General features: G+C 45.5%; 6 protein-coding genes across 6 annotated transcripts in view; 3 read left to right on the top strand and 3 right to left on the bottom strand.

The window, feature by feature from the left end:
• Positions 1–5,452: 5,452 nt before the first annotated feature.
• Positions 5,453–30,216, bottom strand: LOC306735386 (CAP-Gly domain-containing linker protein 4; the record flags this gene model as incomplete). The annotated part of the gene is made up of 15 exons (XM_079216846.1): positions 5,453–5,813; positions 6,127–6,208; positions 6,327–6,391; positions 11,664–11,787; positions 13,645–13,779; positions 13,886–14,080; positions 17,154–17,285; positions 17,521–17,656; positions 20,875–21,105; positions 25,232–25,350; positions 26,710–26,871; positions 27,070–27,163; positions 27,659–27,798; positions 28,822–28,947; positions 30,171–30,216. The coding sequence occupies 15 exons, from the start codon at positions 30,214–30,216 to the stop codon at positions 5,453–5,455; spliced, it is 2,148 nt and encodes a 715-aa protein (XP_079072972.1).
• Positions 30,217–33,131: 2,915 nt separating this feature from the next.
• On the top strand, positions 33,132–34,350 carry cimip5 (ciliary microtubule inner protein 5; the record flags this gene model as incomplete). Its single annotated transcript, XM_079216845.1, has 3 exons — positions 33,132–33,367; positions 33,987–34,026; positions 34,153–34,350. 3 exons carry the CDS (start codon positions 33,132–33,134, stop codon positions 34,348–34,350), a joined length of 474 nt encoding a protein of 157 aa, XP_079072971.1.
• Positions 34,351–37,630: 3,280 nt separating this feature from the next.
• slc66a3 (solute carrier family 66 member 3) lies at positions 37,631–47,590 on the top strand. Its single transcript, XM_079216498.1, has 8 exons — positions 37,631–37,732; positions 39,732–39,880; positions 43,034–43,116; positions 44,856–44,925; positions 45,008–45,065; positions 45,315–45,435; positions 46,419–46,460; positions 47,013–47,590. Exons 2-8 carry the CDS (start codon positions 39,735–39,737, stop codon positions 47,105–47,107), a joined length of 615 nt encoding a protein of 204 aa, XP_079072624.1. The 5' UTR covers positions 37,631–37,732; positions 39,732–39,734; the 3' UTR covers positions 47,108–47,590.
• A 2,797-nt stretch (positions 47,591–50,387) lies between these two features.
• On the bottom strand, positions 50,388–77,578 carry rock2a (rho-associated, coiled-coil containing protein kinase 2a; the record flags this gene model as incomplete). Its single annotated transcript, XM_079217569.1, has 32 exons — positions 77,459–77,578; positions 65,342–65,423; positions 65,107–65,207; positions 64,698–64,835; positions 64,350–64,610; positions 64,096–64,240; positions 63,826–63,964; positions 63,056–63,147; positions 62,779–62,938; positions 62,600–62,654; positions 61,093–61,181; positions 60,935–60,983; positions 60,494–60,629; positions 59,725–59,816; positions 59,178–59,424; positions 58,216–58,322; positions 56,811–56,970; positions 56,508–56,668; positions 56,200–56,384; positions 56,045–56,114; positions 55,770–55,873; positions 55,435–55,621; positions 54,737–54,830; positions 54,553–54,647; positions 53,312–53,503; positions 53,058–53,226; positions 52,320–52,390; positions 52,149–52,237; positions 51,963–52,041; positions 51,557–51,824; positions 51,222–51,435; positions 50,388–50,454 (listed from the first exon to the last, which is right to left on the bottom strand). The coding sequence occupies exons 1-32, from the start codon at positions 77,555–77,557 to the stop codon at positions 50,388–50,390; spliced, it is 4,197 nt and encodes a 1,398-aa protein (XP_079073695.1). The 5' UTR covers positions 77,558–77,578.
• Positions 77,579–86,726: 9,148 nt separating this feature from the next.
• Positions 86,727–118,306, bottom strand: sobpa (sine oculis binding protein homolog a; the record flags this gene model as incomplete). Its single annotated transcript, XM_079217024.1, is given in 11 exon segments — positions 86,727–88,733; positions 94,417–94,512; positions 102,377–102,400; positions 104,000–104,151; positions 105,947–106,004; positions 106,007–106,042; positions 106,044–106,121; positions 106,125–106,141; positions 106,729–106,938; positions 107,951–108,071; positions 118,211–118,306. Coding segments are annotated over 11 exon segments (2,895 nt in total).
• Positions 118,307–122,213: 3,907 nt separating this feature from the next.
• pdss2 (prenyl (decaprenyl) diphosphate synthase, subunit 2) overlaps positions 122,214–127,002 on the top strand; it is a 20,743-nt gene continuing 15,954 nt past the window's right edge. The window contains exon 1 of the mRNA XM_079217187.1: positions 122,214–122,582. Within this exon, the coding sequence (XP_079073313.1) occupies positions 122,335–122,582 (248 nt within the window). The 5' untranslated portion in view covers positions 122,214–122,334. The remainder of the gene's footprint in view (positions 122,583–127,002) is intronic.

Genomic DNA, 127,002 nt, shown 5'->3' with positions numbered 1-127,002 from the left:
CCCAAAGGTTAGAACAACACACGATGAAGCCTTTAGAACAACCGCCCAGGTCATCTACATGTTGGTCATCTTTTCACTTTGATCTAAACTGGTTAACTTTAAATGTTGCATCTCTTGTGAACATAGAGTACAACACAAAGGAAGTTGCCTTACCTTAAAATAAAGGCATGAAATGCCGCCTCGAGTTTAGAGACATGAGAAATGGGGGAACTACTTTCTGTGTTTACTTTTAATCAAACTCAAAGACAAGTCTTTGAATTGATTTTGAAGGGAGGGCAACCTGGTGGTGTGTCTTTCTAAGCCTGAGAAAAGAGGCTGACTGGTCGGACAGACTTGACAGATGCACAAACAAAACCGTCACAAACAGTCAACAGCAGGAAAGCTGGAGTGAAGCCTTGCTGTCATGTGACGCCGTCACCATCCCCTCTTTTAGAGACGCGGACAATTCATTTAGTTTTTTGTGCACTTTAATGCAACCGCTTCCCTTCTCATCATCAAGCAGAAAGCTCCTGCTCTCCAGGAACGACGGCTCAGCCGCCCCAAACAAACAGATTAGCATCCTGGGGACGAGAGAGAGGAGCGCACCATGGAGTTCATTTGCCCCCCTGGTAGTGCAGAGGTCGAGACCCCTGGATTAGTGAGCTTCTTAACATGCAGTGTGTTGGTTTAGATTTGAGCGATTCTGCACAGCCACTACACTCGTGTTTGGGATCTTGCTAATAAGTGGGGAGAAGCTCTGAACGCTGCGTTTTAGCAACACAAAAAATCACTTTAAATCAATATTGTGTGTTGGCTCACTCTGGTGAAGTCGTCGTGCGATAAGGAGGATTACGTACAGTGAGCGGGTCATTATGGAACATAAGCCCCGGCGGGGTGAATGAGACCCTACAGGATTATCCTCCTATTGTAAACATGGCGACATGCTGGTGCAGCTGCCAGGACAGATTTGCCCGCGATAACAAACTGTGTTCCTTGGGTGCCGGCGCTGCTCTCATGGAGCCTTCCTGTCAGATCATCCGTCTCCCATCAGGGAGGTGCTGATGGTGCAACCCAGCAGCTTCCACACCGCGGTGCAGAATGCCTTCAGCTCAACGGACGCCACTGATAACAAACCATTTTAATAAAAGATATGGGGGGGGGGGGGGGCAGACAGCAATATGCTGCGTCAGAGAGAAGCCTATCCGTCATTCCAAAAGCATGACATTTGTCCTGCTTCGACTTTCAGTAAAACAAAGAGTTTGGCATGTAGAAGAGAGTGTGTGTGTGTGTGTGTGTGTGTGTGTGTGTGTGTGTGTGTGTGTGTGTGCGCTCATCCTCTGAGCTCCCTGCAAGCTTCTTCCAGTGTCTCCATTAACATATACAAGTCATTTAGATAAGCACTCACACCATTAGCAACAATAATTAAATAGCACTGCCCGAGAATTGATAACGCCACAACTCTACCACCTTAATCTCACTGATAAACTCATGAACATAAGCTCAAGCTAGTAGAGCTTCTTCTTTCTCTCAACAACTGGCTCCCTAGACGCATGAGGCAATCCATCACTTTCCCCTGCGACGACGACGGACTTTGAGGCGCTGACCCTCAACACCAAGCACCAGGTTAACGGAGGTCCCCAAACATGACCATCTCATCCCACGTACACCAGAGACCAGGGAGCAGCCACAGGACACTAGAGAACATAACAGAGAGCATCTTGGTGGGATCACTCCGGCTGCTTCCTGCTCCCGCCTGGTCCCGGTACCCCGGCTCGTACCGGACGAGGTCCAGTCCCAACCTAGTTCTGTAGACGTGTTGACCCTTTATGAACCCTTTCTGTAAGTCAGCATTAGATGCCGACTTTGCCCAAGGGAATTACCCACAATGCATTGCAATGTGACGTTAAACACGCAATTCCCAATGGAAGCGTGGAGACGTGGTGTTCAGCCTGATACATAACATTTACACAACACAATTAAGGCTTTAAGATGGAACACAAAAACACATGAACTCAGAGGAATGCAAGCAGAAATATATATATATATATACATATATATATATATATATATATATATATATATATATATATATATATTACACAGATTATTCATTAAACATTTCATTTTGTTACAGAAGCTGTTTTGACAAAAAATAGTAAATATGTTATTTGAAATGACGTCTCCTCTCGTGATGGAGCCTGGAAGACGTTCAAATCAGGGAATGAAAAGTATAAAATAAAATGCAATAATGTTGTCATGGTCACATGATATGTTGCAGCAAAGTGCTGTCCATTCATATTCACACCAGTTCAAGCTCTCACACTCAACCGCTTAGCAGCTGACGTCAGTGAGTCCCTGAGGGTTCAGGGCTTGAGGGTTCAGGGCTTGAGGGTTCAGGGCTTGAGGGTTCAGGGCTTGAGGGTTCAGGGCTTGAGGGTTCAGGGCTTGAGGGTTCAGGGCTTGAGGGGACACTGGGATTGGACCCATATCTTCCACCTCCGCCTTCTTTTGATTCAAATTACACACCTGGAAAGTTTCGTGACTGCATCTTGCGCCTTCGTGATGATATTTCTGAAACCAGACGAGACATAAGCACCTGGAAAGGAGCTCTTCTGGACGCGTCTCCTGGATCACATTTGGCCACGACGACTCACAAGGTGAAGGCGCTGCCGGTAGCTGGTAATAAAGAAAAACATACGCCGATGCTAACATCCCTATTTGATCTGCAACCGTTTAACATATTGATTGAAGCACTGGAGGGATGAGAGAGTTTGTAGACCTCCTCCCAGGTTACAGCAGCTGGTACTCGGAGCTCTGCACATGGGAGGGTCATGTGACCCCCACAGCACTGCCGATGATCCACAAGCACAAAGGGTCGCCTCCCTCCTCAGCAGCAGGACCATGTGGGCTGGGACCAGGTGCGAGGTCTGCAGCGCCCCCTGCTGAGATCAAACTGAACATATGCTGCGGGAGGGATTCCCATGTCGAGGCGCTTGTACAATTACAGAGTTTGGCATATGAAGAAGAAAATACTGTGTGCTGATAACACTATGCAATAAATAACATCCTGCACTTCTGTATTAGGGAAAAATGTCCCAAACGCAATAATGATTTGGAAGTTGACGTACATTGACATGATAAATTAACTTAGAAATAACTTTCAAGTTGGGGAAGAAAAAGTATGAGTGATACATTATAAAAGAGTGTAAGGAGGATTACGTGCAGCGAGCGGGCCATTATGGCATTATGACCCCAGCAGGATTATCCCTGTATTGTAAACATGTCTACAGGTTTGGTTACTTTCATCTTGCCTGATATTACTGCAAGATGGGTTTCTTTATTTGGCGTTTCTCTGACTTTCAGTGTTCCATTTAATTCAATCCCTGGATGCTTTCCCTCGGTTGGGTTACTTCTGTCTGGGCTACACAAACGAGTAACAATAAGCATAGAAAACAATTTAAAATCAGCCACTCAAACATCCATTTATTCCACAATCACGGCATAATAGAGAACGTCACCCACACTCAACCCTGGATGCGTGTGCCCGGGCTGGCGGTAAGCAAACACACGCCACGCCAGCAGCGAGGCGTTTGAGTTGTTTTTTGAGACGAGGCCCAGTGGAATCAGATGCTAAGTGAACAGACGTGTAACCGTTTCAAAGTGCTTGTGCTATTTCATTGTCATTCCCTGAAGGCAACACTTCTCTGCACTTTATGAACAGTCAAGCAAACCTCTTTTTCATTAGAGCAACCACACTCATCAAGGCACGGAGCCAAGGAAGACAGTCGAGGAGATAAGAGGTCAAATTAGAATAGAATCTTTTATTTGCCTTCTTTTTTTAAAATGTTATTTTCCATTGCATGTAAATGCATCAGACCAAATCTCTCTCTCACACACTCATACTTCAAATATACATTTCAGGGATTTCATGAAGAAACAAAATAACTAAATCCACATCGCCAAAAGAGTTCCATACCCATCAGGGGATGTGAAACCATGCCGTCATACGATCGGGTTTGCGGATCGACCAAAATAAGTGAATGTTATTTAAAAGATGAGATTTGAAATGTGGAACGCTAAGAAATCATCACGGAGACGGACTGAATGCAAATGAGAAGATATGGGTTTTATTTTAAGGAGGAAGTGTTGAATAAAATGTTTCGGATTAGGAATCGGAAAGACTGCACTTTTGAAAATCCGTTCGATCTGTGGCAGATGTCTCAGACAGCCTTGGGCTCCGACCACCGCTGCTTTCCAATCACACCGGGGCCGGGCCGGACGGATCAATGAGAGAAGGCCATTGGAGATTCTACGGCTCTTGTTGGCCGACACCTTAATTGGATGGTACACGAGTGTTTTGCTGAATAGTGGATCTGTTTTCCTTCCTCTTCTTCCTCCTCTTCCTCCTCCTCTTCCTCTTCTTCTTCCTCCTCATGCACGATTGATGGCCGCTCTCTGCCGGGTTTCCCAGACGCTCTAATCAAACGACAATCAAGACCCTTGGCTGCATAGTCCCTGTGTCAGGCGGCTTTAATTAAGAGTCAAATACAATTACCACTGCTCGGAAATGTGGTCTTCAACAAATGTATTGATACTGTACTGAAAAAGCTGGCCGGTCTGGTATTACACACATTTCGATTTTCCAAAATTCAGGTTATAAAAATACTCGTTATGACAGCTGTGACTGGTCCGACGCTCGACCCCGGCAGTCCGGTTGTCTATGACACCGTATCTATTGACATCACTGCCTCAGCTATGCTAGTGGTGTGGTGCCAACCATCTTGGAGTCACAGCCAAAGGAAAGGTAGGTCCTTGTGGCCGGGTCAGCGGTCAGCAGCTCCTGCCTAATTCACGCTCATTCATAAAGTGAAAATACAGTTTAAACTCAACTTCAATTATCAGTCAGCCGATCCTGGAAGAATCAATCCGTTGCTCTGAATTAATACACACGCACAATCACATGCACACTTTTGGTTGATAGCAGGCTCCATTACCACCTACATTATCTGATAGAAATCTCTACTGGATGTGATCAAAATTAACTTTGGGTATTAGAAACGGTTTCTCGTGTGTGCACGTCCATACTATCCAGGTTATCTCATTCTGATCCATCAAATTGATGATATGGTTTCTTAGTGCAATCAGATTAAAACGCAGTGCAGTGTCTTATATACTCAAGACTTTGTTCCCACCCGTCTGCTGCCAAGACAAGTTTTAATAAGAATTTAAAGTTTATTCTATAAAGTGCTTTCTTTGCCTCTGACATTTTTTCAAAAAATAAATCTAGTAGTTTAAATTTGAACCAATAACAGGTGAATACATTAACTCACCTCAGAGAGCAGAGGACTCACTTCATGAATGAGAAACAATACGCAGTGCAAAGAAGAATGAGAAGTTGAGAATAACACAAACAGAAAGTCAAAACGTCTCAAACGTCCCTCCCAAGCCCCGCCCACCCGGGTTCCTTCAGTCCTTAGCCGCTGTCATTCACCAAGCGGGACCCGTTGATGCCCCGGTAGGAGACGCGGCTGGGCCGGACCAGCACGCCGTGGCCCGGCCGGCAGGTGAAGTAGCGCCGGACGCCCACGGAGCCGTCGTTCTTGCCCTTGGGGCTTCGGAGCTCCAGGCCCAGCCAAAGGCCCGGGGCGAAGTCCGCCGTGCCCAGGTAGCGGATCAGCGCCATGTCGTTGGCGCTGCTGAGCAGGACCTGCATGCCCACGTGGAGACAGACCTGTCCGTCGGCGCCGGGCGAGGGGCTGGACCCCCCTGCGCCGCCGGGAGCGCCACCGCCACTGAGGGCGCTCCACCGCCGCCGGTGAGGGTTGGAGCGGCTTCTTCTTTTTGTGGCAGCATAGGAAAAGAAGAAAGATACAGCAAGAAATATGTATAAGAAAAGGTATGCAGTGTAAGAGGATATTCTTAGAAGTGGGAGATTGATGCTAGCTTGATGTTTGAGAGATTGATCTTCAAATCCCTGTTTTCTTTCATTCTTCTCACAGTCATGCATTGAGTGTTTAAAAAAGAAAGGGAACCTTTGCTGACTAATACCACTGCTTCTTATCGGTATTGACTCTGCCACTGCTTAGGATGGAGCTCAACAGGGGGAAGGGGGCATGAGAGGGCTGTGTGGAGAGAAAAGAGCCACACCGGGTAACGGGACTTCTTCTGCTGCTCGGCTCCTTCGGGGTGGCGATGGCCAACGACGTGCTGAAACTGCGCCGCATCGTCCCTGTGCGGAAATCACAAGGGTCAAGTACTCCCACAGATTCTTGCATGAGAATGCACAAGCATTCACATCCGAAAAAAAAAAATGCAATCAGGCTTAAATAAATCTCAGGTAAACTCACCGCTGAAAGGATGACTGAGGCGCGAGGAGGAGAGCTCCGAAAGGCAATCAACCGATCCATGGATCCTGTGAGCGGAAAGGAAGGAACAAACAAACATGAGCGTGACGGAGTGATGTGTGTGTGCGTGTGCGTGTGCGTGTGCGTGCGCGCGTGCGTGCGTGCGTGCGTGTGCGTGTGTGCACATGGCATGAACACGCAGCACGTCCAGAGTGTGAACGGCCACTGAGAGGGATCGAGAGCCGAGGACTCAAACCACTTGTCAAGGAGGTCTGGGACGTTTTGGACCACATATTTTTTTTAGTGCAATGCGTCCTGACAAGGAAAATAAGTCATCAAGGCCGCAGCTCCAACGTCTCCAACGTCTCTCTCTCGCTCTCTGGCTCTCAAGTTCAGTAAGCTGGCTTTGTCCACGACGGCGGAACACTTTCGAAAAGCCCTGAGACATGTATTACGAGTGCGTCAGTAGAGCCAGTTGGTATTTGCTCTGATTTCTTCTTCTTGTATTTCATGTAGACACGGAAAGAGCTTTGCCTCCTGCCAGCTAAAACCAATAACGCGTTTGGTCTCTGCAAACGGAGAGGATGGCGCCTGCGTGTGCATTAGCATGTGGAGCGGGGAGGCGTAGCTGGAGCGGCGCCAGCCTCCTGGGCCCTTGTGGGCGGCGACGTCGAAACCCCAAGCAGCGCCCGAAGGCTCACATCGTGGCTGCCAACGCTGCTCATGCTGGGACGGATTAAACACAGAGACCACGCTTCACTACTGGGCTCTGCTCTGCACGATCGTGTCAATACAAGCGGAGATAAACGAGGCCCATGAACACTGAGGCGACTCCATTGAGTTATTATCCTCCAGCCACACGAACACGCTTCTGTTCAACGTCCACGCGGGCATCCAAGCGCCATGATTACGACTATGACTATAGGATACTACATGCATATTCACGTGCACTGGTTATGGGCGTCTTATGCTGCGTTCACACCAAACGTGTGAAAAGAGCTTTCATTTCCATCGACCATGGAATAAATGACCACTAGTTCTGCTTTATACTTGTTGTGGACGTCCCAAACATGTGGGAACATCAAACCCTCGTGTCTGGGTTCATGACATCATCCGTAGCCGCACACAGCTCGGTGAATTTCACCGACTCCTCCAGGAACTGCGTCTGGCTTATCTCCGTAAAACAGTTACCGTTTCCTTCATCCACCATGGAAATAACCACTACTTCTGCTTTATACTTGTTGTGTAAACTCCACATACGTGAACATGGAACTCCATGGTGTCTGGGTTCATAATATTACCCGTAGTCCCACAACAGCGTCTGAATGAAGCCGCTACCAGCGCTCGACTTTGCATGTAATCTGGCCGCGTCCGGTGTGAACACAACATTAGTCGTCCTCCTCAAAGTCACAGAACATCTCCGCTCACTAATCGCTCCAACAACAGCTGCCTTTCGACGCATGTCGGCAGTAGTAGAATCATAAATGCTGAATTTAACTGCACAACAGCTGCTGGTATAGACAACAAGGTCAGCAACGGCTGGTAGTCAATCGATAAATCGAGGCTGTTTGTTCCTTTTCTTCCGGTGGCGTGAATAATCGGGGAAAGACACGTTGTGACTGCCGAGACGCGTTCGTCATAGTTAAAAAATAAATAAAAAAAGGTCCCGTTTTGTCCCGTCAACCTACGACGCAACGAAAGTTAAAACCAACACGTTTTCAAACCTTCCGTTTTGGAAGGCGTAAACGTAGCAAAAAAGATAAACGCAGAGTTCATCTCAGCCATAGGAAGCTTTAAAATAACCCTTGAATACCACCACATATCTGTAATAGTTTTATGTTAAAAAAAGAATGAGTTGATTAGAACCTACCGCGATGTGACCAAAATATATATATAAATATATATAATAATGTTAGAGTTCTGAAAGCCACTCAGGGGGAGACTGCCCATCGAGGGATAAACAAAAAAAGCAAAGCAATGTTTTTTGTTTTGTAAGGGAGGAATGGAGCCGTTTGTTTCCCTAATTGGTTGTGATCGCTGCTGAAAGAGAAGAGAAGGAGAAGCAAGTTGCTGGACGGAGATAATGTGAGATTCTCCATCAGACGGAGGGAAACCATGTACTTAGCCATGTGCCCCGGGGTTAATTAGGAAAAACACAGTGGGTTAAAGGAAACAGGGCAAGCAATGAAGACGAGTCTCCACCTGTCTGGTGCGTCTCATTAGACAAAGAACATGCAGCAGGAAGCTGAAGAGACTAATTATACTTATAAAAGGTGAACGTGTCAATTTAACCAGCAACCACAAAGGTTTTCCCTTTAAAGGAAACAGTCAGGATATCAGATTTCATTCAGTTCAGCACACATTATACACTCGAGGTATTGTGCCGTTTATGTGCAATCAGATAAAATACAAAAATAAAAAAGGTCAATAGGTTTTATCCACTGTGGCGCCTGACGGTGAATAACTTAGTGGCTTGTGAATATGCATGTCGGGATTAACCGATCTCCAGAAATAGCCACCTTGAAGCATCAGTCAGCACTTTGTCTGTGTAGTGTGCAGAAACACGTATGCATGAGGCAACTCTACCATGTCCAAATAATGCAAGATCAGATTTTGCCAAGAGCATAAAACTAAGAGCGATCTGATCAATTTCAATCAAATCCAGAGCCGGTCTTCCTAATGAAAGATGCAGGCGGCTGACCAATTGAAATGAATCATGAAGGAACACTGACGGGAGACTTCAGAGCGATGAGTCATCCAGTGCTCCTCAGCAGCATCATCAAAACACACCAAAAGAGAACCCCCCCCGCCCCCCCCCCAGCAGCCAGTGTGGCCCAAATCTCCACAACAGTGAGATTAATGGGAGGAGACAGTGCTCACCAACAGGGCTCCAATATTGCCAACTAGAGCTTTTTTTAAGAATAGGCTGTATACTGTATAATATAATATGCCCACTGAAGCAGGAATTGCACACAAAAAAAGAAATGAAATGCCCACTTTTAAGATTTGCCACTTATAGCATCATTAAATCCAGCTAATCTCTTCTTATGTCTTCTAATTATCTTCTCATTTCTGTGGGATATACTAGCAAAATGTAACTGATGTGAAATCTCAAGCAAACATCTGCTTGGATAAAGAAATGATCCATCTATTGTATTGTGTGTTTCAAGTAGAAAGCACAACGTTTCAGCCGTACTGATCAAGAGCAAACGGTCTTCACACCCAGAAATGTTCTAACACTCTGAACCGTCACACTTTCTCTGAAGCTCTAGACTGCTGGTTTGTATTCATTGACATGTTAATATTACAGACGGCTGCGTTCAAAATGTTCGTATCATAAGTACAAGTTCTCTGGCTTTTTTTGGTTTACGTTCATTATGCTGCAGGCGAGTGAATACTATCCTGCATGCATGACCAGACCAGCTGCCCCATCAGGAGCCTCAGTGTGTTTGAGGTGTTTTAGCTGAGGGTCTTTTCACTGAAATCTCCAAGCAGACGCCGCGGACACAAAGCACTGCTTCAGTCTCACTTTCTCACAGAGAAGGTTATTAATCAAACTTTCACAGACTGGAATGTAAATTGCACTCGTTCAGATCGGAGGAAAATATATTCCATGAAGACTCGCTCTAGTTACATGAAGGTGAAAGCATCCTGGAAAACGTTGAATGCACTTAAAAAAAACAGAAAAAAGGGTCTCTACTGTAATTGAAGTAAGTTACTAACAAACTAAAACTGCTGGGGGAAAGCCCATGGGTAGTTAAGTGATGAATGATTATATTACACTGCGTCGAGGAGAAGCTTCTAAACTACTCACTGCTAGTATGCTACATGAGTCTTATTCAGTTTGCATATGTTAGAACCGTATTTCAGAGACAAAGCACTCCAAAAGCTGGAGACAACACACTACACTCAGCACTTTAACTAGATTAAACCTTTTTGCTAACTTTGGATCAGATCTGTGGTTAGTTTTTAGTTTATTTACTGGATCCCCGTTAGCTGACGCCTTAGCGGCCGCTAATCTTCCTGGGGTTCACAGAAAGGACAAAATACAGACAAAAACGTTCAAAACATAACGTGACACAAACAGTTAAAAATAACACAAACGGAATGAAAATAAAAATAAAAACAGTACCGTCAGATACCTAGTGCAGTTCAACCATAATTTATAAAAGCAAAGGAAAACGTCAAGTGACGATGTCCTGAGGTGCACCTCTAATTGTTCTTTGAATGACAGATTATTACCTGTGTGAGTTATATGAGGAGGTAGTGAATTCCAAGCAGTAATTGCACGAAAAATAATTGTTTTTGAGGAGGTTTGTTCTAGGGGTCGAACTGCCTGACACTAACTAGAGCTTTATTTATACCTTTCCACGAGGACGGTTGCATGGATGAGCCGATGTGGAATCGGGATGAGGAAACGCTGCAGGTCTGCCTAAGCGGCGCTTTGCACAGCGTCTCCATGAGCTGCACAGAGAAGCAGCCGTCTAGTCCAGACGCAGCCGGGCACAGCACTGCTGTATGGGTCGCTGCACGTCATGCCACTATCCCTCATTCATATAAATGCTTTACCCATGTGTACGACACAATGTTAGCAGATGACACGACCTCGGCCCTTTCATGCTTTGAAGTGGCATGAGCAGATTAAACCAAAGTTAATTTATTGTAATTAATGAGTAGAAATCAAAGCAAAGAAATGGTTCCTAAATATTAGAGGATCAAACCTCACTAGTTTCTATAAAAAGGCACCGAAAGAGAGTAATGGTAACGTCTGCCAAATACTGCCTCACATAGGAACAAGCGGTCAGATGTTCTTGTAAACATAACTTCCTCACTATTCTATGTATCAAAAGGGCAAACACATGCAACATGTGCAGGTTTTCTCGTACATGCTTCCATACCCTGGTGTGAAAATACGACCTCTTTACATCTCTAAACTAAACAAATGATATTCACACGTTCGTGCTCCACAATGCATATTTCTAAAGGCAGGGATCGTGGCGTCTGGCACTAGCAAGGCGCCACATTAAAGTGAGGGAGTCACGCTGGGCAAAGAGCTTCAAGTCTGACACCTCGGCCTCCATTTACTCCAAAGCACAGAGGGCAAAATCAAATATGTCAACACGAGTACAAATGACGCCGTCAAAGGAGCTCATTAGTGTCGGATGCATTGATGAGGCCACTGAAACGCGACCTCGGGGTTCACGGGGCATATCGCCATGTTCTTTAAGATCTGCTCTGAACTGACAAATCAGTTTTTTGCCTCTGTGGGCGACCACTGGCAAAAACACTAAAAGGTACCAACAGTCATTAGTGCCTTAACTTAAAAGGGCCGTCACTCACCTTTGAACACGAGACGGAGGAGCAAAGACGCCGTGTTTAGGCGAGCAACGGAAATACCGCACTCCTCCCACGGAGCCGTCATTCTTTCCACTTGGCTTGTCCAGTTCGATCCCCAACCAGAGACCTGCACAGACACACGACCATCAGGAGGCCGTCGAAGGATTATCATGTCAAACGGTCTCAGGGGAGAGATCCAGCTTAAACATGTTTTCATGAGGAAAGAACAAAGTGCTTTAGTCATTTAAAATTAGCAACTGTAAACATCTCATGTGTTAAAGTTAACCCCCAAAATCTAAGATGCTTTTTTTTTTTTGCACTTACCTGTAAAGTTATTTATCAATCTAAATCATGTTGAGTGTTGGAGGTGTCGGTCGTAAAGATGTCTGCCGTCTATAATGGAACTACATGGCCCTTGGCTTGCTGACTCTTTCCAGAAATTATGACCCAGTAACTCAGGATACAGACCTTGACGTGAGCAGTTTGATGCAGGGACTATTTTCTTTTCTACACTCTGCCAACCCGTATCACCGCTCTGAAGGAAGCGTCTCCTCATGGACAAGAGGCTCGTGAGCGCGAGGAAAACAATGATGGCGTCCTCCTGGGCCGAGCTGTACCGCTAGCTAGCTCGGTGGTGCTAGGTGAGCTACAGATGAATGCTACCTTCTGGACGGTGATACGGTTGGCAGGGTGTGGATTGGAAGAAAGAGAATAGTTCCTACATGAAACTGTGGATCATCTTGAGTAACCGTTGTTTTTCCATGATATTGGAGAGAAGGCTGACATCTACATCTACGATTTGTAAATAGTACCACTGTTTTTTTTCACACTCTCACACACAAAGTCTTAGGCAAGATGAGCCGCTTTTAATATAATAATGCAGTCCTCAATGCACGAGGCTGAGAATACAGGGGCGTTGCTGGCACGGATTTAAGAGTATCAAAGGAAACTCGAGACTGAAACCCCCTCAAACAGGATGGTCAGCGGCATGAGATACCGTCATTCTTCTTCGTACATGAATGATGCCTTTGGAAGAACTACTGCCGACAAGCTAATGAGTACTGGAGCTGTTTAATGTCAGGGTTTCATTGTCTTTCTCAGTATCTTCTTTCCAACTGGAGGTTCTCCACAGCAATGACTTCTGACTCAGTTTGTAATGCTGCTCATAAATTCTGAAAACATCGTTATCATAGTTGTAGAATCAATGCATGTGGAGAAAAGAAAAACATATATATATTTTATTTTCTTCTCCGCATGCATATATTCTACAACAATGATAGCGCACAGAAGCTTTGATAATCATGCGAACTATTTGGACTTTTCTTGCTACAAAAATAGAAATTGAACCCTAAAACTTATTCCAGAAATGCGACTGGGACTCGACTGTCCTCACTGTTCCATGGCCATCGAGAACGAGCCGCTACTGAACTGATCTAACAACTGATCTAACAGTTTGTTAACAAAGAGGAGGATGGACTTTGTCTTTAAGTGAACTGCTGGTGTTTTTACATCTGCAGTAGCGTTGTGTTAATGGATCTATGGGTGTAATACAAAATGTAATTTAATTTACGTATCAGACCGCAGGTCTCACTCACTCTCACACACACACACACACACACACACACACACACACACACACACACACACACACACACACTAAATGTTTGATTGACCTCACGCGGGCCGTACTTCTGAACAACCCAAAGCTGAGACACCATGACGTTGATATGCATACTGTGCATTAACTGAAGGAAATTAAATATGCATGTGCACTATCACTCGCCTTTCCAATAATGCAATTTACCACAATTTGCAATTCACATTACGCAGACGGTTTTATGAAAATAAGGCTGAATGACGTCTTTGTGCTAATGACTCAGAAGAGTGAACCCAGCAAAGCATCTACCAAGTAAAGATGCAAGAGTCTTAGAATGATTTCAGCTGTCAAATCTTTGCAGGGACAACAACACATGTAAGAGCTGACCTGGAGCGAAGCTGGTCTTTCCACAGAACTGGACTGCCCCCGTCCTCTGGCCCACCACCAGCACCCTCTCCCCCAGGCGCACCTCAGGGCCGCCGCACACAGAGCTACTAGCTGAAGGGGTTCGGCTTCGAAGGCCTGGGAGGGGAGAACAACAAAATATATAAAAGGTACATTTCCCTGAAACAACGGGGATCTCCATGCCAGCCAGTGTTGACACCACACTTCATGCACAGCGACAGACCTGCAGCGGTCAGCGCCGTGGTGTCGGGAGGAAGGCGGAGGGCCGGCGAGGGCGCGGTGCTGGGACTGAGAGGAGCGCGCTCCCTCCTCTGCCGGGCGGGAGGCCGTTGCCTCGGCAGCGGACGAGGCCGGGCAGCCGCCGCATGCCGAGAGTCCAGGGAGGACGACGAAGAGGAGAGCGAGCGGGAGAGGACGCCTGTGGAGGGAAATGACACGAGAGGAACGAGTGAAAAGACGACACAAAAAGGAAGAGGAAGCTGGAAAAGAACTCTAGAACTGTTGCCTCCCGTCTTCATACTGGACCCGTCACCATCCTGAGGCCTCCGTTAGACAGCTTTGTAATTCTGTCCAAACAATGAATCAGTCTATTCTCCTGCAGCACCCAGATCCAGACAATTACCACTTCACTCTTATTTATTTTTTAAATCCAAGCAGCTGCGTCACATGATTCTATGGTAGCTCACATTTAAGTGAGCTCAATCTCTTACTGTAGCTCGTCCTGTTCTCAAGGTCCAATTAAGGGCCGACATGCTAATCCCCCTCCTAACTTGAGGGAATGAAAGGGAAGATTTCACTCTTAAGAAGCCATTTGGACGCAGGATCTCATTAAGCTTTTAACTTTCTTAGACCTTCACAGGCCACCAGTTCATTAAGTGCCCAACTCCTGGAGGCTAACCGACTAAATCTGTGCCAAAGTGCTTTAAGACAAAAGGGAAGATTCAGCGACAAACAAGTTGGACCGCAGCCAGTGATTGGCGAAGAAACGTCTTAACCTTGTTAAAAAGAAGTTTTCAATGGTGAGCCTTCGTTAATGGACAATGCACACAACAGTGGGAGCTGCTGATTCGTTTCTGTTGGAGTTTCTCAATCCCTTGTGTGGTTTCATTCATGCATGATCAATAAACTGATGGAATATTGTAAATTCTGAGTATTTACAACAATCGGATTGGAATTTCTTTCCTCATCTAGATGATGCTTTAATGATGAATGCAGCACTAATGAAGAACACTGCGATGGCTAGCAGTGTGAGGAGCGAAGGCTTGAACCAAACCAAAGAGAGACTTTATGAAATCCCTCGTTCTCCGATGCACAAAACATTAAAGAACAACTGCAGGACCCGGGAGGGAGGGAAGTGTGTCTGTCTGTGACACACACACACACACACACACACACACACACACACACACACACACACACACACACACACACACACACACACACAGTGTCAGTCACTTTGACAGGCTTTAGTTCGACAAAGGAATCCGCTGACATATGACCTTTATAAACCCGTGAGTATCATTTCAGTTGTTACGTATCCGTTAGATAGGATCAACATATGCAGAGTGTTTGCGTGTGAATACATTATGCAGGGAGGCGGTTTATAGAGTTCATCAAGTTTGGAGAAACAAAGAATTACAAAATGAGAAGACACAGTGGGGCGCCGCGAGCGGCAAAGTTAAAGGCAGAGACACACAAAAAAACTACAGTGAAAAGAAACACACAAAAGCAGGAGATTGAAGAAAGACAACCAAAAAAAAACACACGACATTGTCGAGCCATGACGAAGGAAGAATTACTGTCCTTGATGGAACTAAGACTTTACTCCAATGCACACTAAACACACAGAATATGCTGAGACAAGCAGTTCACACACAAAAGCCCCAATGACAGCAAATACAAAAGAAAACGACTTCAAAAAGGAATCTCGATACAAGCTCAGTTCTTGCAGAAGTAAACATAATTATGTTCTCAGCTAATTTAGGACCGAAAACTTAAATCTTGGAATAATATACCATGAAACTGTCAGAAGCCTTTTAGACTACGTTCTTTAACGGCACTAAAATCCACTTATCTCAAAAGATTTAAGGACAAAATTAAAGCTCTAATGAGGATTTAAATCATACATATATCTGCCACATGAACTGGCTCACATTCCTCTCAACTCATTAGCATTTCGCTTAAGTTTTCAACTTCATATTGCGGTTTGAAAAGACCTCCAATCAACCGGGTGTTTATCGATTCCCATTTTGGCTCACATTTACAGCGAGCGTCCCCTCCCCGAGGCAGAGCGGTGTCTTTCCTACGCCGAGCCTCAGAATACCAAACACTTCTTGTCACTTGACCTTTAGCTTGCATTGACCTCCCGGCTCCATCCATCCCTTCCATACCCTGACATTCGCTTCAAGCGACAGACTGCAGCACACGTACTTTATGAATGGAGAGGCGGGGCCTTTGTGAGCGGCGGCTGTGTTCCCGGCCGGCCTTGAGGCCCCGGCTAAAGTAAACGCACCGATAGAAGTTCTGCATGACCCGTCCAGTTCGACGATGCACACGAGTGAGCCGTCTCCGGGATGCTACAGAACACAGGGATTAGGGCTGAGCAGGGTTGACAAAGGCCCTGAAAAGTGTTTGGCCATGAATGTGTCTGGTTCCTGGGTTGCATGGAGGTGCTGACACCGACACACGGATCGCCCGTCCGCACACCAACCCACCCACTCACTCACTCCTTGTGATGAATGGCTGCCATGTTATTCAGCCAGTCTATGCCCTGGTTATTAAACCCCTTGCTTAATTGTACCATCAATCACAGGATTCCATAGGCCACTCTGAGCCGGACGTGACTGGAATAGCGTGCCTCAAATCGGCCTTCAAACCCTTTGAGTGTTGCAGCAGCACGATGGAGCTGTAAAGACAAGAGCACGCAGGAACAACGGCGAGAAGCGACCCAGACGAGGTTTCTTCAATGCTCTGAGGTGACCGGTCTGTATTATGGAGGGGGGGGGGCATGCAAGGACTGAGAGCAAGGTCTCGTCAGCTGTAATTCATGCATTGTCCCTCGGCACTGGTTCAGAACCCACTTTTCAAAGTCTTTAAGGTAGATGAATATGGAAGTCCTGCCGTGCAGCGACATGTGGCTCATACGGGCTGGGAAGTATAGAAAGCCTGTTTTTGACACAAGAGAAGCTGATGGCCTCGTCTGGATGCCATGAAGTGACTCAGTTCATCGCCTCATTGCAATTTTTGAGAGTCCCCTCAATCATTTCACCTTCATTGCTTTTAGGAGAGAGTGCCTCTACTCGGGATCCTCCACACTTCTTTTAAATCAGGATCGGTCCAAGGTGTTTTCTCCTGATAAATGTTTGTGTTTCTATGAGATTTATTGCATTCTTTTATATATGATGTGTGGTTTCTTTCCACCGGTCTCCTCCAGGGGACTGTACACAAGATTACCTGTGACGTGAGGAAACAGTTGGCAAATGGCTCCTTACCTGCGTTCACCTTGGAGACGCTGCGGGACGCGTCGATGCGACGAGGCGGCCGCACGGGTGTCGACGTCTTCCTGGTGCTGGTTTTAAGTCTCTCCAAAGGTTTGCTTATCTTAGAGAGGGGAGCAAAGATTCCTGTGATAAAAACAAACAAAAAGGAAAGAATACAAGAGATTGTCTGATTTAAGGTTTACAGATAAATCCAATAAATAAAACGGCAAAAGACACAATCAGCAAAAGGGACAAATCTAATTTCCCAGGGTTGGATGAGTTACCACTAGAAACCTGATTGCACCAATTAAGCCCCATGAAGTCCGGAATGGTAGAAGTAATTAACGGAGCGGGTGGCTGAGTCAGAGGCGCGACCTACCGTGTTTGAGCCGACAGGTGAAGTACTGAACCCCGGCTACCGAGCCGTCGTTCTTCCCCTCCGGTTTGTCCAGCTCCACTCCGGCCCAGAGGCCTCCAGAAAACTCGGTGCTACCACAGAAACGCAGGCTTCCCACCTGCGTGAAAACACAATCGTACGCCACAGACAGTGAAAAAAACTAATGGAAAAACACAATGTGCAAAACCAAAAGGCATGCAGCAGCAGAACCGGCCCGTGCACCGGGCAGAATGTGAAAATAAACCTTCGATACGTCAGAGGGCAGAAGCCCCATCTGAAACCACGACTACATATTTTGATGTGTCTGTTAACTAAAGCAGCAGTTGAGACAAACAATTTAAAACAAGAGAGACCGTGCCAGAAAGAGCAGGGAAGATAATAAGAAATTTGATTAGCCAATCTCTGCAACTTGGCACACTGCGATTCTGTTCACAATGTGGAACGATAATCAATCAATGGCTCTTCCTCTCAGAGAAAATGTCCGTCTGGGCTGGAATTAGTATTTTCTTATCGTCACGTCTGTTTGCATCCATGCGTGTGCGCAATTCTGGGTGGTCCCACCGCTAAAGCCACACAAATTAAATAATCAATTAGTTAAGTGGCTTGAGGGATTTTCAGGGACCCAATTAGATAGCAAGAACTGGGACTGGCAAATGGGATTTCTTTCAGTCGGCATTACTCTGCGATCAATGAAACCAACTGAGAACAGAAGACGATACTGTACGTCCACGATGAGAGCAGAGATTTGCCCGACAAGCATTCATCACATACTTTATAGTGCACTGCACTGTACAACTAAAAGATGCTAGCCAGACAGTCTGACTGCAGGGAGCAACAGTCAGGAAAGTTTGACAAAGCATTTTAAACGGCGATGTCACAGTAGATCACATTCATTAAATTGTGGACAGCCAAAATCTTGCTGGTGATCAATATTGGATTTGTTTTGTAGCCCGACCTGAGAATCCCAAAAGGCACTGCCTGATTTATTAAGACCTCTTAAAAAATGTAATTAAATTAAAAGTTTATGCCAGAGGAGTGAAGAAAATCAAAACACAAACTCGCAACTGGACGGTAACTGTGCCGACTCACTTGTTTTTCAGTGAGCGTTCAGGGAATAAGAGCAAGCTGATGAAATGGCGCTGAAATATTAGAGATGTCACTTTCTGACCAAGAGCAGCAGCTCTTTTCCAGAGCGGCAGCACTAAGGAGATATTCAAGGTGCGCTGGGTCGAGCCGAAGGGCCGACGTCGGAACATTTGAACTCAAGAAATCACGTCGCATAACGTCAACCGCAAGCCCAGTAGTATACCTACATGGACGGTTTCTGCTTACGGGGTAAAGGTGGTCTCCATTCCAGAGAGATGACGTGAAGAGAAAAGAAGCGCAACAGCATTTTGGCACAAAGGAATTTATTGAATGTCAGTGAGCGACAACCGGTGCCAGAAGCAAAAGTACGGAGCGGAGCTTGAGCAGTGGGGGAAACTGAAATGTGTCCATGTTGGAAGAGGGAAAGAGCCGATTTCAAGAGCAGAGTACTTATTGTTCCACAGAGGTGATTCAGAAAGCCTCTGTGTTCCCAACGTGTGGTCGTGCACAAGTGACAAATAACAATAACAATAACAATAATAATAATAATAATAATAGGGCCGTTGCATTTAGTACGAGTGAAGCGACGCCAAAGACCCAGAACGATTAGGCCCAATGTGCATTGGAGACAACTTTGCTGAGTGCCAAAAAATAAAAGTTACAGGCTTTTGGTCAAATGAATCTCATGTATTTTTGGTGTTATTGGCAAAGTCAACTAGGTTGGGTGATATTAAAACTCAGCATGTACTGGACCCATGCTGTCAGCCTGACGGCACACATCAGGTCCTTGAGGAAAAAGGCAGATTTTGCTCAATTCAACCGCGATTTCTGGGGTTTTCATTGCATTTTCGGAGCAGCGGCACCGTGGAGCAAATTTGCCGAAGTTGAATTGTGCCGTGAACGTTGTGAGAAAACTGCAAATTATTTGACCTGTGGGTCTAAACCTCCGCCGCTTTCAAAGCGTGCTTCTTGTCAAAAGGATTACGCATGGCTTACAGCACCGCAGTGAGCTGGTGGACGAGCAGCCACACTAAAGGATGTCTTTGCATCACATGAAGGAACTCAGCAAAAAAAACTAATTGCTTGTTGGATGAATTCCTTTGCTAAACTCTTAGGTAAGGACTGAACCGCTTTAATGAACTGAAAGAAAGTTTTCTACAATAAAAAATAAGAAAGGGACCATCAGCAGGAAGCTGAAAAACCCACTGTGTCATCAGGCGTGCAGACAAAGAGCAAACTGCATGCTTTAAAAAGGAGACATTTTTAAAACAAACACTACACTGTGACCAGTCAAGAGACTTCAATACTGTGCTGCTGTTTGACTACAACAGTGGAGTCATTTATTTACACTTTATTAGCAATGTTTTAACACTTACCCTTTTAAACTTCCAGACACTTAACAGAAACTGACTGAACATAAACACGCTCAAATAAATGTTGATGACATGCTGGAGTGAACTGTCAATGGTATGCTGGAAGAATGTCAAAAGGGTGTTGCTTAGCAACTGGAAACTATTTTTTCACTAGGTTAGGGGCTATAATAATTGTAGAGAAATGAACCAAAGCTTCCATGTTTGTTTAGCATAAACCGCAGCACAGCTGCACGGCACCGATGTGACGCGGCTGCAGGCTAGAGGCCGATTGTTTGTCAATCGCATTTACGTTATCGCTCCGCCGGCATTTTCCATTTTATGTGGCTTTGTTGGCACAGTGGGTGTTTGTGAGACACATGCATCCAATCAATAATCCCACGCAAAAAGGTCGCTGCATTCTCCTCCAATTCATCCCGAAAAAACAAGATGCTTCAGGAAATGAACTGCTCGTTAGAGAGTCTGCAGCGACTCGGAGCTTCGTCTCATATGCAGGATGGGAAGCTGGTGAGGGATCGTGTCCAGGTCACTGAACTAGAGTTCAAAGGAGGGGGTGGATTAGAGTAGTATGAACCGCTCCAGACTTTAGGCCCTCCAGGTGGAAAATGCAAGCGCCAGTGCTACAAATGTGTACGTTATCGTGGAGCTCTGTTCAGGTGAGCTGTACATGTTCGCCCTTGGCGAAGAAGTAATAATTGCCGCGATTGCTCACTGCTGCTCGGGGTGACTGGAGAAGTGTACGCTCACTTGCATTCAGCTAATCGCCAGGTCGGCGGAAGCTTTCCTCTTGTACCGTTTTGAGCTACGACAAATGTAAAAAGAAAGAAAAAAGGCGGATGTTACGATTGCGCTTGCCTTTTGATAGAGACCTACCACACACCTTCTGTCCCGCTATGACGACGCGGTCCCCCAGCCGGACGCCCATGGCGGCGAGCTGCATCCTGGCCTTCTCAGAGAGAACAGGCAGGGCTTGCAGAGGGGAGCTGGGTCTGGGTAACGCCTGCCTCAGCAAAGCCCGGAGCTCCTTGGCCACGGCGGCTGCATCCGCCATCTCCAAGGGCATGTCGAGGGGGTCGGGCACCACGTCTGCTGGGCACTGCCCCGCTACGTTCTGAGGACGAGACGGGGAAACGATGGATAAACAAACAAGAAGCACAGAAGATCTGATGATGAACAACAAGTGCTATCCATCCCAAAAGATGCTTTTCCCAGCATGCCAAGTAAATGTTATAGAAATGAATACTATTGATAGATATCAAGTGCGGTATCAACCTCACTTACGCTGCAAGGACATCAAAACAAGTTGTCTCATACATAAAGTTCAATGATCATTTCTGTAACACGGATGCTGGGCTTGACAGAATCTTTAATCTTATCTCATTTCCCAGAATAAACCCCCCCTCACCCACCCGCCATCCCCTGTGAATGGAAGTTCAGTGAAGCGGCTCAAAGAGACGAGAGTTGAGACGGAGTCGGCAAGGCCAAAGTGTACGTGAAGTTAGAATGACGTGGGGGCGAGACGGAGGAAACCTCTTCCTGCAGAGTAACTGGGAGGCACAGTGTTAGCCATCCCCTGCTAACGTTTTGTCCAATATCAATTACGTACACCAAGAGCACAGAATATTTGAAAAACTCTCAATATAGTGCAATCCAAACCCATAACCTGGTGTAATCTGAATACAATCACTCATGTAGAGACCCTGAGGGGTGGCTTGTGGCAAGGAGGGGGCCAACTTTACATTTTCACAAACCGCTACCGTCAAACCGACTTCTGCTCAATCCAAGAACAGCCACGGAATCAAGATGCAAGTTGATTTCTTCCAAAAACGCATGGCTGATAGAATTCTGCTTTCATTTTTTCATGTTGGTTTAACTTGTTAAAATTCATGCAACATCCACACAGGGCTCATGGGGGCTTTACCTGAAAGACTTCACTCTGCCAGCCAAAAGCCAGCACGTACTAAACAGCGGCTCACTTTGAATCTGAAAGAATCAAGAGCGCAATCACTAAAACAACTTGCTGCTAAATGAGAGTACAAAGGGTTGCTTTAGCTATTGAGCCATAAGATGTGTGGTAAGACGAGCGTGAAAAGCAACCGGTTCTAAATCCAAGTTTGTTGTGACGAATGTCTGCTGAGTCAGGAAATCTAAAATGAAAGAACTTCCCAGTCTGACCTTTACACGAAAGGAAAAGAGATTTGAAAAACTGAATTTCTTGGCTCTGGTCTCATGCCTTATGCTCCACATCCACATTTTAAAATGCATGCGATCCAGTCTGGTAGGTTTTGTATCAAGCCATGATGCTGTATGGTGCGGACAAACAGACTTTACTTTCTAAACTACCATTTCAAGAAGACTGGTTTTACATTTTCCAAGCAACACAACGTTTAAGCAGCTTTTCTTAATATTCTTTGTTTAAAAGATGAATAAATCACTGCATAGTAATGTTGTATACTTTGAGACTCCCACATGATCGGTCTTACTTCAACTAAGATGGGCTGGGTCACAGAAAACGCATTAGTCCTTTAAAACTCGGACGAGGAGGTCTAAGGTGGGAAAAAAGGAACGGCAATATCAGAACTTGTCAAAACCGATGCAACATTTCTCCCGGGATAATTGGAAGCAAGGAGTGGATAACCCTTAAATAATAAAAAGGCAGACAGAAAATAATCTCCCCTCAGGAGTTCAAACTTTTGCTCGGCGAGATAAGCAACAAATATAATTTTCTGATGCCGAAAATCTCAAAATAAAAAAGGTTTAAAAGATAACACACAGGTTCATATCAACCACTGTTGACATGCTCTCCAAGCTTGGCATTCACACACAAAAAAAAATATTTATAAAGCCTCTGCACTCATCTTTGAGTATGGGAACTATTAGATGACAGTGCACAGCGCTTTGGTGACCTCCAGTGGGAAAATGTGTACACACAAAAGAGGCGGCACCAATTTGTTCAGAATCGGCTATAATTCATCGGGAGAAGAAAAATAAAAAAAAAACGTTGAATATAAATTCTAATGACACATTGAAACATGAGAATTCTAGTACGGTAGAAACTCCCAACAGAAGGCACAGACCATGAAGGACGTACAGCCTTGATGCCACGTCACCATCTGCTGGGAATCTGATCCTTCAAGTCAAGGCGACGAGGTTCAACAAAACAAGGCGTTAAATTACTGCAACTGAGAGGCACGAGAGACGTTTAGGTGGTGGATCTATCAATAATATGTCTATTTACATTGCAAACTATCGCCTTTTGGGGCGTTATCTGCCAGCTGTGTCAGAAAATGGCAAACAGGAAATGTGCACGAAAAGACAGAAAATGTAATAAATGTGAGACCTCAGAGAAAAGCTAAAAGACTGCAATCTGTTGTATTGTTAACTGAACATAAGGACTTATTTTGCAAAGGTCTCCGTCAAATCAAATGTAGCCTGGAAGGCAGGAAATAAAAGAGCTAGGATTATGTCACACAAAAGAACTTTGTAAAGTTAGTGATTTTAGTTTTCTTTACGAGCGAGTCCTGGTTGAGAACAAATACTAAAAGGGCAAACGCAGCATCATGAGCACCAACACACGTTTTCAATCTTTAGGACTGTACAGGGCTCGACATTAACAAATGCCCGCTTGCCCAAGGCAAATAAACTCTGGATACCTGCTGCAGGTGTCCACCCATTCACATTGTTGACTCATTTAATGTGAAATAAATGTCATGACTATTGTGCATTTGGTTGTCAGACTGCACTCTTTTGAGCTTCGATAGCCATTCATGCAACATTTTATCTTTAGTTAATTAATGAAGATATGCAGCTCTGTGCGCTCATGATGCATTAAGTGGATTTACAGTTAGATTGAGTTGTGCAGTTTTTTTTAATGAATTGAATGTGTTTGGATGTAAACTGCCAATCTGATCTGGTAACACTGGCTAACGTTAGCTGGTAACTCCTGGTTGGCTAAATCGCACCGGGAACAGCAAAGCCAGATTTGAAACCAACTTAATCGAACATGCGGGCCGATTGCATTGTAGTCGCAGTGACTGGCTCTTCTGCGATGGCAGAGTCTCTCTCTAATGCCGTGTTCACAAGTTTCGCCTGAGTTTACTCGCTCGACTTTGTGGTTAATTCACTTTTTCGCAACCATTCGCTGTGGAAAGGGGGCGGGGTTTATCTCTGTGGCTTTACTCTGAAAACATTTACCATTTCCGCCATTCACCATTGAAATAACCACTAGTTCTGCTTTATACTGGTTGAGTGGGAACGTCAAGCGCCCCGTGTCTGGGTTCATAATATGATCCGTCGTCACACACAGCTCCTCCAGGATGAGTGTCTGAATGAATGAATGAATGAATGAATGAAGCCGCTTCCAGCCGCTCCATCAGGACCAGCAGCAGTTTGATTCAGTAACGGCGGTGATGCCGGGCGGAGCTTCTCAACTCTGATTGGCTTTCGCAACTCCGCGTCGGGCGAATTATTCACCAGAGTTGAAATAATATAGTTGAAAGCGGAAAAACGAAAAAGCAAATATTCGCAACGCCTTTTCCTCTATCGGGTCGCCGGGCGGAAAAGCTAATTTTTCGCAGCCATTCACGTCTGTGCATTGACTTAACATGTAATCTACTCGCACGAATATTTCGCAACTCTTTTGGTGTGAACACGGCATGACCTGCTCATGACGGAGCGAACAGCTCATCGTGGTGCGTTCAAGCTCTAAACTGAAAGAAAATATTGGGCGATGGTAAATTACAACATTATCACGATGTATTCTAATGAAATCTTGGAAAACTTTTTGGCGGGAAACTTGAACAAATACTCTTTGAAATAGACATTAGAGTGAATTATGACCAATTTTACTTCCCAATACCAACTTAAGCAGCTTATGATATGTACTTAAAACTACTAATGCCCCCACCCTATTTCATCATTGCAAATATGTATACAACACAATTTTTCCTAATGATATGAATAGTGTGGGTTTGTTTTGCCACAAGTCTAAATCCCTGTTGATTTTATTTTAAAACTGAAAAACATGCTCATCTGCAGTAAAGATAGCAGAACCTTTTAGTGCAGGCTCATAATGTGACGAGGCAATGTTCTCTTTGAGGTTAAAAACAGAAATTAGGGTTGTTTAGTATCTCACTGAACTTAGCAACTGTAGACAATTCATTAAATAAATAGGAGTAAAGGATTAAATGTAATTGTCCTGGTGAGAGCATCCAAAGTGAGATAACAATGTGACTCACTCTGAAAGCAGGGTTGGCTCCCAGCTTCAAGAGACATCTAACAGCCGATATGCACAGGTTGGACGCAGCGATGTGCAGCGCGGTGCCGAAGTCAAAGTCACTGCAGGTGGCATCGACCTCTGCAAAGGAATTAACAGAAGGCAATCAGGAGATTAGACACTGGCATTATCCATTTCTGGGCATCCTTTACACTCAAAGTAAATCCTGCCCCTGAAGAGCCTGTGGACTCTCTTACATCAACATCAACCCCGTCCCACTTGCTTAGACAGATTATTGAGAACGGATTTAGAGAAGGATTTATCAAGATGGTCCAGGTCCATTGTTGAGTCACCACGACAGCACCTGGCAGCTGGAATCAGGGCCAAAGGTGTTCTATAACTGAATGAACAGGTCTTTCAATCTCCTGGGGCGATGCATGCATGTTGTGACCACGCAGGGCACATGTATCATACATGACCAGGTCAGTAAATTCAGCAGAGGCTGGTTTCTTTTATGGCTTTTTGTGTCTCTACTCACCACAGAGAGCACGTGGAACCAGACAGTTGTAGGATTATCATTAATTCATAATAGCTTTCTTTAATAAAATATAGTACTCTGGGGAAAAATCCTTTGCTTTTTACTCCTTTTAGCGCTTCCCAAGACAGGCGCTGCAGAAACAAACCGATTTGGTCCCTTGGTCGCATTTATGTCCATTTAAAGCAATAGGTGTACTTTAAAACATGCATAAGACGCTTTAGTGCATTAGGGCCCTGAAGACTCACCGAGCCTGGACTTGAGATGGTGTTATTCATTTTATGTTAACTATGTAAGCGATAAACAAACTGAGCACCAATTTGGTGCATCACAGTATCCAAAATATAGTCTTTAACAAAAAATACCTGTGCAAACCACCAAAATATGATCACTAGATGGGAAGGTAGCTACAAAAAGAAATTTGCTGTGTGTTTGCTGTGCAGTGATTTGACCATGCTAATCTGTAATGACATGAAAATCATCCACGCTCTCCCATCTGTGCAATATTCGTACACTGAAGCAAGCTTTCGGTCAGGCACCTTCTTCCCGATGCTTTGTTCCGTCTTAGCGACAGCAACGTCAACACGGCTTTATCTGCCGAGTGGTGATTTCTCTAAATTGGACTCCATACTCGTGTGAAATGAGTGATAATTAAAAGAAATGTGGTCAATCTGCTGTAAACTGCTGCTGCCGCTGTCCAAGTCCATCCATGCTGCATCATCACATTTAGAAAAACCTCACCACCTAAAAACTCCGGTCCAGTACAGCCTCTCTGACTGAGGCCTACCACAGATAAACAACACGCTAAAAAGGTTTATTTTAATAAAATTATAAGTCTGCACTGCGAAGATGTTGTATGGGACTAGATTAAACGTAGCTGCAGTGGGTACATAAAGACAAATGACAGAAGCCTTAATCGCCACTGCAGCTGGTCATGAAAGTAGAAATGTTTTCCCCGTTCTCACCTCCAGGCTGCGAGGCCTGCAGCACGACCTGGATAAGCTGGGGCACGTCAAAGTACGCAGCGTAGTGCAGGGCCCTCATGTTGGTCCAGCGCGAGCGCAGGTTGGGATCTGCGCCCAGGGCAAGCAGCTGGCGGGCAAAGCCGGCAGACGTCTCTGCGTCGCCTGAGGAAGGAAAGGAGGGATACGAGTATGAGCTCTGGAGTCCGTTTCAGGAGAAGGGTTATGAATAGCGGTGCTTAATGAGTCACACAGTATGTTCAGTGGTCAGAGAAGCAGGTGAAAGTGACAAAAGACAGATGTAGACGCGTCTACACTTTAACAGTCCAGCCGAGTGTGCAACACCCCTGTCCATGTACTAACCGATGCCCAGGGCCCCGGCCTTGCAGCAGTAGTGCAGGAGGCTCATGTCGGTCAGACCGTCCCGGTCGTTCACGCCGCAGCCTCTCTTCAGGATCTGTGAACGAGACGTGCAGTGATGTCATGTAGCGCCTCGAGCGTCGCTGTGCAGAATCATTACATAATGGGCCACAAAGTGAAACTCCGGAGCCCTGATCTGATGAGTCGGGCCTCTCGTGAGTCTAACCGTCTTTACATTTGGACGAGAATTGTTGTGCAAACCCGACATGGAAATGAGGCATTGTATTTCTCAAGGGTAGCAGTTATTAAGTGAGAGAAAGAATATAAACTCCAGCTTCTACCCTTGAGACAAGTGCACAATTTACTGCATTGCAGCTATTTTGCATGGCGGTGGTGTTGGTTCGGGGGGGTGTTGGCAGAGGTTCATTTAATTCTGAAGTAGTCTGGTGTTTTCAGTTATCATATGTTCTACTTAGCATAGTTGTTCTTTTGACCCGATAACAAGTGAAGGAGTGGAGCTGTGACTTGTGAGCTTTTACAGACAGAGACGAGTTTGTACTGAAGACACTTGTAGGAAGCCGGATGGCGTCACCTCATTGCCGATGAGGTCGATGTTCTTCTGAACCTGGGGCACCCACTGCCGCAGGACAGCGAAGAGCTCCGGTATGGTGGTGCTGGGATCCAGAAGGACCTCCTTGCACTGCGGCTCGCCGGGGTCGAAGAAGGAGAACTCTGGAGGTGGGCGGGAGGACAGGAGGTTGTTTACTGGAAGGGGATTTACCTTGGAACTGGAAACCCCTAAACGCTTAACGCTCCTCGTGTGTGTGTGTGTGTGTGTGTGTGTGTGTGTGTGTGTGTGTGTGTGTGTGTCACTGTGGCGCAGACATACATTAACTTTCTGCAACGCACTGTTCAATCGATTCAATCAAATTAGTAATCTTGGGAAATGCCCTTTGCTGTGCTTGCAGATGCAGATGAAATCAGATGTGACGGCAAGCTGTTAAGCAAAAGAAGAATTAGAGCTCAGCCGCTGAGGATGAAAACAAATAGGCTTGTCCTTCTACAGTGAATACCAACGTTTATCATTTAACCAGCGTCAGCCCTTCTGCATTTGCTTTACTGACTGCTTTACATACAAGTTGGGTCAATTGAGAAGCCACTAATGTTGACGAAAGACGGCGCAACTTCCTCCATGATTAAAAACATATTGCTTTTCTGAACTCCACTCCATCATCAACTGTTTAGGAATATATATAAATCAGTTGTTAAGTTGCATGCTCAAAACACACTGGACTGCATGAACCAACAAATGAAAATACTTTTCTGTAAGAAATGTGTTGTCACTTTGTCTCAACTTAAGCCATCTAAATTGTGTTTAATTATTATAAAGAAACGATGCAATGATATCTTACAATTACAAATGAGTGGGCAAGAAGTAGGTACATGTCACCCTAAAACTGGAATCATCCCCCAGCAGTAATTGAGGACGGTTTCAGGACTATTATCTCATCCCGTCAGGAGAATCAGCAGAACTGATTGTTGTTATTATTACGGCTTGACTCTTGAACAGTCTCACCCGGGCGTGCACTGTTCAAATGACTGACGATGGTTTAATATGTCATCAGCTGATCATTATTGCAAACGCATGAATAAAAACGCAGTGGAAACATTTTTCCGATTCTAGTCATCGAGCTCTTGGTGTCCAATGAAATGTCACACGGCTCCCCTGCATGTGCTGAACGAGTGGATCCTCACCACAGTCGCTGGGCATCGGTGCAGAGGCCACCTGGTGGATGACCTGGAGGGAAGAGGCCCGGCCCGGCCCGGCGTCTCCCTCAATGGGCGCCGGAACATCCTCCTTCGTCATCTCCCCCTCGGGGCCTGCGGCGAGAACGACATCAGACAACCTATTCTGAGAACACATGTAGGTCGAGTTTCCCCTGAGCCGCTAATGTTATGAGGGTTTTGTAACTTCATCGGAGGTTTCAGCTAATCTGACGCTGTCCCAGTACAACAGTGAGCTTCTCAAGTATGTTACTCAGAAAACTGGTTCCGATTTGACCCTCAATGTTGAGGTGGAATATACTAGACTCAAATATAAAGGCAGTAATATATCGTAGTACCAACAGCTTTTGTTTTTGTTTAGTGTGATATTCCTCTTATCCTCATCTGATACCAATATCAGATAACGGGAATCAATGACATGGGAACGGTCTTTTTAACTCAATGCTGTGTGTATATTATGAAATATGTATTTGAGGATTTTCTTTCTGCATTTAACAAGGGTTTACATTTTAACTGTAATTGCTGTTATTTGTGAAGATTTTTTCCAAATCTGCTGGAAGACAATTAATTATTTCAATAATAAATAACAATTCAATTAATGTATATTAATCGTTTGTTGCATTTAGTTTTACACAGTTAAGGCAGCAATGTTTAAAGATACGCCTGATGATGCCCTGCAGGTAACAGAAAGATCTCAGTCTTCCACAGAGAGAAGCTCATCAATCAAACACTGGTACCGACACCCACATCCCAGGTATCAGGACTAGAAAAGTCAGATCGGGGCATCCCTATTACATCAACACTAAAGGGTGCAACTATTACTATTACAGTACAAGACCATTAGTTCTGACATTATCAGAATATGATGTGTGCTCTCTTGCATTTTTATACAAAAGGGTGCATGACATGAACCTATGAACTAAATTGTCAAACCAACAAAATCACCTGAAAGTTAGGCCTACGGATTAGAGAGGAAGAAAGTCTACATGAGTCAAAGAAAATGTTGATTTTTGTTTTCCTCAAGAAAAAAAACGTGTTCGTGTTGTCTTGGGGTCAAAATGACCCATCAACACACATACATATACACTCGTACACGGGTCATTTTGACCCCAAGACAACACGAGGGTTAAAGGACCATATGCTTAACTGAACTAATCTTGAAACGCTCGACCATATGAAAAGGAACACAGGAGAAAGGACAGAAAACATAAAAGGTTGAACCCCACACACACACACACACACACACACACACACACACACACACACACACACACACACGAGAAAGGCAACTCAGTCTAAAAGCCACCAGACTAAGCAACACTCACTGTCATCTTCTCCTTCATCCTCTTTCTCGTTGATCATCATGAGAGCATCACAGTCCAGCTAAGCTAGAATCAAGACACAGACTGAGTCCAGCAGAACATCTAACCAAGCTGCTTCTCAAAATATCTCCAAAGCACATAGACAGCCTCATTATACTCTGCTGGTCCCCTCACTCTCTGCTCTGGTGGCTATTTACAGCCAGCTCTCACTTCTGACTCTCCCAGGATGGAATGTCCCCCTCACTGCCGACCCCACTGACACCGCCCGGCTAGCCGGCCATAAGACCCACGCTGCAGAGCATGTGAGGGCGACGGTGCAAACAAACAGAGCAGAGGGGCAGCAGAGAGGATTAGGACGACCGGCTTCCCCCCCCACAGGCCGGTGTCCGATTCCTCTCGACAGCAAGCATCGGCACCACTAAAGCATCCATTGATAAAATAAAATATAAAAAAAATAAAAAAGGCCTGGAGAAGCAGAGCGGTGAGTGCACACATGTTGACTTGTCAAAGCAAGAAAAGCTAAGGTTTCACTGATAAAACTAACGGCCCATGTGTCCTGCACGTGACAGTACGAGCCAAGCCGAGGTCATAACCCAACTTCCAACTGAAAGCCTCGGGCAAAAAGAATTCATTCAACACCACATGCAAAAGCACATGCACCGACTAGGTGGCTTCCATTCACCCTCTTGGCATAAAAAGGACGGCAGGAGGCGGTTAGGAGGAGTGTGGAGACTCTTGAATCAAACCTATGTAATTGTTGACTATCCTGTCCCCATTTCTCTGTGGTAAACTGTAAAATACCTAGTAAGTGGTCACTGAGTGAATGTGTTTAAAGAGGATTCGTCGCTTCAAATCTCATAAATGACATCAATCTGAGAGACAAGAAGAAAAAAACCCAAACATGACAGATTTCAGTACTTCGAACACTGAACATGAAGTTACATTTAAGTCAAAGGTCCAGCACCAACCCCCACCCTGATGCCTCTCTGAGGGCACTAACTGGCTGTCTGGAGATTAGGATCAGCCGTGTGACCTGGGGGCAATAGCCTACTTCTTCAATAAGCCTCGCCATGTTTGTCTGGCCCATGATGTTCCCCCTGCTTCCATCCTCACAATGCTGTGGCATATTTCACACAGATGACACGGTTCATTTTGGCACCCGTGGCTTTGCACTCGCTATGGCCACGAAGTTTGCTGTAGGATCGTGGCCCTCGGAACCCACAGCTTATTATCTGGACAAAAACACCAGAATAAAGAGCAGAATCAAGCTTCTTAGTTGCAATACAGGCCGTGCTGTGGAGTCTTGGTTCGGGTTCAGTATCTTTGGAGCAGTTTGTGTTCATTATATATATATATATATATATATATATATATATATATATATATATATATATATATATTATTTTCTCAGCAGTCAACTTTGACTATAGCAAGGAAAAGCATAGGTGAAACAAAGTGTGGCACAGTTCCATTAAGTGTCCCACTAAATCGACTCTGCTAAACGGAATGCAGCCAGCTTTCGCGTCATCAGTCGCACCTGTGCTTTTACCTGCTCTGTTACGCGCGAAGGAGGCTCTTTCCCGCCGTAGCGCCACCCCGAGGAGACGGCCATCGGAACACCTGTGCGCTTCTAGCTCGCGCTAACTTAGCCAACTATTACAGCCGAAGAGGCGCTAACTCACTCAGCAGCGACCAACCTCGTCTCGTGGGTTGTTGACACTGAAGCCACATTAGCTCCACTGTCCTTCTTAATTAATTGATTTCCAATCAACTTCGGCTCTTAGCATCTGTTGTTCGTCCTAGCATGAGATAGCTGACAGTAACGTTAAACTGGCTCAGCTAGCTTAGTACTTCGAGAGCTAACCTAACGTGTGTGTGTGTGTGTGTGTGTGTGTGTGTGTGTGTGTGTGTGTGTGTGTGTGTGTGTGTGTGTGTGTGTACGTGTCTATATACATGTATATTCGTATGTGTGTGTGCACGCATGGTAAATAGGAGCAGCTAGCACATCCCATGAATTGAGGGAGGAAAAGTTTCCAGGTGACATGACGTCCCTTCTCTCCCATGTTTAGCTCCTCGGTAACGTTACTGTTGTCCACACACCGGGCCGAGCTCCTACCCGCACGGAATGCACTTTACGTGGGCATTAAAGCCCCGGTACACACACAGCAAAACAACAGTTGCTTTACCTTAACCTGGCAGCTCGTTTCAGGTCGCTCATGGGGGAATGAACTCGTCGGTAGTGAGAAGCGGAAGTGTTCCAAGAACATACATCCGGTTTCAGCGGTTAGATTTCAGAATAAAAGGCGTTTCATACTTTTCTGGTCTTCAAAATGAATGTGATCAAACTACATTACAAACATCTGTTCAAATGTTTTTGTAACAATACTTTCAGACCCACACCACTTAATATGAGCACACAAATGCAGTGCAACACATTTGTGGTGCCTAAGGAGCGACATCCTCACTTGCTGGTTGGTGATATGACCCGTGAGGGCAACTCAGACACTGAACTCTTTTAAGACTGGCCTAAAAACCTTTTTATTCAGGAAGGCATTTTTTACCTTGAGTTAATTTATTGGCAGCTATTACATTCTTATTTTTTTTTTTTATGGGTTGCTTTATCTATGTTTTAATCGGATTTATTTGTTTTTACTATATGTGTGGCACTCTGGGATTCTTTGAAGGAAGAGTGCGATAAAAATGAAATGCATTATTATTATTATTGATATACAAGTATGTTAATTGTGCCTATTTGCATTTGAATCTGAAAGTATTGTTATTCACCCTCAGCTGATGAGGCCTCTTTTTTATTTTTTTTATTTCATTTTATTTTTTAGCCGGAACACCGTTTCCATGGAAACGTATACACAAACCGGCTGAGCAGTGATTTCTCAACACACTCTCGGCCAACGTGCGCATCAACCCGGGATTTGAATCGATAGCCACGAACCAACCGGGATGGACTTGAACAACGTCAGTCGCGTGTCCTCCGCGGGCTACCGGCTACCGGAACGACCCTGCGGGACCGGGCCCAGAACCAGCCGGCCGCCGGCGGACAGGACGCGGCGCCCCGCAGGAGGAGGAGGAGACGACGCGGCGTCCGCGGAGCCGAATCCACACCGGAGCGATCCCGTGAAACAGGACCGAGTGTGGAAGGAGGTGGTGCGGAGCGAGAGGAGAGGCGTGCGGAAGTGGTGAGTGGGCTCTGGTCGGCCGTGTGCATGGGCCTGATGATGACTTTAGATGTACACTTTATATACACTTTAGCATTACCTTTCTTATTTAATGTTCTTAAATTGAATATGTTCTGCTCTGCTATTTTATTTTATTGTATTTATTGAGTATGTTACTTAATATGTGTATGTTTACTCTGTAACGTGCTTACTGCAGCTTCAAACTAATTCCCCCTGCAGATGAATAACGTGTATATATATATAGATATATATATATATAGATATATATATATATATCTATATATATATATATATACACGTTATTCATTCATTCATCTCTATATAGATATATATATATATGTATATATATATATATATATATATATATATATATATATATATATATATACACGTTATTCATTCATTCATCTCTATATATATATATATATATATATATATATATATATATATATATATACATATATATACACGTTATTCATCTGCAGGGGGAATTAGTTTGAAGCTGCTAGCTGCAAGTGCTGCTATCAAAAACATTTGATATATATATATATATATATATATATATATATATATATATATATATATATATATATATATATATATATGTTCTGGTCCACAGGGAGAAGAACTGGAACGTTCTCAGGAACTACGATCAGATGGTAAGAACATGAGCATCATGTGACTGAATATTGTTTTGTCCCTGCATGATGAGTTCAATGGCAGCTTTATCTGCAAGCCATCAAACACGTGACCCCCTGTGTGCGCGTCTGTGTGCGTGCGCGTAGGGGCAGCCGAAGTCGGAGGAGCCTTTGCCCAGCTACGTGTCGCTCTTCTCCGACCGCGTCCCCAACACCGGCAACCAGGCGATCGGCAGCAGACTGTCCACGCCGCTCGGGATCGACGTGGTCCGGCTGGACCGGCTGTCGCTCCGGTCCGGGAGCCACCACAAATGCGAGCGCGACCCGGAGATGCTGCCCTGCTAGATAGAGGCCGCACCGGGGGAAAGAGCCAGGACTGATGAATTTACCAGATGTGTGCCATCTTCCATCTTTCTCCAGATGTGGAGGAGGGAGAGTCTCTCTTTACTTTGTGCACTCAAATTGGGACAGAAAGAAACAACACAAACGTTCCGTGATCAGAGTTTACAGTGTGAGAACCGTATACTTGCAGATGCTATTAGAATATATTCTATTTTTGATGTTAAATACATTTTATTGCATTAATAGTTGTTTTTTCCCCTTCAATTTTCTAAAAGCTGTACGTGTAGCTACGTGTTTATCGCGAGCTCTACGTCACGGTTCCACGGTGGAGGATTTACATGTATTTAATCTGTGATGATGCTCAGGTGCACTTTAACGTACGGCAGAATAATGCCAGTCTGTGTTGCTCAGCTGTAAACTGCCCGTGTTGTCTAGATTTGGAGAACAATGTTGGTCCCCAATCAATTAAAATAAAGCTGTTGCATGTTATAGTGAGTGCGCTTGGCTCGTTTGATAATACCTTACTGTTTAAATGTACCTGTTTAATAATGTAACGGATTATCGGAGAGCCTAACCTGGTTTATGTTGTCATGCAAACTCGGTTAAAGCGAGAAGCAGAGAAAGAGGAGAGATTAACACAAATAACTAATTGTGTGTGTGTGTGTGTGTTTGAGAGAGAGAGAGAGAGAGAGAGAGAGAGAGAGAGAGGGAGAGGGAGAGAGAGAGAGAGAGTGCTCTGTATTCCACATTCTTCCAATATGTTTTATTAAATATGATACCTTCACCAGCAGCATGGCTGTATTGTTTTACATGTAATAATTGTCTTTCAAACTCAAAGCAATGCTGAATGAAATATTGATTCACTGGTTTGCAGAACACGGGAACAGAATCTGCCTTTGAAATGAATTTAAATGAGTCTGTTGATACGGGATGTGTGTGTGTCCAGCGTGTTCATCTTCTCAGAACTCATAAATATGTGGGAACGCTTTAAACCTGGATTGATTTAGAAAAAGAGCTGATCTTTGCTCTACAAGTCATCAGATGACTCGTAGTGGTGGAAGAGGTTTCAGCAGCTTCACTGTCAGCGTGTTTACGACACCGCAACAGATTCCCTGTTTTAAAACATTCACCACACCTCGACACCACTGAAGCTACAATAAACCTCACAATACAAAAGTGCCCTTCAGTGAGAGTTTTATTGAATGCAACACCAACGTTGGGTGACAGTGCGCTCAGTGGCTTCTGGGACGCTTGGGCTTTTGGCTCTTTTGTGCTTTCTTCACATCCATCCGGTCGAGCCCCGGGACGTCCTGAAGGCACAAGCTGCCCGATATCGAAAACAAGAAACTTAATTGTCATTTCCTCGCTCCTCGATTGAACCAGAAGTTGTTCTGCGCCGCAATATTACGTCCCAAAGCTCTTATTATGCTCTGCATTAAAAAGCTTTAGGTGTATACTAGGTTAAATGTCAAAAAATAATAATATGCATGATGTATTTTTTGTGGAGTTTTCAGTTATACCTTTCAAAATATAATCCCAGTCCAATAGCACATTCTCCGTCATGTGTTTGAGATCTTTGGCCCAGACCTGTTCAATACATAAGGGTCCATAATGATGACATGCTCTTCCTCCTCTCCTGTCTTCATTACCCAATGGGCCCTTTTCACAGCCGCAGCCTTGAAGTTCGGTTGGCCCTGCTGTTGCGCACACTGGCTCACTGGAATGGCTCACACGCTCAACACGGGCCATAATGAATTAGATTAATTACACCTGGGCTTGCCTTGCTATGACCAGGCTAACGAGAACATGCATATTTCACAACCCCCCTGTACTTCACAGTTTACGAAAGTGTAACCCTGCCTTTCTCTTGGTTGGTTGCGCCCTCCGGTCCTTCAGCCTCTGCTTTACTCAACTGTTGCACACGTTACTCTGAGTGTTGCACTCACACCTGTCCTCCACAAGCCAATCACACAACGTGTGATGTTGTTTATATGTTGTTCTATTCTATTCAATTTGTTTTTACTTTAACTGTTTTTGCACTTTATTACAGTACATTCACTTCATGTCGGACAGAAGAGAAACACAATTTCAAATCTTCTGTATGCTTGCACAATGGAAGAATTGACAAATACAATTGACTTTGATTTTGAAATTAGACTGTTGCGCCAAGGAGACATGGATTAGCATCTTAAATGTTACATGTGTAAAAACATTTTTTTTTAAAAAGAGGAAACCTTTTGTTGAGGAGCTGTACATGACCTTGAGCGTGTTTAAAGTTAATAGGTTATTTATGTGCATGAAAGAAGGAAAATCCTACTGGGAATGTCAAAATATATGACGTGAAAAGGGTCAACTGCAAGTTGTCTGTAACAAGATGTTTAGTGTTGAAATAAATCAACATATATTAGTGAATGTCATTCCAGGTTTTGAGTCATAGCTAAAAACATATTAGATCAAACTGGGTAAAAAAAGGACCCTTTTGGATCTCTTTTTTTGCTGTATACAGAGTTTTGAAGGTTTGAAATAGATAATTACATAAACATGCTCATGGCATATTGAACCATTTTTCTTTAAAGATTTTTAAATACATGCATTGTCGCTGCTCTCGGCTTCTATCTTCTTCAACATCCAACCAGACATATTATACAGTCACTACATCCTGTGTTGTCACAAGATGCCTCATGATGACATACAATACCGTGATTAAGCTCCTTAACCACTTTAAAATATTGCATTTTATTATAAATCAGAGAAAAAATTAGATGGGATGGATGAATTTCAGAGAAGGGAATTTGTTCAGGTACGCACCAAAAAGGGAGGAGGAAGCAGAAAAAAAGAGTGTGCCGAAGGACAGGATGAAACAGAAGTTGATTGAAAAGGCCCTGTTGTTTTTTCCAGGTGGAATAAATGCAGAGGGGAGCCTCACCAATTTTGACATTGATTCATCTGACTTTCAGCAGCATTCATTAGATAGTATCACTCGGGGAACTGTATGAAAAGACAAAGTTACGTCTTTTACGTTTCTATTCAACAACCAAGAAGAAAGACATTGTCAGGAACATACATCTTGAGGAGGAGAATATACCTTTTTTGCGTGTAAGAAACACCATGCATCAGCTGCTGTGTTGCTGACATGAGAAGAGTTTAACAAAACATCCAGCAGGTGGCGGTATGGCACACACTCAAATGGAAATAACGGAGCTTTTATTGCATAGTTTGGAGTTGTTGAAGCGTGACATCTTATTGTGAAGGACAGAACTACGGTCCCGGATGTGTTGACAGAGTTGATGGTCGCACGGCTAATGTACCGGCGTTAGCGTCCATTTACCGGCTCTAGCAAAGGCAAAGCTAACTCTAATAATTCAAACGATATTAGCTTGAAAAGGTAAGAAATTAAAGTTTAGTTTACCATCATTAAATCCGCTGAAAACGGACGCTAACTGAAGCGCTAACGCCTTGTTCTGCGTGTCTCCGAGTTAAGAACGGTGGCTTGGTCACGTGACACGAGGATGACGCGTCACGTCGCTCTGTGTTTCGACGCGCTGGTTGCGCAATATCAAGTTGTTTATTTCTGAATAGACAAAGATAAATAGAACGCCGTGTTCCTTGTGATTGGGCCGCTCGGTGGCGCAGTGCTTAGCACACGCGCCAGTCATGCATTCGGTCGCAGGTTCGACCCCGACTCCGACGGGAGTTGTGAGGGGCGCCTCCCGCACCTGTGGAGGTGTTCCCCTCCCATTACTGTGTAATGGTGATAACGGAGCCCGTCCGAATGCACGTGGAGTATCCTTGGTCTCCCCGAGTGAGTGTGGGTTTACAACAGGTGCTGACGGTACGATTACACGTCACGGTTTCCTCCCACGTCTCCAAAACCAAGGCGCAACAACGGTTGTGAACTAGGAATTGATCTAAATACCCTATATATCCCCCTTAGAAAAAAAACTTTTTTCAGTATTTTTTTGTGTGTTTTTCAATAGTATGAATAATAGGTCAATAACGGCAATATAAATTGAAATTAATACAGTCAACCCAACAAGCCAGGGGCAACTGCAGAGAGAGAAAGAGAGACAGAGAGAGAGAGAGAGAGAGAGAGAGAGAGAGAGAGAGAGAGAGAGAGAGAGAGGGAGGAAACAAAGTGTAAAATATAAATAAAACAGACACGGGCACAAACTCTGATTGTGTAATTACAAACATATATCATAGGCAACTAACGTCAGTTAGTTGTATTCTATTTTATTTTATTGTGTATATTTAAATATATATATATTACTTTATTTTAATTTGTATATATATTTCATCCCTGTTGCTTCTTTATATATTTGATCTTTTATCTTGTGTGTTTGTATCTTCAAGCTGTAAGGCGACAAAAAACGACAACAAATTTTCCCCTTGGGGATTAATAAAGTATATATTCATTCATTCATTCAACGCATGCCTTTGTCTTTTTAAAAATATATATATATTCATGTTTCAAAACTCTTCGTAAAAAAAAATAGGTCTTTGGCTTGAAAACTTACACTCGAGAATATAGAATTTAGCAAAGATGATCAATAAATCCTCAAATGTTCTGTCATGGCTAGTTTCCTGTTGACTTTGTAAGAGTATACATTTCTGCAGCAATGGTCACTTTCTGTGCACAGTCTGACATCGCAGACAATCTGGGGTTAAATTGGTGGCAGAGCACCAACAGTCCCAATATAATGAGTTAATGCAGGGAAACCCGCTGCTGTCTGTAAACCTGAAGGAGTCATGTGACCTGATGTGTGGAATCGGTTACACATCTGTGTGTAGGAGGGTTCACACTCTCGCTGTATTTTATCCCCTGAAGGCGGCTGAGGGCCGTTTGCATGCTCAGTACTGCAGGAGGAAGCAGAGCATCCTAGTTTATTCTGAAATATACCTCCGTCCTTTCTCTTTGCACACAATTTTTCGAGTTGCCCGGGTTTTTTTCTGAGTGTCTCCGAGTCAGAAGCGAGCTCGACGGAAGCCAATCAGCTCTCAGCGGATGTGTGCGGAAGTGAAGTGAGGAACGCGACCGGCTGCTGCAAAACCACCCACCGAGCGAACAGCTTTCCCCTTCAAAATAAAAGTCCACCTCGCTGTAGCAACACTTCAGTCGCGTTTGAGTTTTGCAGCACATCCCAAATCTCCATCTTTTCTTTTGCTTTATTTCTTCGACATGAAATTACTTAGGCACGATTCAAAAATAAAACAAATAAAGCTCTACTTTCTTTTACTTGGAAAGTACTAAACGGAAGTCTCCTTCTAAATGCGTCTACCTTGATGGTGGTGGCAGCAGCAGCATCTGGCCGTCACTTTTTTTTTAGCTAAATCCTCTAAGATCTGACAGTCTAAAGCTCACATCCAGTGATTTACGTCTCCAGACGATGTCGTCCGACACGCTGCTGCACGCGGCCAACGCCAGCACGCTGTTCGTGTGCATGGTGCTCAAGTTCCCGCAGATCTTCACCCTCATGCGGGCGAAATCAACCGCTGGAGTCAGCCTCAACAGCCTTCTCCTGGAGTTGATCGGGTAGGTACGCTAAACGCTGCTGTGATGAGGATGAGGAGGAGGAGGAGGAAGAGGAGGGGGGGGGGGTATGCACCGCTGGCGTGGCCGTGATGTCTTCCGGTTCCTCACCGGGTTCTACCGCTGGGGAAGAACCCTGCCGCCAAACTCCATTTAGAAGAGGTGTGATTTGATCATGGCCTTGGTTGAAGGTGGAGGCGAGCCCCTCCTATCACGTGATGCGGAACCCCTGATTGGTAACAGTAAACTCTCCATCTCCCCTTTTTTTGTCCAAATAAAAGGTGATGGAGGCTGTTATTGCTGCAGTTTTCCTTTCTCGCTCCACAACTGTTGAAGAAATGAATGAAAAGCACTGAGGAGTATTATTGTACTCGAGGACATACACATTAGAGATTGAAAATATGCTTTATAATGACGCATAATCCCACTGTGGAGGCTTAACCCTCGTGAGTTTTCTTCTTCTGGAGTTATTGAGGACAGGGACACGTGGTTTGTCCCAACATCTGTGTGAAGCAGTGAAGTTAGATCAGTGCAGTGGCTGCTTCTTGTGTCTGCAACAGAAAGCATAGTTACACAGTTACTACATAAAAAAGCATACTGTTTAAAACATGGTTGCAGATTTTAATAAAAGTTCCACTTGGATCATATCTAGTTTGGGTCTGTATGTGTATCATCTGTCTCAGCAGGCGGTGCCTGGCAGCAGCTGCACTGTTCCTCAATGTCTCCTCTGTGCTCCAGTGGTTAGCCCAGCCTGCAGCTGCACTAGTACCATGCTGGACACTAGTACCATGTTAGGACACTAGTACCATGTTAGGACACTAGTACCATGTTAGGACACTAGTACCATGTTAGGACACTAGTACCATGCTAGGACACTAGTACCATGCTAGGACACTAGTACCATGTTAGGACACTAGTACCATGCTAGGACACTAGTACCATGTTAGGACACTAGTACCATGTTAGGACACTAGTACCATGCTAGGACACTAGTACCATGTTAGGACACTAGTACCATGCTAGGACACTAGTACCATGCTGGACACTAGTACCATGTTAGGACACTAGTACCATGCTAGGACACTAGAACCATGCTAGGACACTAGTACCATGTTAGGACACTAGTACCATGCTAGGACACTAGTACCATGTTAGGACACTAGTACCATGCTAGGACACTAGTACCATGCTAGGACACTAGTACCATGTTAGGACACTAGTACCATGTTAGGACACTAGTACCATGCTAGGACACTAGTACCATGTTAGGACACTAGTACCATGCTAGGACACTAGTACCATGCTGGACACTAGTACCATGCTGGACACTAGTACCATGCTAGGACACTAGTACCATGCTAGGACACTAGTACCATGCTAGGACACTAGTACCATGCTGGACACTAGTACCATGCTAGGACACTAGTATCATGCTGGACACTAGTACCATGCTAGGACACTAGTACCATGCTGGACACTAGTACCATGCTAGGACACTAGTAACATGCTAGGACACTAGTACCATGCTAGGACACTAGTACCATGCTGGACACTAGTACCATGCTAGGACACTAGTACCATGCTGGACACTAGTACCATGCTAGGACACTAGTACCATGCTGGACACTAGTACCATGCGAGGACACTAGTGCCATGCTAGGATACTAGTAACATGCTAGGACACTAGTACCATGTTAGGACACTAGTACCATGCTGGACACTAGTACCATGCTGGACACTAGTACCATGCTAGGACACTAGTACCATGCTGGACACTAGTACCATGCTAGGACACTAGTACCATGCTGGACACTAGTACCATGTTGGACACTAGTACCATGTTAGGACACTAGTACCATGCTAGGACACTAGTACCATGCTAGGACACTAGTACCATGTTAGGACACTAGTACCATGCTAGGACACTAGTACCATGCTGGACACTAGTATCATGTTAGGACACTAGTACCATGCTAGGACACTAGTACCATGCTAGGACACTAGTATCATGCTGGACACTAGTACCATGCTAGGACACTAGTACCATGCTAGGACACTAGTACCATGCTGGACACTAGTACCATGCTAGGACACTAGTACCATGCTAGGACACTAGTACCATGCTAGGACACTAGTATCATGCTGGACACTAGTACCATGCTAGGACACTAGTACCATGCTGGACACTAGTACCATGCGAGGACACTAGTGCCATGCTAGGATACTAGTAACATGCTAGGACACTAGTACCATGTTAGGACACTAGTACCATGCTGGACACTAGTACCATGCTGGACACTAGTACCATGCTGGACACTAGTACCATGTTAGGACACTAGTACCATGCTAGGATACTAGTACCATGCTAGGATACTAGTACCATGCTAGGACACTAGTACCATGTTAGGACACTAGTACCATGTTAGGACACTAGTACCATGCTAGGATACTAGTACCATGCTAGGACACTAGTACCATGCTGGACACTAGTACCATGCTGGACACTAGTACCATGCGAGGACACTAGTACCATGTTAGGACACTAGTACCATGCTAGGATACTAGTACCATGCTAGGACACTAGTACCATGCTAGGACACTAGTACCATGCTGGACACTAGTACCATGCTGGACACTAGTACCATGCGAGGACACTAGTACCATGCTAGGATACTAGTACCATGCTAGGACACTAGTACCATGCTAGTACTCATATAATCATAAGTTATTACATTATGATGATGGATCTCTGGTGTTGCCTTTCTTTGGAAGAAAGACCCTAACCCTATGTATTGTTTGAGTTGTGTTTAGGGGTTGTACATCGGGATTATATATTATTGTAGCCCAGATTTGTATGTTTAATTTGATATCTAATATGTTTTTTTTTTGTTTTTGGGAGGGGGACCCTAGGGCTGAACAGGTTACATGTATAATGAATAATATCCCATTGCTCCAGATGCCTTCTTTATATCAGCCCTTAACCAGTCGCTGACATTACTTTCTGTTTGGTAAACAAAAGCTGCTCAGACCTGATCAGCCCTACCTGCTTGTAGCTACTATTAGTTGTGTTGTTTGCTCTTGAACACTGCTCGAGTGTTTCCTCTTCGTCAGCACTGAACATTATGTGATAACCTGACGCCAGCGTCTGCTTCACAGGTACATCGTTTTTGTCACGTACCAGATGTACTACGACTACCCACCTCCAACGTACCTGGAATATCCGATCCTCATTGCTCAAGGTGAGCGGGGTGAAGTCACATGACATCCTTCCACAATACCTCATGTGTTTACGTTTTGTGCAATTGTAATTTTGCAGACAGTTATGTTATTTTAAATTGTTTTATATTCTCTTGTCTACATCTTTTTTCTTCTCTTCTTATTCTGTTGTGCTCGAACAGTCCCTGTCTAGTGGATTTAATTAATGCAGGAGGACGTGCATCTTGTTCCAGCATAAGCAGACCATCACACGTTAATATTCCATAAAGGGGTTTGACAGAAAATCAATCGGTCCGGCCTCAAGGTTGTCATGTGAGAATGTGATCTGATGCAGAAACAAATGACTTGACATCCCAGTTGAGAGGGCCATTAGGTGACCTATGACCTTCATCGATCCCCACCTGGAACCAGTAACAGGCCACGCCTCCCACTGGACTGGAGCTCCAGTACAGTAACAGGCCACGCCTCCCACTGGACTGGAGCTCCAGTACAGTGGGAGGCGTGGCCTGTTACTGGAGCTCCAATAACAGGCCACGCCTCCCACTGGACTGGAGCTCCACAAAGGGCGTCAGGGGACGTGATGAGAGATCAGATGACAATACTATAAGCACATTAACTCCAGTACTTTACTCAAGTACGCACTTAGGGTACTTTTCTTTCTGTGCCACTGTCTGCTTTTAACTTTACTATATTTAAATGACAGCTTATTACTAGTGATGTGTCCTTTCGTGTCGAGGCTTCGATGCGCGTGTCGAGTAATCAGGTAGATTTTGGTGAAGCGCGTATCGAGGCTTGTCTCGATGATGTATGTGGTGACGTTTGAAGCCTCTGAGCAGCCCGCACCACGTGACTGATTCAGAAAATGGTTTGTGTGTTTGCCGTGCGAATTGAAATATAAGGGGCAGAGAAACTCAATGGATTTCCCCCTTCCTCTCTGTATCAGCTTCATGTGTGTCCGTGAAAGGGTATTTTATAAAGCAGGCGAAATAGTCTCAAAAAGCCCAGCACAGTGGAAAAGTTCTTATTTTTACTTAAAGAATTGGACTCATCAACATAAACTAGCGGAGCCGAGGCTCGAACCACCGATCCTCTGACTGAAAGTCGGATATTCTAACCACTGACCCACAGTCACATCACAACCCTCTCCCAATTGGTTTCGAGTTTTGATTTTGACCCCGCCAATATATCATAAAGATAGACACAATAATAATAAGTTAATAATTGATGTATTGGCGTCACAAACATAATTTATTCAATTTAAAGCTTCACACACCAAAGCCATGGTGTCGTTATGATCACTCTGCCTGTTTTACATGTATTGTCCACTTGGTGGCGCAGTAGAGCAAATGAAGCTCCATGAAGCCCCATGAAGCTCCGGTACATGAGCGAACCAATTGGATGGAAAGCTTCAATGCTTCAGGAAGCTTCATCTCGCCATCACTACTTATTACTCCACAACTTTAGATTGTTATACATGAAGCTAAGAAGAGTATTAACAAAGCCGATGTTTACTATGAATTAAACTCCCCAACAGTTCATACAAGTACAGCAGGTTAGCTAACGTCTCATTGGTGGTCTGATAAACAGTAGATTCATGAAGTTCACTGCAACATATGACAATTTTAAATGGAAAATTAATGTTCAGAGAGAACGTAGCAGTGTTTTCTCCCCTCAGGGGCCGCGTCGCATTGTCCGTTTTTCCAAACGTCCGCATTTGTTAGTTCACATGCAGCCCACTGACCATGTGCACCTTCTTCCTCAGACGCCATCCTTCTGCTCCTGATGCTCCACTACAACGGCAGCCTGCGGCAGAGCTTCATCCACGCCGCGCTGTATCCTTTCCTCACTTCTTGTTTATCGAGTCGAGTTATTTTTTGGCAGTTGCGTGTTCTTGCCTTGACGAGACGTGCTCAGGTTCGTCGGAGGCTGGAGGCTCCTCACCGTGGAGAAGTGGATCGTAGATTTGGCAATGGTAATGAATCAGTAAATCAGTCAGCAGCAATGAGGCGGAGGTCTGAAAACAGAAGGCCCCGTCCTTCTGTTGGTGCCTGATGGTCTCAGGGCCAACGGCGTGGAAAGTGTCTGAAGGTGTATTTGCATATAGACAAAAGGTTCGACTTTGTTTACAGTCTGCAGAGCGTCTGGGACGTTTCGAGCTGAATCGTAGAGTCGAACACTACGGGGACCAGGTGTAAGGGTCTGACCTCCGCTCTCTCCTCAGAGCCTGTGCACCTTCATCAGCGCCGCCAGTAAGTTTGCCCAGCTGCAGTGCCTGTGGAGGTCCAAGGACGCCGGGCAGGTCAGCGCCCTCTCCTGGTGCATGGCTACCTACACATGTGCGGGTGAGTGGAAATACTAAAACTGAACGTCCATATTCACTCCATTCCAGCAGTTTTGTTTTTCCTACCGGCTCTCGAGGGAAACGTCGGCCCCTTTAGCTCTCAAACGCTCCTCTGTTAGCTCCTCTGTTAGCTCCTCTGTTAGCGCCTCTGTAAAAAAAAAAAAAAAAAGGAAAAGGCTTTAAAATCACATCCCTTATTGTGCATCTATTTATCAATAAATCAAAAATCCAATCATCGTGAAAGAGTATTTTATAAAGCAGGCAAAATGATCTCAAAAAGACCAGCACTGTGGAAAAGTTCATATTTTTATAAAAATGAATAAAATGTTGTACCTATAGTAACAAAAGCACAGTCATAATCACAACTCTCCCCAATTTGTTTCCACTTTCCCTTCTGACCCCGCCATTATATCATAAAGACAGACACAATATGAATAAGTTAATAATTGATGTATTGGCGTCACAAACATCATTCGTTCATTTATTCAATTTAAAGCTTCACACACCAAAGCCATGGTGTCGTTATGATCACTCTGCCTGTTTTACATGTATTGTCCACTTGGTGGCGCAGTAGAGCAAATGAAGGCCCATGAGCGAACCGATTGGATGGAAAGCTTCAAAGCTTCAGGAAGCTTCATCTCTCCATCACTGCTAACAGCTACTGGCACCAGGGGGATCACATAATTATAATAAAAAACAAATGTAATTATTGGAAGGATTTGGTAACAACTAAGTCATGCGGAGCGCATTAACGGAGTAATGAAGCGGTGCCTTTGGAAAGTGCCTCATTAGAATCATTAGCCGGGTTAATGGAGTCTCATGGTGGACGGGGACACAACCACTAAGAATCTCCTCTCATCGAGGAGCCGCTCACCTGTCCGGCTCACAGTCAGGAGCTGCAACCAATTCCCTGCAACGCTCAATCCCGTCTTTGTTGAGTGAAGATCAGGGTCTCACTCCCCGTCTCCCTCTTTTTTGTTTCAGTGCGGATTTACACGACCACGGTGACGACCGGAGACACGCAGGGTGAGTCCCTCAGTGCTTATCACCGTAGTTATTCATTACATGAGGAGGACTTCTTTCTGTGGTGGTCTGGTGCTTCATGAGGGAATCAGATCCATCCTCAGGCAACGCAGGTCCACTAGTTTAGGGCCTCAAATGCTTTTCTCCTCTTTTGGTTTCCATACCTGAAGAAGACACATTTTCTGCAGAGGATGATAATGTTTTAGGATTTCATTTTTTCTTTTTAATTATTTATTAACTCGCATCGTCTTATTTGTGACTTGATGCAAGTAATGTTTTTTTTTAACAAAGCAAGAAGAAAAACAAAACAATTTAGTATATCAAAATCCAATCATGTTTACTTCCTGTAAAACTAAATAGGAATTGTGCATACAGAACCAATTATTATCATGACCTCATCCACCAATCAATCTTTAACTTCTACCCACAATTAAGGTGTGGGTGGAGCTACATTCAATACCCGCCCACTTTCTAGCAATCCAATGCAGAGGATTTGAGTCCCTCTTGTACCTGGACGCGCTCTCAGGTCACTAACATGAACCCGTCTCCTCCCAGTTCTGGTGCGCTTCGTCGCCATGACGCTGCTCAACCTGTGGGTGCTGCTCACCGTGCTCTACTACCGGAGGAGCCGGTCCAAGAAAGAGGACTAGGCTTCGAGAGGCCCGGTCCAAGAAAGAGGCCCGGTCCAAGAAAGAGGCCCGGCCCCCGACCCCGTAAACCCACAGGGACGGAAACACAGAACTGACGAGGAACAACGATTATGCAAGCAGCTTTTGTAATACTGACCCATACAAAATGTGCTTTTTAAAAAGAATAGTGTTATTACCTCAGTATTGAACCCACATATCTTTTTTTAAATTATTTTTTAATAACATTTCAGTGGCTAAAAATCCGACACGACGTGTAGTGAGAGCAGAGATCAATGCATTTTCATACTGTGTGACCAAATGTCGTCTTCCTAAAACCTGTATTTTTTTATTAAATAAAATCCTTTTCTGAACTCTTTTAATAAAACATTATAGCTTCTTACACCGTGTTCATTTCAGTCTCCGGCACCTTTTACAGAATTCTGGTTACCGAGATGTTTGTTTTCCCCCCAGAAGCAGAAAAATAATCCAAAACCAAAAAGGCACATCCACATCTTTATTGTTGAAGTAGTTATTATTATTATTATAGCCAATTGGTAGCAAACATGCATTTTGGATGTAGAGCCCTTTAAATACAAAGTGGACAAGGCTGTATAAATAATAGTGTGCACTGTATGGCATGTAAAATATATATATACTGTGTATATGTATATGCATAAAACATGCTTCTTGGTTAAAGGAGAGCACTCGGTACACATGCGCGCGCACACACACACACACACACACACACACACACACACACACACACACACACACACACACACACACACACACACACACACACACACACACACACACACACACACACACACACACACACACACACAGTTACTCTCCACCTGCTATATAAGCCACATACACAACAATGTGCCCAAACTCCGAGTTTGGTTACTTTTTAATACAAAAATATCAGGACAAACAACTTTTAGAAGAAAAGAAAATAATAACGGAATAGTGCTGCTCAGTATTTGGACTCGTGGGATGTGATTGCATACTTTCATTGTTTCTGCTTCTTATTGGTTCATTCCCCCTCTTTCATTGCCAGGGAGAACAACAACAACAGAACAACACTACACTGCTGACAGGTGGAGGCCTGTGGTGATGGCACTGAAGTGTGAGGCCTGAAAAGGCAAACACATGCAAGTTCACTCGGGTAGTTTGGTGAGGAAAGGGAGGGGTCGGTCAAGTATATTTGGATATATAGAAGTAATACAATGCCTGCGTGTCGTCTCTGGTGAAGCCCAGATGTACATTCAAACAGCAACAACAAAAAGGATCAGAGAAGCATTAACGGTGCGCACATTGAGTTCAGTAAACATTAACCCCTCGTAGCTCGACAGTGCAGGTTGGAAACATGTACGGCCTCGAGGCCCGGAGCCGGATGCTGAGCACCTGGAACCGTTACCGTGGCGACAGGCTAGTGAATCGGAGCGCGCCCGAGTCAGAGACCCGAATGGGAGGCACTCTGTGGGGTGAGGGGATTATCTGACGCCCCACTTTCTCTAGAAGTGTTTATTTTTGTTGCTTAAGTGCCTCATTCAGGTTTTCATTCAGGTTTTCCCGTGAACCCCCGTGTGGCACCTGACAGCAGAACCGTGGGAAGCAAGAAGCTACAATCAATACGTTAAAAAGAAAAGAGTTTCGAATGAGCCAAAGTACAGATACTGTATCTGGGTTTGAGTCCGTCGCTCCGTTCAGCGACACATTCTGAGTGTAGTGTTCCCCTCCACCATTAAACCCTTCATATTGCTCACAATCAGTCAAACACATTCATGGAAAAAAACAACACAATTATTTGGCCACAAGAATCTACTACCCCCCCCCCCCCAAAAAAAGGTGGTAAGGAGGATGTTTCTGTGCTGGTCCTTCAATCAGACAGTGTTGAGGTAAAGTGTGTCGCCCCTCCCCCTCGTCTCGTTAGAAGAGCCTCTTCTGCTCAGCCGTCCAGCTTGGTGAACAGACCACCAGGTGACTTCATAGTCGTTACCGATTCGAGTGCCTGGGAAAGTAGTTTAAAAAAAAAAAAAAAAACAGGAAACAAGACGTTGTGACTGAAGCACGACGGCTGGTGACGAGAAGCGATGTGGAGTTCAGTTCAGTGACCCCGTCTGCAGACGTTGTGGTCTTTGAGTTGAGGCGGGCGGGCGCACGTACACACACACACACACACACACACACACACACACACACACACACACACACACACACACACACACACACGTTCACACACACACACACACACACGCACAAGTTCACACACACACACGTTCACACACAAGTTCACACACACGTTCACACACGCACAAGTTCACACACACAAGTTCACACACACACGTTCACACACGCACAAGTTCACACGCACACACACACAAGTTAACACACACACACACACACACACACACACACACACACACACACAGACACCCTTGACGACACGCCGCTCTCTCGGGGAAGGTTAACTGGAGGAAGAGAAAGAGAGACAGACGCAAGATTAGTTTCAGTTTTCAGTTGAAAAATAAATGCGTCGGCGCTCTCTAGTGGACAAACAGCAGAATGCAGGGAGATGCATCTCCCGCGTTCGTGGCTGAAGAGCGGATGGAAACAAATGCAATAATTGACAGGATAACCTTTCCTCACGTTTCCCCCCTGATCTGTGAAACAGGTGAACAGTGTTTGTTGTTGTAATACTTATCTCGCCCACAAGAGGCTGAAGTGCACACGAGTCCTAAATAAATACATGTTTTCATGCAGGTGAGTTTACATGTCTCCATGTGCTCTAAAGCACAGATGAATGAGAGGAGGAGGGTAGATCATCCTGGAAAACAGTTTCCATCTTTTCTTGAGCCAGAGACACGGGAGAGATGTAGACCTCACATTTTATTTTTCTACTTTTGCTGTAGAACATTGTATTATAAAACATGTTTTACTGCCCGAAGCCTTTTTAAAAAACGATAAAGTAACTTAATTTTAAATACACTGGTGTGCTGTATTTCTCTTGTACATGAGGAAGAAAAAGGTGAGATATGCAGACATTTGCCTGTTTGGGTTGAAACTTCATTGCCGGAGGACATTTCATGAAAAATAAAAAACACCCAGTGGCATCAGGTGAGCAGACAACGAACCCCCGACAAGAATATGCACCAACAACCCCCAACATCCCCACCACACCACACCGGGACCACCGGGGTCCTGTGTCTGAACAGTTAGTGAAAAAGACACGGCTGGGTTGGAAGCACACGTACACACAGTACAGGGGAACGCCTCGGCAGAGGAAGAGGAGTCGTCATTTGTACCAGAGTCCACTGAGGGATTCCTCCGGCCTCATGTTGAAGCCATTTGACCTGCGGGGGCTGAGGTCAGAGGACACACGATTGAGGACATTAACAGGATGATGCGACTTAGAGAACGACACCGTTCCTTTCTTTCTTTGAATCAAGGTTTAGACGCGTGTGGTTGCTGCTCGGCTTCTTCCACCCTGAAAACTAAATGATGGGTCTCACAGCTTTTGTTCCAAAAATAGCAAAGATTAAGCCGGAGTCGATGTTTAGGTCTCTCTTTTGGGACGGCAGCTCTGTTAATCATCCAGAGCTCAGTGTCGGTCCTGAAGACCGAAGTCCTCCAATCTGAAAGGGGAGATTAGTTTTGACGGCCAGGTACAAAAAAATAAAATAAATGCACATAAAAAATAAAGGCTGTCCTGCTGGTATTTATTTATTTATCAACTATTTTGAGGCCAAAGATAATTAAAGTACAATACAGTTATTTTGGAGCTAATGCTGCGAGCTACTATGATTGGAGGCGAGATTAATGTTGCTGTTCCTCATGATTACCAACTAGCTGTAGTTTGTGCCTTCTTGCCCCCATTTTGGTGTTGATACCGTCCAGTTCTACAACCCAGTCGAGGGAAACCGCTACACGTGGGTACCGCTGTAGTTTGACCCCGCATGTCATCACAATGTGAGCCTGTATGCTGATGATGAACACGGCCCCCAACAGCTCATACAAACTGGACCACAACAACTCAAATCCATGAACTCAAAGATCTTTTAGTTTGGTTTCTAAAGCTCGTCCAAGAGGCAAAAGCTGCTCAGGCGTAACGTCTCGGCTGCTCGTCTACCTGCTCTTGCTGGTGGGCAGCTGTCGACTGGGCCTCCTCATGGACTGGCTGGGCTGCACCTTCATGGAGGCGCGTGGCGAGGAGCGAGCAAACTGCTCCGGCGGCAGAGGCTTCTTGGGAATCTTCTTGACCAGTCGGCTCACCCACTTCTGCTGCTCCTCCTGGGACACGGCCAGCAGCAGCAGGTTCTTGGCCGAGGACACGTCGTAGTTCACTGGTGGCAGAAGAGGAAACGGGTTAGACTGACTAGCTAAAAATCGGCATTGCGGTGAAATTCCCAATTTTCTTCACACCCCGAGCAGCGCCCAGAGACGCTGCTGTGCGACGCGGCCCACCTTTGCACGGAGCGATGATCTCCTCCTTCTTGTCCATGTGGTCCTTGTGGCACTTGATGTGGCAGCGCCGGCACTCCAGGGCGGGCGGCGGCTTGAACATGTTCCACAGCGGCTTGGTGCACGCCTCACAGTTGGTGGGGAAGTGGTAGAGCGTGGGGATGAACTCGTGGCCCTTGTGGCAGATGTAGCTGGACTTCTCTCCGGCCGGCAGCGGCTCCACAGGAAACTCTGGCTCCTTTTTGCACTCGCCTTCATTGGCGTAAAGAATCTGGGCGGTCGATAAGAGAACGAGGAGGATGAGCATTTCTTTGAAACCCAACAGATAGCACACATTGGCTACCTGGACATTCAAGACATCAGAGTTCACATTAAAATGACAAAGCCAACGAACAGCTGCGAGGCGGACCTGGAATATCCTGGGAATCTCTTTGGCGTCGGCGCGGTACACGTCCGTTTGAGTGACGGGCCTCACGTGGAAGAGTTTGCTGTGTGGAGAGAAATAGAAACATCCCGTTATCGCAAACAAATGCTCCTTACAGAAAATAAACCACACCGGCAGGAGACCCGGGTCGTATCCGGGTGTTCGACTCACTCGATATCGAGCACCATGTAGGGGATGGACTGCTCTTTGTCTTGCTCGTTGTTGTAGAAGAGGATCTTCTTGCTGCTCACCACAACGTACTACAGTGAGAGAGCACGTGTTAGAGGTTACGTTCAGTTGAAGAAGTACTTCTCCATGCAGCTTTTTCCTCTCTCTCTGTACCTTTTTCTCCCATCCAAACTTCTTGGTGTTGTTTCTTACAGGGAGGGAGAGCCAGCCCTCCAGTCTGATTTCTGGGAGAGAAAGACAGAAACAGACGAGGCTCCAGTGAGCAACACGCCGATAATCTGTGAGGTTTCACTCGAGTGAAGCCAACATTGATCCCACTCCTTTAGCTGTGCATCTCTATAAAGTGGAATACGATCCCCTGCTCTAGTACAAGGTCGAACCAACTGCTTTAAACAAACAAAACTATTTATTCAATGAAAGTGAATTTTCTGAAAACACAACTTTAAATGTGGTGTACAGCGTGTAGTCGTCAAAATGTAAAGATAAACTGATATTTTTCAGCCACCAATATAAAATATTTTAGAATTATAAATCCTCATGCACCGTACAATTTGGGTTCTAACGGTTCCTATATGCATGGCGGACCGCCGCGGTACAGGGGTTCAATATTCAGTGCACACAGCATGTCAACGGATGCACGTCATGCAGAACCAATTCCACTGTACGCCGCTAGCAGACGGCTGCTGATATCAGCAAAACAAGCGCGCCCGTCTGCCTCTGACACTTCCGTCTGTTCAGGATGAAGACAAATACGTCTGTCTTTCCTCCACTGTACCGAACTCACTCCGAACCGTGAACCTAAACCCGGTACGAACAGAGCTGTGGCTTCAGTGGACCGCTACGCCCTTACGTCACCTTTCTGTTTACATCACCCGGTGGTGGAGCGCTCACCTCCGTATGCGTCGTCGGTATCGAACTCCGGCCCGCTGCTGACGCTGGCAGAATCCATCGACTGAACACTGAGCGACTGCAGAAGGTTCCTCAGCTGCTCGATGTCGCTGTCCTTGCTGTCGAGGGCCATCTGCAGCTCAATGCGCATCTGGCTCTCATCAGACAGTTGCTGCAAATCAAGAGCAACAGTCAAATGCACCGAAGGCGCAGGACAGACAGGTCCAGCCTATAGAAACCGCCACTGTTCCACTGACCGCCTGCATCTCGTTGATCTCCCGCTGGTATTTGATGATGCTGCTGTTGAGCTTTTCTTTCTCCGACCTCAGCTCCAACTGCAGCTTCCTGTTCTCCTTCTCCTTCCGCCGCATGTCGGTGTCGTTACCGCGGCGACTGCTTGCGCCCCGCAGCTCCTTCCTGTTCATGATCTCCGCCAGCTTGTTGACGGCCTGAGGACGAACACGAGTGGAGACAAGTCGTGCTTCAGCGCGTTTTAAGAGTTGTCGAGTTTGGGAAAGTTTCAGGATCTGAGTGTATGCGAGCGAGTAAGAAGGAAGCGCATGATGAGCGCATGATGAGCGCATGATGAGAGCATGATGAGCGCATGATGGGAGCATGATGAGTGCATGATGGGCGTATGATGAGTGCATGATGGGAGCATGATGGGAGCATGATGGGAGCATGATGAGCGTATGATGAGCGCATGATGAGTGCATGATGGGAGCATGATGAGCGCATGATGGGAGCATGATGGGAGCATGATGGGAGCATGATGAGTGCATGATGGGAGCATGATGGGAGCATGATGAGTGCATGATGGGAGCATGATGGGAGCATGATGAGCGCATGATGGGAGCATGAAGGGAGCATGATGGGAGCATGATGGGAGCATGATGGGAGCATGAAGGGAGCATGATGAGCGCATGATGAGAGCATGATGAGCGCATGATGAGCGCATGATGAGCGCATGATGGGAGCATGATGAGTGCATGATGGGCGCATGATTGGAGCATGATGGGCGCATGATGGGAGCATGATGGGAGCATGATGGGAGCATGATGAGTGCATGATGAGTGCATGATGGGCGCATGATGAGAGCATGATGGGTGCATGATGGGAGCATGATGGGCGCATGGTGAGTGCATGATGAGTGCATGATGGGCGCATGATGGGCGCATGATGAGTGTATGATGGGAGCATGATGAGTGCATGATGGGAGCATGATGAGAGCATGATGGGAGCATGATGGGAGCATGATGAGTGCATGATGGGAGCATGATGAGTGCATGATGGGAGCATGATGAGTGCATGATGGGCGCATGATGAGTGCATGGTGAGTGCATGATGGGCGCATGATGAGTGCATGATGAGTGCATGATGGGAGCATGATGAGTGCATGATGGGAGCATGATGGGAGCATGGTGAGTGCATGATGGGAGCATGATGGGAGCATGATGAGTGCATGATGGGAGCATGGTAAGGTGAACAGCAGACTCACCTGTGTTTTCAGCGTCCTCTCCGACTGCAGCTGCTTCTCAAAGGCCTGCTTCATCTGGCTGATCTGCTGCTCCCAATCCTTTGACTTTTCTGATTCTGGAAAAAAAAAATATATATATAAATGTCAACTATGACAGTATTTTTGCTTCTTAAAAATGTTTAAGTAATATAAACATTTCAATTACCTTCTATTTCCTCCTTCAGTTTGTTGTTCAGCTCCTCCTTCTCATTGGCTAGGTTGGCGACGTCACTGGTCAGGGTCCTGTTGGCTTCCTCCAGCTGCAAGGTTCAGAAAGCATGACCCGGTTACCAAAGACAAGCTTGTGAGCGGTTTCATGTCGGAACTATTTTCTTTCTTCAGAACTACACCTCACCAACCGTATCACTGAGCAGACGCTAGCGTTCATCTATCCTCCACACTGCTAGCTCGCCTAGCACCACCGCGCTAGCTAACGTTACAGCTCACCCGAGGAGGACGGCATTAATGTTTTACAGCTCGGCTTCAGCCAATCAGCTTGTAGCTCCGTCACTGAGAGCTAAACACTCGACAAAGTCAGACTGTTTGTGTCCTGGCTCCTCATTGGTGGAATGAGCTCCCCTTTGACATCAGGACATCAGGAAGTCTCTACATTTTCCGTCGCAAACTAAAACACATCTTTTTCGACTATACCTTGAATAAGGAAGGTAGCGCCGTAGTAGCACTTAAATGTCTCTTACTGATAGCACTTTGTAGTTTAACTTTATTGAAATTGTACTTTCTTGAATTAACAGAATTAACACTTTATTGTTATACATCATGTTGTATTACTTCAGTAACGAGGCAAGCTATCCTCCTTTTCGAACATCTGTAAAAAGTAGATTGAATATATCCGCAGTGACTCACCGAGCCGATGGTGATGTCCTTCTCCGACAGCTCCTGGCGATGGCGGGCCATCATCTCCTTCAGCTCCAGCTCCTTCATGATCTTCTCCTTCTCCAGGTCCGAGTACTGCTCCTCGGCGATGGAGCGCGCCAGCTGCTCCGAGTCGGCCTTCGTCAGCGTGATCTCGAGCTGAGCGGCCAGAGAATCCCTGAAGCAAAGTGGACGAGTGTTAGTGACAAACGAGCGTCTCGTTCAGAGAAGCAGATTAACGGGCACCGCCAGAATAACACCAGTATTCCGTCTATAGTAATTTAACTATTAAAGTGGATAAAAACATCTTTAAGCAGCCAAACCACCTCTCCTCCTGCAGCTCCTGCAGAGACTGCTGCGTGTCTTTGTACAGTTTGTTCCTGTCCTCGCACTCCTCCTTCAGCTCACGGACCTGGGTCTTGTACAGCGTCTGGGAAAACACATTGTGATGCAACACTTCAATAAGCATCGCATTAGCTACTGAAACAGAAAGGGATATTCTTCTGGTGGCACATTACAGCCCACAGACTCAGCGTGCAAGATGCAGAACCGTGACGGGTTTTGTCGTTTCACATCCGCGTCTGTAATTAAAAAGACTCACAGAGAAATACTGCTCGGCTTCCAACTGGTCCTGGAGCTCCTTCATTTGCCCGTCTGTGTCCTGTCTTTCTCTGCAGTAAAAAAACACAAACAATCCATTACTCATCATCCTCTTCGTGTCAGAACATGAATTTCCGAGGCAAAAGGTACACCGACTTGCGCAGCTCCTGGTTCTGTTTCTCCAGGCTGCGTTTGATGTCCAGCAGGTGATTCGCTTCCTGCTTCAGCTGCTTCTCGGAGGTCCTCAAGGAATTGAGCTGCTGGTTCTGGGCCTTCAGGTCGTTCTGGGTCAGGTTGCGCTTCTGGGTCTCCTGCTCGATCTTCAGCGTCAGGTTCTTCACCTGAGGGATGGAGCACAAGTGTTTCACTACTACGACGCGCCATTACACAGGCTGCTTCTGCGGGTAGCATTTCATATGTAAACAACAGTCTCCCCGCAGTACGGAAGATAAACGCTCGCTGACCTCCTCGGTTAGCCGGTCCTTGTGTCTGCGCAGCTCATCTAGTTTCTGCAGGGCCTGTTTGTAGTCGCAGTCCATCATGCTGCTGTGCTTCTCCAGATCCAGGATTCGGTTCTCCAGCCTGAGCTTGGCCGCCCGTTCCTCCGCCAGCTTCTGATCCATCTCTGGATGAGAGACGTTTCCCCACATGTTAAAGTCATGTTCAATCAATAGCGGCGCGTGTGTAGAAATGATAATAAATGCTAATTTAAGTTCCAATAGAATTAGTTAAAAATAGAGCTAAGATAACATAAGAAAAGTCTTTACCCTTCATGGACTCCGACTTGGCGCCCTCGATGGTTACTTTGATCTTGCTCTTGTCTGCCAGCAGCGCCCTGGTGGCCTTGTGAGCGGCCTCCTCCTGCTCCAGCTCCTGCTGCAGCACCTTTAGCTTGTAGGTCAAATCAATCTCCTTGTTGCTCTTCTCCTGCACAAAGAAAAAACCGATGAAGGACGATGAAGGCCTACGAGCAAAACTCGGCCGGCACCCGATGCCACTCGCCGCACCAGCTCAACTTCATACAGCTCAAAAGAGGAGCGCTGAACTAAAAGGGATATTTTTTTGTACTCGGGTTGAAAGACGTCCTTCAGACGTCAGACGTCCCATTCTGACAGAACTGAAGCCGTTTTCTATGTTCTCTACAACGCCAGCAAGCCTCCTTTGATAAAAACAGACATGTTACCCTGCAGAACACAAGGGCTGCTCTGCTGCCGGCTCAAATCAGATCGTTTGTGTTATTGTGTGATTTTGGTGTTAAGAGTCAGTTAACAAGTCACTCAATAACAGACAAACTAACCGCTTAAGGCAGCGGTAGACCAACAACTCCTGTGTTCTGCGAGGTAAAAATGTATGTTTTTGTCAATAGGTGGCTTTATAGAGCATAAATGCATGAAAAAAAGCTTCAGTTTAGCGTCGTAAACTACCGTCTGAAAGGCGAAAATATTCTAAATATATAAACATGTTGTCCGCCCTCTACTCTAGAAGATACACTGACGATGGATAAGCAGCTCACACAACCCCGCAAAACATCCAAACTATTCCTTTAACATAATCTGAAATGACTAATTAAAGCACTGAGTGATTACACGGCCTCACTAACTAACATCCGTATATTCCACAAGCAATGCTCTTCACTGAAGCCCTTTAAGCTTCAGGATCAATATGCCCTTTGAATTATTTAGTCAACCAATAGACCTCACCAGCTGATCCGCATAAGTACTTGGAAGATTACAATTCTATTAAGACGCTGGCCATTAAATGTAATCAGCAGCTTGTTTGCAATTGTCGGTTGTACAATAATCTCTAAAGAATAAGGCTATTAAACCAGTTATGGACCAGCCTCTTAAATGGGTTAGCAGAGTATTTATCCGCCCTGCATTGTGACGCTCCACTGCAGCGAACCAGGAGAAGAAACACTGGAACAAAAGCTTTAATAGATAAAGTCAATGTTTAATACTGGTGACATTAACAGAGTCCTCTGAGGTGAATCATTCCGTTTGTTTCATCTTGAGAGTTCCAGACTATCAAATGAAGCACCAGGTATTCATATTACGTTACATGTGCTGCAAGAAAGCATCCCAAACACTAAACATGTTTACAAGCCACTGAAGAGCACGGCCCATAAGAGGCAAGATAGAATAACACAAAAAAATGAGGATTTTCCGGCCTTACCTTCTCCAGGTCGTTGTGTTTTTCCTGAAGCTGCCTCTTCTCGGCCTCAGTTTTGGACAGAGTGTGTCTCTGCTGACGGGCCTCCTCCTCCAGGCCGGAGATGCGTCCTGCAAGACGCAAACCGAGCGTTCTTCAGGGAAAAGGTTTCACGAAGGAAGTCAAAGATACCTCAAAACATGCATGTAACTGCTAACCAAACCCTTCCTCTGTCATTATGGGTATGCTACACTGATCTGAGGCCAGCAGGACCGGGGCACCAGCGAGTAGGTATGACCTCGGCAGATAAAAGCTTTCATATGACAGTTTAAATGGCCCTCGTTCGGCCCTAATCAGACTGAGGTTACATTATTAACGTACATTAGGCTACGTCTGCTCCCGCCGCGCTCTGACTCGGCTGCAATGGAGACACTCTTTATTCAGAGAGGAGAGCTGGCATTTCATGTTGTGGACTCTACACTGAGGTCTGCAAACATCAGATGGATTAATGGCTCTGCAGAGCAGCTCCAGACAAACCGGGCTTGATAAAAGCTCTTCTCAAGCCCCCACCCACCCACGCACAGAGGCAGTGACGCCGTCGTTTTCTGAAGGGATTCAGACCACAGTGACGCTGCAGTGCAAACTCCTCATCAATGCCCGAAAAGCTGTTGGTGCAGCCGGCTGTATTTGTGCGTCACCTTTTCTCCGGCCCACCTAGCTGCCCTTGTAGATCTGCCGCTTAAGGCAGACAGTAAGTGACTCATTTTTATCCAATTCGTGTCATAGAATTTCCATCTCAGCGAGAAAAGAAAAGGTTACAACACCTCAAACAACCACACTACAAAACATCCAAACTATCCCTTTAAAACCAGAACACCATAGTTTACAGCCTGGAAGACGTGTGTGTGTGTGTGTGTGTGTGTGTGTGTGTGTGTGTGTGTGTGTGTGTGTGTGTGTGTGTGTGTGTGTGTGTGTGTTCTACCCACCCATCAGGTCGCTGATGGTCTCCGAGCCCTGGCTGTGCTCCCTCCTCTCCGCCTCCAGTGCGGCCTGGAAGCTGATGCCCTCCTTCTCCAGGCTCAGCTTGCTGCGCTCCAGCAGGCAGCATTTGTCCTGCAGCTCGCGCAAGTTGGCCTCCAGCTGCTGCAGCTGCTTGCTGCTCTCCGTCTGGGTTTTACGGAGCCTCGTCGCCGCCTCCGACTCGGCCCGCAGCAACGTGTTGGCTTCTTCTAGCTGAATTGGGGGGAAGATTCATCAAAAACGGTTTCATTGGGGAGCGCAACATGCATGTCCTGCTCCATGTGAACTTTCTATCAAGCACTTTTAATAAACTGTTTAGAACTTCCTGTTTAGAGGCATTTCAGGAAGAAAGAAAAGGTCAATATGATGGTTTTCATTCCATAATGATATCAGTTTTGTAAAATGTATTGCAACTCTGAATAAATACATGCATGTCTTACGTTTTCAAATATAAATAATTAGTTTGACCTCAGCGCCCACAGACTAAACGTAACGGACAGTAAAGTGACGGACCTGTTTCTGCAGGTGAAGGTTCGTTTCATTGGAAATGTGTGAACTCTGGTTTCTCCTCTTCATGTCGTCCAGCTGGTCTCGAAGGCTGATGACTGCACAAGAACACAGAGACAGTCATCACGGGGGAATCCCTCCCTCTCCAGCGGTTCACCTCTCAAAGGCTAGGATGTACATGACAGACTATGACAGCAATAATCCTTCTTCACGGTGACGGTTTTGGGAGGGCAAAGCAAGAAAGAAGGCTTCGGGACTTGTGTTCCTCTGGTTTCTGTCCCGTCTAAGAAGTCCATCTGACCAGGTGATGGCAGCAATGTCCACGTTATGCAAACTTCCATCAAAACTCTTTTCTACTTCAAATGAAAAGCATGCCAATGCATTGAGTAAAGAGGCTATATATAAATTGCTCATTACATATCAACTGTGATTTTTTAAATATAATCACTCGGCTCCAAAAACAAAAGCCTTTTTCCTTCTTAAATGGGATCCCCAAGCAACTTAAAGGGGTCTCAAAATGGTCTTAAAATAATCTCATTATGCAACAAGATCATTCATTCATCGCGTCACATTAGGGATGCATGTTGGGAACAACGTGCGCCTGTGTGTGTGTGTGTGTGTGTGTGCGCCTGTGTGTGTGTGTGTGTGTGTGTGTGTGTGTGTGTGTGTGCCTGTGTGTGTGTGTGTTTGTGTGTGTGTGTGTACCTGTGTGTGTGTGTGTGTGTGTGTGTGTGTGTGTGTGTGTGTGCCTGTGTGTGTGTGTGTGTCCCGTCACCTTCGTTCTCGAGGCAGCGCTTCCGGTCGGCCTCGCTCTCGGCCTTGCGGTTGCTCTCCAGGCTCTTGTGCTGCAGCAGAGCTTTCTCCCTCTCCAGCTGCCTCAGGGTCGACTCCAGGTTCTTCCTGCCGCTCACCTGAAAGCAAACGTTCAAACGCTTTGCTGCTCGTGTCCCACAGGGGGGGGTTTCACGGCGACAGGGGCTCCGATCCCGTCAAGACATTTTAAGGATGATATTAGAATCCCAGCCACTCCTGGCGGTTCAACGAGTGAGAAATCATTACTTATGACTTGAATACATTTTTTTGGGGAGAGGCCATAAAAAACAGGTGAAAAAGAAACGATCCCGAGGGGGGAACCGGGTCGTTGCACCAGCAAATTAAAGGAGGAAAGAGCCCAAAACACACGAGTGAGGTGCCTTGACTGCAAGGGAGTACTTACCTCTTCCTCAAGCTCTTTGGAGATTTTGTCCAGACGGCTGGTGGCAGCTCTGCAAAAAAACAACAACATTTGCATAAGCTCTGACTTGATGAGTCACTGTGAGCGATGCGAAGAAGACGGCCACCATTGGCCTTGAAGCGTTTCCACGGCGGCTGTACCTGTGTTTGTGCTCCAGGTCGCCTTTGACCTGCTTCTCATTGTTCAGCTGCACCTCCAGGTGACGCAGTTTCTTCTGCAGCGCCGCCGACTGGAGGGAAAGACAAACACACGATCACGCGCGTCCTTGCAACGCGTCTAGTGCTCAAGTTCAAGAGCCGTTTACAACCTTTACCCCCGACACGCTCAGGAATGCGTGCACCTTTAAACCTGCATTGAGTCAAACTTTCGGCCACAAGCTGTCGAACACAAAAGTGACATATTGTCAGCTTTTAAGTTGAGTAGTATTCAGTTATTCATTTACAAATCTACCAAATACAGAACGAGCATTTGTTTGAACTGGATGAACGAGAATCTTTTGGTTTCGTTTTGTTGTTCGGTAGATCTCTGGCTCTCGTGTTGTAAAACCCTTCATGCTCACCAGCTCGTTGTAGTTTGGTGCTGGCCGGCTGTGCAAAGTGGTTAAAAATAAGTTCAGACTTTGAACACAAAACAATGTGCTGAAAGATGCTATAACGCCCCATACAGATGAGGAGAAGACCAGAACTGGGACATAATTCTCTGCTTGCTCGTTGCATTGACTGATGACGACAGCCAAAACACTTAATATTCAGCATATGGGCCAAACTAAAAAGATCAAATTACACGTCAAATACATTTTTCCCCAAAGATGGTTTCTGTTTTATGTCGTTCTTCTTGCGCTGATTATGCTCAAAGTGATCATTTTAATTCGTTACTTGATGGTGGAGCGATGCCATGCTGTGATTGGTCAGAGACCTGGACGCCTTTTTCATAACCGCGATTGTCTGTTTCAAACACATACTGTAAAGCCCTTTATACGCAGCTTATGGTTCATTCGGTCACTGTCTGTGTCGCTAGCTAGCTTAGCGATACGTCCACTGACTTCATACCGTGTCGTGGAAATGGGCGGGGCTTCTATGACTATGGCTCTAACCAATGTGACGGCAGGCGCCGTATCCGGGAGATCTGGAGGAAGTGGAGTATGCTGCCCGTCTCAATATTTATCCTGTGGTTTATCTCTGCGAGCGACTGATGTCCATGTTTGTAGCGTGTTTGAACGTGGAGAAGCTCTTTCAAACTTCCTAAGATGAAAGGTTTCTAGAACACTGACGTTTTGCAATTTTGCTTTGCAGAGCTCAAAAGCTTTCAAGAATTACTTGAAAGTGTCTAGTCCCGTACATCAAATCATCATTGTCTTCCTCGTAACTGGTAGTTGATTGATAAGGCTGCTGAAGTTAGCACCAAGAGATTAGCTTTAAGGGTCAGCCACTTCCACCAAAAGCTGCTTAAGTATTTATGTGTGACTAAGAGCACTGAAATGCTAATAATAAGTACAAATAAATCATGGGAAATCCCTTTTTCCATCATAATCCTGGATGTCTGACAGCATGAAGCCGGATTGATCAACAGGTCTGTGTGGTCGTGTAAACTGACGCCTGGAAGATTAATTTCCTGGCAGTTGTGGCGTGTGGAAGTGAACGAACTCACCTCTCCTTTCGAATTGTCGTGAGTCACCAAGACATTGTTGGAAGCATTTAACAACCTGAGGAGGGAAACGGTCAGAAAATCAACACAAAAGTCAAGACGGCAGCCAAGAAGACATCAGTGCTGAGAACTCCTGAAGTCACAGAGATATTGCCAGAAGAATGAAGAACAGATTGACTCACTGGTCTTCTTTGAAGTAGGTGAAGCCAACAAAGGGCAGCTGGTTTCCGACATAGGCCTTAGGAGTGGGGAACGTTTCCACATCGCCCTTGTCATCTTCGATCTCGTCGAAATTGCTGGTGTCAATGTCACTGCTCAGCTCTGGGACCACAGGGGCGACCGCTGAGGACAGAGAGAGAGGAAGAAAGAAAGAAAGAAAGGAAAGACAAGTGTGAATTGCTGTAAAAAAGGAAGCGCTGTGTAAACTAACTGTACTTGGTGAACCGCGCTGATACTGACTGTCTCTGATGGTGTCGAAGGTCCACTGGTCGTTCTTGAAGAAAGGGTGCCGCATGATTTCCTCCACGCCGTTTCTGCCCAATCGCACCTCCCTCAAAACAAAGAGAGTGAATGAGTCGCTGCAGCAGAGACTAGATGTGCCTTTTGTTTTCATCATGACCCGTTGATCCAGACTCTTCCCCCGAGTGTCATTACACACAGACATCGACTTCTGTTTGGCCGAAAGCATCACAAAACCATTGGTGGAAATATGACAGAGTCAAAGGAATTAAAGTGATCATTTTACTAGAAAAAAGCTCAATAATATACACGGGAAAAACCCCGGCCAAGGATCACATCCCCTCGCTCTGCCAGGTTGGATCTACCGCGTCACGCCACAGACGACGCCGCTTGCCTCATTGTGCCTGATCAAATTATAGAATTAAATTATAGAATTAAATTGCAATTAGATTCTGCAATAAGGGAATACTTAATATGGTGAATCCCCATATTATCAAAAACATCTGGACTCTGAAGACACGTTGCCGTGAATTGGGCTTATTCAGAAAGAAAACATTGATTTGAGTTTTATTTAGTCGTAGATTTATGATTGTATTTACCACTTTTACATTTTTTTCCTTGTAAATTTACGAATTGAGAGTTTTTCTTGGAATAGAATCCCTCCTTTTTTTTGCCCGACAATGGCCCTAAAACCCCGTCATATAAACTCAGGTGTGCCGTGTGTCCCTCCTGGCGTCCTCACAGTCATTTACAGATGAGACTGTCAATACCTGTCGGTCAGGAAGGCACAGATGATATTCTTGGCATCTTTGGAGATCTCCACATCGTCGGGGAAGTTGAGGGTGTTCTTGTGGTCCATGATCTTGCTGTAGGTTCCCACCAGAGAGTCGGCGTAGAACGGCGTGTCACCTAACCGCAAATTCAGCAAGTTAGCTGTCAGTATTCAGAGTCGTTTCTCGTACGGAGATGCTTCCTACATGCAACACTTCTCCACTACTTGTCTTTTGCAAAATCACTGACTTCGTTAAATGCTCACTGACCAACAAGCATCTCGAAGATGAAGACCCCTACGGACCACCAGTCACACTCTCTCCCATAATACCCGTCTCCTCCCTGGGACTTCAGCACCTCCGGAGAGATGTAGTCTGGGGTCCCGACAGCCGTGTCACAGTGCACCATGCCGGTCTGCAACATGACATGTTGAGACGCGTAATGAGAAAAATACAATACTTCTGTGTGACTGAGTAACCATCCAGGCCGGTATCTCAAACTACTGGAACTCGAGGCAACTCACCGCGTTCATCTTCATGCACGTCCCGAAGTCGGCCAGCTTGAGGTGTCCGAGTCGGTCCAGCAGCATGTTGTCGGGCTTCACGTCCCGGTGGATGAAGCCCATGGAGTGGATGGCGTCCAGGGCCATCACCACCTCCGCCGTGTAGAACTTGGCCCACTTCTCCGGCACGTCGTAGGTGCTGGTGAGGTTGACCAGGTCGCCTCCCGGCATGTACTCCATCACCATGTAGAGGTAGTGCTCGTCTTGGAAGGCACAGCACAACTGAGTGGACCCAAAGGCACACGCTCTCGTTACTAGCTCATCTTTAGACTTTGATCAGAAGCCGAGCAGGGAATTAAAAGGTCATACCTGCACAACCCAGGGGCTGTTGGCGAAGGCCATGATGTCCCTCTCTTCCCAGAAGAAGGCGGAGTCCGAGCGCTTGATCATCTCGAACTTGCTCAGCACCTTCATGGCGTAAACCTTCTGAGAGGCTTTGTGCCGGACCTGAATGGCGGCGAGACCCGGTTATTCAGAGGTGGGGAAAGTAACAGAACTTCAGATTCTTCGGGCTCCAACATTTTGGCCAGCAAAAGTACATGTTGAGAGTGGAATGCTCACAAATGTTCTCAAAGGCTTTGACGAGTGAAAGAGTAATTTATCAAACAATGTTGTAGCTGCATTGCTGTTGTGTGTAAGAAACCCATGGCAGAGAGCTTGAATCACCCCACAGAACCCGTCAGGGACAGCTTAAAAAAAAAGGAAAACCAGTACTCACTAGTTGTACTTCACCAAAGGCCCCTCGACCGATGACTTTAACTCTGTCAAAGTCTTCAGACTTCGTCTGGAGGTCTCGAGTCTGTCTTATGACTGCCTCATCTGAGGATAAAGAGAATAAAGAAATCCCGTTAATAATTAATAATTGTTGTGAATTTACCACGAAAAAAGGCAAAACGTCCTCCACCTCTTTCTTTCTCTCTCTCGTTCTCTCTGTCACACAAAAAAAGACTTACGCCTGTTTAAGAAGGCCTCAATGTTTTTGTTCTTGCGTAGTGAGGGGTAGTCCAAGTCCAAGACCAGGGCGTTGATGGAGTCCTGCACACGGAAAGGTAGAACAATCAATTATCAGTCATGACGATGATGTATTTAGAAATGTAAAGAAACCCCAGCTGCTCTTCCTTCGTCCTTCAAGTCCGAACACGTTCTCTGTGGGTTGATCACAAAAGCTCACGTCATCGTCCAAGTCACCGCGTTGCGATCAAAACATAACAGAGACTCGGAGAACAAGAAGTGTCGTCTCCATAGTGTGAAAATATTTACTGTTAAGATTCTAATCCGTTCGCCGAATGCTGGACATCACGGAATAACAGAGAACATCTGAACTAGAGAGGACATGTGTCATTCCTCATGTGTCATAGTTAACTGACTACCATGCTGAAAATGTTAAATAAATAGTTCCAGACTCTTATTTATAAAAACATGAAGCGACTAGTAACTGGCAGACCCCTTCTACCCAATAAAGGCAGTGGATTGCAGCACCGATGGGCTTCACACAGCAGCATTACTGGCCACTGACTGCATTTCCAAAAAGAGTTTATTTTCCGTGTGTTTTCCAACAGCTTGGCCCTCAGCGCTTTCGTTCGACTTTGACGGACCGGGTCCATAAACAGCGACTGCAGGCAAAGACAAAACGGTTTTGACTGTGTGTGTCTCGAGGATTAAAACCTGCAGAGGCAGGATGACTCATTTTTATTTTTCCATCGGCAACAGCCTACTTAATCCTGTCGGTGATATTCATCCGACACAGAGCTTTCGGTGACCAAACCGTCTCCGTAAGGGGGAGGACTTTAGAGTCGCCACTCTCTCGGTACTCAACGTTCTCATTTGCTCTTTCCACATATTTCTGCCAGAACGCAACGAGAAATCGTCTCATAGGTCATGACCAGAGTGCAGGAAACAACACGCCAGCCGATTCCAGCATTATTTACCGGAGAGCAAAAAGAATGCGGGATATGTCGGAGCTGAACATTTGTTGCTATGGTGACTGAAATTGAGGCTGTAAAAAAAAAAGAAGTGAACTTTGGGCAAAAGCTTTAGTTAGTGTACATTTAATGTGTCCACTTGGAGACGTAAGACAAGCCTTAAGAAGGGAAACACCTGTATTAACCCCATCGTCTCGGAGCCTTTTTTACAGCTTTTTCAGAAATGAGGAAGTGAGTTTTAAAAAACTGAAATGCTTCTAGATCGTCACCCTCAGGTCCGATATAATACATTTAAATGGCTAAAGTACTGTAAACTCGTGTGAGAAGAGAAACGATGGACTACATTTAAAAAAAAAGATCGTTATATTTTCAGAATTACGTAATTCCGTAGCTCCTCAACATGACTGATGACACGCGCTGACGGAGACGGTCATTTGAAGTACACAACGGTCATGGTGTGAGCAAGATTCAGGTTTTCTTGAATTTCTGAACTGAAAAACATGATTTTTGGAGTAGAAAGCTGTCATTGCTTGTGTTTATTGTGATTATTATTGCAGGATGCTGCAGGATTTGGATGCTTTAGGTCTTAATCTTTCTAAAGAGGTGCAGTATTACTCTGTGGCATGATGGGAAGGCACCGAAAATACAATTAAACTCACTGACCAATCAAGGCTTTTCCATGACAAACGTTTGCTCTTAATCAACTTAAATTTAAAAAAGGTAACTTTTGGCTGATGCCAATATTCGCATTAAGTATCACATTATGACACCTAAATACTGAGAAAGTTGAAGATATAAAATGAACTGAACAATAAATAATATTCTTAAATGATGGTGATTAAAAGCATTGAAGATGACGTTGTAGAAGCACGGTGTCAGCGAACGGCCAATTAGCGTTAGCTTGCTAACTTCGTTAATGCTAGCTTGCTAACGTCGTTAACGCTAGCTTGCTTAAACAAATTTAAAAATAAATTAGTTAGTTAGCTTTAATTTCTTTTTCGAACTGATTGGCGTTAAAAAGACACGTCTGAAGGTTTATTTCTTTTCAAACGCTATGCTAATCATTTAGCAAACAATATCACGACTGATGTGTTTCTGACTTCGTATCAAGAGTGACTTGAGGCTGAGACTAGACCGAAGCGCAGCCGCAGCATGTCGACTATTTATGTAATCCGTCATTTCATGATAGTTTGACCCGGGGCCGACGTAGGGAAGCCATCAAATGAGCGAACGACAGGCCGAAGCAAACTCCTAATCGCGCAGTGTGTTACAATAAGGAAGTCGTCTATCAACTTTTGTCAGCTACACATTCCTGAACGGTCAGTGAGGAGCCGCTCGGACCGAGCCGACCATTAGAACGGAGAACACAAGAACCCCGCGGTCTCAACTGGTTTATTTCAACCCCCTCCTCCTCTCGTTGTCCCACCATCGCAGTGCTCAGACAGGATGGCCCGATCCGTTTCATGTCCCTCACGTCCTCTCTGCGCTCATTTCTCTTGCACCGTTCTCCCGTTCTCCTTTGACCTTCTTCTTATCTGCCCGCCTCCATCGCTCTCCGCTCGGCTGCAGGCGGCGAGCTGCACACTCTTGTTTCGTCATCTCAACTTTCACTTCCCCATTAAAGGACTGACCTCACGCAAAAAAAACTACTATTTAAGGGAGAGGGAAAAAAATAAATACACTCGCCAGGGGGGTTTGCCGATTGCACGTACACGGGAGCGCACAAGGATCTCCCCGCAGCAATACAGGAAGCGATCCACCCCACCCCAGGGCTGCTGATAAGTTCACTGTCATGAAGCCAGTCTCAGTGTGCAAGTCATTTCCTCTGAGGCAGCACTCTCCGCTAACAGTGCTCTGCAGTCGGCCAAAAAAAAAAAAAAAGAATATTTCGCACAAGCATGGCAGCTGCAGGTGTGCGTGCGCATGTGTGCAATGCAGTACATCTAGATGTTGTATGCGTTTAGATACACACATTTGGTTTGCCTAAACAGCTAAAGCGATATCTAAAGACCAAACATCCAACGCTCGTGGGAAAGCCGGTGGGATGTTTCCAGATAAAGGACGATGTACTCCAGATGCAGAAAAGGTCTGTCTGTCACTGACGGGCAACTCCAAATGTGCTGTGAAAGCCTGAAGAAGGCTGTGGCACACTAATAGTTGCCCAATAACTGTGCACACACAGATATTCGATGAGGAGGATGCAATGAGTGGAGCGATCAGGCAGGGAGTAAATAAACTCCCTGCAGGAGGCTCTGTGGATGTAACGGGCCAACGGAGGAGTCCACGTGTTTTGATGGCTGAGATCAACGGAGGAGCAAAGAAGTTGTTGAGTTTGAGGAGCTGCAAGGTGGAGTAAAGCAGAACCATGGCAGCCGGAGATGTGATGATAAGTCTGAGGTATTTTGCCGGTAGCCACAGACTTGATGACCGAAGTTGGAGAAGTGATAGTTGAGAGGTTGGCTCATCGGTGGCCACTGGCTACTTGTCCAGGGAGGAGGAGGTAGCAGTGGAGAGCAGGAGAAGTGACGGTGACAGGCAGGTGATCGAAGCAGGACAGTTGAGAGGCTGTCCAGGCAGTACCATGGGCAGGGGTATCCAGGAGGGGGCCGGCTAGCTCGTCAGTAGCCGCCGGCTAGCGGGAGACTGCTAGCTAGCAAGCTAGTTGTCCGTAGCAGTGGAGAGCAGGTGCAACAGGTAGACAAACAAATTTGAGTCGAAGCATTTGCAGTAGAATTAAAAACAGAGAAGAATGGCTGTTTTATGGTGATTAAAACGTAACTACACCGTTAAAAAAAATATAACTAAAAAGTATGTAAATGGTATAAAAATCAAACAAAAACTGTGCCAGACGGCGCCACGTCCCCATGCGACCGAGTAACAACAAGTAAACCAAAAACTGTGTGAGACGCGTGTGTTTAATGAGCGTACGACTGGATGGATGAGACCTGGATTACACACGAGGAGGGTGAGAGTTTGTCCAGGGATGTTTGTATTTAGTTTAGTAACTTGCGATGCAAACCGCAGCAGCCTGAGGCCCTGGTGATCAGACAGGAGCGCGTTTTAGCAGCCTGGGAGAGACAAGCATTTTGCACACTGATTTCTTTGCAGTGGCGCCCTAAATGCCTCGAGTTATTTTTACTCGGTACAGATAAATATGCAGAACAAACAGCAGTTTCTGAATCAATTTACATCGTAATGTAACTATTAGGCAACGTGCAGTTCGTTAGCACTCATTTAGTAGTTGCAGAGCAACATAAAAAAAATAAGAGGCAGACATCCGTGAGATGCACGTATCGCTAGTCGCTCAGGCATCCTAACATTGACAAACAATAAATACTTCACAATTATCTGCAGGGCCGAGATGATGACGTGAACAACGCTCCTTCAAAGCAAATAGGGATCAAGTGTCACTGAATAGTTCAGAGGTCTCAAGTGCTCTGAGAGGAAAAAGGTCCTTCGCTCGCCACGGAGATCCATTCATAAATCAACCTGCTGTGAAGATGTAAGATCCCAAACAGAGCAACCAAGCCACAAGGAGGTTTAGGAACGCTCTACTCAGTCTCACGGATTTCCAACTTTGGACATGAAAACATAAAGATGACGAGCGCCGTCCGCGGACTGTTTGCAACGGAGGCGTGCAAAGTAAACAGTGTGTTGCAAACGCTTGGATGTGAACCAAACACTCCCAATCTGCAAACTGGACCTCGGTGACAGAGCCTTCCCTTCTCTGGCGATTCTACATCTCTCCGTTGAACGAGAGGAATCCAGTGCTGAGGAGGAGCCGGTGGCTCTGCGGTGAAGTAGTGAAACGAAGTTAGTGTGTCTTTCCCCCCAACCTGCACTTCTACCTTGAGTTTTGGAGCCGCCACAAGAGAAATGGCTGCACGCCGCTCTTCCAATTCGTATCCATTAGCGTTACTGTAAAAAAAAAAGAAAAATGCCAACTTGACTCTGGGCGACATTTCTCAGCTACTCAGCTGAAGCTGCTTTTTATAAATGTGAAATAACTGACGAGTGTCTGGGGATGCGTCTAATGCATCGGACATATCTGGACCCGTTCCAGAAAAGAAAAGAAAAAAATCACAGATCCGGGCCTCCGCGTCCACAGTGATGTCGGACAAAGACTCGAAACGATGACAAAACCCACGACGTCGGGTCGGCGCCAGACGTGCAGGACGTACAGTAACGTCCGCCAGAGCCGATAGGCAGCGTCACCCGACCAGCTGGACTTATCAGCAGGAGTTTCTACGTATCTCTTATTAGAAAGCGCTTCAGCATTTTATCTCTGCCACGCCGTAATCCAGCCAATGGGTTACGGCTGGTTGCTTAGCAACTCCTGTAAAATACAAAGAGTTGAAACCGGTTGAGGCTACAGAGAAGCAGCAGGCAGGAGCTTTATGAGAGCCCTGCTTTTTTTGGGGGGGGGGGGCGGTGGGGGGGCACATTCTATTCTTTTCCCATTTTTATTTACTCAACCTGCTGTTGACATTACGGAGCACTCGCTCTCTCCCCTCAGCCTGCTTCCACTCTTTAATCACTCTATAAAAAAAAAGGCCGAGTGGATCCACCGGTCAGGAATGTGATGATGTTAACCTGAAAGGAGCTGAACACAGAGAGGAATAACCCCCCAACCGTTCAAGGCCTCTCTCTCTCTCCCTCTCTCTCTCTCTCTCTCTCTCCCCCTCTCTCTCCCCCTCTCTCTCCCCCTCTCCCTCCCCTTTGGTACCCGTCTCGTCACTCGGGCATGTGGAACAGAAAAACCGAGCAGCGCCGCTCTGGGCTTTAAAAGGATCGGGCAGAGAGTTAGTGTTTTGATTGAATTCCGTCCGTTTTAAAAATAGTCGGTCGGGGGGTGAGCGGTGGGCCGGGCCGAGCGAGGGGACCGTGCCAGGCAGGGCCCGTAAACTCTGAGGAGGGACGCCGCGGCAGGAATCCTGCTGGGGCCTCGCAAATAGCAGCGCTAATGCCTCCGCGGGGAGCAGCGAGGGTACGTCTTACTCTCGGGTCTGACAGATTTCTGTCCCATGCTCCTGTGCCCCGAGCGCCTTTAGCACCCACGCTTTATCATAAAGTACACGGAGGAATGTGCCTGGAAAATTTAAAAAAGCAACACACAGCAAAGGGAGGAAGAGGGGGGTTCCAACTGCAAACCAAGATTATCGTTAGACACGTATACAACCTTAGATTTTTGCGATACCGGCTACAACTTAAATATAAATATTTGATTACTGTTTAATCCAGTGGGGCCCCACCTGGGAGATCAATCCGTGAGGTCAAGAGATGACGAAATAGATAAGAATAGAATCTTTGCTATTTACTTGCAAGGTACTGGATACGTTCACCCTTTCATTCTCAAAGGAACCGATCTAATAAGGTCTTTTTTTTCTTCTTCCTTTGCTCTTGAACTTGAACATAATTCATGTCAATATGAAGGACACCGCCTGTGATAAGGGGCCACAGGTAAAGACTGCCGGGGCTGGATGGATCCACCATTTATTTTATCAACAACTAGCAAAAACTGCCCATTGAGAGTTCCCAGGGCCCATGATGACGTCTTAAAACGTCTCATTAACTCCAAACCCAAAGACATTTCTGTTTATTGTCACACAAGAGCAAGAAATGAAAATATTCACTCGAGAAGCTGGAACTAGTGAATTGTTGCTTAAAAGACTTCCATCCTTCTTTGTTTATCTTAGTTTTCCCGCCATTAAATACATGAAGTGGACCAACTTGCAAATAAAAAAAGCCAGTAACATCGGGATCTTGCCAGCAGGTCGGATTTCAAATGAAGGTTGTAGTTTCAACCCTCGATTAGTATCGGCTCAAGCTACTTGAACTAACTGCAGCTTCAACACGAAAACAGAACTGGGCTGAGGCTCTCCAACACACCAACACACCCACACACCAACACACACACACACACACACACACACACACACACACACACACACACACACACACACACCAACACACAGGTATTGTTGCTGCATTGTGTGCAAACAGCGGCAACGAAGCTGGTTGCACACAATGCAGCTCGCATGTTGTTAAGATCGAGTGAATAACGTGTGTGAAAATTAGTGCAATAAAAAAACAATAAAAGTGTGTCCACGAGAACCAAAGCCCGCTCTGCATATGTGTGTGTGTTTGTATAGCGTGTAGGCGGTGTGTGTTTCACCAGCAGGTTGTGATGGACTGATAACGCTGCGGCTGCAGATGGATGGGTTATGTGTTGCGCGTGGGATACTCCTGTTCTCGTCTCTGCTCACACACCCTCGCTTAAAAGTAAAAGAAAATACAGTCAGAGTCAGGCGTCAAACTCTTTACCGCTCACACAACTGGGGTCGGGGTGTAAAGGCCCATCAAAAGAAAAATCTTCCATCAGTGCAGTGGTATCTAAAAACGCTGTTTTTTATCTTTTTGCATTCTCAAGCTGCGTTGTTTTTGAACGCATAGCTGTGTGCATTGCCCCCCCACCCTCCCAGCCACGGTCCTTATGTCTAGACGAAGGAGATCCGCCAGATTAAGACAAATCTCTGGCTGTATACGTTTCCTTTCACATGGGAACCGTATACAAACTGTAAACACCTCGAGACGCCTCATTGCAGCTCTGCTCTCTAGTCCAAACGCCAGACTACGAGAAGAGATTCTACAGCCGTTCATTTAAAGGTTCATCATACAACCAGGACGAGGTAGCACAGTCGTAGGGATGATGATGATGATGATGATGATGATGATACGTTGAGGCACTATTTTAGTGCTTAAACTTCAATTTAAGCACTAAACCATTCAATCCTAGAGGTTTTGTTCTTCCCCATTGTTTGCATTCCTTCTCACATCCCTGAGAGGTGGATCTTGGCCCGTCTTCTTCCATTTGTCCAAGGTATTATATAATGTGCTGTCAAGTATGTGTATATTTATCTATGTGTGCTTTAGACTTTGATTTTTGCTCGGCTTATAAAGAAAGTAATGTTTTACAGCAGGCTAGGGGGGATCATTTTACCTTGTAAAGCTAAATAACGAGACTCCAGATCTACCACAAACACATTACTTTTGAAGTTATTTCGAGATAACGTACCTGCCAGGAAGACAATTTTAACAGGCAATAGCCGTCTGATTTATCACAGCAGCTGGGAAATCCACAACAATCCAAACCGTTCAATACAAGTGCAGCCGGCAGCTTTGAGAGACAGAGTTAAGCACCGTTTCTATGCTATGCTAGGCTAAGCGCCGGCTGGCTTGAGCTTTATAGTCACTGAGCACACACATGCGATATCAAGCTTTTATCTTGAAACTCTGCAAGAAATCAAACAAGTGTAGCACCCAAAATGTCAAACTGTCCCTTGAAGAACCTCAACTTTAAAACAACTTTGTACACAGGCAGTCAGTACGTGGAATAGGGGTGTTTGTAGTTCAGACTAAGCCCACCGACACAAAGCGTACCATAGATACTCAGAAGAAATCTCGTGGGCCATCTATGTCTTTAGTAAACCAGGGATCAGGGGAAACCCTGACAAAGCTACACAGCTGTGACCACCAAAGAAGACCAGACGATGCCTAGCTGAAGTGAAGTGTGACATTTTAAGACGCCGAGGGCCCGCACACCCGAAAGACGACGGGGTCTTCTCCACTGGACTGGAGCAAAAAACTAAAAAAGACTGCGGAGAGGCTCTCACCAGAGGAGGTGTGGAGCAGAGAGACTGGCTTGTTTTGCAGAGAAGAGAAAAAAGAAAAGAAAAAAAAAGACAGAAAAAATTGGCCGGGCCACCGTCCCCAGTGCCTTATAAGGCAGTGTTTCTATCCAGCTAGCACATTGAAGCTGGGACTGCTGCTGCTGCTGCCTAAGAGCAGCTCCACTGCAGACACTCAGGGTTGACTATCAGGGTAAAGACCATCTGTCATGACACACAGGGGGCTATCCTTACCTCCCTACAAGAGTACACAAGAAAGGAAGAAGTTCCAGTGTGGAGAGGGGAGGGTGGAGAGGGCGATAAGAGAAGGCTGAGAAAAAGGGGAGACGGGAGATGCTGGATTAGAAGAAGGGTGGTCAGCAGTAGGTGGGAAATGAGCAGACAACGTAGGGAGTGAATAACCAACGTTATATGCCAAACCAAACGAGTGTGTTACTATTAGATGTCATGGTCACCTAACGCTGTGCAAGGATCACACTGAAATGAATGGGAAAGAGACGCCCAGGGACTGGGGCCCACCCCAAAAAAAAAAAAACGCGATCTGGAAGACATCAGGCCAGACTCTTCGCTATCCGCATCCCGTATCGCACGGCTTGAGTGCCGTGCACAAAGTTATCTGGCAGTGCCAGGTCTGCAGCTGCATCAAAAGGCTCTGGCGTTTCGGAGCTACAGTTAAAATACCTGCAGTGTGTTTAACAAGCCCGAGGGAGGGAGGGAGGGGGCTGAGCCGCAGGCTGAGAGGGAGCAGCACAGCCAGAGGAAAATAGGAGATAAGGCTGGAAAAGTGAAAGGGGAAAAGTGCAGTCATTCGAAAGGGGACTTTGAGCCCCATATAAAGCCGCCGACTTGTTTACCCAGTGAGGTCATTTCCTTCAGGACAGCAGTAGAGGCGACTCGCGTGACTCAAATCGAGCGTCCGTGGTCGTTTAGTTTTCTCTCTTTTATCTCGAGAAATGCCGTCTCTTTTGTCGCTCTCGGTCCAGCTAAGTCCGGCACTCCAGTCAGCGGTGGCGTGCTGCCAAAATATGATCACCCCGGTTTGCACAAGAGGGAAGGTTGACTTTGGGTTACGTTTGATCGAATGCTGATCGAGGCCGCGATAGTGACCGACAGTGTACATGACCAAGGCGTATGGCGCCGTTGAAGCATCATATATGTGCAAAGCTTCAATGGAAGCAGGTGAGATGTGAGGGTTCATTAAGAAGATACTGTTCATCCCAGCTTATTTAAGGGTCAGATTGCTTTACAGGAAGGTCACCGAGTTTACTCGACAGATGCTGCAGATTCCTCACCGTCAGCTTTCCGTATCCTCAGGGCAGTCCGCCCACTGCTCCCCGTCGAGCCCCAAATACATCCGACATCCAGTCCACTGACGAGCACAAACCCTGCATTAATTGGCGAGTTCCTTTTACGAAGCTGTTATTTAAGGAACTGTGTAATAGTCAGCAAAGCAGCCTCCTCTTCTGGTGTTTTTCTTGCTGTTGCTAAGCCACACTAGCAGCGGGATGTGTGATTCATTATTTACCGAATATGAGCCTGTGAGCAATTATTAAGGAACTTAAAGTATGCATGTTCTTATTCCACCTGCAAAAAAATAAACAAAATAAAAAGGACATTTCTGAGCCCTCGGTGCTTGTGTGTTTGAGTCAGCGGGCGTTTGAATCCCACCACGAGCAGCAAAACTTCTTGATCCCTGCCACGGCTGTGAGGTGGCTAAAAATGGAAACCTGCAGCCGCTCTCCCTCTCCTACGCACGCTGCCCACTCAACTTTTGTCTCGAAACACTCAACGCCTCTATCTCTCCGGGCTCGCGTGCAGGAAGTAAACACACCGCCGGTGTTCAAGCCAGTATTCTGCTAAATGTTTTCCAAGGAAGAAGTGGGGGACGGACCAGGAGGGCCTGGAGTCGCGGTGGAGGGGGAACAGGGGGGGGTTTGGTACAAGGGGGGCCGGCGGGAGCCCGAGCTAGATGGGGCCCATTGAAAGGGTGATGCTTTTTAAGATAGACCCCGACAGCGTGTTTGCCCTCTGTCAGATCCAGTTAGGGGGCCAGGAATTCAAACGCCGACAAACATAAAGACGGGTGTAACTTTACAGCTAAAGCAGTTCCTGTGACACCGTGCTGGCACCGATTTTAGAGGCGATGGTTTAAAAACGGTGTCCTTGGGCATCCCTCAAAAAGGGGTACACCACTCGTGATACTCTGGAGGGGGGTTAAGAAGCACAAGTTAAGTCTTTCCACTGCAAAGCATATTTCGCCAAATAATGTAACTTTGTTCTCCAAAAAGAAAGCTCATACTCCTGCTGTTTGGAAACAACCTCCCATTGCCTCCGTATCTGGCGGGACACGTGCCGGGACCGGATCCTCTCAGCAGAGGAAATATCAAACACCGAAATCTCATCACCTATCTGGAAGTCCTGGTCCTGGTCCATCCACAGCAAGACTGGTCCAATCAAACATCAAATGCTCAACCGTGACACATGCTGTATAACACAGAGGTGAATCAATCCTACAAGTGTAAACACAGCGGCATGAGTTGCTCACCAACTGCAAACAGCAGTGGAAACGCACCGGGTCACGTCCCCAGTGATGAGATGTGGGAAGCAGGACAGGAATACATTGAAGTGGAATCAGCATGCTTCACAACGCGCTCCATGCAAATGTGAATCAGTATTCACTTCAGCAACACACGGGCTTTAGTAGAAACATAGAGATGGAACATCGGGACCATTTACTCAGGGACAGTGTACGGGTTTTAGTTTCTATCAATTGATAATGACAAAGGTAGCGAGTCCTGTTTTTTGGGGAGGGATTTGGGATGATTTAAACAATTCAGCCTTAACAGTGTCATACTGGTTTCAAGGGGGAAATAAACACTTTTAGATGCAAGAGTTTGGCAAATTCAAAGCAAAAAGAGAAGTGGGTGGACAGCATCTCTCTAACCGCCCATCAGACCAGAATAGGGGTCTGGTGGGACAAAGCTGCAGCCCAGAAGGGGAGTTTGAACCCGGAAACATTGGGACATTCTCCATTGGTTAATCCTAATCCGCAGACACGCTTCACAGCCCCCCAACGGCACTGTCTGCACTCAAGTCTTAAGTATTAATCAGGCCAATTTACAGTGCAACCGCCATGATGCTTATATTTGTGCAGATCTTTCCCATTTTTATTTTTCATACAAATTAAATATGAAATAACAGAAAAGCGTATTATGGCAAGGTTTCTCATTTCAGGACCCTATTTTAAAAAGTGTGCAATTTCATGGCTCTACAAATAATAAAAGAGGACATGCAGCCAAGTTAACGATGCTAACACGAGCAGGTCACACGTCGGGTCAAAAATGAGGAAAGCGAGTGAAAACACATCGTGTCAACAGCCAACGACGTCACCCAGGTGTATGCACGCGCGTGCGTGCGTGCGCGCGTGTGTCTACTAGGCGTGTATCCCCACTTGACTTACCAGCAAACTTTCCAGGTTTATGGCAGACCGCGGCTCTCGGATCATGTCCTCCAGCTTCTTCAGCCGGGCTTCCATCCTCTTCTCCGCGCCGAGCGACATGGCTGCAGGGCTGCTTCTCGATTTAAAACAACAACCAAAAAAAGTTGCGTGAAACGTAAAGCGCTTTTCCAACTTTGTGCGTGTTTTACATGGGTTTTAGTGGGGCTGTGTGTGCAGGCCGTGGGCCTTCGCGTAGCAGCCTCGGGGCTCTCAGCACCACCCGAATCGCTTCCACCAGGAATACTGTGCAACAATGAAGAGAGAAATATCCCCCTAAAAAAAAAAAAAAAAAAAAAAAAAAAAAAAAAAGCAGACTCGCCGCGTTCCCAAAAAAGAAAAAGAAAAGTGTCCGCGGCGCGCGGGTCGTCCTCCTCCCGGTGAGCTAGCTGGTAGTCGGTCGGCTAACGGCGGAGCTTCAGTGAATCACCTCCCGTTGAGTGAACGATGCATTTTCTTCTTCTTCCCCCAACAAGTAAAGTTTGAATGTGGAGACTCCAGCAACAGGCAGCAGGGCGTTTCTCTGCCCCTCTCCTCCCCTTCCCTTCAGGGGCTTTTCTTCTTCTTCGTCTTCTCCTCCGGGGGGCTTCGGGCCGCGGGGCTCGCTCACGGGACTCGCTCTTTGGGAGTGAACTCCGCTTCGTTTCCCCCCATGCGACAAAGCCCGGAGCCCTCAGCGCCGCCACGAGCCCAGAATAATGTCCGCTCTCCCGCGCTGAATCTTTAATAAGCAGACGCTCTCTTCCTGGACTTCTTCTCGCATTTTCGCATGTGTGTGTCCTCCTCCCGCGTCTCGTGCCCGTTGTTGGCTACACACACACACACACACACACACACGTAGTTTAGCTCGCAGAGAAAAGTCCTCTCCAGCGGCTGAAATTCTTCTCCGTGCGCTCACATCTACACGCCAACACACACTGGCGGAGTCTGAAGTCTCTCTCCTCCCCCTGACATCGACGCAGAGAGGACTACGTTACCCAGAAGCCACCTGTCCCGCTGTCCTCGCGCACCTCTGCCTCCTTCTGTGGAGGCAGAGGCTCGTTTGTGCATTTAAAGTTGTTTTCAGAGGAACAACTGGCTGGTAAACAGACACAGCGTCTTCAATAGAACTTGATAACACACACACACACACACACACACACACACACACACACACACACACACACACACACACACACACACACACACACTTCTCCTGATTGTCTGTTACTCCTACAAGATTCCTCCAACTACATTTTTCAAAATAAAGTGTAAAGCTTTCTGAAGTTTCACATCACCTGCTGACCCCTGGTTCATTTTAGTTGGTAGTATTAAGGATCATATTCACCCTCTGACAGAATAACAAAGAGTTGCTTTTACTTTAATTAATTAGGCGATAATCTAAATTAACCCCATGACCTCGGTTACAGAGAGTGTGTGTGATCTATTCAATTAGTCTGGATGGCAGACACATTCTTTCTTGACTTATAATTGTTTTTCAATGAATGAATTATAATAAAGTGTGGTGGTATAGTCAGAACACGTCATATATATATATACATATATATATATATATATATATATATATATATATATATATATATGGCAGTCGGACCCGCAGATGCAGCTTTAATGGTCACAGCTCCGTTACAATGAAGTGTTTGTGTTTCTACAGTAATAACTGTTTCCCTGCTGTTTTCATTGAATTCCACTTTTGCAGCCATTTTCATTTTGCCGTTGAATACACAACTGGAATGTGTGCTCGCTTTTTCCTGGAGGAGAGGGGGGGCAAAATAACTCCCATATCACCAAACAGGAAGTGATGCATTTGACATTTTCTTTATTTGGAACAGTGAGTTAGTTTAGAACGAGGAGCAACTCAAACCCAGTGGAGGAGCTGGGCCAGCACACGAGCGCCACCTAGAGACTTTAAGAGGACGAAGAAGGAAGACAAATCCAAGGAATTGATTTGTTTGACAGGTGATGTTTAGGAAATGTAGTGTGAAATAACACTACCCCATATTACACTCATGTTTCCTTTGGTGAGCATTATTTAATATTGACTCAGTATTTCCCAACACATGCTACTGAGCAGCTCCAATCCAGGTTCATCTTCTTTTGTTGTAGTTTCCAGTAGAATACCAATATGAGCCTCATTATTATCCCCTCTGGCAAATACTCTTCAATTGCTAGACCATGTCTAAATGTACCAGTTTGACTCTGAACATGGTGAAATGTATGGATTTGACTGGCACCGATTTCTGTTAGCTGATAATGTTTCTCACTTTATTTATACTAAATAGAATAAAGATAATTATTACTTGTCTAGTAGACACACGCTGAGCATGTTTTATTATTACATTTTAAACTTTGAGCGTTAGCATGGACAACGTACAGGACCCCGAAACAGAAGCAGCCAAATTGATTACAGCTGTCATTCATTTTATTATTTGCACATGCTTTTCCTACTGTGACATGTCCAAAATCCCTATTGATTTATTGTTATTGTGCCTTTTAATACTGAAGGATCAATGATGATTACAACTGTTTTTATTTTCCTGAATTGCATTATTTGGCCCATGAAAACACCCAGGACAATGGACAATTTAATGTTGTCAATAACTCAATACATATACATAGTGTAAAATAATGCACACCTAATATAATACCTCGTGCAGTTTTTTGCAGCTTAATAATCTTCAAAAATAAGTTTATTTTGTCTCTTGCACACAAGGTGGTGAAATATCAAGAGTTGAAACAACTCAATAGTCTCTTTCTTTCTTTACGATTGTTGGAGGGTTAACACGTGTGTTGTGTTGTCCACGTACAAAGCTGTTGCACAGGAAGCATTCGATTGTGAATCCATTAAATTGTGTTTCTTCCCCTCTGAGGAAATCAAGCCCCGTCCCCTTACCTCCGCGCCCAGGAGTGCGCCAATGCTTACAGCAGCCACGGGATGGCGCCAGAGACCACGGCATCCCATTTCTCACCAGCAGAGCTGAGCGTCACGTCACATGACTCCAGCTGTGCGCCAAAACAGATGTTATCAAAGCGGGCTGTTGTTTCTGATGTGTCTGAAATCATGTCCAGCTTGTCACCGTATCATCCCGCTGTGATATTTTCTTAATTCATTAAAAAAAATGTATACATCATTGCTTAATGAGTAAGCTGAGCTCATTATTTAGTGCTGTTTTTTTAATTATCAATATTTATTTCGTATAGCCAAAGCCAAGTTATAAATGATTCAATATTCTAAAATGTGTAATCACTTGTGCATTCATTATTAATAATGTCAGGGCCATGCTATGGCAGGTTCATATTTGTGCTCGTGGTTGTGTGTGTGGAGCCATAGAATGAGCAGATACGACTTATTTCAAACCGAGTTGTGTGTGTGCCTCTTATTTATTTGTCTTCATGAGCAATTCACTGGATAAAACAAATACTGTTACAACACAAAAAAAGAAGAAAAAAAAGAGAAAAAAAAAGATTCCAAAGCAAATTTGGCCACATGTTATGTACACATGTTACATGTTATGTACACATGTTACATGTTATGTACACATGTTACATGTTGTGTACATGTTACATGTTATGTACATGTTACATGTTATGTACATGTTACAACGTCATAATAAAAAGACAGGAGATCACCTCCTCCTGTCGCTGCTTTTTCGCATTTTTTTTTAAAATAATAATAATTAAAAAAAATGCTTTTCACTGTTCACCAGGCATTCACATCGGAAACCAACGCTCCGGTCGAACCACCTTCACTTTTGTTTTTTTTTGTTTTTGTTTGTTTTATTATTTGCAAATGCAAAAAACTTATCAACAATAAATAATACTATAAAATGTACACAAAATAAGTTTTGACAGTCCACCACAAGTTAAAACGTTGAAACAGGTCGGATGTTGGGAGGAGGGGTTCCCTTCTTAGCAAAAATGTGACGAGTTACATGAAGAAAAGAACAGCTGATCATCTATACATTGACACTATAGCGAGATAACAAAGTCGTTGTTTCTGGTATGTCTTCATTTTGTACAAAGAAGGGGGAGCTCTTCTTTACAAGCGGGCGTCCTTGTCTTAACTGTGGGGATTATACAAGCAAGAGTTAAGGCAACTTCTCTGTCGTTTCTGAAAAGGATGACATGGAGTCGTGCTTTCTTTTTGTCTGCGGACCACTCGTCTACATTTGGGGTTGAGTGACTTGTCGTTGCATAATTCAGTCCATCATCAGAAAGAGGGACGCTGGGAGATTCGGCACGAAAAGGGCGGATTCGGTCCACGTGAGAGTCACGGGCTCAGGCGCGGGGCCGGTGCGGTGCACGACCCGGTGCGGTGCACGACCCGGTGCGGGTATCAGGGGGCGGACGTCACGTGCACGTTGTTTCGTTTGGTGTGTGTGTGTGCGTGTGTGTGTCTGATTGTGTGTGTTACGGTGTCAAGCAGGAGGGGGAGGGGGAGGGGGAGGAGGACATAACAGCAGATTTTGGTGAGTTCCTCAGCCCGCTTCACCTGTAATAATAATAATAATAATAATAATAATAATAATAATAATAAAGGAATATAACATAAAGGAAGAATCCGCATTTTGGGAAAGTCACTTCTGAAGCTGCTATAGCTTAGCTTAGCATAAAGACTGGAGTCATCTTTAGAAGAACCTTTTGACTGGGAGAGAGGGAACATCCTTCCATTTGACCCTCAGAAAGACAGCAGTTAAGTGCACTTCCCAACATGTTGAACTATTCCCTCAGTTGGAGCCCAGACCATGAGCTCCAGATATTTGGTGTTGAGACAGTGGACAATATTGTCCTGAGGGTGGCGCTAGAGGACAGCTCACGGAGAGTCCAAATGGGAAAAGGGCTCATCCTCTGATTAACATCCCTGTGCTCCATACATGTGATGGCACCGTGCCCACAGAGCCATCACCCGTCTCCGCTGCTCACGGGACAAAGAAACCAAACAAAAAACAGATCAGTCTGCATGTCTTCTAACATCATCACCTTTCTTTTCCCTTTCACAAGGTCAGGCTTCCTGACTTTGACAATGCTAGCAGTGAGGGGTTAGCCTGGAGCAGCAGACAAAGGGGCTAACGGGGACGGCACGGGTCCTTTTGGAAAACTTAGTCCTCCTCTTCCACCTTCTGTATACCTGCATGGCTCAGGCAAAGGACAGGGCCGTGTCAGCGCTTCCATTGGAGGTCATGTCCTCTGTATGCTTTTGCATCCTGGGATCGGGGGGCTTTACATTCTCAAAACCTGCACACAATGAGTGTTTTATACGTGATAAGATATAGCATTTACAGAAAAGTAAAACTGAACAGACGACTGAATAAATAAATATAAACACATTCTAGATTTTGGCTTCTGGTCAAAATGGTGAGGGGTGTGTTGGGGGGGTCATGACCTCCAAAAAAAGGGAAGTCTTGCTGGAGTAGTCGGGTTGCTTCTGCTCAATATTTGAAATGCTGAGCTCACGGATGTCTTGCAAAAATAATTACAGAAAAGGAATATCACTGCTGGACAAAAGGTGTTTCAGCAAGAAAGTAGACCAGACAGAAGCAGAAGACGCTTCTCACTGCCATTGCTTGCGGAGCAATGAAGCGGGGGGGCGGGGAGAAGAGAAGTGCTTAAAGTGACACCAAAGCTGGGCCTTGGCAAGCGGCAAGCTAAGTCTAAATGCCTGACTAACAGGCAGCCGATAGAGTTGCACACTGCTTACTTCTGAGTCAACACTCTGTAATCTCCACTGGGCTCTCTGCTTGCACCTGCCTCACAGACACGTACACACGGCTAAATGTACTCTATGCATTGTGTGTGTGTGTGTGTGTGTGTGTGTGCGCGACACAAGTATGAGCCTCGTTTGGACACAGAATGAACCGCACAGTGTCGTAGCGTGACAATAAATAAATCAACGGCGGCGGCGGTAGAAAACAGTGAGATGTGTCGGGGCTGCAAACGGACACACGTAACGTAGCTCGCGACCAAGCATCACTCACTGTTTTTCAATCCAGATTCATATTTGGCCTTGCTTGCAATGTGACACAGCGTAGGCCTTAATGGAGAGAGTAAACCATACGGAGAGACAACGGGGTCATTTTGACACCCACTTCTGTATCTTCCCTTTGTTTTTAAGTGCTTGTTATTTTGGCAACTATAAATTATCTGTTCAAATCCTCAATTTGAAATCCCATTTCCACAAAAAACAACAACGAGGTGACGCGTTTTGTCTCGACGCAGCAGAGGCCTTTGGCATGTGATGGTACCTTGTCTCGCGCTGGTCCAACGCACCCTTCTCCATAGGAGTGTAAACTAAATGCTGGCTTTGTTTGACCATCGCAGCTCGCAGGCTTCAAGCCCGCGCTGTAACTGGATCAGATCAAACCGGATGGGTTGCCCAAAAGGCATGCGCGTGGAGCATGCTACTGAATCAGGTACAACGCTTGGCTCCGAATTTGGCTGTAAAAACAAAAAGAATTGGCCAAAAATAAATAAATACAATCAAGCAACTTGGCAGGACTGGTGCACAAGCAAGAGGCAATGTTTACCCCAAAAATCCGTCCCGAATTATTTTCCAAAAATGAATTTGTCTTCGCTGTGTTTCTTGTAGAAAACTGAATTTCTTCAACGGTGTTCCTTCAGGTCCCAAAAGAATTATTTATGAAGAAAAAAGAAAAAGAGCTGCTTTCCCTCTCTGCCCCTCCAAATTCAGCACAGTCAGTCTCAAACTCGCCCCTTCCAGGAAACATCACCGGTAATGTATAATAGAAAAGATGAAGCGCTGCAGGTCGTGCCGTCCCGGTTGTTTTGGGTTAAGGCGCTTTGCAATGTTCTGAAACAGCAGCGATAGCTGTGACACCGGTGAGGCTAAAGCACACTGACGTTCCAGAGGGTGGAACAACGTCAATAGCAGGAATGATTATCATGACAGCTCTGTCTCAACATTTCAATTCAGTGATATTTAAGAGCAAACAAATAGGTGCTACAGGGAGGAAGGAGAAGGAAAGAAATTAAATGGCAGAGATTGTATGATTCCACCCACACACCATTACTTGCTTGCTGGTGAAGGTTAATATTTGACCCTCCAGTTTGGGGGAATAATTCTCAACACAACTGGTGATTTCATGTCTAAGGACAGTTTTCCAGCCACTGATTGAAACATCTCTTTAAAACTTGCCCTTCAGTCATATTGCAATGTATTTATGCTTCTTTTTAAGCTTCCATCCATCCAGAACGCTTTGTGTCAGGTTGGCAGGAACATTTTTTATTTATTTTTTGCTGGTTAGATAGAGCAGAATTATTGTATCTTATTGCCAGCTCTGCAGCTTTACAATCTAAACTTCGTGGAATCGCTCTATGCCTTCGTGAGCAGTTGTGCGAGGATAAAAAGTAATTTACTGGCGCTGAGATTTTTTTGCACCTGTGGTGGGGCGCCAGGTTGGACCGAAACAGGAGCATTGAGTTGAGGGATGGAAATCTCTCCTTGGGGCTCCTTCGCTAATTCGCTCTGGTGTTGGTTCCGTAGTGGCGAGACCATACGGAGGGCACTTGCTTTGATAGGGAGAGGTCTGAGGGGCAGTGTGGGCCGAGAGTCTCTAAACGAGAGACTCTCCCGAGGGTCCTCCCGTCGCAGGGATGTATGTCTGCAGTTCAAAGGTCGAGCGATCCTGCTGGCCACGACGTCGAAGTCTGCAGGAGTTCGGTCCATCGGAGTGTCTGCCCCACGGACAAAAGCCGCTCCGCTGTGATGCACATCACCGCGTCCGCTTGGTCTCTCATCCGTCGTCAGAAGGCGATTGTGGTGCTGGTAGACTGGACAATGGTAGACTGGAGGACGAGAACAAATGTGTGTGTGCGTGTGTGTGCGCACGTGCGGCGGTGAAGTTTGGAGGTGGGGGGGCAGGGGGGTTGGGTGGACAAGTGAGTGTCGTTGATGGCACTGTGGTCCTCAGAGCGTCCATCTGTGAAACAGAGTGGGAGGAGAATTAGACTGAGTCACCCCTCACCCCCCTCCAAAAGCTGTTTTTGTAAAGTCGATGCAGGAAACCAAAGCAGGCAGCTCCAACTTTCAGTTCAAGGTAAGTGGGAGAGCGGAGGGTGTTGAGTTCAGAGCAGCGGGGCTCATGCAAGAAGGGCTTCGGTGTTCAAAACACTGAGGATCAAACTGAAGGAAGTGCACATTTACACCGGTGCCTCCTAATTTGGGGTTTATTCTCTTTGCTGCACGCATTCGGTGTCAGCTCGAGGACACTTTTGGGCAAATAAAGAATGAAATATTCAGCGTCTGTTTCCCCGGTGGCATTAATTTTACATACTGTTTTAGATCATTCATAATGAAAGCCCTGCGATATTGCACACAAGTGGGAAGAGGCGAGATAAGAGCATGCAAAAAACGTTTTATTCTCCCATATCAAAAGTCAGAAATTGTGTATCTTTTGGTATCTGAAGGTTTTGCTATGTTTCTCCTCCGCTGCTTGTTTGCGTTTTGCAGCACTAGCGGTGCACGGGATGTGATTTCTATCTTTTGTCGCTATTAATTACTCTCATTCAGAGCACTCGCCTCGTGTTACCGCAACTTGAAATGGTCTTCAATTGCTCTTGAATACAATGTCATTAAATTAGCAACCCTTAGGAGTGCATCATTCATTTTGGTATTAATGTGTTGAATAAATCCTTTGACATGATAGACATTTCCATTCTGAAGCTCATACATATTAATCTATCAGTCAAACTAAAGCAACAGGTAATTTTTCTGTAAAAGGAGAGACGAAATTGCTCCGGCAAATACAAATCAAGTCTTGGTATGTTATTTTAATGTTATTAACAAGTGGGCTTCCCTCCTGGTTCACTATCCCTTTGAGGCTTTTTGGAGTCAGTGACCCTCCATGTCACATTCAAATACACTGTCTGATAATCTTTTTGGATAGAAATGAACCTGCTTGTTTGACCACTGTGTGTGAATCAAGCATCACATTGTGAAATTGATAAAAGCTTTTTCTTAGCTACGCAGGACTGGACAAAACATAAAATAACTTCAGACTAAACATGAATAATAACCAACTCATTTTTGGATTAAAAGCGGTCATTTTAAATAGTTCTGAAATACCCGCTTGGAAGTGAGAAACATCAAACATCAAAAGAGAATTGACTGAACAATAAAATATCAATGAATAAATCGGTGTAAATTCATATTTAGATACAGAGTCTGCACAACTACATTATAATGTTTGTAGGAGCACTCTGGGTTTGACCCACCTCATTTATTTTGATTGCGGATTCGCAGACACCTCCTCTTCAGCGGCGGCTCCAGCTCGGCGGTCCCGTCTGCTGACACAGGAGCACTGATGGAGCAGGACAGGATGGCCGTCTTGTCAGCGCCGGGCTTTGGCACAGGCTGGATGACCACGCAGCCTCCGGTAGACAGCAGCGGCAGGGCATAGGCGTGCTCACCGTCCTCCGTGTTGGAGTCAGGATCTGGCTTACCCGCCACTGCCTCCGCCATCTCGTCTTGCACTGAGCCCCGCTTCCCCGGCTCCCAATCTCCAACTGAGCAATTGTTCTCTTTCAGTGCCTCGTGCTCCAGCTCACCGTTGGCTGGCTGCTCCTCGACGTCTCCTTCTCCTGCAACGCTGTCTCCTCTTCGGTCAGGGTAAGACTCAAAGGCGGGAGCGAGAAGCGAGTGCCATCCCGTACCATTGACTATGACATTGCACGGGGCGCCAGGGCTAGCTTGGAGGTGGGGCAGGGTTTGGGGCTGGGTTCGTGCTGTGCTGGGCAGGGGTGGTGGGGTACGGTTAGAGAAACAGGGAGTTAACTGGCTCACTGGAGGATCCTCATGGAAAGAAGGGCAGCTATCACTGGAGGGAGGGCCTGATGATTCCAGTGTGTTTGTGTGTGTGGCCCCTTCCAGCTCCATGGCACTGAGGAGGCCCTGACAGAGGGCCCCTTCACCCCCATCACGACGGCTCCTCCCTTCCCAACTCAGCCCAGCAGCTGGTGGAGATCTCGATTCGGCCTCTGCCTCTACTTTGACCTGGACCCCAGGTAGCATCCTCTGAATGACCTGCTGTTGGCATGGCCTCTGGCCCACAGTTAGATCAATAACCCCCTCAGCTGGTGCGGGGCCACTGGCTAGACACGTGTTGCCCGAATTGTCCTCTGCCTTCACAGTCAAGTCCACCAGCGCTGTCCTGCTTCGCTCTGAGCGTACAGGAGAGAGACGCTCTGCAACAGCTGGCTCTACTTTCTGCTCCCCTCTGTCATCTCCAGAGGACCCTGGAGACTGGGGCCAAAAAGATGAAGCTTCGGAGTTGAAGTAGCCCCTACTCTCCGGTTGGTCCCTGGAAGTTTTGGGGTTGTAGGGCATTGGGATTGGGATTGGAATTGGGATTGGGACTGGGAGTGGTACTATGACAGGGTAAGGGACCAAGAGAGTTGGTGGGGGTACCAATGGGGACAAGGACGGCATGCCAAAGTTCATCATTGGGGGCAGAGGAATGCGTCCATTGGGCATCATGTTGGGGAAAGGGGGCATGCCTGGCATGGAGAAACCAGGGAAAGGGGGCATCATGCCAGGGTTGTGATTGGACGAAGGGTGGAGCAGGGGCCTGTGCATGGGGCTTGATGCTGAGCCCATGGTCCTAGGGGGAGGCGGTTGACCAATACCAGGGATGATAGGGTTTGACAGGGGGCTATGGGGACCCCCTGGGTGACCAGAGGGCCGAAGGAATGGTGGACGCATATGCTGCATCATTTGATGCTCCATGAACAGCGGCAGGGGCATGGGTCCCCGGGGCGTCATCACCATGGGAGGGCTACCGGGAGGAACCCCGACAGGTGGGTGCAAAGTGTGCATAGGCGGGGGGTGAAGTGTGGGGCTCTCGTGGGGTCTGGGCGTGGGGATCTTGGCTGACGAGGACGAGGACGGGGAGTAGTGGGCAGCAGTGTCTGAGGGTGAGGTCGCCGAGTTTGTGGAAGGCCCCCCTGGTGAGGGAGCCTTGCGCCGCAGGTCCGTTAACGGCGTTCCCCAGGATTCAGGCGTGAGCAGCTGCACCCCTCCACCGCAGTCCATCTTACCCTCCCCACCCGGCCCGTGGCCTGGGTTACACAACCCTCCAGGCAGTGCAGCCTGGGTCTCCTTGTAGAAAATGTCCATCTTATATTGGTTCAGGCATTTGGCACTGCAGAACTGCAGCCTCCGCTCCCCAGCACCAAAGTCCAGGTACTCCTTCGTGTGGCGAATATGTTTGCACCAGTCACACACCTGTGGCAAAAAACACACACAGTACACACGACACATCAGCACTTGTCACTCTGTATACAAAAGACTTGTTATTTGTTTGTGATGAAATGCAACATAAGCTCCTCTGAAGTGACCCGGCAAGCAGAAGCTCAGCCTCCAAACCAACTGGGCACATTTACTGAGGCCGTCTCTAAATACTTTTACAAATCTGTCAGGAGCAAACACTTAACTTTGCAGCTTGTTGAGATGCCCATGTATGTGTGTGTGTGTGTGTGTGTGTGTGTGTGTGTGTGTGTGTGTGTGTGTGTGTGTGTGTGTGTGTGTGTGTGTGTGTGTCTGAATCAATGTGTTGTTACTGAGAGGTAAATATGCACATGATGACATTCTGCTCGGCTGCTAAGTGGCATTGAAGTGACTTTGTCTTTAACTTTCTGTCCTAACAAGGAATGCTCATTCACACCTTCTGTCGGCAATAAAAAACACTTTCAGTCTCATTTAACCACAGATCCCTTGGAGACTGACGGCCCAAACACAACAAGACAAAAAAGATGATTTCCCTCAAATGGCATTCGCCACTTGGTATTGAAGCGTGTGCCAACTGGTAGACATTTATTAAAGTTAAGTTACTTTCAATGCTAGGGAAATGGATCAATTGATCGATACTGAATTACACAGACAAGAGGCACCCAAGTTATTGTTGCGGTGGCTTGATGCAGACGTTTCTTATTTTGTCATTTAAGTTCACTAAAAAGAGTTTGGCTAAAAACTAGCAAGGTATCAATTATGTTGTTGTTTGTAATTGTCTTATTCCTGTGAATGGCTGAACATACATGATGGGACTATATTAGTGACCACTGCAGTGCCGATTATTACCGGAAATGTGTCACTGTTTTAAAACCTTAATGATACGTATAATGTTTTGTAGAAGAGCAGAAGTATAAAAAAGAAAAAGATGTGTGTCAGCTCTTCTATGACAGCACAGACTTGTTATGTTCTGTAGTGTTGCCCTTTACACAGGTTGTAATGTAAAGTAACACAAATGCATATTGTCTTCAAGAGGATACACAATACAGCAAATATGCTGTATTGTGTTGAAAACGTGATCAAAATACTCACGCCTATCTTTTTGCGATACATGTAAAGAGACACTTTATCACAATGAAGGCTTTATCTTTTAATTATTGTTCTTAAAATGTTACTGCAGCTATACTAAAGTGACAAGACCACTTTCAGATCCAACTTTTTAGAGTCATATTAGGATTTAAAAAAAATCTCAACGCCTATAATTCCATTTCGCCAGTTCAGTCTTCACACCCCATTCCTCTGGGGCTCAGTTGAAAAGTTGTCTCTCAGTTGTTTCTCTTGCTCACTGCAATGGCAAAGATCCCATAAACCACTCGCTGCACTGTCTCACCACTGTTCTACACCTTTGCAGCACACGCACACACACACACACACACACACACACACACACACACACACACACACACACACACACACACACACACAAAATGCACATTTTCCTTTGGGAAGAAAATGAATGTGACCCTGGTAGAGCAGATAGCAGTGGGCGAGCCCCGAACACGACGTTCCTCGTCAGGCCGCACACAGCTCACTCTGTCAGCTCCGGGAGGAGTGGCAGGTCCTCGCTGGAGATAATTAAGGCATTAATCAGTTGTCAGACCCCTCAACGACATCCATCCATCACGCAGACCCTTAAGCCCCCCTGCTGAATGTTAATAAGTTGAGGGATGCAACCGGAAGGCGGACAAACTCCTTTTCTCTTCTTCTTTTTCTTGCAACGCTGCAAAGCAACATTGGTGTGTTTGTCGGGATCCCGTCTGGCAGCGGCTGAGAGACACGTGGACTCACGCGGGCAGACGCACCGCGGCGCCCCGCAGCTGCTACACGCGCACAGCACCGGGGTGACCGCAGCTCAGGAGGAGTGTCTTCCACCAACGTTGGGGCGGAGGTCGGGGCGGGCAGCTGGAGGGCACGGGGAGCCCCACGCGGGGCGCGGGATCAGGGGGCCGGGCTGCGCGCGGCACGCAGCGCGCTCCCGCATGTCAGCGCCTCGAAGTCGACACGTGTCCAACTGGCCATTTAGTCAATGAGCCGTGACGGAGTACAAGTCAAAAAGGTGCTCTCGCAAGTTGAGTTTGATAATGGTTGGCCCAGGATATCTTAAATAATGAATGTGCTGAACATTTTTAATTTTTTTCTTCTCTCTCCTCGACTCAGAAAGACAGATGGAGAGCACTTAACGACTTTCTGCACTTTGAGTGAAATTTCACTGCGCATTACGCTAATGGAGTTGTGCTTGCTCTCCCGCTCTCTCTCCTCTCTCTCTCTCTCCACCACCACACAGATGTTTGCAGTTGAATATAATTATGCTCATTTATTTCCCGTCGTGACCAACGAACCGGCGGCGGCGGTGCAGCTTAACCGTTTGCGTTACAACAATTAGACGCGCTTCCAAGCAAGAGCGCCCTCTCTCTCTCTCTCTCTCTCTCTCTCTCTCTCTCTCTCTCTCTCTCTCTCCTCTCACCCTCTGGCCCGGTGGCGCATAAGAGTCACAAAAATCAGGCACCAATAATGTCTAATCCAGTGGTTCTCAAATTGCGGTACGTAAAATATTAAAAAAAAACTATTTAAAATTAGCATCATTCAAAAATCCTTAAAACTAAATTTATTTAATTCATATTCGATGAAATATAAGTGTTATGTAAATGTTTATAAACTGAATTAAATATATATTCTGTATTAAATCAGACACTGATGGCACAGTGCTGTATTACATCAACCAAAACTGATTTTGCGCTTGGCTGAAAAAAGGTTGAGAACCACTTCAATGGGCATGTCAGGTGAGGCCATTCTCAAGGGGGTGGAGGAGTCTGGGATTGGGTGAAGAGCGTTATAAAGGTCTGCGGACGGAGCAGGTTGTGGGCCTACAGGTGTGAGAGATCCAGGCAGCGGAGGAGAGGAAGAGGTTGCAGATGTTGCAGATCGCACAGGAAGCGGAGGATTAAGATAATGAGGAGGAAGAAGAGGAGGCGGCTGCAGGAAGGGTTAAGACCCTGAGCCGAGATTGTAAGTTTCACAAGAGGCCGCAGCGCCTGAAGTGGTTTTATATGTAGAGCGAAGAGGTTTAAGCAGGAGCGCATAAAGGGAAAGGCTTGTATGCCCCCCCACCCCCCACCTGTTCAGGTCGATATGTGATTCTTTTGACACATCTCAGATTGCTGCTATAATCACCAAGTGCAAAAACACGAGGATTAAACCCATGAAAAACGAAGCAGGTGCTTGAGGCGAGCCGGTTGCTTGGTTTTTACTGGAACCGTCTCAAACAATCTGCAGCAACGTCTTCACTGCGAAGACGAGTCCACCGATGGCGGCAAACAGGAACGCTGAGCTTGTTGCATTGTGGATCCAGTCCAAAAACTAGAATATGGAGCAAGACACCGCAATCGTAAAGCACGTGGTCCGCCGGGAAGAGAAAACAGAACAAAGCTCCCACTTACGTTTACACAAGAAGATTAAACTTTGGCAGCGCTTAACAGACTATCTGCAACATGTGGACTTGTTGCTATGATTAGTCAAAGAAATATCCTTTTCCAGGGGCCTCATTTATCGGAATATATGCATCCCGATGGTTCTAATTACCTGGCGTACAAAAAGGGGGGGGGGGGGGGGGAGGATATATCTGGTTCGTATGCTTTCCCAGTGCTTTAAATTGGCTACACTGTGTACCTGATGTCTTCGTTAAAAACACCTGAATGGAGCGTGACGAGTTTGAACTGCAGATGAAAGCCGAAGAGGAGCAGAGCTGCACTCCCCCGTGAGGCGGCTCTTATCATAGCCAGCCATCGGTCATTATAGACGCGACACACAAGGGCTCTCACTGGGCCAGCGAACCTAATCGCACACTCGCGCCCGCACTGAGCAGAATGACTCCAGCCAGCTGAAAGGATGATGAGACCGACCTGGTGGGTCGCGTTTGAACTGGACCACTCGTGGACTAAAGATCCCTGGTGGCTTGTGGCATGTCTGGCACAATGTTTGCTTGTCCCCCCGTGTGGGACATCTTTACTTGAAGCAAAACGTTTACATTTCTTGGGAGATATGTGTCTTCCCTTTCTTCTTGACGAGAGTTCCACGAGAAGATCAATATGAAGTATTGCCGTCTGCAGCTGATTCTTGTACTTTAGCATGAAAGAGCTCGTCTCTTCAAATGTCACACAATCTGCTCATCGGCATCTGAAGCTCACCAACAAACACCTTATATATCTCACTTGTTTAATCCGTGCAAAAGCCAAATCATAAGAGTGACACACTGGTTTTTAATGAGGATTAAATGTGCTTTTGACTTTTGTACGGCTTAAACAAACGAGGTGATAGACGGAGCTAGGCGTCACTGTAGTTTATTACATCTATTTGTCAGGGACCATGTGCGAAAACCATTGACCTTATATAAGGACGAGAGATGTATTGTACTAGATTTAGCTACCAGACCATTTCAGTCTCTGTGCTAAGCTAAGCTAACCAGCTGCGGGCGATCACATCATATTTAGCTTAGCTTCGATGTGCAAGAGGTATTGATCTTTTCATCTAACTCAGCAGGAAAGGCAAAGAATAACAACTCCCAAAATGGACTAACTATAGATTTAAAGGAACATTTTGTCCATTAACAACGCGGGTCTCTTTTCCTACGTTACTTCTGGCCATCGTTTCTATCGGTTGTGATAGCAATGAGCTCATGAATCACAGCAACAATGCTGTGGACAAGGAAGAACAAGGAAGTCCGACGGGGCAAGACGCCAACGATCACACAATCAACGATCAGATTAGCAAGACTTTCTAAACCACATTCTGTAGAGGTAAAGCACCCATTCAGGGGTTAGGGTTTCCAGGACCCAAACATGCAATTTGGGTTATAATTTGATGGTTTGATATTATTTAGAATCCGGCAAAAAAAAAAGAAGCCAAATCCGTCGGGGTGTTTCAAACCTCAACGGTTGTCCGTTTGTGTTTCTGGCCCCATTGGACTCCTTGTTGGGGATGCTGCCACAATCCAAGATCTCAGGCATCTACCTCGATGAGTACGATGTTATTATTAGACACAAAGAATACCACAGAAATTAAAGACTATAAAATGATTAGCAAAATTGTAATAAACTTCCCAAAGCAACATACGTGGCAGTAAGAGGTATATTCCATTGTCCTTTGTTGTGATCTAGACCACTGATTTCTTTCACTAAATTATGAATGATCTATGTAAAACATATAAAGTATAATGCTTAATAATATATCAAACATAAATAAGTAAATCCTTAGTTTCCTTGTCTGATAACTCCTACAAATCCACAACACGAGTCACTGAATATGAATGAAACAATGAAAATGAGCAAAGCAAATAACAACACATGAAAAATAAAAGTAATGAAAAGCTCAAACTTAAACATGAGCAAACTTGATGTAAAAATAGTGTGCTGTGTGCTGCGTCTTATCTCCTGGGCTGACCGGAGTCTGATGGTTGATGTATGCTTTTACAGTAATGCCCACAATATGAACCAGTCTATTGAAATGTCAGAAAGAGATGAGTTGGAAATTATACACTTTGAACAAAGAAACAACATCAAAACATATTTGTGCAGTAGCCATCAAGCTTAAACTCTATCTGGTGGTAGAGGGTTATGGTCCTTACAAGCACATCGCTGTTTGTCTTGAAGACAAGCCTGGGCGTGTCCTGAGTAAAGCTGTGCTGGGGTAATTTCCCACCGAGGCCACCGTCGTCTCTCGCCTGGGGGGAGAAATAATGGCTTCTTTTTACGAATGGACAAAATAAACAGGTGAACAGAGGCAACAAGGAAACTCAGAAATGGAAAACAACAGTGAGAAAGATGAACAGAAATGGTGACTGTAAAATGGGTGAACAATAATTGGTTTGTGTTCAAACCAATCAACAGGATTCTCAAACAAAATGTGTGTGTGTGTGTGTGTGTGTGTGTGTGTGTGTGTGTGTGTGTGTGTGTGTGTGTGTGTGTGTGTGTGTGTGTGTGTGTGTGTGTGTGTGTGTGTGTGTGTGTGTGCATGCATGGTGGAGGAGTCTGCAAGGCAGTGTGTGTTCATTCAAACACCTATTTATTTCGGACAAAAGAGACAAATTAAACACATTTAAAATAAACAAATGTAGTAATCAGGCGACACTAACTGTGAAGAAGTTCAAATATGTGGTGTGGTGTTCTGAAATTAGTACAGGGCCTCTTTTAATCAAGATGTTTGCAGAAGCACTGGTGAAGTGGAATGTCCAAGACAGTGAGTAACATCTTCAGCCATGGCTGTTTATGTGTGTTGTATTTCCTTGATAAACTCAGTAGGATTAGATAGCATATCTAAAGGCACATCCACACATGCACATAACACCTTGGCTCTGGTTGAAGATATAAGTGCACTGAAAAAATAGGGATTTTTTTATTTTTTATTCTACGATTCTGCAAACCACTAATCATTGAATGCCGACGTTGAAAACACTGAGAGTAAATTAACAGTCAAATAGAATATAAAGCTCACTGTGATTGACAGGTCGCTGCCACTACCAGAGCAGATATGGCGTCTCTACATCCCTCCTCTGCATTCCAAATATGGTCATTTCAGAACTCAAGGCTTCAAAACGGCAGCCCACAAACCAATGTGTGATGTCACAATGACAACGCCCATTTCTTATATACAGTCTGTGAAATTTAGCCTTTCAAAAACAACATTTTCCTTGCTGTGAAAAAAGTGTTTACTCTCCCACAAGCACCTGTATTCACGAGGCGGTTAGCAGCAATTCAACAGCACCAGTTTACAGACACGGCGTCACACAGGATTAAGATCACTTTCCTTCCTGGACTTAATGAAGCATTATATTATTTTGACAACGTGATACCTTTTGTCAGGATTTTGAAGAGGTTAGCATCCAAGTGGTTAAAGTCATAGGGACTGCCGCGTATTAAGCTGATGTAACATCACACTGTTGGTTTAAGCTCGTTTATCAGATAATGATGGACTCAGTTCAATATGCAGAACCTGGAGATGGTTGGCTTGGAGAAGAATCTAGCATTGCTGTAAAACACAAAATGCTATGGCTGACCGCTAACATTAGCTGATGCTATTTGGTGTTTTCGGTGTGACCCTTGCCAAAAAAAAACAGTTTTTTACAGTAAGTTAATGTATTCTTGTAAATTGAACAATTGCATTTGGTAAACAAAGATAATATGTTTAGTTTGTTAAAACAGTAGCTGTTGTGGGTTTAATGTGCCCATACTCTAATATTAAAATGAAAAACCCCTTTAAACATTCATACCATTTGTAAAGAAGCAACCTGTGAGTCATTCATTATGATGTGAAATCTAAGGCAGTCAAAGCTGGTCTTGGTCAAATGTTGTTACACAGAGGTTAAAGGCTTTTTCTGGCACATTTCCAAATGTTTTTTTATTGTGTTTCATTAAATGAGATGCGCTTTTAAATCCAATAGTGTTGTATAATTGGTTCATATTTTACAGCCACGGGGCAACTGAGCCACCGTTATCAGAGATGGAGATTTTAACCTGCGTGTTCCCCCGTGCCGCGTTGGCAGCCCCTAATCTGACATTTCACAGCGAGGCTCGTGCCATTGACAGGTGACCAACTGGCCCGAGCAGCCCTCTTTCATATCATGTTCCCCTTAAATTGTCCGCTGCAACCTTTGATTTGTCACAGATAATTTGGCCCCCCAGCTCTGCCCGTCTCTGGATGACACCAAAGGGCAATTCTGTTGTATATTCTACATTTTCGTCCCCCTCCAAAGACTGATTGAGTTTTGTCTCGGCTTCCATCTGCTCCCCTCTCCTGCAGGGATGGGTTTCCCATTCCAAGCGTGGCATGAATCAAATACAGCGGTCTTGTGCGCTGTCTTTTGTGAGCTACTGGAAATACTGTGTAGGAATCTAAAAACATTGTTCATTTACAATGTAACAGGGGAGACTTTTTAACTTTGTCAAAAAAAGAAAACTAAACCAGAGATGATGAGGTCATGGCTATTTAGAATAACAGTGGGTGTAGTAGGCTTCTCCATTTCAGCTCTCACACACACACACACACACACACACACGCACACACACACACACACATACACACACACACACACACACACACACACACACATATGCTGTACATCTCCTCAAACTCATCACGCAGACACACTGGGAGATGCACGTGAACACACACAGGTCTGGGCAGGCATTTGAGGACACACACACACACGTGCGCGCGCGCACACACACACATCGATGCGCCATTGTGCCATTATTCTGTCTCCAGTTTGTGCTCTGACCTCCTGGCCCCGCGCCAGTTCATTTGCATATTGCACTAATGAGGTGTTGGCACTGTGAACGAGGCGTGAGGCGCACACAAGGAGCCGCAGACAGATGAAGGAGATGGGATGAAGACAGATAGACGGACAGATAGATAGATAGATTTCTTCTTTATAATGGTGTTTCTCTTCCCCCTCATTGCCCATCCATCACGCCAGCGAACTGCAGCTGCCGCCCCGGCCGAAGTTTCCTACGCGAACGACGGAGCAGGACATCGGCTGCCTCGCTCCCCCTCTGGCGACTCCGGCCGTCCTGAGGGACGCGTCACACCAGCTGCCGCCGAGCTTGCCTCCATCTGGGCACGGATACATATCCAGGTGTGTGTGTGTGTGTGTGTGTGTGTGTGTGTGTGTGTGTGTGTGTGTGTGTGTGTGTGTGTGTGCTCCCTGTCACCTGCCAAGAGCGCCGCGTTTCCCAAAGATAGACGCTCGCAGGCAGGCTTTCCAAAAATCCAAAGACAAACACAGCCGAGCTCATCCCAAAGCCCCGAGCGTGGAGGTGCAGCCCTGGCACTGCAGAACGCGTGACGGGCGAGACGCAAACAAGAACCACGAGAATCTCTGCTCGCCGTGTTTTTAATCGGCTTGCAGTGCTTAGGCCGCGATCTTTGCACTTGAATTTGTGTTGATCAAAACCACGGGGTTGTCAAGGGTGCGGGTAGTGGTACTTTATGGCGCTATACTAAGTAGAAGGGTAATTTCTCAAAGAACTGGAAGTCGGATTAAGGTAAACACACTTTAAAAAAAAAGATGTTGCTCGTTTGGAGTTTAGTGTCGAAACATTTGAGCATATTGCTGTGAATGTTACCTCAAGGCCGGTTTCTCACATCTGGAATATTATCTTCTTGGCATATTGATTGTGAATTTTAAATTGTCAAAATTGTCAAAATTGTCAAATGTCGCAAGTTTGCAAAGAGTACTTCTTCGCTTACGTTCGTCATCGCGACGCACACGAAATGTGCAATATGAGGCGCGCCTGCCAATCCCCCCCACCCTCAAAAAAAGTTAATGTGCGTGGCTCCACTTTTTTTTACAATCTCAACGCCTAGTTAGCCGGGGTTACTTAAAAAAAAAAAAATCTTTATTTAAGCTGGATGGCTGGCAGCTATGAGATAATCACCTTCCTCTCTGTGCCCTGGAGCTGTGTCAGGCAGGCCTCAAGGCTTCCAAGCCTGAGCTGCAATACGCAGACACATTTCATCACACGCAAACAACACGTTCATACACATACAAGACGCAGTCACACACACACACACACACACACACACACACACACACACACACACACACACACACACACACAGACTCCCTCTTTCCCTCTTATTCATTTTAGGTGTGTGCCCTCCTCGGCATTCGCTTGGAGAGGCAAAGTAAATTGTGTGTCTGTGTGTGTGTGTGTGTATGTGTGTGTGTGTGTGTGTGTGTGTGTGTGTGTGTGTGTGTGTGTGTGTGTGTGTGTGTGTGCGTTTGAGGTGAGGTGACATTTCTGGGCTGACATGAAGCGGCACTCTGCCCCCTCGCGCCTGGGGGGAGCTCCCGGGGAAAGACACTGATGGAGGTCTGAGGGTCCCCGGGGAGGAGTTTCATGGTGTGAACTAAAAGCTGTGCGCTGCGGCAGAAGCGACCTGTAAAACACGAGCTGGAGTCTCCTCGCTATACCTGCTTTTAATGCTCCGTTTAAATAATAACGGGAAGACATGGTTCATATGTTTGTGTGAGATGATTAAAGATAATTGCATGCTTTAAATGAAACGACAATGTGAACCTTTACGTATTTTGGCTTTTTTCATTTTGCATGATGAAATGCGATTAATAAAAAAAACAAAAGAAAACTACAAATGGCGCATAATAGGCCACTGTTCAGAATGTAAACGAGTCCTCCCTCTAGCTGCCCTTTAACAACCACATATTGGTCTACAACAAACCAGTAAGCATTATTTTCCCGGGGGAATTCAACCCCCACTTCCCCCCACCAAAAAAACAAAACCCACTCCAGACACAAACCAAACTGCAGAGAAAAGCAGATCGTTGGAGCTATTGCAACAGCAACAGGCCACATTTCATCACAATCGATGTCACAGCAACAGACTCCTCATGCAGCAATTTTTTTCAACCCTAAATGATACTCGATGGGAAAGCAAAATCCTTCCCCTCTCACCGACACCTCGCTTCACACTCGCGGAGGGTAATTCATCACCGCTAATTGCCGTAACTCAATCTTGGCACTGTGTCCAATGAGCAAGCATGTTTACCGGCGTTCGTGTTGGCTGCGAGATAACGGCAGGAAACCGCGCGAGCTAACTCCGACCTGCGGCTGAAAGCAAAGCTCCGACCTACGTTTGACTTAACGCCTCTAATCCCAGAAACCGTACGACAACGTCGCCGCTGTCTGTCGACTCTCGGCGAACGTTCCCCCCTTTTCGGTTGGTGTTCCCGCTCAAATCGGGCTTTTGTCGTTTCCGCGCGCGATATAGCGAAGCGGGACGAGAAGCCAAGTGTCCGGATCAATGGTGGACAGTTTAAAAAAAATTAAAAAAGTAAGTGAAAGTGAGCAGGCAGGAGTCGAGGTGACAGACAGAATAATTGAGTGGTGCGAGCGACGAGGAAGCAGCGCCCTCCATACAAACTAATCCTGAGGCTTAAGGCGTACAGTAAACAGGCACATAAGTGATTAGCCGCAGTTAAACCATCAATCATCTTTCGCCACACACACAAATGCATGCACACTACACTATATATATATATATATATAGTTATGCAGGGATGTGAGAAAGTAGCAACCATAGTCACCCTAGGAGGGGATTGGGTTTCATGGACGAGGCAGCTGAAGATATTTCATGCAACATAATGCCAGAGCCGTTTGCCCGCCCCCTAAAGCCCTCCGCCACCTCCTCCCCCACGTCCCCTATCCAACGCACATGCAGACACGAGATACTTCTTTTTCAGCCATGACGATATTTTGCAGTTGGGGGGGAGAAAGCCTGCAGGCCGTGTTGTTGTGGCCAACCTTGTGGGTGCATGAGAAAAGAAACACGTGGGTATCGCTTACACAAATGGCTCCGTACGAATGTGCGAGAGCCAGACAAAATATAGAATCCGAGCCGCTGTGGCAGAGCAGGCCCTTCCTGTGTTTGTGATGTCTGAAATGTGTGCATTTTCTGCTGATGAACGAAAGAAACATGGCTGACTGGCTAAGAACAGGACCGTGTGTGTGTGTGTGTGTGTGTGAATGATATTCGTTTTATAAAAACGCCACGTGAATGTCCCTCTAAATTGGTGCAACCCATTGATGCCGTTGCATGACTATTTGCACATTTCTTTTCTGCTGAGCACTAAAGGCCTCGGCTATCTCAACATGAGGTTGGCACAGGTCACCCCTGGTTACGCGCCTTCAAACCATGGAGGCTTTCGGGAAGTGACGCGATAATCACGGTAAGAGACATACTGCTGTTTCTTCAAAAAGAAGTAGGCTGATCGGTAGTACGCAAAAAGAGGATGTAGCACATAGCATGCAATTTCATCCGTAGCGGTAGTTTAGTTCTGAGGTTTCACAGAAATATGATGGATGCAGTGAACTCTTTAGTACTGCAGAAAACTGTCGAGAGGCATTCTCCCTTCAAAAACTATCTTTCACATTTTTCAGCAAACAATTTATATATATATGAAATGTTAGCATCTTAGCCAGAACACCATCGTATCAGGTTAGCAAGTCTTAGACATTAAGTAGGTAATATGCAATATAAGTAGCTTCTTTGAATTAACGTTAACATTATACATACATAATGTTTCTTTGCTGAAAAATGTGAAAAGTAGTATTTGAATTGAAGGGAGAATGCCTCTCGACAGTTTTTCTGCAGTGCTAAAGATGAGAGTTAACTGCATCCCCAAATTTCGGATATTATAGAATCTTGCTGGGTCCACGCATTTTCTGTAGTTTAATGTTTCACAAGACAGGCTGGACTAACCGCCGCCACAAAAAAGATGACAGCAATCGGTGTGACAAAAAACGGAAGTAGTTCTGACTACATACTCCCAAACAGTTTTATAACTTTGCAACTCAGAGCGGTTGCCAACTTCAGAGTAAAATTCATTATTTTATTTTTTCTCATAATTATTAATGAGATAATATGTCAAAACAATCCATAATTATACTTGGAGGGTGTGGAGTTCCTTTTTGGGGCAGAAATGGGCTTCCATACAAAAAGTCCTTAATTACATTATCATGATCTGATTTGTTTACAGTTATAATTCCAATGTATCACATTCAATTATAATGCTTCAACAGGAATTTTAGCAGGAATATTTTTTGTTTACAGCATGTGTAACGTAATAAAATGAACATGAGTTTTTTTATTTTGTATTTATTTTAACATTCGTGGAGCACATAATCAACTATAATTGCATCAAGCACAGTTACTGTAATGAACAAAGTGGGATTAAAGCACCCGGACTGATTGCTAAGTTGAACAATACTATAATTAAACTGCATGTGTGTAATGAAGGTATACTCCATTGGTTGACTGGCACACTGTGTGTCAAGGAGAACGATTTTCATCTCCGACCGACATGATCCAGACTTTATACGTAAACTTTACACGAGTTTGAACTGTAGACTCTGGGGTTCGTAGCATCAGCTTCACATTTAATGTCACGTTTACGGCCTCCTGGATTGATCTGTGATTGACATAGAGCTGCCTTGTCAACTGCGTTGCATGTCAAATGGCATACACTCTTATCTACTTTTCTTTTTTCTGACCCCCTCTGAAGCTCAGAGAACAAAATAAAAGCCGTTCAAACGCGGCTGCGTCTTGATCGGATACGAAGCGCCGCAGCTCTCCCAACTGTCACAAGCGGTTCCCCCGCGAGGCTTCAGCGCGTCACACTCTCCTTGACGTCGCTCGGACGAGACAGATCATTTGTCATCATTTCAACATTTAGTACAATGAAATAATACAAAAAGAAACTACAAAAAAAACTACAAACGTCTTCTATAAACGTAAATGAGCTAAAATGTCAAGGTAGAAAAATGAAAAACACACAGTATGAGCAACAGTACAGTAGACGCAAGGCTCAGCTTGATTCTCATGCTTTGGGAAAAAAAGTGTCAGAAAAGAAAAGGAAACTGGGTTTCACGAACTGAAATGAATAGACAATACTCGAAGTGCACCCCTACTTGTTCCTGCTCCAGTGCAGTGCTTGAAAAGTGATTATGTTTAGATGGATAACTGACTTCAGGACACACAAGCAGGAGAGTAAAACACATCATACTCACAGCGTAATTCCTTATATATCCCAGCTTTGGTACAAGAGAGAAAGGAAATTGTTTAACTACAGTCATCGGGGTTGGGGGGGAACACAATGAGAACACAATGAAAACTTTGATATTTGCTGTCTTGTGTCTGATGCACCATGATGACCAAGACACATTGGAGTTGACTGCCTTGAGGGTGTTTTTGGAGTAAAGTCCGGTGTTATGCATTTTGTACAACATAAAATGTAATTTTTGTTTTAGTTAAAGTTATCTTTTGATGTCTGGAGTTAGATCAAGCTCAATAATTACCCAGGTTACAACAGATAAAGCCACTACTCACAGCCGTATTAAGACTGTCGACATGAAAACCTGATTTAGCTCCGTCAGAAGCAGAGTATGCCGTGTGCTTATAAAGAGCTTTACCAGATGGTGTAACATTCTCTGGCAGCCATATTAGAGGTTTTCTGCTCTTGCTCTAATTACAGAACTCCTGAGCTTTGTTATCCCGAACGAACTCATTCGACATTATATGTGTACTCTCTTTACGATCAAAAAGAATGTACACTGAGAAATAAAATGACCGTTTCTTTTTGTTGTGTAAATATTGTCTGCATCTTAGCTAGTACGCTAGCAGTATCACGTTAGCTAACCGCCAGTCTCGCATATCTTGTGTGCCCCTTTAGTAAAGATAAGTGTTCGCTAAAGTTAGCATCATAGCTGTCAGTTGTGTGTTGACGTTATGATTAGTTGTTCTGCAAAACATATTTCTTTCTTCCTTTTTCTCCATGAAATTAACTGAGATGACGTCTCAAGCAACAGTTTGGTCTGCGTGTCAGTGCTAAAAGATAAGAGTTTACTGCGAAAGCTAACTTAGAAAATAATGTTGCCTCATCGGCCTTTCAGCCTGGTGTCGTGGGCATTTTAGCTGACATGAGGGTACTGTCTCAAAAAGCCAGTGGGACAATTGTTTCCCCTCCACAAAGAGGTAACAGTGAATGAAGACGGTATGACTAGAAACAGGAAATATCTCTGACACTAAAATGACAACGGGGTGGTAGAATGCAGTTTATAAACCATGTGTTAACCAAACTGTTTCATTTTAGAGCCAAGTTTATTTTAGCTACCTAACCTCACAGAGGTTGCCAGAAGTTAAAACAATATTGTGCCGTTTGGGAAATACACTTTTTTTATCAAGAAAAAGTCACATTGAGTGTCGCCCTGCAGAACCACAAATTGTTCGTTTTTCATTACTGTCGTTGTTGTGGCAAATGAGACACATAGGGTTGATTATGGGCTTTTGCTCGACTACCAGTCCTTATGCTAAGCTAATGTAAAGTGGGTAAGTGTATTTCCCAAACTCTCAAACTATTCCTTTAAATATTAGAACCTTTACAGCTGATGAACACTGACACTAGCATCACGTCCAATTCATGCTACTCTCAACATTAACAACATGGTAACAATACATTTCCACACAAGTATATATACACAATAATATCATGCTTGTCAGTCTAATATTCTCCCCCGGGACTCACTGATGGAGATCACATGTACTTGCTAGGAGATGTGTGACAAAATGTAACTGTAAATCCTGTAAAGATATCATATTCAAGTGTCCAGCTGATGAGAAGGAAGCGACTGTACCTTGTTTCTCTTGAAATATGCCCTGCGGCAGGCGGCGAAGCACTTCTCGCTGCAGAAGCTCTTCAGCTCACTCCCCATGCTCAGAGAATAGCGTTTGACGCCGATCTTCTGGCACCAGGCGCACATGATCTGCACGTTGGATGCATCTTCATCTAGAAAGAAAAAAACAAGTCGGTGAAAGTGAGATTTCGGGACATTTGCAGAGGGATAATGTGGCTGTTGTATGCATAAGTATCAACACGCAACACCTCAATGCATTAGACACAAGGACCCAAAGGCATTAACTCCAACTGACTCAGGCCAGCTGCAGAGACGGGTAAATCTGCTCAAGAGCCAAGCCACAAAACCTCTGTAGGATCTGTAATGAAGGCCTGCCACGGGTAAATGTAGCAGAGCCGGATGAGCCGGGGACATGGGCAGATGCCTATTTGTGGCTGTGCGGGTGTATTAGAGAACCTGAAGTGGACACAAGGATGTACTTTGATGGTGCTGGAGATGACGGATGTTCACAGAGGAGGAGGAGAAAGTGGGCGTGGTCTCCCTGCTTCTGTGCATCCTGTGTGAGTGTATCTACCACACCATGTTTCACTGCTTCTCACAGTTTGTGTTCTTACATAAACATCAAAGTCCTGACAAGTTACACAACTCTGATCTGAACTGACCTCATCGGAAGGAAACCCCATCCATCCATCCAACTACCACTCAGTTACATTAATGATTATTCATGATCAGAGCACTTTGAGGGCAGAAAGAAAAAGATAAAAACACAAGGAAAAACAACCAGAAAGACCAAAAATAATATTTCCATCAGAGAAAAGACTGGACATAAAATGGGGTTTACGTGGATTAGAAATGGAGACAGACGAGACATTCATAATTATTTTTTTTGTAAAAGAAATACAAAAATCTCAACCTAGTATGGATTTAAAATGACAAACAATAATAATGTTAACAGTAGATTTGTGGCTGTTTATTTGTGCCTTTGATAGACGCGGCTGCAGCGGCTTCTGTGTGGTCAGTGTGGGCAACAAATCATTTTAACACACCCCCGTTGACAGTGAAATGCCTCTTATGTGGTAAACTGTGACTGCTGGTGATGAGCCGCGGGCTTTTAGTGCCGTCGCTGTTGCAATAAGAGAGATCCTCCGAGATTCCCTCCAGTATCTCCCAATTATCACATTATGACTGCGCGGGTGTGAGGCCAAGGAAACGCAGGCCCATTAGTCTTTCACCCCCGCTCACCTCCTCATCGCACGCTGGCCGGGCTTTTCACCTCTTGTTGAGCTTAATGGATCTGCGGGGCCATCAGATTTTAAGTAAAGACTAACTCACAATTAAGGGAATAACTCCCTGAGGCCCTAAAGAAAGCACAGTGGACCCAACATGCATATTTTATGTCTTTCCTCTCCTCCGCTGCTCTACCTCGTTCCTTTAGCATCTCTGCCTTTTTGTGTCTGTCTGGATTGCTGCCCACTGCAGTGATAACCGTAAAATAGCGCCCAAAATAACAAGACATAGTTTCATTCTTGGCCGGGTGGATCAGGGTCTGTGCATTGCTTGGAATAATGTCTGTGCCGCGGCGTAATGAACTGGATCGAAGGCCAACGTGAAAACACAACATCTCTCGCATTAGCTCAACATTTTCACAAAACGAGACCTCTTGAGGTGGATTTTTTTTTTTTTTCTTGGCATCTTGTAACAAGACCGTCTCAAAACACTCACATCTGCATGGGGGGGGTGGCGGGGGGGGGGGGTAGGAGAGGCTGCGCGTAATTATGCAGCCTCCATACTAAATGCCACCATCATCCACCGTACCTGCACCTCAAAAGGTCCTTTGTCGGATTCTGCGGGGCACATGAATAATTCAGCATATGTGTGTGAGGGGGCGAGTTGAAGGGGGCGGCGGCCGGGTGGCGGGTTGATGCTGGGCTTTAAGTGGGACCACACCATCTGTTTCCCCGCCTAGGCAGGGCCAGCGGGGGCTCCTCTTGGGCGATGCCAAGGCGTTTTTCGCTCCCTCCGCCGGGGCGTACCAACCTCCTGTGCCACAGCAGACGCAAGGGATAATGAAGCCCTCTGTCTGGCGGAGGAACGCGGACATTCCCTCAGAGAGTTGACAGGGTTATATTGACACTCGGGCAGGTGGAGGAAAACAAGGTGTACAGCAGGTATAGCTAGCTCATTAGTCGCCTGTCCCCGCCTGGTTTGGAGGCTTTTTTCGGGGCTCATTGCAAAGACAGAAAGTTTTCACGATGCATAAACATTTAGTTTTCCTGCTTCAAGTGTCGAAGAATCAGGTAGTAGGTTTGTCCTTTAGACACGATGTGATCTGTCTGGAGAACAGCTGTGGACGCGATCACTGCCAGTTCTTCCAGTCCACTGTTTTGACTGGAGACATTACTGTTTGTGCTTTGTGCTTTGTGCTTGGCAGTTTGGGCGAACACATCAATGATCTGCCGTGGGCTGAAAATTACCTTGATCTTTTTTGAAAGGTAAAATGTAGCCAAGCTCAAATCACACACATTGGTAAGCATGAAACAGTTGAAAATGTATGCATCGGCTCTGGAGGTGGACGGGTTCAGACATTTTAGTCGATTTTGTTGGTGTTTTTTGCTGGCAGTCATCACGTTTAAGTGTTTTCCTGACAAACAAGGACTTGTATGTGCCTAAACTACTTTTAATTAATCTCCTGTATGTGTCTTTCCAAAAATGGTGTCATTGCTCCCTACCTGCAGGGGGCTTGATCAATGGCGGGGGGATCATGGGGCCTATGATGGGCAGGCTGCCATGCTCCTTGTTGCTTGGCATGGAGGTGGACGCTGTGGTGGAGGACTCTGTGACTCCGTTCCTGGAGGCTGGCAGAGACTGGGAGCTGTTGGCTCGATCCGGAGAGCCTTCGCTGCTCTCTGTTGAAGTTGGGATTTTTGGCAAAAAGTTTTCTAGACAGAGGAAATTGAGCGAAACAAAGCGTTACTGAACAACTGATGAGATGCTCTGGCAATTGCTGCAAACCCTGCCGTAATGTAAAAGCCAAGGAGGCCTAAAATCTGACACCAAGGATCCCTTTCTACCATACTGGAGGCAGGTGTGATGAAGCATGATTGTTTGGCTTCGGAAAGGTCAATGTTCAAAGCTCCGAAATAGTGACGAAGTAAGCTACAGTCAAAGTTACAGCTGAACTTATCAGTTGACCAAATGTAATGTGAAAGGGGTCACTTGTAGAGGTAAACCCACAGAGAGTTTCACCCTGCAGTGTGGAGCCTGTCACCGCTCTCATCAGACCTGCTCCCAAGTTTATGGGTTGCCTCCACACGGCTCTCAACATGGCGCCGGCTAGCAGCTGGGTGCACGAACAAACATCGGCAAAAGTGCTGACAGAGTTAACACGACGCATCCGCGAAGAGCGTTATCAACAGAAACCACTCCACTACAAAGGAAAACATTAATGCCCTGAAGTTTAAGTTTTCACACTCGACAACGTCAGTCAATCTGCTGCATCAGAGTGGCATGTGGCTTCACATAAGACTGACTGCGGCAGCATAAGCGAACAGTCCATCTGTCATCACATTTTCATTCAATAGATGCTGAAATCTTATTGGTGATGGAAATATGTGACGGCACAATTTTCTGACTGAGACCACTGAAACCAGTGAGGAGCAAAACAAAAGTACAGAAACTATCAAGTGTCATAACCTAAACTTGTAAAACTTTGTCAACAAAAAGTATGTTCATTCGACCCCATTACTTATAGTAAGAAGCTGTTTCATAATTTAAGTTTTAAGGGCCTTTCACACAGTAACAAAGAGGGGTAATAGTCATGTTACGTACATCACGTTTCATCATTCATTCATTTAAAGCAGTTGAGTGTTGAATGCTTGGCCAAGGAGGCGAAACATTGCACGTGCTTTTCAATAACCACGTTTTAAACCCCAACATGGTGCAGTTCCATACCTTTGAGGACAGAGATGTGCTGTGGCGTCTCCCCAATCTCCAGGTTGTCAGAGTCTCTCAGTTCCACCTTGTCGTAGCCGTACCAGCCCAGCAGCTCGTTCATGGTGCTTTCTGCAAAGCTCTGCAACACAGACAGTCGGCTGGTGAGACAAACTTCAACACAATTTAAGTTTGTAAATCTTGCAACGCAAGCTGCTACTTCTGATAAGAAGTGATTGAGTAAGCATATCGTACGAAATTAAAGGTGATTTTTTTCTTCTTTTTCTATGATATACTTTGTAAATGTTACCCAGGCAAACATCTTGACATTTGGAAAACAGGATGCGGATGAATGAGACTTGAGGCGAACAGCAACAGTCTACTTTGGTTGCATTTGCTGGGCTTCTCCTGAGACCTTGACTGTGAGACCGGCTCCTTAGATTGGCCCACAGCGTTCCACAACTAATCAGGCCGAGATATTGCGATCCCATTTTTTCCCCTCCGGGTCTTTTTCTTCATAAGTGCAGGTCAAACTAATTGACTATGTCCAAACGCTGGACAGTCAAACTAATGGACTGATGATGACCTCATCACGGCACACAAACCAGCAGAGAGAATTCATCACTGCAGCGGCAGCAGAGGTGAGGGTGTAACCTCTCTCTCACGGCTCCTCTGATAGGCGGAAAATGTTGTCTCTGCTGACAAAAATAGCACCGGGGTTAAGTGGACCACAGGGACCACTGGTTCACGGGCCCCCAAAGCTAAGGAATCCAACAACAGCATGCCAAGGTCCATACAGGTTTGTTATGTCATGGCTGCCGTTCAGCTATACTATACTCTTGTTTAGTGTGAAAAGAGATGTCATATTTATTTATGATGACTGATTTGTATTTGATTGTTTGATGGTTGGAGGTATCTTCACACGGAAGAAGCCAACTTAAAGTGTTAAAACCCCCTGAACGTTATACATTACATTACATTTAGCTGACCCTTTTATCTAAAGCGACTTACAATAAGTGCATTCAATTGAGGAGAAACTCAACATGCATTGTCCTGTTCTGTTTCCCCTGAGGAGCTTTAAGGTTGTGCAGCAGGAGTCTGTGAAGGCCGACCCACCGCATGTGATGCTGATTTAGGAATATGGCATGATTTGGGGAAATATAATTATTTTCTTTCTCTGACTGCGAGTTAGAAGATTGATACCATTCACCACGCATATATCCGTACTCTAAATATGAACATATGAACCAGCAGGTGATTAGCTTATCTTAGCATTCAGACTGGAAGCGAGGGGAAGCAGTGGGCCTTGCTCCATCCGAAGGTGACAAAAAGCAAAAAAAAATAGCAGTGGTATGTCTCGTTTTTTGATACCGCACTAGAAGACGAAGTGTAAAAATGACGCGATTATATGTGCTGTTTCCCCTTGTTTCCAGACTTTATGCTAAGCTAATCTGATGCTAAGGCTGGCTTTAGCTTTATATTGAGCGCACTTAGTGGCATTGATGTGCTCTTCTGTGTCTCAGGTCGAGAAAGCCAAGAAGCATTTTTCCCAAAACGTTGAGCTGTTCCTGTAAGGGATTTAAAAAAATGTAACTGGTTAAATATGAGAGCAGCTAAGTCTACATCACTAATAACAACTGTGTATTTCAGAGCACTAATCCATCTCTGTGAAACAAACAACGGCACAGTGAAAAACATTAATATAGAGTAAAACAGCACTGAGCAGTAAATAACATGGAGCACTCCACAGCCTCCAATATGCTTTGAGTAGGTCTGTAAAGTCCCGACATACACCAGCGGCACGGCAACGCAAGGTGCTATGCAGACAGTTAGTGCAGGCATGAAAAAATAAACACACCTAATCTATGCAGGTGAAACATTAAAGTATTTCCTCCATAACAGCCTCCAGCAACACAGTCAATAACACACTCAAAACTGAAAACCATAACCCTGCTAATGCACACAGCCCATTATCACCATCCACCTCTCAGCTGCAATATTCCCAGAAGCGTCCATTCACTGAACCAGAAACTGCGGTAAATGGTTCAGCTATACTGTTTGACTCGAACAACATAGATGGAAATGGGCTTTCTCGAAACAAACGACAGCAGGGACGAATCCGCTGTAATTACAAGATATTAGTCACAGGTCACTAAACTATCGGCTTAGACGGAACACCGGTCCTCAGCGCTGTAAAAAACGCTTCCTACATGCTGAATAGTATATTCGTCTTATAATGACAAACACATCCAGCTCAATTTTCTTTTACTCAATTAGCCTCAGGTACTGTCAGTTTGGCGCGAAACGACAGCTTGCAGAATCACATTACAAGGCTTGCAAAGGTGAACCACGATGCCCCGTACAGTGCTTTGCTACGGTGATGCCTCGTACAGTGCTTTGCCACAGTGATGCCCCGTACAGTGCTTTGCCACGGTGATGCCCCCTACAGTGCTTTGCTACGGTGATGCCCCGTACAGTGCTTTGCCACAGTGATGCCCCGTACAGTGCTTTGCTACGGTGATGCCCCGTGACAAGACTCGAGTGAGTTCACGATCAAATAGCAAGTCCCACTTTGTGCATGATCTCAGCCGATACTCATCAGTCACCACACTAAGCAGCTAAATGTCAATCGCAAACAGCTTGTGTTGATGCGTCAGAGCCGGAGCGATCGTGTCGAAGGGGTTCATCCGACTCTTGGCTGATCTAAATAAACGGCGAAATACAGACGTGCACATCCACAGGTGAGAAGAGAATATCTGCATCTGTAGTCTTCAAACCGTTGCTACAGCCTGAGAGGAAAAAGGGGCAAAAAGGCTCATTCAGATCGGGGCCTAACTGTTGCCGGTACCCAAATAAACGCAAAAGGTAATTGCTATCTCAGAGGGATGTCTGATTTGACAGTCAGGAAGCCGGAAGACAAGACTCACGCTGAGACTTCCGTGTGAACTTTAAAGGTGGGCACTGGGCAACTTTGCGTGTTGGTTGTGCGAGTTCGAAAAAACTATAGGATAAGTTGATTTTCACGCCAAGTTCATGTCTATCAAGAAGGCCGGAGGGAGAGAGAGAGAGAGAGAGAGAGAGAGAGAGAGAGAGAGAGAGAGAGAGGGAGAGAGAGAGAGAGGGAGAGAGAGTTCTCACTGCAGATTTCTCTAGAGAGTGTGCACTCGCTGCTGGAGGCAGGGCTGAAGTATTGATTCGTGATTTCCTGTGGGTGGGAAAAGTGACCGTGTCTGCAACCGGAATTTCATTTGGGCAAATAAAGTGAAACTATGAGGTCTCAGTGGAGATGGGTTTGGTGGGTTTCTTTCACAATAAAATACCTTATGCAAAAAGAAAGAAATGTCTCTGTCGAACACGCAGCATGTCTGAGTCCACAGTTGGTCCACTGACTCAATTACTTAATACAAATTCAATTAACGGAGCGCCAAAAGAAAGCGCAGTTTGGATGTTGTTTACAGTGGGAATGAGCCCCCAACCCACAAACACACACACACATACACACACACACACACACACACACACACTTGTTTAGACGGCGGCAGACAGGTCTCTTTGCATATTTGATACTCTGTAGCACAGAAGAGGAGCGACAGAGGCAACATTCCCTTTCGGTTCAAAGCTTTTAGGTAGAGAAATGCACGATGGGCTGTTTTCATAGACCTCAGAGATGTGGCACTGCTCTCCGGTCGGTTTTGCTTTGTCCGTACGGAGCACGGCTTTCCTGCTGTTCCACACAGGAGTGAACTTTCCCCACTTGGTCGCAGGACTTGGGCTAAATGCTGCGGTGGGATTGTTGATGAAGAATGACAGGAGTTATTGATCTGCCTGCTATAAAATACTACCATGTTGTGGTGGTCAGTGGGCAGAGGTGGCGCACAAGGTGCAGGGCATGGGTCGAGTCGATCGCAGGTGAAGTGGAAGCACCGCGCAGCTGTTGTTGCGTGAACATCTGGAACTCAGCATCCAACAATTGTGAGCGTTTGCACCGATTATTTAAAGTATTTAACGTTTAATCCAAAAACACTTACAGCCCTTTTTGTGTGTTTTTTTTAAAAGATGCCTGTTAGAGCGGCCTGAAAGACGTCTGCTAATGAGGACAGCTCATGTTTGACAGCACTTCTGCCTTGAACAGTGGTGAGTGACAGCGGTGCTCACTCCGCCTGGAGGTTCCTGAAAGTTGGATTTAGCGTCACGTCCTGAGCAGAGCTAAAGTTAGGTCCTGACAGCTATATGTACAGTCGTTGTGTTTTCACCCATGGAGATGCCCAGTGACTCCATGGCATTTTGAAATGGCCAATACATTTCTTGATTTAAACTGTGTGGGTTGGGGGCGGGTTGCAGCGGTTTGATTCCTGTGCATGTCAGATACAGCAAATAGCCCACGGCTGTGAATGCAAGTGGCCCGATTAGGGTGTTTTCTAGCCGTACACACATTGCGTTCCATTCTCACACAATTCTTAAATGAATCAATCAGGGAAGGAATCTAATGTGTCTAATACATTCACTGTTCTTAAGAAACTGACAGACTGCAGAGTGCAAACGCATGACAAGCACAACTGCGTTGATTAGCACAACTGCGAGGGTAAAAACCTCAAGAGGAAAAAAACATCCTTTTGAACAAATGAGTTGGAGCACAACCCAACCCGAGAGGACTGCGGAGCAAAACGGATGTAGCTGTAAAATAACCACCTTGTGGGAGACAAAAAAAAAAAAAACACAGCATCTCTCTGTCTCCTGTTCTATCGTACCAAACTGTCCTCTGTGTCACCCTACTACTTTGAGAAAGTGGGAGTGATATTAAGAGTGGAATCTAATCCCGGCTGGCGGCTCATCAAAGCAGGCGGCACCGGCTCTGGCTCTGGGCGAGCTGGGGAGGAAGAGGCGTTGGAAGCACACGGGCAGCTACAGATGTCTATATGTTACACCAGATGTATAGCCCTTTTATCAGCTTTCGTTCTTCCCAAAGTCTTCTAAGAGCCTCGGAACAGAACAAAGGTCACGCGACTGCAAGTGTGGTTTCTGTTTTCAGACAGCCAGACATTCGAAAAGATTTTTAGGTTTCAAATTAGATTATTTTTCTTTTTTCTAAAAGGCAATATTTGCTGAAATGCAAAGCCCTGAGATGGGGGATTTCATTTTGTCCGTCACATCTGTCCTAATTATGCCATTGATCTTTTGTTAACCGCCAACATCAAGTCAAAATTCCCACAAAGTTTTGCTCCATGCCAGGGTGACAGTATCTCAAAAACCACAAGGCAGGGTCTCTAAAACATTTGTTCTCTGTGATTATGGTCCCCAAATAATTAATATATTTCATATATATATATATATATAATCATCAATATACGTTTTACTTTAGAACCAGTGTCAGATCGATATGTTCACAAATCTAATAGACACGATTAGTTAGCTTATTCATGCTGCCAAGAGGATGAACCCTTTCCAGCTATCGCTCAATGTTGACTGTGTAATGCCCCCTCTGAACAGAAACGGTTTGTGTGTTTAGTTCTGTTGGCTCTGTTAGCTGTATCAGCCGATAGCTATGAGCTCTGTTAGCTGCATCAGCCGATAGCTATGAGCTCTGTTAGCTGTGTCAGCTGTAATCTATTAGCTCTGTTAGCTGTATCAGCCGCTAGCTATGAGCTCTGTTAGCTGCATCAGCCGTTAGCTATGAGCTCTGTTAGCTGTGTCAGCCGTTAGCTATGAGCTCTGTTAGCTGCATCAGCCGTTAGCTATGAGCTCTGTTAGCTGTATCAGCCGTTAGCGATGAGCTCTGTTAGCTGTGTCAGCTGTTATCTATTAGCTCTGTTAGCTGTATCAGCCGTTAGCTATGAGCTCTGTTCGCTGTATCAGCCGTTAGCTATGAGCTCTGTTAGCTGCATCAGCCGTTAGCTATGAGCTCTGTTAGCTGTATCAGCCGTTAGCTATTAGCTCTGTTAGCCAAACACACTCTGTTGGACTCTGCTGCTCACCGGCTGCTAACAGCTAACTAGCTCTCGTCCTACCGACGTGAGAAGACGCGCTCCGTTATAGCCAGCACTCGGTTCACTTGCTAAGCGCTTTGTTGAAACTCGACAAACCAAAAAAAAGCTCACCAAAATTGTCTGGGTTAGCCTTTTCACAATTGTCAAAAATAAACCCTTAATTCACCAAGTTAGATGTGAAACTATGCTGGTCCTACACGCTAATCCCCCCTCACTGTCTATCTCTCTCCTTTTCTAAATTAAATGACAAACATCACCCCAAATTGCTCGAACAAAATTAAAAAAATAATTGGCACTACTGCCCGGCAGCTGCTAACAGCTTACTAGCTCTCCTCCCGCCAAATGCCGGTTAAGAGAAGTGAGGAGGAGGCAGCAGTCAATGGCTGCATAAAGCTGTCAATAACAATGTTTTAATAACCACAAAATTGTGAATAACCACGAGAGGTCCTCAAGCATAGTCATAAATGAGGACAGCAATGAATAGGCTGATGGGTCCAACAGGATGCAAGATTAGACGTTGACAGACAGACAGACACAGAGATGCACACCCGCTCTCGACTGAATACATAATCTCCCGGCGGTGATAACAATAACGGCAGCAAGGACCAATTGCTTGCTAATCAATGCGTAAGTCATTGGAAACAGTCAAGAAATGGCCTGAGACATTATTGTTATAGAATTATTCAAAACTATGGAACTGATTGATGTAACACCACTGGCATTTTAAACACCAAGCATAATATCTAGTTGACACAATATCAGATTTAAAGCTGGTGATGTTAAATAGTATCTTAACAAGGTGAAAGGTGTTTTTTTTAACATTTCAACCACCCCCATATATCATTATGGCAATAGCTTGGTGCACCTTATACGCTGCCTCTCAACGTGCACAGTATGTGATGTTTTATGATCATTGTGTACAATTAAGGCTATTTGAGCTTTGAAGTGGCTTTGCCTCTGCTGAGTTAGACCTTCTGAGTTAAAGACAATATGGTGGTTTCACAGTATAGTTGGGGATGTACTCGTGATACTTTCCCCACAGATTCACAAGCTGGCACCTCCCTGCCGTGTACTGAGCAGCGAATACCGATAAAAATACATTTAAAACCTCCACAGTCGTCCCCCTTGTTTCCCTCGAGTACGACCCAGTCGTGGCCAGTAGGGCTTGTGGTAATGGTGATGGTGGGAATTGGATAGCCAGCGGGTAGAAACCAGAGCAGGTCACTGTACACCGTGATAAAATTCACAAATCCACACGCCAAGTTTCCCTTCGCCTCCTCCTACTTCACTTCTCCACTTTTCCACTCCCCTGCTCCCTCTCTCCTCCTCTGCCTCTCCCTCTCCTCTGCTTTCATTTCCCTCTACTTTCCTTGATATCCGATCCAGCGGAGAGACACTCAGGTTACAGTTTTTACAGCTTAGGCAGCCCAGCGCTGTGTACATTCCTTTCTCCACTGTTTCTTACCCCACTCTCTCCAGCCTCCCATATCCCCTCCAATGCCCACTCCTCCTTGCCCTTGATTACTCACCGGGGCTTATTTTACCATGGCACACATTAAGCAGCCAGATGAAGGAAACACTGTCAGACTGTTTGGTTTTGCAGGGTATGATCTCCTCACAAGGGCACATTGTGTGTTGTTGTTTTTTTGGGAGGCCTGCAATATTGAAGATGACAGAGGGAACTGAGTCATTTTGTTCTGAATCCGAATCAAAGAAGTTTTCTACAGGAAATCAATACGTTAAACTTCACATGCTGGCTTTCCTGTTCCTGAGCTATTATCATGCAACCCTGTTAAGCAGCTGCACGTCTGCAGCTCGTAATGCTCTGTCCGGGTTTACAGTCTGATCCGTATCCAGGTGTAATGTTATAACATAACCAACCATGTTCCACCATATCAGATACAGCCGTATATGCTGAACATCATCCAACTTATCAACTCCCGTAATGATAACAATGAAGGTATCGAGCGAAAGAGGCTGCAGCTACAGTTCCCTTGCCTTCTATCCGTGTGGATCAGTGTTTTCCTAAATTAAATCTGGAGACAGCCACATGTGTGAGAATGTGTGTGTGCAATAGGAGACGAAATTCAAGGTTGCATAATGATCTACAATCGAACTTGAAAGTGTTTTGACACCTTAACCACATCTGCTGCTCCGTTCAGCAAAGCTTCCCCTGGTATTGACGGGAGATACCGGAGTTGCCATGGGAGAGTGGTGTTTTCCCCCTGTACGCACCAGCAACACAGCTCCGTATCTGCTGTAAAAAAAATATAATTCCACAAGCTGACATATTTGCTCAGTCTGGTACATCTTCATATTGACAACTCAAGAACCACGATGTGACAGATCACTGCGCTAACAAATCAAACGACAAAATGAATCTGCTTTAATCGAACAAGATAATAAAGTGACACGTCTTCTCAGCAAAAGACATATTGTACAGTAAGATGTGTCGATTCACTGAACCCTGAATGATGCCGCTTCCCATCACCTTCTAAATAACAGCAAAAACCTGCAGTACCTTTAAAATAGAACATCATGTCTGACCGGTGACTGACATCCTGTAATTACTCAGCCAATCTGATAAATTACAAGAGGGGACATTACATTTTTGGGCTCCCCGGCTGTAATGACACAAATGACCAAATAAAACCTGGACGGACAGCACTTCAGTGTGCCTAGATGGCGCTCATAAAGATTTCATCCATTCTAAATGCTCCACTGAGACTATCTCAAGTGCTCCCCTGATAGGAAACAAGGCAATGTCTCAATGGAGAGACCCTGCTTGACTGACAGCCCCCCCAGCAGACACACATGCACGCACGCACACACACACACACACACACACACACACACACACACACACACACACACACACACACACACATTCTCAAACTGAGGATCATTATTTTTTTATATTATTTCTTTTTTTTTATCAAGAAAGAAAAATTCCACTTCAGCCAAACAGTTCCTTTTTGCCCTATAATCACCAACACATCATCTAGACTGTCATTCATAGAATTAACATGATTTTTATTATTTTTACACTAGAAGCGGTGACACGTGAACGCAGATGGAATTGAAACCCCCCAAAAAAAGGCTTTATTCCAGCAGGGGTATTTATTTTTTTGCCAGCACCCTCGCTACTCCTTTGACAGCCTCAAAATAATAATAATAATAATTTCCACAATTATTTCCGATGTGATCACCTGCATATCCTCGCATAACAGCAGAGCCCCGGGTGCATATGTGTCTCCAGCCAAATGTGTATACAAACAATGAAGAGATGGAGACAAAGCGGACACATAGCCTGCCTCTCTCTCTCTCTCTCTCTCTCTCTCTCTCTCTCACACACACACACACACACACACACACACACACAACTGCCAAGAACACTTTCTTTCTCCTCAATGAGCCGCGCGGAGCTCAAATATCATAACGTGCATCGAGCAACACAACAAAAAGAAGAAAGGAATAGAAACAACGTGTGGGGTGAATATTGGGGGGAAGATCCGCTGCAGGCCGAACACAGGAGACAATGTGCTCCTTGTCGAGTGCGTAAAGCTCACAGACGCACATCTGGATCACACGCCTCTGGGCAGCTGGGCAGCACGCACACACACACACACACACACACACACACACACACACACACACACACACACACACACACGCGCGTCCTCGACTCAAGAGGCAAACCCACGCAGTCGGACCCACAAAAAGCACCGTGGACACGCGCGTGCCCCCCCCCCCCGATTCGCACTAATTATGCACATCGGCTGCCCTCCGTTGCGCCGTAGGTTCCACCGTATTAATAGTAATAGTAGAGGCACTGTTGACGCCTTCACTGACGCACTGGATTTTCCGTTTACTCCGGGAAAGCCATGAAAAGGCAGGCGCAATGCAAACAAGGCGAAATGATGACACGAGGCGACAGGGAACGTGCGCGGTCGCCCTCACCGAGTCCAAACTTACTCCAGCAGCAGTGAATGGGCGCCGCATCCATTGTGCGAGGCGGTACGGTGGCAGGGTGCGCTGCTCGGGCTGCCGTTCAGCGTGGACAATAGTACATGGGCTAAAATAATACAAATTTAAAAAATCATAAATCAAAGTTTGCAGCTATCATGCAGCCTATTGCACTTGTGTGTATCGCCTATTTCCACTGAGGACGCCCGGTGCGGTGCCTCCACGGACATGCATGCTCCTCACAGGCACTCTGCTTCCACGCGTAATCACATGCAAGTGGGCAACAGACCCCCTGTTTGGAGGGAGAGGGGGGGGGGGGGTTGTTTATTACCTTCATCTCTTCATTTATTTCCCTTTTCACCGGGTGAGCTGGTTTTCGGCTTCTTTTATTTTCCGGAGGTCTGCCCTCTTTTTCCATCTCTGCCATGTTTTCTCTGAGATACTTCTGTCAATATTTGCGGTGAGGAGGGGTGAGGGAGAGGGTGAGAGAGAGAGAGAGAGAGAGAGAGAGAGAGAGAGAGAGAGAGAGAGAGAGAGCGCAGAGAGAGGGGGGAGAGAGGGAGAGAGCGCGTGAAACAGCGGCGGCTGTTTACAGTCGCCAGGCGGCGGATGTCTTGCAGCTTTTCAGCGGCCCGTGTGACGCTGGTGATGCCGCCGAGGGCTTGCGGTGCGCGGCTAAGTCAGCCATCTTCTGCCCGTATCCTCCGCGGTCCGTGCACCAGTGGCGAGCCGCCTCTGTGAGTCAAAGAAGAGGTTGAGTGAGTGTGAGGAGGGGGGGCAAAACGAGACAGGGGGAGGGGCGTGCGCTGAAACATTATATGACGCGTTGATGATCAGAGGTGGGCTATTTCTTCTCGCTTTTCCCCGTGGAGCGCAATCAGCGCGGTCACATCCACTTAGCGCTGCGCGGCTCGCGCACGGTGACAGGCTGCGAGCAGCAAACAGGTGCCCACACACGGTCACACGGTCACACGTTGTTCCTGAAGGGGAGTCTCACAGCCTACACGGTGTTTGGTCAGTATGCAATTGTGGTCTTTCTATCGTGTTGCAGACTTCACTGCTTCAGTCGCTGAAGACCACAAACTCCACTCCAGTCCGGAAGTTCCAGTGCGCATAGGCCAATGGTCATAAAAGGCCCACTTTTTGTGGACCTGTCAGTCTTAACCAGAGCAGCTAGTGCCGGAAGATGTTGGGATTTAAAAACCACGGCTTTGTTTGTCTTGCGAGGTTCAATGTTTATTTATTGTCATTGTACAACACAGGGTTGCAGAAAGAAATGCAGCTGTACAGAGTCCTATGTTGCTCCACATAAGAAAAACAAAAGTATTCATGATTTATTTTATATTGGAGGATGAGGAGTCTGACGACCTGGAAAGAAGCTGCTGGTCTGGTGGCACAGCAGCAGATACTTCTTATCTCTGGGTTGGGCTTTGTCTTTTAACCCTTCAGGCTCTTTGCATGCACCTCTTGTCACTGATGGGTACCGATGATGTTGGTCCGGTCCTGAGCCGTTACATCCCAAATGTCAGAATGTCATGTTTGCAGGCACGATGCTTTACATGTTCTTCCCTCTTGCGTTTCCTGAAGGAATATATAGCCTTTTTGGGGGACCATGTCATCGAGAAACATTACAGCGGAAAGGAGCGTTTGGGGCAGGTGCGTGATGTTGACAGTCTTCTCAACTGAGAAAAGGCAATCAGAATAGAAGTGCAGCCTAAAAAAAAACCTTCATCAGAGATGGAAAAGGTCCAACACTCTCAAGGCCAAAGGAAACTTTTGTAGTTTCATAATGTCCGAACCGTCCTGATTCAAATTAAGTTTGAATCACAGCCTGCACTGTCTCATTGAAAATAAACAGATGCTATGGACGTTTTTACACACAAAAGCCACTTCAGCAACAAAGCGTGTGTATATTTCACAAAACGACATGCCTTCCATTGAGGTGAACTGGTTTCAATAGTCCTGGTTTTGTGCATGCCGGTTCCCTCTATTGTGGCATCCTGGCACACCTAAATGGAGCACGAGTGTTGTTCACCGCATGCTGCCCCTTCATGCCGTCAAACAACAAAATGTCCCATGCACATAGCGGTTCACATCACTTATACACATTTCAAATGTACATGTGTTCAGATGTTGTTGTACGGCTGTCTTAACGTCCTTTTGGACATCACATGCTTTGACAAGTGACAGTGTCACAGCAGGATGTTTCAGAGTGGGTTTCCTCAGCGAGAGGCCACTCAGTTATGTAAACAAAAAGAAAAGCAGGGCATTACTGCATATGGAACAGTTCCAGATCCCCATTATACGTTTTTTTGTGCTGCTCCGGGCATGAATTTACCTGTTTCATCTGTGTGCTACAGGCTGTCACAGAATTACAACGAGTTGGCAGGTGGAAAGCCACTGAGGGTGCCGGGGAGGAGGGGGGAGGGCAGGGGAGGGGGGTGATGCTGCTCATGGCATTGTGACACCCATTTGAGCCGGAAAATCGGCAGGAAAAACGGGAGCTGTGAACCGTGATGCAGGTCAGAGGGAGATGAGTGGCGTTACAGTGCCGCTGCCATGCTTCACGAAGCCATCAGCATCACAAGACCCACAGCAGCTCGGCTTAGCGTAAGACTGTAATGCTGCCGGTGGCACACTGTGCAGTGATGCAGGTGGCGGCGAGCGCGTGAAGGAGGACGTGTGAGGAAAATACTTTTGGGGGGGAAATTGTTGATTAGAATAACAAAGTGGATTCTGGTAAAAAAAAAGAAAGAAAAGAAAGTGCTACAGCTAAATATTGTTTTGACATATATTTATAAAAAACAAAAGGGACTTGATGGGAATTCAAGATTGGCTCAGGCATAATGTACTCGTGCGTGTAAGTTATGCTTGACAGACGCTCTCTCGCTGTCGGGGCATTTCCCAAACATACTGTGGAACATATTGTAACACGGATTGTATTACATGAACTGAAACATGAGGGGGGTTTCACAATTTAAACTTTTGTTTTTCTTTTTCATCTAGTATTCAATTTGAGATTTGTAGTTTGCTCTATGACGGTGGGAATAAAACACTATGGGACGGAGTTAAGACGGATTTTATCCAAACGTGTGTAGCATCTCAGTAAGCAGGTTCTCGGTTTGCAGTAATCTGACTTAATCAGATGCATGCACACAAATTGTCACTGACGTTTCAGTCAATTAAATGAGGAGCAAACTGTGAGGCAGCATTGCCTCTTAATACGTCCAAAATAAGCAGAAGAAGAAGAATGTTTTTAGTCATAGTTCCTGGCCTCAATTTAATTAAATCGTTCACATTGATTAATTCACCGGTACAAATGAAATAATGAAATAATGTTGGTGGTGCACAAGGCCGAGTCATTCATTCCATCCGCCACCTGAAGGCATGCCCGTCCTTGTGGATATAAAGACTCTTTAATTAAGCTTTACTTTAGCTTGGGGGATGAGTTATGAAGACATGTTGACAACACTTGCTTTGCAAGGGATTATTGTTGTTAGTAAAAGGCAATTAACAAGAATGTTAAAATCGTGTGGATTATATCGTCGGCTGACTCGGACGATGCCAACGAAGCTTCTCGAGTTTCCTCCCAACTTCAGTTGGACGGACCTGCATGAGACCTTCATCGCTACTGATGCACCTGCGCTCCTTACTGGCTTCACTTATCTGCACATATTACTAAGGGATGTTCTCTCACGATCAAACATTAATACATCAAATCACAAATAGCAATTCAACTATGCCAGCCCCGAAATATGATCCACTTATAAAGCAATGTATAGGCAATCAATGCATTGGGCCCTTTTGATACCACATTTAGTGATTCACTTGATAACGAGCACAATACACAATCTAAACAGACAGACAAATACTGGTTTGTGCTGGTTTGCTTTTAAAATAAAGCACAAGTGGCCCACAGTTGTTGTTGTTGTTCTTGTTCTTGTTGTTGTTGTTCTTGTTGTTGGTAGTGGTGAATGTTGTGACATCTTCACAACCGTCGTGACTGCTAAATAAATAATAATTGACCTGCTGTGTATTATTTCCACAATCACGTTGTGCAACCGTTCAGGGTCGACAGGTGTCAACCAACTGTAAACGTTTCTATATTTGATGAAGGGATATTTTGGTAATCTTACCACAACTGTATTCATGTCACGTGCTATCACAGAGGGACTTTGACGGCATTCAACCAGAAGTACTACTACTGGACATAAAGGGGCGTGTCCTGTCTACGTTTGACTGAAGTCGTCATCACGTTGACGGCGACGACGTAACGTATGACGTGAATAAAGATGGCGGCGCGCAGTAAGCGACAGGTCGTGTGTTGTGAAACGTCTAGTTGCTTCCACGGTGACAGCACGTTACTTCTGTCATGATGGGAGAATATATCTGTTAATAAACGACACAGACGCGGTCCTGTTATATGTTGTATATCCATTATAGTCAAGAGAGGACATGTTTCCTGCGACATGGTCGCGACTGTCCCGCGCGGCGCTGTCCCGCGGAGGACCGAGGACGCAGAGTCCGATGTCCAGCTCCGGACCCTCCGGCTGGAGCAAAGTGGTGTCCGACGCGGAGAAGCTGGTCGGATACCCGACCTCCTTCATGAGCCTGCGCTGCCTGCTCAGCGACGAGCTCAGCAACGTGGCCATGCACGTGAGGAAGCTGGTCGGGACCCAGCACCCGCTGCTCAACACCGCAAGGTAACCGACATGGATGAGGAGGCTCAGGTTGTTGGTTTGAATCCCGGCATGAATTTAATCCACCAACCGACAGTCTGAATTAAAATCCAATCTCTACTCAGTGAGTTTTAGTGCCACTGATCAGGATAACCAAGACGAGCAGCACGTATGGAACAAGGTCACAGGTCATGAGTTCTGTGTTCATCATTCCTTGTGACTGTTTGATGAAAAAACAACAAAAAACACACAAGTCAAACTTAAATTGGAAACCCAGCATGTCGTTGTTTTTCAGCAGCAACTCTCATTGCGGGTTGATATTGAATGTTGTGGCACACGCGCACACACACACACACACACAGACGTGTGTGTGTGTGTGTGTGTGTTGACCCCACCTGCAGATCGCTGGTGTCCCCTTTCATAATTCTATAGACATGTGGGTAAACAGCCATTGTTTAGAATCAATAAATCAATATTCAGTCCCCAGACAGAGATTGGCGTAGCTTTCAAACACTTTATTGCGTGTATTAAAAAAAAAGGTGATTAAATGGACTGGGGTGTTACCACGAGAAAAATCAAGTCCAAAAACGTATTGGTCTTTCTCAGACCAGCGTCTCATATCCTGACATGTTTTACTCGCACGCATCTCTCACAGGATACTGCTGTTTATAACGTCTCGCATTCAATGATGAAACTTTACAACCTGTGACAAACTTCATTTCATATCTCTGTATCATTTCATATCACGACACCGCATGCTTTCTGGTGGTTTAATAAGCAGATAGTCTATATGAAATAACCACATTCGCTTGTGTGAATTAGTATTTGACAAATGAGAAGCACTGAGTGTCTACTCGTGTAATTAAGAACTTAGAAACATGCAAAATAATCAGATTTGTCTGAGAAATGTCAGTCGGCTTGTGCTTGTCAATTTTAGACGACGTGATTGTGCGTCACAATATCTCAATATATGATTTCATCATGATATGATCATTTTTGAAATATTAAAAAAGTTATATTGAATTATATGCCCAGCTCCTATTCACCAAAGCTCTCTGAGACAGCATCTGGAATATAATGGAGTTTAGGTTTTAGTGAGTTTAAAGAAATAACTCAATGTTAGTTTTTTCCCCCTCTTAGCATCCATCAATTCATTCAGGAAAGTGACACCAAAAGGTATAAAAAAATAACTTTAATACGTTTGGAGACAGTGATCCTAAAGCAGTCAGTCAGTCTGGTGAGACACGGGGACAAATGAACCTTCAATTAGTGCATCACTTTCCAGCTTCAGATGTTCATATTTATATTATTATACAATAGCATCGATACTACAAAGCTCACTAGCTCATAGTTTTCGTCTTCCCCTCTCTGTGTTCGCACATCGCTGCATATCTTGGTCTGTTGACATCCACCTGTTGTTTTGACTGGAGAACCAAAAGTACCATTACAGTGTAAGTTGTGTATTAAAAAGATTACTTCAGGTTATTCAAGCATAGAAGTATTAGCAGTACAATGGACCCAATGCATCAAAAGTAGTGGATTTATTGTTGTTATATATGACGTTATTAGAGTCTTATACTGATTAATGCGTAATGCTGTGTTCACGTCAAAGGGGGCGTGGCTTGTCTTTGTTGCTTCTCTCTAGGGCTGCAACAACGAATCGATAAAATCGATTATCAAAAGAGTTGGCAACGAATTTCATTATTGATTCGTGTCGCGCGATTATTACGGCAGTCATAATGTCTGAGATTGGAGTGAGACACGGAGAAAAGCTGAGGTTGTGATCTTCACAATAAAACATCTTGATGTGTCGAGTCTCGGCCAATCAGCGTTAAGATGTCTACAGCGTCTTCATCTCCCTCCAACTTGTTTTTAATGAAGCTAGTCAGCTTGCTGTCACGTTAGCTAACATGTTTGGTTGTGTGTTGTCGTTAACGTTACTTTATGTTCCGTTACAGTTCAGTCTTGCTTGTGAACAACCGTAACGTGGTGAAACATGCCGTCACCCCCCGGTCTGGTTCAGTTCACCAGTCACTCTTAACGTTAAACCGGCTCACCGGAGGATCTGGATAAAGGTTGTAGTTTTTTTAACTCAAAAGTAGAATGAAGCAAATCACGTAGTTGGCGGAAAAAACGCTTTTTGGAAGCCTGTTGCGTCTGTGCATTGACTTGCATGTAATCTGGTCGCGCGTCAAATTCGCGCCGCGTTTGGTGTGAACGCAGCTTAAGAACCATTTTTTGTGCTGTGGCTGGTGGAGAGGTAGCTAGTTTTACCTATTTCATATAATAATGTTCTTAATCTTTTGGTTTATTTTGTGCTTTTTATGTAAAACATTGTTTAACTTGTATGATTATTTATTTTAATTTTTTATGTCTCATATTATTCTGAAAAATAGGCCTATCTAGTATATTCAGCTGCCAAATAAATGTGATGTAAAATAATCCAATATTAGAAGTAGAAGTAGAAAGTATCTCAGAACATTCAAGTAAAGTATAGTACCTGTAATTAGGTACAGTACTTCATCTTGACAGAAACGAAGTAACTCACTCAAACTAAATACTTCCTGAGGAGGCGAGTGGGGCAACAGCGTGGAACGGAGACACTCGGTGACTTTAAAGAGCATTTTCTGCACGAGTCTGGTTTCTGGACATCTTTAAATGACGGAGCAAAAGCAGAACCATGAATTGGTCTGTCCTGTCATGAATGCTTTACTTTCAGAGAAACATTCAAAGAAGCTTTGACCAAAGACGCACAAACCTTTTAAATCCTCGTACCACCGTTTCCAGTTTGTTGGATAAATCACTTTTTTGTTGTTTTTTTGTGAATGTTGTTATTTAGGACCTGCATTCAAAGGGAAAAATAAGACCGTTCACTGTAAATCAACTTTATGAGACATCCCTAACAGACCGATGGCCACACCATCTGTTTTGTTTTCATATCCAGTGTGGAGCTTCATCCCAGCTGCTTTGTGATGCAACTGCAAAGCCGCAGGAGGAGCTGGAGCAGGTCAACATCTTCCAAACATCATCGCTTTGGGATAGGAGTTGCCTGCAGATTTCTTATGTTTAAAAAAAAAAAAAAAAAAACGTTATCAAAGAAATCAGGCACTCGGAGCACCAAGGGAAGAGAAGGAGAAGAGCGAGTCCTCCAACTCAATCCAGACGGGTGTGTTGGAAACAGGAGCCCAAGGGTGTAATAACCTATACACCTAAATCTGATATGACAATCCATTTGGGTGTTGTAGCAGAGGAGGGGTGGCGGGGCGGTGGGGTGATAGCAGCCCTCTTGACAGTCTGACTCCTCACTGTCAGCTTGGGTTCGGCTGGTTCGTATTTCCCACTGTGTCTCCGCCATAGACGCGCGGCGGATAAAAATATCCACAATAGCAGACAGGCAGACCCTCGTGGGGTCGGGTTTCGGTGTTCCCTTTCCCTTTCATTCTCAAAAAACTGCAGCTCAGCTAACTTTGCCCCAAAGTCTGGAGTTACAGCGACACGGGGACCGCGGCCCGGGAGAAGAAACTTAACTTGCTTTAAGGACAGTCCTTGAGAGTTTGATTTGAGCGTTCCTCTCACCCAGATGCACGGCCCGTTGAGGATTAGTTTTAAATGGAGCCTGGCTAGACAGAGTCTTTCATTGTGGATATGAATGAGAAATCAAAGACCCTCTCCGGTCTAAGACGCAAGAGTGGCTTGGTTTTTTATTTTATTTATTGATGCCAGAACAAGTGAGAATAGTGTGGAGAGAAAAGGCGCAAATGTCTAAATCTCCGAAGTGTAATGACCAACATCGTATGAAGGAAACAACGCTTTGGATCCTTTCGTTTAAAGTAAGAAGCCTGTTACTTGATGAGTAAACGGATTTCCAGAGCCTTTTAAAACCAACTCTGTTTCATCTGGACCTTTTTTTTCGAGGCAAAAAAAAGGCACATTCCCTCATCATAGTAGAAGACCCCGACCTGCTGTACTCCAGACGTTTTGGAATTGTGGGAATAAACTGCCGGGCAATTTGTCTGGACCGGTCATTATGACCACGCATAAAGGCGTCTGCGAGAGGGAGGGGACCGGACGCATTGCAGGAATTCTGTCCTCCAAGAGTATTGCCCACGTTCATTCTTTCAATACAAAAAACAAAAAGGCTGACAGAGGATCCACACACACACATACACACACACACACCTGTGCGGTCATACATTCGCATGCATTACTTCCGGCCCCTGCACACGGCGTCTAAAGTTCCTGAAATTCCTGCGCTGCAGATGCAGAGCGGAAGGCGTGGTGACCCGTTCACAACCCTTTTTAAAATGACAGCAGCCCATTTCTCTCTCTCTCGCTCTCCCCCAGCTCTCTCGCTCTCCCACCTCATCCTTGCCCCACCCCTTTTGCGGGAGGGCGGTTGTGATTGATTGATGTGTGCTGGTGTGGATAGTGACATAAATATTAA

This window comes from Taurulus bubalis (assembly GCF_910589615.1).
Source record: "Taurulus bubalis genome assembly, chromosome: 4".
Taxonomy (NCBI): domain Eukaryota; kingdom Metazoa; phylum Chordata; class Actinopteri; order Perciformes; family Cottidae; genus Taurulus; species Taurulus bubalis.
Note: the sequence above shows the minus strand (reverse complement) of the source record. Positions and strands in the feature narration are given on the sequence as shown.

What these genes read in the sequence shown, in the direction of transcription:
- slc66a3 (XM_079216498.1), top strand. Translation starts at nt 39,735, where the DNA reads ATGTCGTCCGACACGCTGCTGCACGCGGCCAACGCCAGCACGCTGTTC. An exon ending in CTTCTCCTGGAGTTGATCGG is followed by an intron (nt 39,881 to 43,033) that starts GTAGGTACGCTA and finishes TCTGCTTCACAG; the next exon opens with GTACATCGTTTTTGTCACGT. An exon ending in GGCTACCTACACATGTGCGG is followed by an intron (nt 45,436 to 46,418) that starts GTGAGTGGAAAT and finishes TTTTTGTTTCAG; the next exon opens with TGCGGATTTACACGACCACG.